The sequence below is a fragment of the Carya illinoinensis genome, chromosome 13 (genome assembly GCF_018687715.1).
Source record: "Carya illinoinensis cultivar Pawnee chromosome 13, C.illinoinensisPawnee_v1, whole genome shotgun sequence".
Lineage (NCBI taxonomy): Eukaryota > Viridiplantae > Streptophyta > Magnoliopsida > Fagales > Juglandaceae > Carya > Carya illinoinensis.
The window spans coordinates 3,189,672-3,330,882 of NC_056764.1; the positions used below are offsets into that span (position 1 = coordinate 3,189,672).

Sequence of the window (141,211 nt, forward strand, 5' to 3'; positions counted from 1 at the left end):
TTGGCCACTGGCCAAGTAGGGTGATTCAATTTCTCATACAACAATTTATGAAAATGCTTTGCGTTGAACAAACGTTTCATATTGCTACTAGAGCACTACTTGTTGTGTTTCTACTAAATGCCTGAGGGGTTGCTTCTCCGCTATGAAATAGATTGAAAGATCTGTTGGGATGAGTTGTGTAATCGGCCATATATTCCATCACGAAGGAACTCTAAAATTTGTTGACATGAGCAGTGTAATATCTATATAGATATTATGAATAGGAATGCACAACATGGAAGTAAAATGAACAACCACATGGTTGGAAAGTGTAACACACCCCAACCGTTTGATGAAATAAGTAGATAATGGCTCACTTCAGTGGGAGCATCAAAGAAGAAGAAAATAGGAGAGGACATTTGAAAAAAAAAGTCCTATAATATTCCAGAATGCCATTACAATTCTATGCCTATACTATTAGGCGACCATAACATAAAGTAAGCAATAGAGGCCATGGGCCAATTCTAAAACAAACATAAATAACAACATTCCAAAGCAAATAAAACATATGTCCAAGAGCAAAACAAACTAGGCCACAAGGAACAAGCTCTCGGGCCATCTAAAACAACATACTGAATCTTATAAAACAAGGACAACGCATTGTACATGAAGCCCATCACTTCCCACCAATCTTTGGAGTTTGTGATAGAAAGAGAATCAATAGTAGCACGACACAAGTTAGGACACCCGAAACGTAAATAATGGGTACAATCCGGCCATGACGGTAGCGGGTGTTTGGAACATGAGTTATCACTTCCGCTGCAGCTATATAAAGAAATGATATTGGAATGAAAAGCACCATGATTATAACATAGGCCACGGCCAACGGAGAATCGGATGAGTACATCAGCGGTAGAAACTTAATCTGCACGTCAATCAGCTTGTCGATAACTTTTATGAATATGGCAATGTAATCATCATAACCAATCTCATTTTGCTCTCTTGCACTACAAAACAAATGAAAGAGTAAAATGAAAAATTGAATAAATCTTATTTAAAATGAAATGAGTAAAAGAGATGCTGATGATAATAATAATAATAATAATAATATTACAAATACAGGCTCATTAATATCCAGGTTTCAACTTTTAAATCAAGCAGATATTATGTGGTCGTCAAGTTTGGTCAGCCCACGAGTGAAACCAACCCTTGGAGGTCCATAGCCCCCTCTCCATACATGCAGCTTGTGATAGAAAAAGTCAAGAATTTACATGAAAAGATGGGTGGTGTTGTTTTAGTTCTTCCTTTTTCAAGCCTTGTGGAGTACTAACGTACCTCAGATATACATGCACAGCCTGTAATAGAAGAAGTCAAGAATTTACATGAAAAGATGGGTGGTGTTGTTTTAGTTTTTCTTTTTTTTCTTTTTTCAAGCCTTGTGGAGTACTAACGTACCTCAAGAATTTACATGAAAAGATGGCCGGTGGTGTTGTTTTAGGTTTTCTTTTTTCAAAATTTCAAGCCTTCATGTGGAATACTAATGTACCTCAGATATACATGGAGCTTGTAATAGAGAAGGTCAAGAATTTACATGAAAAAATGGCCGGTGGTGTCGTTTTAGGTTTTCTTTTTTCAAAATTTCAAGCCTTCATGTGGAGTACTAACGTAGCTCAGATATACATGGAGCTTGTAATAGAGAAGGTCAAGAATTTACATGAAAAGATGGCCGGTGGTGTCGTTTTAGGTTTTCTTTTTTCAAGCCTTGTGGAGTACTAACGTACCTCAAGAATTTACATGAAAAGATGGCCGGTGGTGTGGTTTTAGGTTTTCTTCTTTCAAAATTTCAAGCCTTCATGTGGAGTACTAACGTACCTCAGATATACATGGAGCTTGTAATATTAGAGAAGGTCAAGAATTTACATGAAAAGATGGCCAGTGGAGTTGTTTTAGTTTTTCTTTTTTCAGTCCTTGTGGAGTACAACGTACCTCAGATATACATGCAGCTTGTAGTAGCAAAAGTCAAGAACTTACATGAAAAGATGGGTGGTGTTGTTTTCATTTTTTTTTTTTTTCAAGCCTTGTGGAGTAATAACGTACCTCGGATTGTCGGGGTTGCTCCTGCTATCCATTTGCTCCTGTGTTGTCTCTCTGTGTTGTGTCTCAATTAAACTGGGATGGAGATTAATCCATTTCTGATTGGCTATTTATAGTGATGAGCTAATGTCGGTTTGGAACGTGGAGCATTAAGTTTGCATTATATTTTCCTTTCCTAAGAAACATATTTGTCCAACAACACCGCGTATCAGGATAACGCTAAATATAATTTTAAGATATGTAAGTCTCGTATATTCATTTTGAGAAAAAAAAAAATGAGGGTGTATAAAAGAAATGATTTTTTCATATAAATTTCAAATTTATCTACATTTTTCTAAAAGAGTCATATGGGATACTTACATACTATAAATTGTAAATATTATTTCTAATTAAGGCAATTCCTCTATCAGCCAAAGCAAACCTTTTCTTATTGGAATGCCTTCCCATACTGACATAACATTGGCCTCATATAGGCAAAAATCGTGGAAACACCTTTTTTTTTTTTTTGGTCAGACCCAGAGATCGCTTCAAAAGAAGCACCACCTTCATCAGTAGTGATATTAACAAAAGGAGATACTTTCTCACGTTCTTACGAAAACAAAACAAAACAAAATATAATTATTCCTTTATTTTTCAAAAAATAAAAAAGGTTCATCGCTATAATCGTGTTAGCAAACATGCGGAAACATGAAAATACAAGTATAAAAAAAGTGTACCCTTATCATGAGAAAATATATTGCAAATGATGATAAGTGGACTTGAGTCACTTAGATTTGAGAACACATAAGACAGGATTAAAAGGTATTGAAAGACATTTGGACGACATGCATATATGTAAGCTAGCATTGGAACAAAATGTTATATTTAGCTTAAATTTTGAGATAAATAATAATTTCGCGCTATATATTATAACAGAATTCCTGAATTTGAAATTTAACTCTATATTCTTTCTCAATTAACTAAATATTTTACATATTAGATCCACTTATTATGCCAGTTGATAAGTATATATTGAAATATAAATATATATTTTTGTATTAACTTAATCCTTTGAGATAAATAGACGAAAGGAACTGAAAAATTAAGTAGTAAAAGTGGAAGCGGTTGAGATTTTGAATCTTTGATGCGGAGGAGGATTAGATGAAGCTGATGTGATGGTGGTCATGGTTAATGTATTCGGACTGGTGAGTTTGTGGAGGAAGGCGGCAACTTTTTGAAAGGGCAAGACATTCCCCTCTTCTAAGAGACGGGGCGAGTTAAATGGCTACTCTTAGGATGTAACCAGTCCAGTTTTGGAGAAAGCTTAAAATCGAATCGATATGTACTAGTCTTGTATTTTTTAAAATCGATTACGCATTGATTACTCTCTTAAACTAGTACTCTGATTTCCAGTTTGGTTCGGTTCGATTTTTCGGTTTTAATATACTATATATTATATATATTATAATTGTATTATAGACTATAATAGTATAGTGATATATTATAATATATAGTGATATTGTATTTGTATAACTATTAATATAATAAACTATAGTAATATAAGATTTTAAAATTTAATATTATATTAATTAGTAATTTATTATATAATACAAAACTATTTTATATATAATTATATATTATATATAAATTATATACAATATAAAAAATTAAAATATATATAAAAAAGAAAAATCAGAACCAAACCAATTTTAACCAAAATAAAATTGATACTAGACTGAAGTAAACTCGGTAACAAAACCAAACCCACCGGTTCAGTCTGATCCTATCCAGTTTACCGATTCACCGAATTTTTTTTACACCTCGAGCTACTCCCTTTTTCTTGAATTTAGATTTTAATACGAGCCTGAAAATTTCAGTGCAGTGGTGGTCATAGCTGCGTCCAAATGAGGGACACGCAAAAGCGTTGCTATCATTTGCGTTAATTTCTTGCCGATATTTAAATAAATATACAAGAAATTAATGCAACTTTATGATCTTTTATTAGGCTAAATTGATGCGTACATATATATACGCAAAAATAATTAATGCGTGAATCTTTATCACGTGTTAATCGTCTTCTATTACTTAATAATCGATGATTCGGTAATTCTGTTATCCAAAACGAGTATGATACTATGATATATAATATATATAAATATATATATATATATATAATTAATAGGGGAATCTTTGTCCCGTGTTAGTCGCCTTCTATTACTTAATAAGCAATGGTTCGGTAATTCTAATTATATATATATATATACATATATAGATATGACTGTATTAAAAGCATTCGATTCGAGACTTCATCCTTATCAAAGGCTAAAACAGCGACGTTCACGAACCTTCCAAGTTGGTGCCTAACCAAACAAAAAAGTCAAGCCTATAGATCATAGCCCTCCGTCAACCGATCTAATAAGCTTGCCATTGAGTATTAAAAGCATTAAAAGTATTGATACGCATATGATATAGAGAATTATATTTATATATATATATATATATATATGTATGTATGTATTAAAAAGTGTCGAGGTCCGTTGGCTCATGGTCGCAGCTGTTGGTCATTAAACTCGAAGACTCGACAAGGCACCACGAACTCAAAGTGTCACCCACGATCGCAGCCGCCCGCCGTTGCCCACGATAACAAAATTATGAAAGAGAATTTGTCTCATCTATACCAATTTAAAGGAGGAGAAAAATAATGGAACAGAAAGAAAAGAGAAAGGAGAGAGGAGTCAAGGATGGTGGGTCAGCGTCACTGGCACAAAGGGTAGGTTTGTGGCATCATATGAGACACAAAATTTTTATATGATTTCATTTTATTTTCTTTTAAATTATTCTCAAATATAATTTAAATATAAAATTTTGTAACTAATTATTACAATATTTTTAAATTTTCAAATAAAAAATAAAAGACAATTCCAGCATTTTCAAATCTTCAAATAAAAATAATATTATAAAACTATTTTTTTTACAATATTTTAACTTTATAATATTTTTTATTCAACCATTTTTCTCTCATTTTCAAAAACTCAAAAAATACTCAATTCAAACAATCTCACTAATATTGACAAACTATCTTATTACTATTCATAAAATTCTCATCTCATCTCACTTAAATTAACCTTAAGTAATAAAAATCTTATGGATAGGGGAGGAAACTCAAAAAATAGAGTGGAGAGATGATGAGGAAAGAGAGGTGGCTTGTGGCTAGTAGGGGTGGACGGCATGCCCCCACATGGAAGGGCTGGCGAGCTATCACAATAAGTCCCATATTATTTAAATATGACTGTTGTATTGTCTTAGCCTCCTAGGGCCTCCTATATAAAGGTTGATCTAGGAAGTCAAGGTAATCTACAAGAAATTCTAATGAGTTTATATTCTTTTTTAATATATAAATTTTAATTTATAATTTAAATTATGTTATAATTTGAGTCTAAAAAAAATTTAAACTTAAAAATAATTTATAAATCTTACGGATCATTAAGTTGAGCAAGTGGCATAGCAGGATGAGGTTTCAACTCACCTCCTGGCCCTAGGATGCAGGAGCGGAGGGTCGCGGTGAGGTTTTAACCCTCGGCCTCATGCGAGGCTGGGTACGGAGAGGGCTATCCCGTACCGTAAAGCACCCCTAGACTACCTAGGAGTGAAATGAGAGAAATCCAACCCCCAGCGCCACGTTCACATTGAGTATTAAAAGCATTAATGGCATTAACGTGCATATAACATAATATATATCTATATTAAAAAGTGTAAAAATCAATGAGCTGGCTTGCCATTCGGTGTTAAAAATATTAATGCGCTCGTGCCATTAATAGGAAAAACATTAAGAGGAATGATAGTTACAGTTATTAGTATGTAAATATTATATATTTATTTTTTTAAAAATGAATAAATATAATATTTACATAAAAAATTATTTTTTTAATAATAAATCTCACTCTTTTTTAAAATAATTATAAAATATTTATATCCTCTACAATTATATATAATATTACTCAAATATTAATACGTATAGCGTCCTTACCAAGGGCTTAATCAGCGATGTTATGAGTCCAGCCAACTGAAGGCCTAACCAAACAAAAATGTTAAGCCTTTATCGTAGCCCCATCAACAGGATGATCAAAGCCCTTCGTGAACTAGTCCCATATTATATATATATAAAAATATACGGCAATGCTACATACAGTCGTGAAATTACAAACGCCACGCAATCATTTTGAAATAAAATAGAGTTCATAATTAAAAAGTTAGTTTTTTTTTCATGTGGGTCCTATATTAATTCATTTTTTTTAAAGCGACTGCACGCTGCTTGCACAATCACGACTGCAAATATCATTTCTCATATATATATATATATATATATATATGATGATAAATCTTATGTTTTCTTTTTTCAACCGTTTTGAGTGTTTGCTGGCCTGCGGCAGCTAAGGTGTATCGACAATCAAGAGATGATTAGTTCTCTATCTTGTTCATGATAATTGATTTATTTTTATGTGAATATTTAATATAGGATAAAAGTTAAACATGATTAGACAAAAAATATCCGTTTAAAAAATTATCCTTTGTCCGGTAAATCTTGTCATGGTCAATTTGTGAGAGGAATTTTTAAGATTAATTCTCGTTGGATTTTTGCAAATAAGATGTGATAAATTGAAATAAAAATTAAATAAAATACAGTTAAAATATATTTTTTTAATATTATTTTTATTTTGAGATTTAAGAAAATTAAATTATTTATTTTATTTTATGTGAAAATTTTTAAAAATATATATAAAAATTAAATAAGATAAAATAATATAAGTATGATTATAAAAATAAACTACGCCTAAATGGCATTTGTTTGGCCGTACGGCCCACGATGTTAAAGTTTGTGAACAAGTGCTACAAGCTAGATACTCAGTTAGCAGTGCAAGAAGTACTCGACGCTCCCAATAAGATCGATAGGCAAGCTGAGGATAAAAGTTGAGTTCTGGTGTCCCAAACGCCAAGGAAAAATCTTCTTGTAAGTAAAGTTTGTGCATCAATTAACGTGCTGATATTGATATGTAAGATATATGTTTAACAAAACGATATGAATTAAAGATAGAAATAATTTTCATCAGATATGAGATTTTCTTCTTCTCTCAATTTTTTTTTTATTTTTGATTTTAAATAAAAAAGATTATCGGTATGCAAATTAGTGCACGAACCTGCTTGTACCTAGCAAAACTCAAAAGCCAAATTTATGTACAAAAAATGATGGTGATTTGATGATAAAAATAATATTAACGTTAACAGCATTTGCATTGGTTTAGTTAAAGTCACCTTCAAAATTTAGTTAAAAGTACATATTTTATATAAAACTAAAACTATTCAAGATATAACTCCACCTTAAATTAGTCAAAATAATAATATAATATTATTTTTTAATAGTAATATTTTTTATTTCTTTTTCATATTTTACAATTATACTAACTATATGTTAATAAAAACATTTAGCTTTTAATTAACTTATTGTTTTCCAACTATTATTTTTCAACCTAATTATATACAACACAAACCACATCTACATATATATAATCAAATTCGGGGAGAGGGAGAGAGAGAGTAGAAAAAATTTTAGAATAAAAAATTCCTTTTGGCTATGAATAGTAACTCACCAAACTGATAAGAGTTTGGAGTTACTGTATCTCAAAAGTGAAGCTGAGGAGTTTTGAGTACTCTAATGCAAACAACTTCAATCATAGGCAAAATTTGAAAATGCATTGGCATTGGCTCTAAGAGTCAAGTGCTGTATAAACAATTCGCTAAGAAAAATTCTAAACATAAACCCATACACCACACACCACACATTTTTTTTAATTTTTTTAATTTTTTTTCTTTTACCAAATATTTGGTATATAGATAATGAGTAGAAAAATTTAATTAGTCTAAAAAGAATAAATCCAAAATTAATTTAAAAATATAGAAGTGAGGTATGTGGTGTGTGGGACTTATGAGTGGCAAAGCTCATTGGCTAAATTGCTCTTCTCATTTGGCATTCATTCTCAGGTCTTGTGTCTCCCATCTTCTGCGTACTTTGTGAATAGTATTTGTTGAATACGGGTCCGGTTATTAACCACCAAGTACCGCTACTTTCAAGGAGCAATCGATGTTAATTGTCGAAATAGAAGCTACAGAATATCTTTAAAATTTTACTAAAGATTCAATTCAAGCAGGTTGTACCTTGATGGTCAACATTTGGCCAGATTATGGGTTCAATGAAAATTATATCTATCGTGCGAATGTCCTGGTTTATTCGCAAACGGGTGCGGCATGCTTGAAGTCATTTGAATATGGGTCAAGGAAAGGTATTCAAGAATTCATATCTTCTACAATTGAGTTACTTGGCCCTAACTACGTTGGTGATCGTGAATGGTTTTAAAAGAAACAATGAAAAGATTGATGACATCCAATTCATCGAAAAAATCCTTTGATCCCTCCCTCCTAAATTTGAACATGTAGTTGTAGCTATGGAAAAGTCTAAGAATTTGGAGAAGCTTACAATTGAGGAATTGATAGGTCTCTCCAAGTACATGAGCAAATGATTCAAAATACTGCTATTTCTAACATGTTAGAATAAGCGATAGAGTAAAAAATTATTCTAAATGATCGAGGGAAATCCAGCCCCAACCGAGGTCGAGGCAGAGTGGAAGTCACCAATGACCAGACTGAAGTCAACAAGAAAATAGAAGTTCAAGAGGCCGGGAAAGAGGAGGTAATTGAGGAAGAGGAAGGTCCACACATGGACATGAAAACACCAAGAACATCCAATGCTATAATTGCAATAAGTTTGGACACTGTGCCTCGCATTGTTGGCAATAAGACAACGAACAAGCCAATGTTGCAGACGCAACAAATGACGCTGGTAGTGACACCACCCTACTTCTTACTCATGATGATTCAAGTTCACAATGTGAGGTTTGGTACCTTAATTCTGGTGCAAGCAATCACATATCTAGGAAGAAAGATCTATTTGTAGAACTCATAGAAGGAGTTCGTGGAAATGTAAACCTGGAGACTCATCCAAACTCTCAGATGAAGGCAAAGGGAAGATAAAAATTTATCAAAAGGATGGTGAAAATAAAAATCTCCAATGTTGATTATGTGCCAAACATAAAAGCAATGTTGTCAGCCTTGGACAATTGTTCGAGAAGGATTACATCATACACGTGGAGGATCATTCTCACTCTGAGGATAAAAACAAATGGAGATGAGTTTTTATTAAAAAGTTAAAAATTTTACTAAAATTTAGAGAATGGGACGTTATAGGCATCCGGATGCTGATCTCCCAAAACACCCAATCATTTGGTTATAAAATTTGGATTCTGGGCTCATTAACTGTAGTGGAGGGGATATTTTGTTTGTTTAATTTAATGGATATCCCACAACGATGGTGTAGAATTTGAATTGTGGGATCCTACCCATGAAGGATGCTAAAGCTAGAATTTCTCTGATCGCCATTAGAGGTCAGCTTCTAATCATATGACACTTTTGTTTCTTTTCACTTTTTTTTTTTTTCACTTTTTTCTTTCTCTTCTTTAAGACCAAGCCTTGTTGATCTCTAACTAAAGTTCTGGGTCTTTAAGGAATGTTCATTGATTTTTTTTTTTTTTTTGTTGATTTGAATGTTTATGAAAGGTGATAAAATAAGAATAATGACACTCCAACTGTTGTATGATTCCGTGTTCACAACTTACCTAATATATAAATTTACTCTCGTAACAAATACAGACATGCCCGCATCGAATGCCCTCTGTTTCACACACTTCCCCATTATTACACTCCACGTCCTCTCTCTAATTTCCAGTTTAGTACTTCCCTGGCCCCAATTGGTTTAGGCTATGGAAACACCCTGCTTTGGTTTGACCCAGTATTTTGCAGATGGAAGTGCAAGCAGCAGAAGGTGGAAGTCTACGTGGGACTATACTCTTCCATAAAGATGCATAATGTTGGAGAAAAAAAAAGCATTTTGGTGCTACTATAACTTCACGCCGTGATACATACTTTCCCAAGGATCTTTGTTGATGAAAATAAATATGGTTTACTTCTTTGATTTTCCCGTTTGTTTTTTTCAATAAAGATTTTACTGTTCTTTTAATGCTTTTAATTGTGCTTCAGAACGGAGCAGTTTAGTACTTTAGTGGGATTTCAGTTTCTCGTCAACCAAACAGAAGCTTAAGAATTATTATTAAAAAAGCTAAAGCTAAGGTAGTGATGTACTGTACCAGTGTGGGGCTCTATCACATGACCTCAACCGAGAACTTGATGGGATGGCCGCTGATGGTCCCCGTCGGAGACAACTCCACTCCGGCGAGTCCTCGATTTAGCTTCCATGGGAAGATTGTACCGGAACAAGATCGTTGATGGATGCTTGGGTTTGTATGTGTCGATGACCACGATCCAGTACTTGTACTCCCTCTTCAGACTCGCTACTCTCAGATCTCTCTCGCCTATACTTTCCCAAGTCTCAGTTTCTTTTTGGTCTATAAAATGAAGACCTTGCTGCGTGGGTTGCTCAGAAAAAGGATAAAAGGCAAAAGAAAACGTTTCCATCTTTAACTATCTTCCGGTTCAGAGATGTGTCTTTCTTGATCAACAAATTTCATCCGTTATCGATCGCTTTCACCTTCCTTCCTGGCAGCAAAAAGCAGAAGTCAGTACCCATGAAAAGAACCACTCGATTTCAAACTCTATTATCTCAAGGGAACTCTATCATCTCAAGGGAATCACCATTGTCTTGGGTTCTCTAAAATCAATTCTAAAAAATGAAGAAAAAAAAAAAACTTGTGAAAAATCAAACGAAGGCTAGCAATTAGGAATGCAAGACTCTATGTCCGATCAGAAAAATCGATTGGATCGAATGGGTTGATACGGACCAGATCAAACAAATAGCATTATTACTCAATTTCGTGGTGTAGTTTTTTTTTTGGATTGGTTGGATCGAAACCGATCGAACATATATGTTATATATATAATATATTATTTTATATAATAGTTATATAAATAAGTTATGTAATTTTTATGAATGAATCACCGTTAACTATATGTAATAAAATTATTTAATATTATTTTTATATAAATTTTTATAATTAAAATATTTATATATATATTTTTAAAGAGAGCTGCTACTCCAGTGCCCTCAGAGTGACCATTAGTGCAATTGTTTTTAAAATATTAAAAAATACACACTTTTACATTAGAGACAAAGGGGCAAGGATGCAAACTAGCATTTTTTTATTAAAAAAAACATACTTTTGCAATAGGGGCAAAGTGAACTGCACTTTGGGGAGGCAAAACTAGCATTTTTCTTTTTTTGACAATGGTAATATTTTTCCAAAAATAAAACATTTTAAACGGCCATATTTGTTCAGTGGACATGATCACATCTGTTATATTATACTTAAAGTTGAATAAAATATTATTAAAATATATTATTTTTATATTAAAATTTTAAAAAATTAAATTATTTATTTTATTTTATTTTATATAAAAATTTAAAAAAATTATAATAATTAGATGATATAAGATGAGATGAAAATTTTTAAAAAAATGAAAGTGTATATTCTTACAACTTTATTTCATCAACCAATATTAAAAAGTGGCAATTTGTCAACTATCTGCAACCTGTAATTAACAACAAATAAGAACAGTATTTGTAGGAACATTAGCTATGTTAATAAGTCAATGGCACTAGCCTTTGCAAATTATCGTGAAAATTTAGTACGTAATGATCAGACTTAAACTGGCCGTAGAGCTTTCGGCCGAAGACAAAAAATTTGGAATGCCGACCTCATAGCCCTGGAACGGCCAAAAACAATAAAAAATGGATCCTTGATCCTTCGAGATTGATGGACGTAAAAATTAAGAGCATTAATTTGGTTCGCCATGAGTCGGAGGCGAGGAATCAAGTACTTACTGTAATTAAAGTGAAGTTTAAAGACTCGTTTGGGGGGCCAGATTATCTACTACAAGAAATATGGTCATTTGCATCACAAATTTTGATTGTAAAAATAAAGAAAAATCGATGTAAATATCTACAGTTAGATGCAATTATTTAGTTATTTTTAAGTTTCAACATCTGTTTGATGAAATAGTTGCTAATATCTTACCTTTTGCATCAATTTTTATCTGTTGAAAAAATCCAAAATTGATTGGAATTAATCATCCCAACCACTTATGTATTTGGATGCAAATGGATATTTGCTTCCATAATAACTCAATGCAAAAATAGGATATTTGGATGCATTTGATGCAAATAATTTATCATGTTTGTCTATTCGAATCCATATATTTCACTTTATACGAAGAAGCTTCTAAAACGTTCCTTGTTATTAGATGCGTAAAATATTCCACACAACTGCATATACTTTCATTATATATATTGTGAACTTTACCGCGCGGCCTTTCTTACAAAAGTTTTGGTTCTTTATCAAAGCTGGCTTGCTTTATTATAGCTACAGAGCCAGCTGATGATTCATTAGGTTGGATTTTGTCACCTTCAATCGATGAATTTGGAGTAATCAAAAAAGGTTGTCAAATGCCACTGGATCATCGTCATTGTCTTCTCGCTGATCTACCGAGTAACTATCAGGTTCTTGAAGGTGTGGCGCTTGATGATCAGGTCCATTGGAATTCCGCAGGGACAAGGCATGTAAGATGTCGAATATCAGAATGGATAAATTGAGGAAGTCACAAACAGTTTGGAATGAGTCACATAAGACTCTGAATGCTGCGATGGATGTACGATGAAGAAACTCAAAGGTCTGCTGATATGAGACGACGTGTAAAAAGGGAATTGGAGTGCCCATGAAGTCAAAATGAACCATCCAAAGGGAGGAACGAGAATCAATAGCAGTAAACCTTGGGCCAGACCACCCCACATGTGACAAATAAATTTGATGAGAGGGAGGTAGTTTGTATTTGGAATTGGTCTGAGTATCATGCAGAATGTTTTGACGTGAACATATGTCGCTACAATGAAAATAGACATGATTGCACCGTGTTTGTCGAATGGACAATTATCCTGTAAGTTTTGACACTTCACTTGGAGAAGGCTAGCCATCACTGGAATCAGAAACAGGGCACTGAGTCGGAATTCCACAAGAAAACCATTCAGTTCCTGCTCATGACTTGCACATCCGGAAAAAGAAATGGTCTGCCTTACTTGCGACTATCGTATAGTGAGGTACACTTCTTCTTGCCTCTTTTTTCTTTTAATATTATTTGCTTGCTCTATCTTCTTTCTTGCAGGTGGGTTTTTTTCGGTTGGTTGTCCTGGTTGTCATTATGTAATTTAGTTTGATGGTTAGGATACTGTCAAAACTCCAAGGCAGGAGGCCACGGGCCATGCCTTGACCAGCACCAGCCCATGCCAGGACAGCACGCCAGCAGCACTGTTGGCGTCGCTTGATTGCCCACAGACCGAGCCCTTAGTGAATGCTAGACCACGGTCACCCTCCATCAGGCAGCGAACAGTCGGCGCGCGCACGCAAGCGAGGTTGTCACACCACACTCAGCGCACGGCTAGACTGCATGCACGCCTAGTGCGCGTGCGCAACGGGCACGCATGGGCTATGCGCACGCACTGCGTGCATGCATGGGCCATGCGTAGGCACAAGGCCCATGCATGGCCTAGGCACCCACGCAGCGCACGCTTGCACACCCATCTTGGAATTGACGGTGCGGCTGCCCAGCAGGCCCACGCATGCTGGCATGCCGCTCAACGCCCTGGCCTTGACCAGGGCCTTGCCAATCAATGCCCTGGCCTTGGCCAGGGCCTTGCCGCTCAACGCCCTGATCTTGACCAGGGCCATGCTGATCAACACCCTGGCTTTGGCCAGGGTCTTGCTGACCAATGCCCAGGCACCACAGCCTGGGCCATGCAGACCAACGCTCAGGCCCCACTAACCTGGGCCATGCAGCAGCCTGCCATGCTTAAGCCAACCACGGTCCAACCCAGCGACTCATCAATGGTGCCCAGCCCACATAACCTGGCCACACATGCAAGGACCATGGACCAGCCAAGGCTAGCCCGGCAGGCCAATCTGAAGACCCACGCGTGCAAGCATGAAGCCTATGCTGTGAGTCATCATGGCCACCCATGGGCCACTGACAGCATGAGGCCTTAACCAGGAGGCGTGGGCCCGAAACCATTTTCCCTTTGTAATCGTTTTAGTTGCTTTATAGTATAAGTGAGGCAATAGGCTATCACTTAGTTTTATCTTTGAACATTTGGACGAATTTGGCTTGTAAGCCCCCATAGACACATTGGTGCTTTGTCACTTAGGCTCCATTGGGTGCAATCCGTGAATCCCAAAGGAGAAGGCTCACCCTGTGCAATTCGTGAATCAGGGTAACCCATCCATTTCATTGTTTTCCTTTGATTAATGCATTGTTGAGGTATTTCAGCATTTTGGATTGTGTCTATTGCATTACATTCGCATTTGCTTGCTGAGTATTTTGAACCGTTTGAGTGGGGCATCGCTTAAGTCAGCCACGAGTTGCCATTGAAAGGCATCTGGTCTGTACCAGGCCACCCTGGTCGAATCTGGAGCAAGGTCAGGGACAAGCTGACAGTTACCACCCACCAGCCAAGCCACTCGCCCAATCCTTGCCACCTGTCTAGCCATAGCCGCTCCTTACAAAGTAGGGGAGTAACCAACCATCCCTTAAACCGCTCAGCCATCACCCACTCGGCCAACCTACTTAAACCACCCTTAGCCACGTGTGCCTCATCATCAGAAGACACATGTGTGAGACTCGGTCAACCTCCCAAGAAAGTGACACCTGTGCTTGACTTGGTCAGCCACCATCAGGAGACACCTGGTGCCTGACTGGGTCAGCCCACCAGCAGGAGCCACGTGTGCCTGACTTGGTCAGCCAGCCACTTAACCACCTGATCCCACTCACAATCGTTTTTGACGATTCAGCTCCTGCACATGCATGCATGCACGCCCAGTCATTAGAATCTCGCCCACCATCAGCCACTGATCAACCATACGAACTCAGCCAACACCACCCATAACCATCACGGTCAAGCAAGTGGCAGCCCACATCGGTCATTGAGGAGCAAGAAGGGGCGCGGCAGCTTGGTGTCTAGGATCTCGACCGAGGACCCTATCAGATACTTTTACTGTCTGGATTTTTGTCTTTTTGAATATTTATAATCCCAGATTTCTAATTTATAATCACGATTTTTCTTTTTTATAAGTTAAGGTTATTAATAAAATTGAAGTAACGTATTTTTAAAAAAATAATAATTAATTTTAAGTTAATATTCATCAACTATTATTTATATATATATTAGTTTATTTAGAAAGCAAGAGAATCATAGCTAGCCTGATAACAAGTACGAATTTAATAAAAATTGATTTGTTCTGAAAGAGAAAAGAGAACTGACAATATTTTCGTTAGTCGATGCAGCGTAGCCGTACTCGATAAGGTATATGATTCATGAGAAAGTAGGATATTCTTGACTGGAGATACCGATGATATGACAAATTCTAAGGACAGGTTTTATTAAAATAAGCCTATTAATCTTATCACAAATAGTCATTTTCTTAATAAATAACTTCTCATAGATCCTTATTTTTCTTAAAGTGAGTTCTGAATTATTTTGATGCATGTCATGCATTAGGCAAACCATGCTTTTCATTGGCTTTTATTTATATATTAGAAAGGGCAATGTGATACCCGTGCCCAATTTAACATAATTTATATGTCACCCTGCTGCTATTTATAAATATGTATAAAAAAATATTAACATTATAATTTTATCATTACTCCAAAAAGATTGTTTAACTCTTAATTTAAAAATCAAAATCAGATTATTTTAATTTACCGTGTGCCGACACTTGTCTAAGCGCCAATACTTGAGACAAAAAATGAAATATTAAAAAATTATTAAATAATAATAACAAAATAAACTAGTCCCGATATTTGCCTAAATAAAACATTAAGAATAAAGAATAAAGTTACCATGCCACTCCAATCTTATCGCTGCATTTGACCACTCATCCATTTTTTTTAATTTTTTATTTAATGATTAAGGATATTTGTATATTGATGTATTTATTTTATTTTTTAAAAATATTTAAATATGTAAAACAAATATGAAAAGAAAAAATAAAAATAAATAAATAAGAACATTTGTACTAGATGGCTGCTGGGCGGCAGCCTAGCATTACTCTTTATATTTTTTTGTTAGATATACATGTTCTTTTATGATTTCTATTGGTCGATATGAAGCATAATTTCTTTCATACGGTCTAACACTATGGAAGACTTGGGTTCAAAGAAGTTTGGTTCTTTTATTCAATCCGTTCACTTTTTTTTTTTCCCTTCATTCTTGATTTTTTTTGTTTAAATAATAAAATAATTAATAGTTTCTTTGTTCTTCAAATCTCAGCATACCAATAATCCTTTATATGCGTTAAGGCAAATATAGAATACAAGATGTAAGAGGCAACAACAGCATATAAGCAAATCATCCAAAAAGAATTCATGGTATTAATTTTTTTTTTTACAATTAACCACTACATGTAAGCATATAACTGAATACATAATCAAAAGTATTTTGTTCAGAAGAACAATCATAAGCAGATTTGTCGATGTTTATAGTTGAAACAACAAAAAGGATAAATATTTAAGAATTTATGAGATAGCGAGTAGTATCAACTGAACAAAATAATAACTTTTTTACAAAGCGGTAGATAAACTTATACGACAGATAAATTTTTATACCAAGCGGTAGATAAAATCGTGAAAAAAAAAATGTCATTTTACAGATATAGGCATTCAGTGGAGGCGGTGAAAGAAAAAGCAATAAAAATAAAGATGATTTAATAAGAAGGATATGGAGAAAGGTGGAACTATATAAATTGAAGAAGACGAAAAATTTTATGACAAGCGGCAGTTACAATTTAGGATAAGGGTATTTTTGATAACAAATAATGATTTTATAGATATAGTCATTCGGTAGAAGTAGTGAAAAAGAAAACGTCAAAATAAATGGACATAATCGTAAATACGCAATCAAAACACAAGCTTAAAAAGGGAACCAAGGCATAAAAAAGTCAAAAAAGAAAAATGTAAGGGCAAAACCGTAACAATGGAACAGAACGTAACAAAGGTGAAGGACGGAAAGGAAAAACAAATGCAAAATTAGGGACAAAATTAACAGAAATAATAAAATTAAGGGCAAAGAGGTAATAAATAAAAATAGATAGCCAAAGAAGCACGAAACTGAAAATTTGAAAGTGGAAAAAAAAGTTGCAAGCAGGGGCAAAATAAGAATAAAAAGGTGTCAAACAAAATACTGTTCCTCTTACATTAGTAGATATATTGCTAGTCTTCTCTCTCAAAATCTATTCAGATATGTCAAGCTCCATCTACTTGATGCATACTTTTGATCAACATGGTCATGCTATTTTGTCATTTTCATTTCTGTCACAAACCACCAGGCAAGATGCGTCACGCTTGTCCTGCTTGATGTTTATCTTCAAAACTGTTGTGATATATATCTCAAATCATATGGATTTGATTGTTAATAGTTTTTTCCCTGTCTCTATCACTTTCTTGCAACTGAAATAGCCACCGGCCACCCACTGATCTATTCCCTAGCTACTTTGAAGTTTGAACATAGCCACCGGCCACCAACGCCTCCATACAAGTACGAATATTCATAATTATACAGTGTAATTTATTTTAATTATATTTATTATATTCTTAACAGCCTTACAAACAAGACAAACCCTTACATAAACCTAAGGAATCAGTATTTTAGTCATAATTACAATAACGATGATCAAATGATTTCTTCCAAACATGACCATTGGCTGCATTAATATAAAAAATAAACTCCGGCCTAAAAATGTTAAAAAATAAAAGATAAAAATTATATTTTTAAAATAATTATATAATGTTTATATATTTACGATTATAATTATCATTTTTTTTTTAAAAATAAAAATCTCTAATTATATAGCTAAAATACTTGTTAACTATAAGCATAACACGACTAGAACTCTAGATCTATACATTGAAGATCAGAGTTCAATGTATAGAGTTCTAGCAACACAAAGCCACATTAAGAATTTTCGATCATTAGCAGATCCTCGAGCAAACGTAAAACACTTATATACAGCTTATTTGATGTCCCTCTGATCGAGAGCAAGATCAGTTGAGCAAACTTGTGGTTAAGCTGATTATGATCTTATGCAATTTTATTCTCTTTAATTTTAAATTTTCTGCCCTTTAAGCTCCTCGATCTAGGTTTTTAATAAATATCATGCCCCCTTCTGCATCAGACGTGCTAATTAATAATGCATTGCGGTATCCTCTTCACAATATTAATTTCCTTTACAACAAAACACACACATATATATATAGGAATAAGTGGGATGTAAATATTCAAAACTCATTTTTCTGTTTTGGCCAGGATTGAAAATGATTTTTTTTTTTTTTTAACAAAGAGACCAAGATCACATCTCCATGAGTAATCCCTCCCAATTTTATTAAAAGTTCTCACTAAAAACCGTGGTAACAATCAAATACTTGGGAATTACGAAAATACCAAACCCAAGTATGCAAAAAAAATGAGAGAGGTACGCATAAAAAAAAATAAGCTCTTTGAGAAGTTTCCATATTTACGTTAACAAGCTTTGCTAGGGTTTTGCCCTTTTGCTTCAGTGGTCTGCATGGTGGCCATCAAGCCTCCGGTAGGCCATCACTGAATGTTCGCTGACTTGGTTGCTGCAGCCCCGCAACTGTTTCCTGAGATGGATGTGGCTTTTCGTCCACCGAAAATAATTGATGGGGAGCTCTGTTTTACATTCTCTGCAAAGGAGATTCAACGTGCTTCTAGTCCTTTTCATTTCTCCATGGTTCTTAAATTCCTTAGGCAGAGGCCTTCATTGGACAACTTTAGAATGTTCATTCGCTCAAGATGGGGAATGTCAAGTGTGCCGGTTGTTTCAGCCATGTAGAGGCTGCAAAATATCTTCATCCAAATGTCCAATGAACCCGATTTCATCAAAGCCCTTTCCAGAGAATCTTTTGATATGAATGGGAACCATTACCGTGCCTTTGATTGGACACCAAAATTTGATGAGGAGCATGAACCATCTCAGGTTCTTGTTTGGATATTTCTCCCAGGACTTCCGTCACATCTCTCACTCTTTGATTCTTAAATCCATGACGGCACTGATTGGAAAGTATATACATCGTGATAATTCAACGGCATGTGCAACCTGGACGGATGGAGCACGGGTTTGCCTTCAAGTGGATGCTACAAAGGATCTGCTTCCCTATTTATGGATCGACGTACCAGGTATGCATGGAAGCCGTAAACAAGAGGTAGTTTTCGAGACTCTACCTACGTATTATTCTTCTTATAAGTGCCAAGGTCATAATGTAAAAACATGTCGTAATGGTGGTGAGCATAAGAAGAAGGTGAAGGGGGGGCAAGTTTGGGTCAATAAAGGAGTGAAAGTTAGGGTAAAAGATGATGGCAATCAAAATAAATCAGAAACTCCTACTGGGGTGTCTAAGTCAATGGATTTAGATACTAATAAAGGTGGTGATATGGGTGAGGTGTTGGTTACTCAAGAGGGGAACCAAATACTTCCCCTTGATGGGGCGCACCATGAATTTGAGAAGTAGTTGGTTATGGCGGGGAGTGCAGTCTTGAATGAAGAAGGAAGTACTTTGCCGACTGGGCCTTTTAGTGTGGTTTCAGATCCAATGGGCAGGCCTAGTCTATTAAGCCCGTCAGTTGTGCTTGTGGAGAGTAATATCCAACAAGAGAATGGGCCTCTTAGTTAGCCTGAGGAAACCAAGCCTATTATTGCTGGAGTTTGCGATAAAAGCCTTGATCGTTTGGTTGTTGAAGGGGTTATGGGCATGGAGGGACAATTTGTTAGCCCAGGTGGTGCAGGTTATGAATACAAAATCTGATCAAGTAAATTTTAATGCTTCTCAATTTGAGCTTGAAATTGAAAGAGGCAAGTTAAAGGAAGATATGCAGAAGGAGTGTATTGCTGATTCCAAAGGTCCTAGCAAGCTAGTTGAGAAAATTTCGAAAATGTGTCTACCAAAACGGTAATTTGTCCTTCTAAATTCAATTTATGATTAATCCAATTTTATTCTAGAACAGAAGGGGGGTGGGTACTTCTCATATGCGATTGAAAAAGATTATTAACAAGTATAAACCTAATATTATAGCCCTAGTTGAGCCTTTTTTGTTGGAGGGTAGAATTCCAAGTTTTTTTAGTAAATTTAAATGTGATATGTTTATAACGAATGAAGCTAATAGAGGCAAGATTTGGTTGTTGTGGAACTCGACAATTTCAGTGTCTTGGTTGGCTAGTTCTAATCAATTTGTGACTATGAAAGTTGAGGAGAATAGTCAGGTTTTTGTTCTCACCATTGTGTATGCCAAGTGTTGTCCACTTGAGAGGGAATTCCTCTTGCATGGTTTGGAGGGTACTAATGCCGGTAGTTTACCCTGGGTTCTTTGTGGTGACTTCAATATTATCAAAGATAATGCGGAACAGAGGTGGGCATCCTCATCAATTTGCTGCAATGTCTGACTTTAATCTGTGTACTCAAGAATGACTTGGTGCAATGGACAAGGCAGATTGGCAAGGAGTTGGGCAAGGTTAGATCGCTACTTTCTTGATTATAATTTTCTTACTTGTTTTCCAAATACTTCTTACCAGGTTCTGGCTCGCACTACTTCGAATCACTCCCCTATAGTTATTCAAATGGGAGAGGACTTGTTCAAGTATGGTCCTAGTTCTTTTCATTTTCAGTTTATGTGGATTGATCATGTTGATTTTCTTAAATTTGTGGAGAGGATGTGGAAAGAATAGGGGTATGGTATTAGTCTTGATAAACTAGCTTTCAAAATGAAAAGGGTGAAGGTGGCTTTAAAAGACTGGAATAAGTGGGTCTTTGGGAGAACTAAAGACATCATCAAAGAATTAGAAAATCGTATTAAAAGAATGGAAACCAGTCTTCAAAACTATTTTAATATTGAGGATGACAATGATATGATGGTCTCTAAATTGGAAGTTTAGACCTGGTTGGGTAGAGAGGACATGCGGTTATCTCACTTGCCTAAGAAGAATTGGTTGAAAGATGAGGACTAAAATTCTAAATTCTTCCATGCTATTCTGAATGCTAAAAAACATAACAGGGTTAGTGAGATGTGTTTAGTCGATAGTACTACTTTAAACACTCCTGTTGATATTCATAAAGAGTTGCATTTGATTTTTTTCAAGACTTTTTGGGGTAGAGTGGTCATCCGGATTTGCCTAATTTAAGTACCTTAATTTCCCCTATTATTTCTGTGGAAGATAATTCTTTGATTTGTAAAACCGCTACTATTGAGGAAAATAAGGATGCTTTATTTATTATTCCCATCGATAGTAGTCCTGGTCCGAATGGTTTTGGTTAGGCTTTTTTTGTGTTTGTTGGGCTTTTGTTAATGAAGATCTTTTGGATGCTATTTCTGAATTTTTTCATAAGAAATCTTTTCCTAGATTTTTTACAGCCTTTTACATTATTTTAATTCCTAAGGTGGATAAACATACGGGATTTGATAAATTCAGGCCTATAAGTCTCTGTTCGGTTATTTACAAGATTTGCACAAAGATTATTGTTTTGTATAACTTATATGTTATCTAAGATGATTTCTTAGGAGTAAGGGGCCTTTCTGCTTGGTCATAGCATCTTTAAAAATATTAGTCTTATCCATGAAATGGCACATTCTATTAATAAAAAGTCTACAGGGGGTAATGTGCTAATTAAACTCAACATGTTGAAGGCCTATGATAGAGTTGATTGGAAATTTCTTCTTTATGTCTTGGGTGCTTTTGATTTTTCTGATCATGTTTGTGCCTTGATAAGGCCGTGTATCATTACGCCCTGGTACTCTCTCATTATGAATGGTACTCCAATGGATTTCTTTAAAGGTGAACGTGGGTTAAGGCAAAGTGATCCACTTTCACCTTATTTGTTCATTATCATGCAAGAGATCCTATCTTGTCTCTTAAAGCATTTCTTTCACATTGGGAAAAACTGGACATTTCTCTCATGCTAAAGGTACTCCCATTGTTTCTCATCTTATGTATGCTGATGACATCATTATTTTTGTTAATGGTGGGAAAATGTCGATGAGAGGTTTGATGTAAGTGTTGAATCATTATAAAGAATGGCCAGGTCAAATTCTTAGTAAAGAAAAAAGTGCAATTTATTTTTCTAAAACTATTTCAATTTCCAGCAAGAGATCAATCATTCGAGATACTAGTTTCACTCAAGGCTCTTTTCCGTTTAAGTATTTGGGTGTGCCCATCGTGACTGTAGATTGAAGGCTTCAGATTTTGGTGATTTACTTGGAAAATTCAAAAAGAAAATTGCCAGATGGAAGATGAAAATGCTCTCTACTGGTGGTAGAACTGTCCTTCTATGCCATGTTCTTTCAAGTATGGCAACTCACCTCCTCACGGTCTTACATGTCCCCAAATTAGTGCTTAAGGAGTTGAATAGAACCCTTAGCTCTTTCTTTTGGGGTGATTTTGAGGGGAAAGGCAAAAGGAAATGGGTCGATTGGAATAAGATTTGTAGACCTATTGAAGATGTTTTAAACAATTCTCATTGGAATGTTCGTGAGGGTAACGTCTCTTTTTGGTATGATAAGTGGGAGGATGGGGGTCTTCTTAATATGCATTTTCATGTGATTGATCAACTTTTGCTTAAAATTAAAGATTTACGCATGGATAGTGGTTGAAATATTTTGTGTTTAGAAAGATTTGCTAGTCTTGATAAAGTTAATGAGTTGTATTAGTTTTTGGCAAGGCATAAAGAGGGGTAGGATGTGTTAGTTTGGAGGAAAGAGAATGATGGAAAATTTAGCACTAAAAGTGCTTGGGAATGTATTAGAGTTCGGACGTCTCCTTTACCTTGGATTAACTGGATTTGACCTAGTCTTATCCCTAAGAAAATTTCGATTATGATGTAGAAGGCTATTAATAATTGCTTGAGTGTGGATGAGAAGATTAAAATAGCTGGTATTCCGATGGCTTCTAAATGTAATTGTTGTTGTTCTGGTCATACTGAGGATCTTAATCACATTATTTGTAATGGTGACTTTGGTAGGCAAATTTGGAGGTTGGCCTCAGTTCAATTAGATGTTTATATGGGTATTTTCCATACCTGGCAAGAGCAAGTTAATTTCTGATTTCGTCGTGCTGGTAAGTCGTCTTAGATTCATACTATTTTTGGACTTATCTTGTCCATCATCTCTTGGGAACTTTGGGAACGAAGATGTAGAGCTAGGTATGATGGCAAGATGGACTCGGTTCAATCGGTTTGGCATGATATCAAGTCATGGATTCGTCGACTCATGCAATTAGAGTTAGAGTCTTTAAAAATCCTCAAACATGATATTGTGATCTTGGACAGGCTGGATATTCCGATTTTAGTTCCTAAAGATAAGAAAGTTTCAGTGGTTAAGTGGATTCCTCCCACTTATAATAGGGTGAAACTTAATACGGATGGTAGCTATTTGGGTAATTCTAGGCTTGCTGGTGCTAGAGGTTTCATTCGTAATGCTGGTGGTCAAATGTGCACAACTTACTATGTTTTTTTTAGGTGGGGGATCTAATAACTTTGCAGAATTGAGGGGTTTGTTGGAAGGAGCTAGAAGGTGTTGTCATCTTGGTTTTTATCATGTGGAAATTGAAATTGATTCTCAAATTCTTGTTAATTGGCTTAGAAAGGGTGAGTGTAATATTTGGTATCTCAATAATTATTAGAATGAGCTTAAACTTTTTCTGGATCAATTGGAATATAGAGTAAAGCATATTTTTTGTGAGGGGCAATGCTGTTGCAGATTTGCTTACAAAACAAGGAGCGGGGGGATTAACTCTAGATTGGATTGGTGACCGGGTTCCGTTGGTCAATAATTTAAGAGGCCTTCTTCACATGAATAAAATTAGTCTTTTTTACTTGAGGTTTTTCTCACGAGGTATGTATTAATTTGCCGTTGTTTATTTCTTATCTTTTTATATGTTCGCGCAGATTTTTTTTCTTGCATGGAGTTGACTTGATCTTATTTTCTTGTATTATTTGTGGTTATTGTATTGTGGTTCTTAAGAAAATTTTTGAAGTTTGAGTTTTGATCTTTTTTAATATTTGTAATTTTTAGGTCTCGAGTTATAACTATAGTTTTTTTTTATTATAAATGAAGATTATCAATAAAATTAAAATAACATCTTTTTTAAAAATATATATAAAAAACACTAAAAATAAACCAAAAAAACACATACAATTCTTAAAAAACCAACAACCGTGTAAAATAAAAACCTGCACTTTCTTTTTCTCAAATATGGCAAACCGCCCTTATCATTGAGGATGGTCTAAAGCTGGATAAGAGAAGAAAGGACGGTTCGAGCAATATTCCGCTGGTCCAAATCATTTGGGCAAGACCGGGTCGTCGTTAGTCAAATGCATGCTTTTGTCAGAGACCGAGTCGAATTCAAAAGATAAAGACAACAAATTGTCTCTAATCCATAGTGGGAACGTTAAAAAAGTTAGAATAATAATCTTTCGTAATATATATATATATATAAAATAAGTACGGGACTTTTTAATCCAATCCAATTGGTCCATCGTGACCTTTCTTCAAATCATGATTTGGACAGCCCAGAATTTTAATCTCTAATCTTACAAAGACCATATATGTCAATTCTTATATTATTTTTTAAAGATGTTTACAGAGCCGACACATTACAAAGACCAAATGTTAACTTTTTGACATCTGAGCCTGCTCTTGGAAATTGTGTGGCACCAGAAGCTGCCAGCGTACTTGCCGATCATGTTGAGCACTAATGAATGCTTTGGAGGAAATTTGTGACTTTAATTCCAGAGAGACCTACCTGGAGAGATTAAACTACTTTTAACCTTTTTTTTTTGAGAAATACTTTTAATCCTTTGGACACGTGACTGTGCTGCACTTTACCAGCAAACTATACTTTTATGCGAAATGATTTGAAGAAGTTACACTTATTTTGTATCTAATATTATTTATTTATTTATTTAATAATTAAAAATTTAAATAATTTTTTTCATAATTTGTTATTTTTTAAAATGTTTAAATGCACTTAAAAAATATTTGAAGAAAATTGAAAAAAAAAATATATATATATACTATTCGATTGAAAAAATGTGTAAAATTTTCGATGCCTATAGTACCACTTCACTTTTATTGGTGCTCAACATGACATGGTTAGAAAACAAGATTCGCGTTGCTAAATTCATATGGTTGAAACTATTGGATGAACGGAACTACCAGCAACAGGCAGGGGCCCAACATGAAGTCAGGAAGTGTTGCAGCATTGTATAACGTTCTCGAGTGTGAAGAACAGTACGTCAACTTTCATATCATAGTATTTGCCACTATTTTAAGATGTTGTCTCTTCAAAAAGTTTCGTGGCGGCTTATGCTTTTGTTTTTTTTGTTTTTTTGAGTTTTGAATATTGTTTCGAGTTTTCCTTTCACAGATTGCACGCTGCATTGTTACAAAGTTCCAACTTCTTGCTTGCAATTTGTCATTGTTTTTTCCTAATTCAGATTTTTCCGTTGGCGACGTGGCGTTTATGAGTGCTATTTTTGTTATGGCTTTTACTGGGTGCCCCAGATGCGGATTGTAATACAGAGTTAATATAAAGTTTCTTGATGAAATACATCTCTTAAGTGATAACCAAACATCCTGTAAAATGATTAAAACAAACATTTTCTGACGAAACAAACAGAGCGTAATGTACTACAATAAAGGGTATACGTTAACTACCAGAAATACAACAGAGGAAGCTGATGATTAATTAGCTTGTCTTCCATCCATTATTCCATTCCTTCATTTCGTATGTGCTCGTTGTTTGGAATTTCAAAGGTTTCAAACTGTCTGTGGATCACCAGCACTTGCCTCTTGCTCTCCCGAGTTCGTGTTAAATTCTTGTTCTGCCGGGTGGAATAAGACGTGTAAGACCTTAACTAGCAGAATGGATAAAGGTTCGAATGCTCCAACGACTACACCAGGGAGCAACTAAAAAATCTGCTAATATGAGTTGTGTAATACCCCTATGAACTGAAGTGCACATGAAGATAAAATGAGCCATCCCAAGGAAGGAACCAGAATCAATAGCAGTAAACCATAGGCAAGGACACCCGACATGTATGTCACAAATAACCATAGCAGTAAACCAAGCCAGACCAAGTAGATCCCGACCAAATAACCATTAACCAGAAACGTACAAACCAACTCAAAAGGATTGAATTTGAGTGTGTGCGCGCGCGAGAGAGAGGTCAGAGAAGACAAATTTGAATCTTTTATCGAATTCCTCTCGATCATGCATTCATGCATGGGATGTTCTTCAAAAGCCAATATACAGCCTTTTTCCCAGATCGAACTCTACCTCATTACCCCTCAATTCGCCTTCAAATGAGTACAAAAAGAGAGAGAAGAAAAAGACATGGTGAAGGACATGACCGACTCATTTTAAAGCTTTGGAAGTCATGGCCAAAAGAGAAACATGTTTCGCAAAGATACTTGTCCCAAGTTACCAACCCTTGAATCCAATAATTTCCCAGATTGGTACCCTCCATTTCGCCTGTGGCCGTGTTTGGACCTGGCTTTGAGGACTTTTTCTTTGGATTGAGTTCTTTCCATTTTTTGGCTTAATTTTAGGGTCAATTTATATGGAGGTGATTGTGTGGAGTTAGGTAGTTTCCGGGAAATTTCCTTGCGTACGTCCTTATCGGACCTCGTCTCCGGGCTTGACTTTCCTTGTCTTCCATCTTCTTAAACAGCAATATGGACATTGGTCAATCTATTGTTAAATTTATAATTTGACTAAAATTAGGATTTTTGGCTAAAGTTAAAATTAATAGAAATATTAATTTATATTGGACTAGATATCTCAAAGGGTGGCACTACAGCTACGGCTCTCAGCTTTCGCTATGAGCTACCATTAGTCATTTTTAGTATATTTTATTTTTTTGCTTTTTTTTTTTTACATGTTTTCTAACACTTTTAAATATTTTTTAAAAAAAATTTACAATATCATTAAAAACCACTTCTTTAATCACGAAGTAAAAAAAAAAAAAAATTGTCAGCGGTAATTTTAATTATTCCATCCCAAAATCAAAATAATAATATAATATTATATATTTTAATAATAATTTTTTTTAATATATTGTAAATACACTCTATATATTAATTAACAATTTAATTTTTACTTAAAATTATTATTTTTTACTCAACCTAATTATCTAACAAATACATTTTAGAATATTTTACTCATAAGAATATGTTTAGAAGATGAATAATAACTGAGCCAATTTGAAAAAATATATAAAAATATTATAGCTCAAAACTCAAATCATTTTTTATTATTTCAATCAAGACTATTTTTGATATAATTAACTATAATATTTACACAAATATTATAATTTTGTGTAAATATTTACACTCTCTCTCACGTGGGTCATTTAGCTTTCTCGACGTCACTTGCCTTCAGTATTTTCTCGCAAAAGCCGTTCAGCTAGGACACTCTTCTTCTACTCTCACCCCTCTTTCGGATAAGAGATAGCCTACGCTTTCGTCTTTTATGTTACTTTTCTGTGTAGTTCTTAACATATAGGGTGCTATTACAACCATGTCCAGATAGAGAAGTCGGCTCTAGTTGCATCATCTATCACTTTTTGTTAAATAAAAAAAAGTAGTGTGCAGTACAGGCGTCGACTTGTAATGAAATATAAATTTTATTTACGTATAAATAAAGTCGCGTATTAATTTATTTATATTTAAAATTTAAAATAACATTATTTTTAATAAAATTTACCTTTTGACTAATCACATTTTATTAATACACTTATTAGTATACAGTTACGTTTGCAACTGATTTTTCTACGAAGTATATGACCGACCAAAGATGACAGATATACCTGGTAAGACGAACAACTGACAAAATGCTGTATACGTGAGAGGAATGAAAAGATTTCACACCGGCATACGACCAGCACCCCAGCCGTTTTGCTCCCCCGTGTCTTCTTGGGGGCTGGTTTTTGCTTGATGAAGTGAATGGGAAACTTGCTGGAGTGATTCGGGTCCATGTCCGCCCGTTTGCTCCATTGAGTTGCAACTGTAGTCAATATTTTGAGAGCTGGATTCTTCTGCTTGAGGAGGTGTATTGATGAAAACCTTTTGGAATAAGCCGTATAATTCCCATACGAATTGGATTGCAATGGAAACCAAAACAAGCCACCCAAAGGGAGGAAAGAGGATCAACAGTAAAAAAGCAGGGGCTAGTTCCTCCGAAGCATGATAAATTAACACAGCTAGATTGAAGTAGTGCGTGTTGGGAATTGATTGCGTCATCTCCCTCAGTGATCTAGCGTAAACACATTCGGTTATAACAAAAAACAAGATGATGGTCCCATGTGTATCGAATGGAGAAGCGCTTGAGTTATGGTACTTCAATGGGAGAAGGGCGAGCAGTACGGATACAATAAATTGGTAACTGGATTGGGCTTTGGTGGAGGAACCATGCCATTCTTTCTCCCTTGCAAAATGGGGGAAAAATATATAAATTAGAACTCTTGTTTTAGAGATGTAAATTCATTTTTATGGTTTTCAAACACTTTTATTTTTCAGATTTGAATTCATTTTTGCTTGTTTTAAACTTTAAAAGAGTATAAGCAACATTTATCGACGCAAATAAAAAATACAATTGGCCGAAAATAATCAAGTAAAAACTAAAGCAAATAATTATGTACTAACCCCTTGAAACGAAATTTTGCCTTGTTGTTCAGGTCCATTTTCTCCTCTATTATATATATACGCACACACTCCCTCCCTCTGTAATTGACAGCGAGAACTTGAAACTGAGCTCTTTCCCAAACTTTAGGTATTGCTTAACTGCCTTTGCTCTTCTGTTTTTATGCTTTTTGGGTTTAAATAGATGCTCGGTGGTCAAGGGGGTTCCTTCCAAGTCTTCAGGAATTGGTCGGTACCGTGATCACATCGCACGCAAATTTTGCTCCCGACACCTCGTTTTGCTAATAACCCCTCGTGGGTTCTTTTCTTTTTCCAAATTACCCCTGGTTTTCCAATGTCGGTTCTTTGGGATGACGATTATGACCCTCATTTTGCTAATAACCCCTCGTGTGGGTTCTTCTCTCTTTCCAAATTACCAATCGGTTTTGAACGTCGGTTCTGGGATGACGATTATGATCCTCATTTTGCTAATAACCGCTCGTGTGGGTTCTTCTCTCTTTCCAAAATACCCTTCGTTTTCCAACGTCAGTTCTTTTGCATGACGATTATGATCCTCATTTTGCTAATAACCCCTCGTGTGGGTTCTCTGGCTTTCCAAAGTATCCCTCGTTTTACAATGTCGGTTGCTAACAACCCCTTCATGGGCCATACCTCCCCGGCAGGGTCGCTTCTTTCTCAGCTTTGCAAATAGGAAAAATTTGGAGTTGTAAGCGATTCTATATATTAATTTACATATTCACCTAATGTGATTACTTAGAAAATTAAATTTTAATAAAAATAGTATTAATTTAAATTTTAAATATAAATGTAATAATATTAGTATGTAAATCGATACATAAATTCGTTTGTACATAACAAAACTGTTGTAAATAACACCTCGTTTCTCGAGTTCACTATGCTTATATTCTTTAGCTTTGATAATAACCAATTTTGACTTTATAGTGGTGGGATTTTGTTAACAAAAATTTTATGTACAGTAATTTGTACATATTCTTTTATGCATTCTATTAATATGATTGATTGCCTATTAAAATAAATTGATATAGCGAATTACATCTATATAGTACATAGAGAGTACGTAAATGTGATTGTATATAATATTACTCTTTTATTAATAAATTTTTCCTATTCAATAATCTTATATTATATATTTATTAAGTAAAAGAAAGTGTGTGGTATAGGTTGTTAAGTAAAATTTATTTTTGCTAAGGATATTTATATTCAACAGCTCTTCGTTACACATTTGTCGAATAGAATAACTCTTTTATTTTTATTTTTTTCTCAATAAGTTTGTGGTGTAGATTGTTCAATAAAATTTTTCTTTGTTAAGAGTTATTCTATTCACTAACCCAACACCACACACTTATTAAATAGAAGAACACTTTTATTTTATTTTCTTTAGCGGTAGGTAGTGTAGGCCAGTGAGTAAAATTTTTATTTGCTAATTCAATAGAAATTTTTTTACCTCCCGGCAATTTTGTAGCGGTTCCATTTGTTTGACTTATATAACCTTTGTAATTAATAAATTATCAGAATTTTCTTGTACTTGTCAAAATTTCGAAATCTCAGTTTTTGTTGAAGTTTTATTTTTTTCCAAAATGCTACTTTGACTAACAAAGTGTACCGAATAGCCATTAGCCAATAGGTGACCGACTGGGTTATTTTATTTTATTCTTTTGTTTTCTATGAATAAAAATTATTTTTAAATTGATTTTTCTTTATAAATTATTCAAAAAGTGAATTGAAGCTTTCCTCTTAATTTGGATTTAAAGATGAGATACAATAGTTTTAGATGAAAAATAAAAATTAAATAAAATATTATTAAAATATTAATTTTTAATATTATTATTTTAAAATTTAAAAAAATTGAATTAAGATTTAAAAAAATTAAATTATTTATTATATTTTGTTTAGATTTTTCTTGTTGCCTTATGCCTGTGAGCTTTGTTTGGGCTTCTCTTGTTGCCCTTATAGGCTTTTCAATGGCTAATGATTCTTTGGGCCGTGCTTTAGGTAATGTGGTTAGGCTCCAGGCCTATCCGGGCTCTGCCCAATATATTTAATGTTGGGCCGGAACTCTTCATATAGTGAGTGATTAGGCTAAACGGGTATTCACGAAACTTTCAACAATGAATATTCAAATAATCCAAGTAAAATGACTTGCAAAATCCTCATTTTGTAGGTTATAAGTTATCATTTTTTATTTTTTTTTATAAAATTATACCCCAAACAATCAAAATCAATAATTTACAACTCAAACTGCCATAATATTTGGAATGTCACTCATCACAGAATTAAATCTTGACTTAATTTTAGACTACATTTAAATGTTTAATTAATCTCAAATGATCGATAAATAATAATGTGACCTCAGTAACCAAACAATGCCTTAACCTCTTGATTTTGAGCAAGAGGCCTGTACTTAAAAGTGAGAAGTACAAGATTAAAAAATAAATAAAAAAAAGGGACCCATGCTACAATCTAGAACATTTCCTAGGAGTTCAAAAAACATATATTTCCTTATTGAATAAACCTACGGTGCCGTTTCAATGTGATCGATTTCATAAAAAAATATATTTTTTTTTAGTTAATGATTAAGGTAGTAATTGTCAATATATTAATTATTTTATTTTATTTTTAAAAATATTTAAATATATTAAAATATAAATTAAAAAATAAAAACTCTAAAATGCGCTGGCGGTATGGAAGAGCCGTGCTACTCATTCCCTTATTTGGTTTGGTACTCAACTTTGTCAAAGTCACATTAATATCACTACTTGTCCATTTCCATTGGGGATTCTTTGTAGATTCCTTCGAATCATCCTCTTCCCAGTTCCCAAATCTCTCTCTGCTTCACTACAGTTATCCAATCACAGCCATTCTCTCACCCACCCATCAAAGTGATAATTCACACCAATACGGCCCCACCCCACTGTACGGCCCCACCCCAATCGACTCTCGAGCTCACCGCTTTATCAGATTAGACAAACCTCCACCCAATCCCAATTTTCCGGTAACACTTGCTATTTGGTCATACGCAATATCACCTACTAATTCCGCACAAGAAAAGTCCTCTCTCTCTCTCTCTCTCTCTCTCTCTCTCTAAGCTGTGGTCTTAAGTATGACCAAATAGCAACCGAATATGCCCCGGAATTTTCTTACCTCAACGACTCGTTTATACCTTTTCTAACCGCCACTTCATCACGACAAGCATATGCTCCCATAATATTCTACAAATCATCTGGCTTATAAAAACCCGCCCTTTTCTTTTTCTTCTTCTCCTCACCTCATCGTGCTCTCTCTAGAACCCCATTGTGGATCTCGGACCTTGTTTATTTATTATTATTTACAAAGATTTTGAGTTAACCATGAAGTTTGGGAAACGGCTGAAACAACAAATGCAAGAAACGTTGCCGGGGTGGCGGGACAAATTCCTGTCGTACAAGGAGTTGAAGCAGCTTGTTCGGCAGATATCTTCGTCTCCGACGCAGTCGAATGGGTCGCTAGGGTACGGAAAGGCCGAAAAGGAGTTTGTGTACTTGCTGAACAATGAGATCGAGAAGTTCAACGCGTTCTTCATGGAGCAGGAAGAGGATTTCGTTATCCGGCATAAGGTAACGTGTTTTCTTCCTCAGGAGGCAGTTTGGGTTCAGAACTGTAAAACCACCAAACTAGTTTTGTTTGAATAGGTTAATGAATGGAAGTAAACCTAAACCGAGATTCAGTCTTCAGGGGCGTCATTACTTTCGATTTCACTATCTGTCTGGTTTTTTTTTCTTTTTTTCTTTTAATTTTTTTAATGTTGTTTTCCTTTGTTATATTTGTTGAAAAGAGTTGGCCGTGTCAACTCATATCAACTCGTGATTGACTCGGTTGGACACTGTTGGGTGGTAGGAATGTAAGAGTCACGGGTCAATTATTGGGAAGTTTAGTGCACGATTAACGTGGATCCCCGGCCGAGACGAGACCCACTTTCTTATCCCGTGATTGGATGATGGGAAAATGACACTCGTCGTTCTGATGGCCAGCAAAGTTAATTACTTGGAAAACTTTTCCAAGTATATATTTTTTCCAGCTTCTAATAGCATCGCACTTTTATGTCCTAGAACTTATGCATTGAGCTGGAACAAATTCAAGATTAGGGAATAATTGGAATGAAGATAATGGGGAATTAAAAAGTTATTCGGAAATAAAACGTGGAAATTTAGGTAATAAGTTATTAATAGTAGATAGAGTGATTCGTATACCTCCAAATGTGCTTGGCTTAAATCAATCACAACTCTTTATGCTAAAGGATAATGAATTTGTGTGTGACATACATATCATGTGGAAACAAAAGCGTTTCGCAGATAATTTGGATCCTTTCTTGAAAAAATAATATACGGCGGACAAAGGAATAAGCTTTCCTCTTTTATTTTCTTATTTTCTTTATTTATTTATCTTGATGTAAAGGTAGAATTTACATGCTATGATTCGATATGGTATAGAGGGTAATGAGGAATTTGGAATCATGCACAACTATGTGGAAACTCGACGGGGCTAATGATAATGTCGATTTATTACTCATGCTGAAGATTTTCTTTGATTGCTTGTCGTTTTCGCATAAGCTTATTGATTCAATAACCCATTTGCAAATTTTTTTAAATAAAAATGTTTGCATGTATGATAGCGTTGAGAAATTTTGACAGAGCTAATGAAAATGCATGACAAGTTTGTGACAAAGTAGAGAAATACCGTTTGATTTGAGTTTAAAAAAATATGATGGTGTGTACATTAATCATTTATTTACCCAAAAAAAAAAAACCGAGAACCTAAAATGAATTGGAATGTGAGAGAACATATTAGTTAATCCAGATTGAAATATGAAGTACTCGGGCGTAAATAAATTTCATAAAAGTAAACTCATAAATTAATCTGATTTTATATAATTCGTTAGATATACTTTAAAATAAAAATAATTTTACAATATGACCACATCAAACCACATACTTATTTTTATGAAATTCCTTTTTGTCCAAAACATTTCTCTTTGCATAAAAATATTACCGACATCTATTAAGCGGCTTTAGGTAAATTAATTGTAGGGATTTTAGAATGAGCTGCATGTATCAGGGGCCAGAACTTCTTTATCTTGCTTGTGTTTGTATTCACACTCAAATGGAAAAATATAGTTTAATCCTCTAACGCTAGAAAAGTTAAAAAGGAGCCGAATGAATTTGATCAATGTGTTTACGAATTCAGGAGTTGCAACAGAGGATCCAGAGGGTGGTTGATAAATGGGGACAGAATGGGAGTCAGGCTTCAGAGGCAAATTATAAAGATGAAATGGCAAAAATCAGGAAAGATATCGTTGATTTTCACGGTGAAATGGTGCTTTTAGTAAACTACAGCAACGTCAATTACACTGGTACTGATCATATCAGGCTAATTAAGCTCTCTTCCATTATTTTTTGGAACGAATTTTAAGCAAAGAAAGCCATCCCTTTTTGATCGGTTCTTTCTTTTATGTTATCGACATTTTCAGAAGCTTGAACAACTACTCAAAGTTCAAAGGTCTGGCACCCACTGAAAAATGTTGTTAATGAGAGAGATTAAAATCAGAATCAGAATTGTAATTAATAATAAAAGTTTGCGTTTTGTAGGGCTGGCCAAGATATTAAAGAAGTATGACAAGCGAACAGGAGGCCTTCTGCGTTTGCCATTCATTCAGAAGGTATTGCAGCAGCCATTTTTCACAACAGATCTTATTTCGAAACTGGTGAAGGAATGCGAAAGCACCATAGAAGCAGTATTCCCAGCTGAGGATGGAAAGAAAACTAAAGAACCAAAACAAACCATAACAGTTGCTGAAGAAGGAATTTTCAGGAACACTGTTGCAGCCTTGCAGACAATGCAAGACATCAGAAGGGGAAGCTCTACTTATGGTCACTTCTCTCTGCCTCCTCTGAACTTGCCGGACTCCGACCTCACTCAATCAATCCAACTCAACTCTCCTATACCCATTATCTAATAAGAGATGAAATCTATCAAACTACAACAGTTATATATATATATATATATATGTATATGTATATGTGTGTGTGTACATATAACACGTTGGCTAATAACTTCATACTTCCTAGTGTGTTTTTGGGGCTTAGGAGAGAGAAAAAACTTTATTTTTGGGAATACATGCTGTAGTAGGGATTAGTAAATGTCCTTTTGAACGGTAAACGGATTAGTAAATTTGATGCCAAGTGTTCGGTACATCAAGTTCAGAAATTGTTCTGATGGCGTTGATATGTAATTTAGAATATATATATCTCGGAAGCGTACTGTGTTAGATTTTCTCCCCATGGCTGTGGAATAATATACACTTTCATTATTATCCAGTCATCCAGAGCAAATACTTATTCAGAAAGATTATTAGCTATGCCATTAAGAAAATCCGTTGACATCACTTACGGCCAATCTTGTACGACAAAGGCTTGTTAATTGGTCCATGTTCAATGCAGCCATTTGATTTCAATGTATGCTTGGAGAGTTACCAATGATTATGGTTATGTATTTTGCCAAAAAGAATACTGGTTATTCATTCTGCATCTTCAGATTGTCATACATTAGGGCATAAGCCCATGCTTGTTTATTTTTTGCATGTCATTTTTTGGCCATAGGAGACTTGCCTTTTGTACGTTCTTTCTCTCTCTCTCAAGGTGACTCTAACCCGTGTGTTTGCAACGTGTTTCGTACCCCAGCTGGTTTCTCCTACCAATGCAACGGACCTGCAAGACACTTGAAGGTAAGGGCTTGGGGTGTGTGACAACTCCGATGTCTAAGTTAGCGTATAATGTGAAGGTGTCGTGCGGAAAGGAGAGAACTCACAGAGCTTTACTAAAGATCAAAACCCAAGAAGAAGATCCCTTACCTAAGCCTGGAGTTGGGTTTATATGCCCGAACACTTCTTAATTGGTCCATGTTCAATGCAGCTATTTGATCGCAATGTCTGCATGGAGAGTTACATATGATGCTGGTTATGTGTTTTGCAAAAAAGTGTTGCGCCTCCGACCTGTCCAAAAATCACACAAGACGATATTTAAGTGGTTCAGCAAATTACCTACGTCCACTCGAGCCTCTTTTATAGAATTTGTACGAAATTTACAAAAACTCTACAAATTTCTATCTCTCTCACGTACCCTCTTTCTCTGTAATTTCCCCCACTCCACTGCCACTGCCGCACCTTTCACAATTGAGCTCTCTTCTATTTATAGGAGAGAGTAACCTACAACTTACGATTTCGATGTAGCCACTTCTGACTTTGCTGGAGGGTAGGTGGCCTAATAGAGTTAAGAAAGAAATGGTGCCTAATATGCCAAATTTGATAACGGTGCATGTGCAGCAGCTATACATCACTTGCATTCACACTTGGGTTGACTCAACAATCACCCACTCCACCCAAGTGTGCCACACCAGGCTGCTTGCAAACTGATTCATTTCTCAAATGAATGCACCTCTTTCTTTGACATGAGAGATTTCTGCTACCAAATACATCTGCAGGTACGTCTTCAAATGGATATCCAGATGCCTCTCCAAATGCATCTTCAAATGCATTAGCATTGTCTACATCCATAGAGCTTGCAAGGGATTTTCTTCAGAGGAGATTTACAAGTGCTCAACTGCACAATCTCAACTCTCTAGGATTCTTCTCTTGCTCGAGTCCATGAGTCTGCACTCATGTACACCTTGAGCAAACTGAGTTTTGCTTGAACCATAGTCGAGCAAACAATCCACCTGGTGCCTTTGCAACTTTCAAACCAGACTCAATAATCCTACAATCACACCAATCTCCAACCTGGAGACTGGTTCTTCAACATGCTAACCTCTATCTCCAACATGATCCCTTATCATCTTTATAATTTTACAGCTCATGTCTTCAAGTCAGAAGACTAACTAAAGTGATGCATAACTTTAGTTCATCACGTATAGTGCCCTTAATCAACACATCTATATAGGGCAACACATCTCCCACTGCACTTGGAATCAATGGTCTCGCACAGACCTTGACACATATCAGAGAACATGTTGCTGAGGTCTCCATCTCTGATCTGGGTGACTGACTCCTCATCCTGCTGCTAACATATCTTGTCTTCAGTCGATGTGCCCATCTTGTGTGCAGTTTCTGTTAACTTCAACTTGCATAATCTCCATTCTTGCAAGATTTTTCTTCATATCGTAGTTCACTACCTTCATTCAGCAAGATATAGTTTAAGGTAATAACCACCATGGAGGTCTGATCGTCTTGACAGTCATGCAATCATCAACTTTATGTATAGATGTCCTTGGAACATCTGACGTTTTGTTTCAATCTCTCACAACTTTGCTTCATGTCGTGGTTTAGGGAGATTTCTTCAGGTTTAGATGAGGAAAAGTAAAACTGAGTTCCTTTTACTTCCTCATCTAATTCACACGACCATTACCACGAGCCAAGACCAATGAATCATTTGTGACCTTCCATGTCTTTTTAAGAAAACACTACTGAATGACTGTTGTCTTCAAGCTGTCTTTAACAGCATTGTGCACTGCAAACCTCCTTATCTAGGATAAGATCTCTTACATTAAGAAATTTCAACATCATCTTCTTTGCAAAATCACTCATAGCCATTCTCATGACTTCCCAACTTTTTGACCACAACGCCAAATACTATTGGGCAACAATAGTACCTTCTGCCTTTCTGAAGTTGAACTATTTCTTCATCTGCACTTTGTTATTTGTAACTGACTTTTCAAAGAAAACCACAATGAGATCCGTTGCGATTCTCCTCTTAATAACATTATGCTCCATAAGTTGTATAACTGCCAAAACCTGCTGATATAACAAGTTAATCAGCATCGTCCAATGATCTGAAGTTTACTCCTCAAACTTCATGATCCCAACTGGCTTAAATCAAGTCCAAACGAACTGAGTTCATCATGACTCCAACTAGTTGCGATCAAACTCAAAACAAATGAGTCCGTCATGACTCCAACTGGCTGTGATCAAGTCAAAAATAAATGAGTCCGTCACGACTCCAACTGACTGCGATCAAGCCCAAAACTGATTTGTAACTATGGACGGTTCAGATCGAAAGTACCAATGGTGAATCTCAACATTCCCACCGTACCAATGAGTTCATAATGATTCAAATAGTTTGTCACCACTATTTGATTATCGCAATGAAACTCCAACTGGCGTAGATCTAGCCTAAAATGATCTGCAACTCGTGGACTGTTCAGATCGAATGTATCGATGGCGAATCTCAACATTCCCACCGTATGGATGAGTCCGGAATGATCCAAATAGTTTGTCACCACTATTTGATCATCGCATTGAACTCCAACTGGCGTAGATCTAATCCAAAATGATCTGCAACTTGTGGATAGTTCAAATCGAGAGTACTGATAGCGAATTTCAACATTCCCACCGTACGGATGAGTCCAGAATTATCAAAATAGTTGGAAAGCACTATTTGATCGTTGAAATCGGATTTTGAATGGCTTAGATCTAGCCCAACAAAGATCTGAAAAAACGGACGGTCCAGATCATCTAGCACGTGAGATGCACGCGCGGCAGCAGTGTGAGTGGGCGCGTGTGGTACACGAGCGGGTTCCTCCTAGGGCACGTGGGGGCACGTGCCGCGTGGGTTTCACGCGTCTTCCTCCTTTGGGGCGCGTGGGAGAGTGAGATCCAGTCGTCTTCAACCTCGGGTACGCGTGGGGGTGCGTGAGTTGCAGTAGATGCACGCGCCCATCTTCTCAAGGCGCGTGTGGGCTCCTCCAACCTCTGTTTTCGATTCCGTTTGCTGCAACGGATTCGTCTCGACCCGAGGAACACTCTGGAGTTGTCAAAAATTGATTTCGACCAACTTGAATTTTCGGATAGCTCGAACTATAGCTCTGATACCAATTGTTGCGCACTCCGGCCTGTCCGAAAATCACATAAGATGATATTTAAGTAATTCAGCAAATTACCTGCGTCCACTCGAACTCTTTTATAGAATTTGTATGAGATTTACAAAAACTTTACAAATTTCTATCTCTCTCACGTACCCTTTTTCTCTGTAATTTCCCCCACTCCACTGCCACTGCCGCATCTTTCACAATTGAGCTCTTTCCTATTTATAGGAGAGAGCAGCATACAACTTACGATTTCGGTGCAACTGCTTCTAACTTTGCTGGAGGTTGGGTGGCCTAATAGAGTTAAGAAAGAAACGGTACCTAATATGCCAAATTTGAGAACGGTGCATGTGCAGCAGCTATATATCACTTGCATTCACATTTGGATTGACTCAACAAAAAGGATATTGGTTATTCATTCTGCATCTTGAGCCTGTCATACAGGAGAAATTAAGCCTATGCTTGTTTATTTTTTGCAAGACATTTTTGGCAGTTATTTAAGGCCATAGATTATTTGCCTTTTGTACGTTCTCTCTCTTTCTAAAGGTGACTCTAACCCGTGTTCAATGGGTATTGATCCGGTAAAAGCCCCCCCATTTTTTTTTTATTTCTTATCCAAGAACCCAACGTGCATGAAGAATTCCCATATCTGCAGCAACGATAAAGCTGGGAATTAGTCAACTACAAAATTGTGGGAGTTAGTCAACTAGAGATTTTTAATGTAGGATTGGCGCAGTCAAGGGTGGCTACAATGCTCAGAATCATTGAATATTGCAAGCGACAACTGACATCTCGTGGGAAAGAAGGTGAAAATGACTTGGGGAGTAATATATTACTGTGTCATTGACGTTTGAGGATGGAACGTGGATAATATTTAATATTCCAAGTAATATTTATTTGAATTCAAGGCCGAAACATGGGTGGTCGTTCCTTAAGTTGCATTTAACTTCTCCATTTTTGGGTTTCTGCTCTGCTTCACATGATCTCTCACATCCCAAGCCGTGATTGCAGAGGTTCTTTATGTGGAATTTGACTTTGCATGATGTCGACCCAAAATACCGTTTCGTATTATGCTAAAATCTTTGAAAATCTCTACTCTCCTTAATACGACTTTAGGCACAGCTTCGGAGATAGAAATGCTTCTACTATATCCTACGATTATCAAATACTTGATCTGCTATATGTAAATCTTTTTTCTCTCCTCGTATATTTGTTTAGTTCTGAGTTGTTGTTCGAAGATCTTTCATGTGGAGAGCTTTGTGGCAATAAGATGGATTCGACAAAGCTACAAGTGTTTACATCGGAGGACTTGAAAGCTTTCACCAATAATTTCAACGAGAAAAACCTGGTTGGTGTTATCCAGTTTGGAAAATTATATTCAGGAAAGATTAAAGGAGGCATGAATAGAGAAGAAGCCCGAGATGTGACGGTAAAGACATGGGATAAGAAATCCGAATCCACGCCCCTCGCATATGATGAGTGCCTGATGGTCAAAGTAAGTTCTTGGCTTGCTTGGTTCTCTCTCTGACTTCCTCTTCTTGACTTTGCAGGTTGTTCTTATTTTGTGTTCGGTTTGTGTCGCAGGAAGAAGTAGAGTTTTTAACAAATCCAACAATGAATTGCCATCCCAGCTTGGCAAAACTGATTGGCTATTGCTGTGATGAAATAAAGGGTGTTGTTTATGATTTCATTCCACGAGATACTCTGCATAACCTAATGGTCAAAGGTACACTCAATTGAACCTGCGTATTTTTGCTCCTCCAAGTGAGAATTCTTAAAATGAAGTTAATTTTAATCCTTTTTATTTGAACAAAAAGGAGAAATTTGGTAACTTTTTTTGGGGGGGACACTTCATCAACACATATCTAAGAAATTCAGAGTATTGTCTGCAAAACCAGTTTGTGCAATGTGAATCCATCATGAGAAGATGGACTTGCACTTGGTGATGTACATCTACATCAAGTTTAACATAAGATGAGGTTACGATAACTTCGCTTGTATCAATGTATGCCAAGTTTTACCCTCGGTATTGCATAGATTGATATCGTTTGAAATCCTGTTCAAGTTTCCTCTGCACCATATAATATATGTTTGGGGATTTAGAATCTCATATTCTGCTGTAGCTATTATGTTGAGACACTAGTTTCTAATTGCTTGATACACAACTCATATACAGCTGATCTCAACTGGCATCAGAGGATGAATGTTATTCTTGAACTTGCACGCCTCCTTAAATTTCTTCATGGGCAGGACAAACCGTATCGGGTCTTTAGTATCAATGCATTTCATATAATGCTCGATTGGGTTCGACTTCTTCCTTAAAACATGTACTTTTAGAACCCCCTTTTTTCTGGGTTTCTGAGGCATTGCAGTTTGCATTGATGGTAGAAGTTTCATATTTTGTGGATTTTCAGGATCTCAATCCAAAATTAATTGATTTTGGATTAGTTGGAAAATGGGTCATTGGTGAAGTGAGTGCCAAAAGGAAGCAAACAACAATACCAACTCGCTGTATTGATCCATATTTTGCTCTACGAGGTACGTCTTTTTCCTATTTTCTTTTTAATTTTCTTATTCACTACCAGCATCTGTCATATTTCTCGTACTTCAACGTAACTGCCGAGTTTCATTCGTGGACTAAACTCTCTTTATACAATATCTTAATAACCTCTGCATTAGGAATTTCTGCAGATCAAAGTTGTGGTCAAGTGGCAAATACTTACCCAAAAACAGAAGTGTCAAATTACCTCTCTCTCTTGCATAGATCTCAAACATAATTTGACTCAATTTCGTTTGATATCTTGTTAATCTAGATCAGCTTTATGATGGTGTCGATTAATTTCTTGACACTTTCATTCAATTAGTAGTTATCATGGTACCCCAAAACTCAAAAGTTAAAGGCAAATGTGCATGGCAGGAGGTGAATGGGGAACAAGCTGTGAAGTGTATTCATTTGGTGTTATTCTCCTGGGACTAATAGCCAAAAGAATTTCTGAATGGGATAAACAGGAACAACCCGACCAGGTACTCGAAAACCTGCTTCATGTTTGGGCTAAGATGGAATATAAACCCCACAGTTCTCTTGTCCACAAATCCCTGCAAGAAGACTGGGGCTATCATGCTGCAGATGGTATTGCAATTACAGAGTTGGGGATGCATTGCATTGAGTTCTTTCCAATGAACCGTCCTACTATGAAAGATGTTGTCGAGCGACTTGAAAATTTACTTATGTTTCAACGTCTTGGTGATTCAAGACCTCACAAAAGGGACAAGAAATTTTAAGATGATGCAATGTGCATGTGGAATTGATCAGGTTTTAGGGACTTACACTCAGCTTTATATTATTATATTTCTTCGAAATTTGGTATTTTTTGTCTATAAAAGGCGTACACTCAGGTTTTCTTCACGATTATCTTCAAGCTAATGCATTATAAATCGTTTGTTCACCTGTTTTGGCGCTGTACAAGGAATCTGATAAGGGCAGTGCCGCAGTAATGGTTCTGTAAAGCAAATGGAAGGGATTATATAGACAATAGAACTGATGACAAATTTCACTCAAAATACTTAAAAGAATAGAGAAAAGGAAAAGAGCAATACTGCTTAGAACTCGAAGGAGTCAAACACTCAGAACCAAACATTTCAAAGCCAAAGGTGAGAGAAAATTAGAAAGAGAAGAAATTAAAAAAACAAACAGACCATAAACAATTGAAAATAGAACAAAAACAAATAAAAATGAAACAAGAAGCAATTAAAAAAAAATGATACACGTATAACCTTTTTCACAATCATTTTTAGGTACATTATTTTAAATTAAGAGTATTTTTATAAAATAACATTATTTATAAAAAATATCCTCAATTTAAAACATGATTGTAACAAAGATTGTACCTATGTAATTGCTAAAACGTTATAGATTAACAATTAATTAAAAATATTCTTAAAAAAATAAATTTAAAAACTCGAAAATAAAAACAAAGGGAGCACTTCACATTGAAAAAATGTTAAAAAAAGATCCAACTTCAAACTAAATGCTTACGTAAAATTTATCCACCTCATCGTGTAGTCCAACCCATAACGTACAGGCCCAATGTAAAACTGAGCCCAAGACCGTCTCAAAGATTCGGCTCTGTAACGTTGCGGACAGACGAGAACGTCCATCACGAGCTGATTGATTTCCTCGATTAATTGGCGGAGAGGCTTTTCTGGAAGAGGTAAAATCCCATTCCCTAATTTCATCTTCCCCATCGGTTGTGTTCCTATTTATCTTCTTTCATAATTCATTTCTGTTTCATTATCCCCTGTTTGGTTGGTCAGAAAATAGTCAGAAAAGAGAAGGAAAACTAGGAAAAGAGTCGTATTTTCTTAACTGTCTCTGCTTCGTGGTTATTGTTTGGTACTGGGTCTTAAAGAGTAACTGAAGTATGGATTTAAAGTTGGTCCTTTCATGTATTTAGCTTGATTATAGTTTTGTTTCTTTAGTTAATTAGAAAAAAAGGAAACATCCAACGGTTTGAGGATCTGGTTAACTACTCTTATCAAGAGAAAGGCGTGATAATAAGGTGTGATTTGGATATTAAGAAGAGATGAGATGGTTTTAGATGAAAGTTGAATAAAATATTATTAGAATATTATTTTTTATTATTATTATTGTTTTGAGATTTGAGAAAATTGAATTGTTTATTATATTTTGTATAGAAATTTGAAAAAGTTGTAATGATGAAATGGGATGAGATTAAACACTTTCATTGTCCAAATGGAGCCTAAATCACTGGTATGATATTTAATTCATAATTCATGTGTGTAGCCTCTTTGGAGAAGTTATATAAATTTGGGACGGCATAAAGGAGATCATTTTTACACATACTGATAAAGTATGAAAGCACTCGTGCAGGAACATTAGCACGCTGTCTTGGTTAAGTGCTTGTACTGATAAAATGACAGATTTAGGCAAGACTATTGAATTTGAGTTATCCTCTATAATTTTTTCTTTTACGTCAAGAGGCACATCTTATATATTTTAAGCACACATACTTATTGTTTTAAATTGCTTTATGGCAAGTTGTCCTCAAGCTTTAATTCTTCACGAGTAAGTATCTTTCATGTTTTAACTTAACAATTATACGGGCTATGCCTTTTTCATTCAGATCAATAATATTTATCTCTTACTTATTAAAAAAAAAAAAAGTTAACAAGATCCAGATTTCTATTGTTGGTTTTTACTTCATAGAGGCATGGTCTTGAGATGCGTAATGCGTTGATAGAACATATAGAGTTAACTTCTTTCCAACAGACCTTTTCCAAATTGATCTCTTGTGGAAGAAGTTTTGATTTTGCCGATAACTATAGAATTATTCTGACAACTGTCATATGAGTTTTCAATAATTTATAGATTTTTATTTTTTGTAGGCTTTTTAGTATCCTGTTCTTATTATTAAAAAGAGTTTCTCAACATATGCAGTTTTATTACTAATAGCAGTGGGAAGACAAATATATATTCTCTAATAGGAACTCATATTTTGTGTTTTTAATGCTGGAGTTTTTGTGTGTGGAGCTCTAGCTCCAATTGTTCTTCTTCCACCCACAAGACTATAGGGTGCGCTCGTGAGTTGACTATCCACTTTATGCATGCATAGCTTATCAATTATAGAAATCTGCAAGGATCTGTAAAGGAGATCTCCTTGTAAAGTAGATAATTCTATGTACTGCTTTTGCCCGCCTTGAATGAATTGATTTCTTGTCAATATTTTTTTATTTTACATTCGTCTGTTTACCTCTCCTATTTCTTCTAATGAATTCTGCTATTTCTCATTTTTCCATTGTTTTTCAACTCAATATGTTTCAGGGAATGGAAAGCATAGTTGTGGCTAAATCTGCAAAAGTTGGACCATAAACTGAGGAATTGAAGCATTAGCCAGACCAAAATCCACAATGTCAACTCTTACTTTTCCCCACATCCTTCCTGGAAGCTTTAAATTTTTTAAATCCTCAAATGTGCTCCATCTCAACTTCCCTCAAATTCAAATTAGACACCCCTCTGTTTGCTGCACAAAATCGACTCCATGGGAACCTTCTTTACCAGTCACATATGCTCCCACTGAGACTGCTGCTGACAACTTGTTGACGAAAACCACCAACATATTTGATACCCTTAGTTCTGAGAACACAGCTGAAGTTGCAGTAACCAGCGCCAAAGAGCTCACCAACACAAGTAATCAGCCATCGGTGCAGCTTCAGTTCCTCAAATGGCCGATGTGGCTTCTGGGCCCTTCTCTCCTACTTGCAACAGGCATGATTCCGACCTTGTGGCTCCCAATATCTTCCATCTTCCTTGGGCCTAACATAGCCAGCTTGCTTTCATTGATCGGACTTGATTGCATTTTCAATCTTGGCGCAACCCTTTTTCTCCTCATGGCTGATTCCTGTGCCCGTCCAAAGCAGCCAACACAGGCGAGCAAGAGTAAAGCTCCTTTTACATACCAATTTTGGAACATGGTTGCTACTGTAACAGGATTTATTATTCCTTTGATGATGCTATATGGATCCCAAAAGGGTTTCATTCAACCGCAACTATCTTTCATCACATCTGCTGTTCTATTGGGTCCCTACTTTCTGCTTCTGTTCGTACAAATTTTGACTGAGATGCTCACATGGCATTGGCAGTCACCCGTTTGGCTGGTGACCCCTGTTGTGTATGAGGCTTACCGTGTGTTGCAGCTGATGAGGGGGTTGAAGCTTGGGGCTGAACTCAGTGCGCCAGCATGGATTATGCATGTGATCCGGGGGTTGGTATGCTGGTGGGTGCTGATTCTAGGTGTGCAGCTCATGAGGGTGGCTTGGTTTGCTGGTTTTACTTCTCGAGCTCGTCAACAACTGACTTCTTCTGCCGCTGATAGTTAGGAAGGCCTAAAGATCAGTAGAATTGGGTTCCTATACAGATATTTGGGTATACAAGTGAATACATTGTAAATTCAAGTTTGGGTGGCTCAGTTACCATGTACTTCACTTCATTAATATTCATGTTTGCAGACATCTAGCCATATACACACAATAATTATATAATTATTAGAATTAAATTGTATTTTGTCTGATAATCAGTCCAATGTGTGGGCCGATCCCAGGATGAGTTGAGGGTAAAGTTTCCTTACAAATGGAATTCCTCAGAATAAAGTGTACTTGCAAATGCAAGGTATGTCAAAAGCAGGATGCTGTTCATCTAAACAAAAGAAGGGGATAGAGTACAACGGCCCATTTAAATCAAATTGGATGTGATGGTTTTAGATTAAATATGAATAAAATATTGTTAAAATATTATTTTTTAACAATATTATTGTTTTGGAATTTAAAAAAGTTAAATTGAAATTTTAAAAAATTAAATTATTTATTATACTTTGTATAAGAATTTAAAAAAATTGTAATGATAAGATAAAATTAAATGATTTTTTAATCTAAACATGACCTAAATGAGAAGCTAGGTTGTCAAACTTTCAACTCTCTAGCTAAATTTAAGAAAAATCTAGTTATAAGTATAATTACACATTAATATATGTATTAATTTAATGTGATTAGTTAAAAAGTAGATTTTATTTAAAATAGTGTTAATTTAAATTTTAAATATAAAAAAATCAATATTAATACGTAGATTAATACGAGACTTTATTTGTAACTACTAAAACTCTTAAATTTATTAAGAACTTGGACCATATACCACCTTTTTTGTCCTTTTTATTTTATTTTTTATTTTTGTTTCCCCCATTTCTCTCAGGTTTAAACGAAGTCACTTTCGTCCAAAGACCCAACAGTTCTTTATTCGTAGTTCGACATCTTTAAGGTTCCCAATATTTACGGTCCAGTGAAATCCATGTAAAACTAGTTGGCATCTTCCACTGTTTGCCACATCAACTCCTCGAGTTTGAACACAATCTCTCACAATTGCGGTGTCTTTGGAAGCATCGATCGAGTCTCTTTCAGCTGTCATTGTTATGACTTAAATGGGAAAAGCAACACATCAATGGGCACCAGTGGGATTTAATTGATGGAATGTGAGGTGAAATTTATTATATTATTTTGTGTGATAGAGAATGACGGAAATTAAAACAAAAAGAAGGTAATATTATTATTTTTGCTTAATTAATCGATCAAGAAAATTGTTAAAAATTAAAAAATATTATATACATTTTCTCAACAAAAACGTTGCATATTATAAGACAGTTATAAATTATAATCTAAAAAATTAAAATAATAATTTTTCTCATAAAAAATGAAAGTTACAGTAATGAGTATGTACAATAATTTTAAAAAAATTAAATAAATACGAGACTTATATTAAAAAAATTAATTTTTTAATAATAAATTATAATATTTTTCAATCAAAATGACTGTATAATAGTTTTGCATTTTACGATTATACGTATCATTGCTATTTGCTTATAATTTCCCTATTTAGGAGTTTTGATAACAACTTAATTTGTTACTTACTTTGACATCATTTATTAGTCAATAATTTATACCCAACTTTTGTCGTGAATCATTAACTTTACACTTTGAACAATATTTATTCTTAGATTGAAATTTTATTTTTAATTTTTATAAATTTGCAATTAAGCTATACACGAGTCAGTGAGTGATTCGATTCATTTTAAATCATTACCTGTTGATGCAAATGCATGCTGATTTTTTGTTTAATAAAAATGGAGGAAAAAAAATAAAAATAAGACAAAAAGACGGAAGTATCCATCATTTGAACTGGATGAACCGCACAAACGGGCTACCGGAGGCAACAACAACTTGATAGCGAAGACAGACAGAAACAACTCTGTCACACGTTGTTTGCCGAGCTCTCTCTTTTTCGAATTCGAAAACTCCTCTCTCTCTCTCTCTCTCTCTCTCTCTCTGTGTTAACGGAGAACCGCTTTACTCTCTCGGGCGGACTCTTTTCGATCGCATCAGGATGAGTACCGGCGAGCTTCTCAGCATCGAGCCTCAAGAGCTCCAATTCCCTTGTAAGCTTTCCCAAAAACAAATGTTTTAAAATTGATTTTTTTTTTCCTTCACAAATTTTCAAAAAAAAAATCTGCTTTCGGATCCGAGTTTTTGTTCAGTTTTTCTCTTTCATAATCTTTTTTCTTTGTTTATGCAATTAAAAAAAGTTGAGTTGAGGAAGCAGATCTCGAGCTCTCTGCAGTTGTCCAATAAGACCGATAGTTATGTGGCATTCAAGGTAGAATTGGATCATTCACCTTCAATTTTCAATTTTTATTTGAATTTTTTGGGGATTTTTGTGCTCTGGGAGTTTGTAATTTTGATTTGTGTGAAATGGACTCGTGCTGGCTGTAGGTGAAGACGACAAATCCAAAGAAGTACTGTGTGAGACCCAATACTGGAATTGTGATGCCGAGGTCTACCTGCGATGTTATAGGTGTCTCTCTCTCCTCAATCTTGTGCTTAATTAGTGAGATCAGTTGCTTTATATATGTACTCTCTATGTAAATGACCAATGGTGTATGGGTGCTCTTTTCTCTTCGAATCATATTCGTTTTAGTTACAATGCAAGCACAGAAGGAGGCCCCGCCGGACATGCAATGCAAGGACAAGTTCCTGCTACAAAGCGTGGTCACAGGTGCCGGAGCTACCGTGAAGGATATAAGCCCAGAAATGGTACTAATAAGAACAGATATACAGTCGCTTATGTGGTTTTATGTGGGTTACCTTTTATCTTATTGATTTGGAAAAAATATATATAGATTAAGGAAATGGGTGTATGTTTCTTATCCTTTTAGTTCAATAAGGAGTCAGGGCATAAAGTCGAGGAGTCCAAATTGAGGGTTGTTTATGTTGCACCACCTCGACCCCCATCGCCTGTTCGAGAAGGATCAGAGGAAGGTTCTTCACCAAGGGCTTCGGTATCCGATAATGGGAATCTGAATGCTTCTGAATTTACACCTGTGAGTGTTTGATTTTTTTTTTTTTCCCCTTTTGTTTGTTTATTTTACACGTCCGAATATTTGAAAACTAGTCCTAGTTTGATAGGGCCGTGTTTTACATATGCGATTGTTCTTTTAGGCTTCAAGAGCTCATGTGGAGCGACATGAGCCCCAAGATAACTCGTCTGAGGTAATTTGTATTGTCTATTTAATGTTGAAAGATATAATATTTTTACGTATTTTTGTTCGGTTTTTATTAGTTGGGATATTTATCATTTCTTTTCATAGATTGTAAAAGACGGATGGAGTAACTTCTAATTAGTTGAAGTCTGTGTTACTCATGCTTCCAGGCAAGGACTCTTATTTCGAAGCTGACTGAGGAGAAAAATTCTGCTGTTCAGCAAAATAACAAGCTCCTGCAAGAACTGGTAAGGGATCATGTATCTCAAATTATTTGAACTTTTTATTGCTGAATAGCTTCTGAAGCGCTCTTATATTCTAGAGATTTTGTGAGGGCAAGATTAATGTTAAAAATCTCACTTGGAAGAATCTTAGAAATAAGAATGCCCATACAATATACTTGTAAGCATTTGTTTTATAGTTTTCTCGGTCCACTGTTTACTGAAAATTAACATATTAGAATAATGTACAAATTGACTTGAAGATACTCTGTTCTGATGTAATGGGAGAGATTATTGGGTGCTTCTGAAACTATCTGAGTTTGAATTGTTTTAGTTGTAGCTAACCGAGTTATTATTCTTTTCTGCTCATTTATTGATGTCAATCTAGAAAAGGTAGTTATAATTTAAAGCTACCGCCATTCTAAAACTTTCTGATGTACTGGATGCAAATCACATGTAAGAAAGAAGTTTATGAGTGCAAACATTCACGAAGTTCTGAAATATCTTTCAATTTGAGTTGGAGAATACTGCTGAATGCTGATTCAAGTCTTGCCGGGTGTATGGCAGTGTTTGATTTTTCTTGCAACTATTTATGCCATTCCCTTATTGCCACTGGTCAGGTCTCTGAGACTTTGATTTTTTTCTTGGGTGCTGCATTAAATTCATGATCTTTATCCATGTCTTCCAATCCACTCAAAACAAACAAAGAGAAAAGAAAACCTGAAAGAAAAATAATTTTTGCAATTCTCTTTGTATCCAACTTTAAGAGAAGGAAAAAGAATATGAAAATAAATCTTCTTTTCCAACAGCTTGTTGGAAGTTTAAAATTCATCTCCTCCGAGTTCACTGGCTCTCCATCTCTCTGTGGTATGTCTGAAGTACAAATTGTGATTACTTCTGATTACTTCCAATTTGAAGTGAGGTTAAAATGTATTAAATAGTTAATCTTGTCATGTGTTATTGATGGAAAGATTGTTTCTGACATTTGCTGCATCAAAGAATAAGCTTCTTTATATATGTACAGGAGCTCTTGAGGCGTGAAGCCAATAAAAGCCGCGGTGGTATCTCGCTTATATACGTGCTTCTTATTGCCTTGGTTGGCATCATCTTGGGGTATCTTCTTAAGAAAACATAAGCAGTTGAGTTTATCCTCAATTCCACCAAGTCACCCACTTTGGTGGAAACGAAATGCAGAGAAACAGCAGAAAACAGGTGTGACTGACAAGTCTTGTATGTTGTATTACCAACCTATTTTTAGGTTAGGGACGGTTTGAGATGTGCGAAGGAGGGAACTCTTTTTCTTCGTATTAGCAGGTATTGAGGGTAGAGACATGGTTTTATGGTTACAGGTTTTGTAATTGCCTCAGCAGAACTCCAAATTATTCTTTGTGTGACCCACTTCTCTCATGATCACAGCTTTTCGTGATGACATCGTCAAACATTTTGAATTTGTTTTGAATCGCAGATGGTAATTATTGGAGCATGGAAATGGTGATTGTATTTTCCTTTTGGGTGAAAACAAATAATAACGTGACAAAGGTCTCGAAACAGAACCTTTTCTGCTGTTATTTAATACACACGGGAAGGTGCCTTTTCCTCTATTTGGCTATCATTAATCCATTTAGCCGGACTTCCGTAGCATTTCTGAATCATATTTTCTTTGTGTGATACTTTTTTCAAACACATGCCAGATTCCGTCGGGGGCCCCCCGAATCCTTGATTCTGATAAAGCGTGGGGTTCCCATTAATTGATTTCAATTCCGTTTGAACCGTGTTCAAACACGACTGATCTACTTCAGGTTGAGCAACTCATGATGGCAACCGACCAGGATTCTCAGACAAATCCAATATCCATTATCATATGACTACTGACTTTCGTATATGTATGATCATAATCACAGATCCAAGAAAGGGTGAGACAAACAGAACAATCATTTGTCACTTGTCAGAATGAAACAACACTAGCTAAAGAAATCAAATCTGGGAAACACACAAACTTATTGATGATTGTTCAACGGAGTAGGTTTTTCTTCATATTCGAAAAGTCCACGAATCCTTAAGAGCAATGCAACAGACACGTAGCCTTTTCCAAATCACAAGAAGATATGTCTCAGGCACACTTGCAAAGCTCAGCTACGAAGTTACTTTAAATTGTCAAAAACTTGCTTCTCCAGAGTATGGTGTTTGCTGAGCTTGAAAAACCTACTTGCCTGCAGGAGAAGAGAAGAAAACATACAGTCTATCTTAACTTTTTGTAGGACAAAAAGAAGACGAGACAGATAAATAGATTGTGTATCTTGAGTAGAATTATCCTATCACACGTGATAGCGGCCTCCTGTACCTGCAAAATTGATCGGTTCAACTAAAAGTTAAGACTGCAATCGCGTCAAGAACTTTCAGGCCCTTTTATCATGTTGCATCGACCAACAATCTTTCGAAAATCATCAAGACTTAGCTGCAATGAAACCAGTTAGCAAAATATAAATTGTATTCACTGAAGATTGAAACATAAACCGGAATGTATTCATCGCAATATTGGCAAACTAGGTAGAGTCTAGACACATGACCATGATCCACGTTTCCCATTTACACAAATATCTCAACACATTCTTCTATATTTTTCAATATATGAAAGCAACAGAAAATGGAAGGATAACTAGTATCCTGGGTTCCTCAGTTTACAGGAATATTTACATGTAGGTGAGTTAAGAGATTTTGTTTCTATTTCTCTTTTTTCTTTTCTTTTGGTGTCTTAGGGAGCACCAGATCAGGATCTTACCAGAAACTCTAAAAAAAGTGTAAAATAAGAAGTGCTTCATTTGCATCTAACCCTTCAATTACTTCTCTACCCTTCTTTAATTTTTTGTTTTGTTTATTTACCAACAATTTAGGAGATCAAAATTACTGGTCAGTATTTTTTTCTCTGTCAAACAAAGAAATAAAGCTCATAAAGCTGAAGGAACTGACCTTCCCATCTCCATCACTATCAAAGCAATGAATCATATCAGCCAACTCCTTCTCAGTCCACATAAAATCATGAGCAATTGCTACTCTTTCTATATCCCTCTTGGTTATGCCCTCTTTCCATGCATCTGCAAGCCAATACTCCTTTCATCAATGACCAAAAATACCTTCGAGGAAAACAGAGCAATACCATGAGTAGGGGCATTCCCTTTTTTGGATAGATACGAAGATCTAAAACTAAGGTCCACCTAGACCAATCAAATCATATAGGTCTCAACTAAACTGAAGTCTCAGCACAAAAATACTCTAGTTTTTTCCAAGTGAAAAGCAACATATATGCTAATATGAACGTTAAAAATTCATGCCGGCATTTCTCAAATGTTAGAAATTCTTTTTTCCCCTCCCCCCATAGGTTTTAATATGGCTTCCATTGTGTATTTTGAACGCACATGAAAAACTCTCTCTCTCTCTCTCTCTCTCTCTCTCTCTCTCTCTCTCTCTCTCTCATGCACACATACACAGAAAAATCTGGCAGCAGAAATTACCATCAAACAGAAAGAAATGCACGACCAGTTCATCTTCTGTCATTTGCAGCCGACTAGAAAACAACTGACCACGAATGAAATGTAAACCATATGCAGTAAGAGAAGGAAGAAGAAGATAAAGGAAAAAGATTCATGCACATAATACTAATTTTGGGCCCAAAAAACGAACAGATTTCTTCTTCTTCTTTCCTGCATCTTCCTGAACATGGCTAGCTCCCTTCGTTTCAATAAGAGTAGAATTTACTGCATCAAATTCAGAGCATTTTGAAGGCCCACTATGTACCACACCCGGAATTCCTGCAGAACCTTGCAGTGAAAGAGCAATGGCCTGTATATGAATGCTAAAGAATCAGTATACTGTTTTCATACAATCATGTAAGGCAATTACTGCACCAGTTGCTTAATGGTCTATACTCACACAGCCACTCAACCTAGACCTGGCAACGGGGAGAAAAGATTTTATTATAGAGATTCGGGAACCCATTGAAACTTACCTGCAACAATGCATCGTCATCATCATTGTAATCCGGCTCACTCAACAACTTTTTAGCGGGAACTTTCTTCTTAGGTTTAGAACCTTTAGTCTTCACCTGGTGTAAAAGGCCAAAAGGAAAATATTGAGAAACTAGGTCGAGGCAGAGCGCCAAAGTACATGGCTATGTGATAGAGAATTACTGAGTGGAAATAAAGCCAAATAAACGGGAACTGGTAGAAACTCACTCTAATCCTAAATAAAATGAAAGGGCGTGGAACGCTTTGTACTAATTATCTACCCCGTTAAAGTTACTTATGTGAGAGTTCCTTCTCTTACTCTAAAGTCGTAATGCAGCATGTTTCAATCTAAAGCTCGATTGGTTTTCTAAAAATGAGATGACGAAATTTCAGAAAGGAACAATTTTTACTCCCTTCTACAAGTCTTATCATCTATCGCTAATCTTCTGCTGAGAATATAAACGCATATGGGTTCTTCGAGTGAGGGTTTGGCATACCATATTGAGATATCACTTAGCCCAAACGTTTAAGCTTATAGATTTAGGTAAAACAATATTTCATTAAAGACTCACTCGACGTAAGTCTTAGCCACTCAAATTCACGCCTGTATATTCCGAACTTATCCAAAGCTCCCTCTATAGAAAGCAGGAACTCTTTATTTCCTCCTGACCCTGGATGAAAGATACCAGTACAATGCATCACAGTATCATTATTCACGATATCACTAACCACGGCAATTTTTTGTGACTGGTTTTCATTAAATTTTATGACAAACTAGTTGGAGAATAAATGGATAGCAAATTGAAACGCACAAAGTTTTTCTCATAGTAAATCACACACACAAACGCACCGAGATGAAAGAATCAACCTTTTTTCTGCGTGACCCGGAAGATGTTTCACCTAAATAATCATCACCATCCTCATTCGCTTCCTCCCCGTTCGACGAACTCAGACTCTCCTCTACCTCATCAGGTCTATAATCATTATCTTCATCGTCGTCATCCCCATCGTCCTCAACCTTCCATTTCCTGAGTTTCCTCTTCTTCTTCGTCTTCGTCTTCTCGTCGCTCACTTTTTGAGCTGAACCCCACAACGATGAAGCAATCTTGGGCAGGCCCAGAGCCTCCAATCTCGCCCTGTTTTCTGCAATTCTTGATAGCCTCTGATTCTCGTACTCAGCCCCGCCATTGCTGATTGGGGTTCGTGATTCACTGTCTTCGGGGTTCTGTGTAGGCATTTCGGGTTGTTTCTTTTTTTTTTTTTACACCATTTTGGGTTGTTTCGAGAGTTCTGAAACTTTTCTAAAATATTTATTTGGACCTCCTCTACTTTAATTGCATTGCCAAGGGGAAAAAAAGCCTTATCCAAAATATCTGCTGGGCTAAAGCCATGCATAGAGATAGAAGCCCAAAGTACTCTTAGTACATCCAAATAGACCATACACCTTGTACAAATAGCTAACATAACAGAACCCAACAACAAGCCCGTGTCTTGACAGAAAACAACCCAATAAGAAGATAAAATTTGTTCATCCGGCCCTTTTTTTTTTATTTATTTTTATTTAAAGTAAATGTTTTATCACTAAGAAATTTTATAAAAATAAACACATAATTGATATAATATATTAAATTATAAAACTATTTTATTATAAAATAAATATAATATATTATAACAAACCATATCAATTTATAAATTTATTTTTATAAAATCTTTGTATGCTAAAGCACTTATCTATTTTTAATCGTTTGAAGATTATCGTTATAACTTAAGTGGCCCGGCTGGCATGATCTCAATTATTATGATGTTCTTAATCAATGGTTTTCAATTAAGTCAAAAAACACGATCATTCTTAATCTTAACAAAAGCATTAGTTACATCTTATCATTATAATTTCGGTTGGGGTATGATAATAAGACCATGTTACACGGCCATTTTGGTCCGAAATCCTCCATACTTTTTTGACTCATGATTTTACCTTTTTTTTTATTATTATTATCTTACTGATCATCTTTCACCTTTTCTTCGATTTTCTCACTTCCAATAATTTCAACGCATTATTATTCGGCTTCAGTACTAGTGGTTGACCTAGTTTATACAAACTCTATATAGATCATTAAATTCCAAAGTGATATTGCTAATTCAAATAGGAATATATTTAAATGTCAACCTTAATCAGGAGAGACAGAGACAGGTGATCCACTGGCACAAGGCCCTCATATCCCACCAACCATCACGTTTAGGGTTTCGTTTTCATGGCCAAAGGTTTTAAGGTCACTGGTCAACTTGTTTGAGCTGTGTGAACTACAATAAAAGAAGAAAGTCAATCTCTTATCTTCTAGCCGAAAGCACTAAAATAATTGAAGAAAGCTGTCCCCGATTATTTCTCCGGGCATGCAACAACCACTCATAGACAAAAGGCCCAAAAGTGGAATTCTCATAACCTTTTTCTTGATCGCTTGAGGATTTGTAATTTGTTTAAACTTCCTCTTCGATCTTGCGCATATATACGTGTCTACTTGTATCGCGTAACATTACGTGCGTATTGCGTATTGCAAGAAACATGATATCGGGAAGAAAATTACATATATATGATATATACTACATGCGTATTGCGTAACATTTCGTGCTGATCCATTAATCGTTCATGGAATGGAAATTAATTACATGTTGGATATGGTGTCAATAATCATCAGGTCATGATCATTGACCAAAGAAGAAAAGTTTTGTACCAATTACTAAATCAATCCAAGCTAAGTATTTGAACATAAATAAAAAGTATAATGTAGAAAGGAATCGAAAAAGAAGAAGAAAAAAGTATGAACGAGACGTGAGAAGTGAGTGTTGGGGTTGACCTTGATCATAGATATTTCCAGGTAACAAAGATAATATAACATATATGGAGATAATAGAAGGCCAGGGAAATAAAAAGCAACAGAACTACAATTGATATCGATGGTACGTATGTAGCCAACCCAGCCATGCCAAGTGATCTTGTGGAGCCAAAACTCCACCTAATATATCAGAGAGAGAGAGAGTCGTGAGCATGAAGAAGAAAAGGAAAACCAATGGGAGTGACTGTGTGTGTGTGTAATTATCATAGGGCCTACCATAAGTAGCTTTTGAAAACCATATGAGTGGTTACTTTTTGGTTTTTGATACGAAAGAAATGTGTGGGATGCAAGGAATGCGTTGTTTCCAAGCTGACTACGAAAAATGAGAAAGAGAAAGAAAGACATAGAAATAAATAATATATATAAAAAGAAAAAACATATGGAAGGAAACTTAAAGAAAGAGTTGGGAAGATATGGTGGGCAAGCATCTAAAAAAGTTAAGGGGAGAGAGAGAGAGAGATGTTAAATTAAAAGAATGTCTGATCAGAAAACCTTAGCTTTTCTTGCACACGCACAACCATGCACGCAGCACATCTATCTCATCCCCCACACCATTTTCCACCTCACAACACCTTTTGGCTTTTCTTTTTATTGCTTTCCTTTGCCATTTGCTTTGGATGCTGATCACATGGTTTTTGGCTTTATCCCGGTAGTACTGTGGTTAATTTGTTTTTAAAATTCTACTTATTATCTTTTGCATTTCTTGATCTTTTGTAGTTAACCTATTTTTCTTTATCTTCTTGATCAAGAGTTAAAACGTACAATATGATCGATGGTATGTGCATGCCATGTGAACAAGGAAACCCTTATTCCCTATACTACGTACTTAAAAATATAATTATCGCTCATGATCGATCGTTTAATTGGATCGATATTAATAGTACTGTGCAACCACGGTCTCGAATTAAAGATGCAGCTTGAAAATGAAGGTTCGAAGTTTTAAAATACATATATATACTAATTAAACTCCAAGACTAATAATGCATGCATGGTTTCATTAGTGACGCGTTGGTAGTACGTCGTAGTATATATGGAATACCCACTAATTAGAACTATGCATGGAATTAAAGATCGAAGAGAAAAGGATTTAAATATATATATATATATATATATATATATATATATATATATATAATGACTTATGTTTTAAGAAAACAAAGATGTTCTAAATTTCTAAAGACTGTACAACGATAAATATTACGTTGATGAGGATCGAGGAAGTGAGATCATGTGGGGTAACAAATTTAAATTTCTAAGCACTTCGGCCAGCAATATTCTTAATTAACCATGGCAATGGGGTCCCATATGCTTTAATTCTGTACCATATAGAAGATTTCAGAAATTGGTATGAGATTGTGGCTTTTAATGGACTGAAAGTGGTCGTTTATCAACTAGGCTGGCTTTATTTCAGTGACCCACCCAACATTTTCGAACTTTGAAGAGGACAAAAGCTGCCAAATTGGCTTTGAGTCTTTAGCATATCTTTGTTCTTCATAATAACTGAATCCCTCACTCCTAGGAGGCTTCTGCAAGACAAAAGTGCTTACCTCAATTCCTTAATGGAAAGTTGTTTATCATTATGTATGCTTTCCAAGGAAGGGTGATTTTATGGAGGTCTTAAAAAAAGTTACACTTTTATGGGCTTCCATATCTATAAGATGCTTCGATGGTGCTCGATTTCTCTCTCTCTCTCTCTCTCTTCTCTTCTCTTCCCTCTGTCGGAATCTGCTTTCAACTACTGAGGTGACTAAAGGCAACATTAATGGCAGGTCCATACTGGCGGGATTGAATTTGAGTTTCTGGAGAATGATAAAAGGAAAGTCTCTTTTCTTTTTATTTGCTATGTTCTTTCCCTTTCTTCTCACAAATGGGCCACGTTGAGACTAAGAAAAAAAACACATAAAGACCATATATACCATTTGAGGATCATTTCGGTATTTTGATCATCAAGTCCATGATCTTTTATATATTCCTTTTTGAGTACCGAATTAGGATCCAAAATCCCTCCAACCCTTATTGCCAGCTTGGATAAAGACAGAACAAATATCTGTTTAGTATTCTTGCCCATTAATGCTTTGAAGTTTTTTCTGTGCTCATTGAAAGCAACTCAGGCTCAACACTGAAGTGGGGATGAACCAAGTTTGTGGAAGGCAAGGGTTCCACCTCGATCTACAAATTACTATAACACATGCTTAAGCTGACAATGACTCTACGACGTTGCCTTTTACAAGCCTATTTGTGGAATACAAAAAGTTGGCTTTGTTACTAGCTACATGACCATATATTCCTTGCGTCTTCAACCATGCATCTATATTTTCTGCAGCTAGCGTTTCCACAACTAATGTCTCATTATTGCATCAAAAGGGAAGCATGCGTTGGCTTTGTTCCACCATTTGGCTTTGCCTCTCAAATTAAGTAGATAGCTAGGGAATCTAACAGTTGAATGAGGTAGCATTTGGGTAACTTTCTCAATGTATGGAAACTACGTGATCTTTAGGGATAGCCCCAATGCCATTGGCCGGCGAGAAAGACAAGAAAAATCTTGTCGTGGGTTCAACAAAATAGTAAAAGGTGGTTGGGGAAAATGCAGGCTCACTACTTGAAAAGCTAGCATACACAAATGTGCCAAGAACTTAATTTGAAACCAAGTTCTTGCAAATAATTATTCAGTCCTTGAAGATGAATGGTCCGGTGCATATTCTTTTTGCTTTGGTTGAAGCACAAAAGTGGTACTAAAACTGATCGATTGATGCAAAAATCCCAAAAGAAAATCATTTGCTTAAATACTCAAAATATCTCCTTTCATTTAATAATTTAGACCTTTTCCAAGTTTAGAAATTGGAATCTTGAAAGGAGTGGTCGCTAGAAAAATAAACAAACTTGATGAACATGATCATGCTAGTACTCTTTGATCAAGAGAAAAGAAAAATGAACCCCACCAATTTGGATTGATCACGAGGTAGTATTTGTTGAAGGAAAGAAACAAAGTGCATGGAGAAGAACGAGAAAGGAAATCCAATGCTCAGATTCGCAATCTATTGTATGAATTGAGTGTAAGTCTTCCCAATTAATTTAGATAAAAGATCTCTAGTATGTTGAACTGAATTCAGACCCAGAACATGAAGAACAATGTGGCAATATTTTGAGGCATTTATGAACTATATATTCAACATTATAATATTTTAATGTTGTATAAATCTCACACACTCATTTAAAAAAAAAAAAAAAAAAAGGACTGAAACTCACTAATATTCAAATATAAGTTTTTTTCAAATAGGTTCAAATTTATCCATCTTTTAAAAAAATGCTTGGAATTCCCAAAGTGTAGCCACGAAAATATAATTTATTTAAGAATTGAAAAATAAAAGGAAACCTTCTCAATCATTCAACAGTAACTCTTTTCGCTATAGCCTACTTTTACATGATCAAACGTTGAAAGTTCAAATACGGTAATGATCTAACGGTCAGGATCACTTGGTAAAAGGAATTAATTGGGTAGCCCATTGTGGAGGGGCACGTTCTTTCCCACCGAACTGATCCTGGCAGTGGTGGGGCCCTCATCCGAACTGTTCCGTTTTCGGACCGTAGATCTTTGGATTATATCATATGTACACGCATCAACGAGTTTTGTTGTACACCATCCGTACACGTGGCATGATGTAAGATTGTGACCATTCGTTCTTCTTTTGGGTCCCACTGACAAGTTGCTGTGAGGTCGATAAATCATATGTCACTTTCTATCTTACTGTCCCCCAGCAAATGCTACACTTGAGACAACCAGTCGCAGTCGTCCGATTGTTTTTTTTTATTTATTTTTTGGGTGTCTAATTAAATACCATAGCTATTTTAATTTTTAGTGCTTCGTTACTCTTCTTTCGTGCCAAGTAATTATCCCAAATAAAATGGGAAAATGAGTTTATAAAATACTTTAAAAGCAGATAAGCATGAAGAATTCTGGACAGAATATGTGCATCATCAAAATAATTGTATAAATTTATAAATTAATGTAATTTAATATAATATATCAAATTATAAAATTAATTTTAATATAAAATAAATCTAACATATTATATAAAATTAATTTATAAGGTTATTTTTATAAAATTTATTTGTGACTGTAATGCTTTTTTTATATAAAGTAGGCACTTTTCAATATCCAAGAGATATCACACTAAATTCTTCTAATTAAACATTGCTATGTGTGTGTATATATATTATTGATTAATTTCCATTCCTTTAAAATACACATTTTAAAAAATTATTAAAAAAATTTCATCTACCTTATTATTTTAATGGTTGGTTACCCTCTAAGGACTATTATTTAGAGACATTAATTATATTATCATAAAAATATATCCGCTAACATGATAACTTCTTTTAAGGTTATTGATTTTTTTTTTTTAAATGAAAAACTGATTTCATTCATTCACCATAGAAAGAGAAAAGTTACTACTATAACCGAATACATACAGAAAAATTCTTGAGTCACAAGCCAACTGTTGCATTCGAAACTCTATAAATACACAAAAATCCTTTGTAAATAGTATGGTCTCGACCATATATATTTAAAAAATGATAAATATTAAACTCTTTATTCAACTATATTTCAAAGGAGTAACATTTTCCTTTTTAAATAGCTTATAAAAATAATATTACTTTTCATAAATAGCCTTATTTATGAGACGTGTAGAAAATATTGTACATGTATCGTATTATTTATTTATTTATTTAATGTACCATAATAACATTAAATTATTGTGGTGGTTTTTAACAAATACATATTTAAAATAAAAGCTTCCAAGTTGCTAAAAGAGTTTAATTAAACTAATTAATTGCGCCTCCAATAGTACGTAACCCATGTGATTTCATCACTGGAGTCATTAAAAAAATAAAAAATAAAAACCCACCAAACAAACCGCAGCTTCAATGTATAATAAAGTAAGTATTAGCATGCATAGCAAAAATATAGCATTCATAATGTCTACAAATATACAGCAATATAATAAAAGCACACAGATAATTTAATCATATATGGTACACACCATTATTTTTAACATTAAGCAGAAGATATCACAACCATTGATGAAGTTCTGCTGATGCATGATGCATTTGAGGGAACCTTGAGACCTTCAACTCCAAAAATCTATGAACATGGGATCTGCCTCAGTTCCTATTTGGATGCTTAGAATAAATTGCATCAAATGGGTAGGATAAGTTGTGGATTTCAATGTTAATAAGTATTGGAATTAACTTTTTCTTATTGAAAAAGGGATAATGATCCATCTTCACTGCTGTAAAGCCATAAAGGATTTGAAAACGGCCGCAATTTGTTGAGACAAAACAGACATGGAAAGAGGGAAATAAGTTGGCCATAAAGGGACTCAAATCTGGCTAAAGATATGTATCTGCTTTAGGCAAATTTCCAATGGAAATGATGAAGCAGACAAGGGGGATTGAAACAAGTATACACGGTAATTTGAATCAAATCATCATAATAAGAGAGTTCAGATCTCTCTATGCTGAAATTTTTGGTGGCTTAGCTAGAACTAAACTAAAGTTCTCACCAAAATAAGGGAAATGAAAGTGACATTAGCTCATGTGGAAAAGAAACTCCACATCGATAATCATGTTTCAACTAATTCTTAAGGAGTAGTTATCCCATTCAACCATGAGCATATGATACTGGCAAAAGCTCTTCCCCTTTTCTCAGGGTAGGTATGGAAGAAATATAACAATAATGAACAATGAGTGCAAGAGGAAATATGCAGAGAATAAATGCTTTTGTTGGATCTCTTTTCCTAAAATTCACCATGACCGAAAGTTTTGGCTCTCTGCCTATTAGACAATGAATAATTGAGTGTAAAGTGGCTCCAGAAATGATAAGAACACCAGCTGAACAACCAAATTCGGCAACAATTTTGGAATATCACTACACGTACGCCTAAAATTCTCTCACAATTGTTCCCTAGAATTGTTCAAGCTGGAGCATTGAAGGTCACAAATCAAATTGAACACAGTAAATGGGCCACAATGGAAAAACTTAAAGACGCTTATGCACCAAAAAAGGACATATATCAGCATGGTTAAATTCTTTTTTCTTCATGACTTGCGTTTCATTGCTGTCGAGTGTACAACAAACACTTACCACCACCTTAGACATGAAAAACGCCATTACAATAACACCCATAATCGAAGTAAGCGACTAAACATAAGCAACTGTACAGAGCCATCCAGTTACTAGAAATATTTGGTTTCTTGACTGAGAACAATAGGCCGGAAGGGCATAGACAATTAGCATAGGAGAACCACAGACGAGATAATTAAAAGGGAAAAAAAGGATCAACTAAAACAGTAAGTTATGAAGCACCTTAGCAATGAAAATTAATTTGTAGAACCAATTTCCAAAATGCTACCCCTCTCAGCACTTCCAAGCTGATACCGAGATAAGCTCTTTTCGCTGCCAGCAAAGAACAATCGAAGACTGTTTCTTCTCAACATAGAATCCCCGAACCGGAGTCCTCTGCACCACACACTCCGCTTGGGACTCGGTGAAGTTGCTGAATGTCAATGGGGAGAAACCAGATGACAAAAATATATTTTTCCAAGGAGATGTTCTATCAGGAGAACGGTGGCGACTAGTAACAATTTTCTCGATGCCCGGCTGAAGCACATACCTCTCAATCTTCTGCAAGGCGTCGAGGTTCATATTAACAGCGTCGAGCGATTCCAGCAGACCCATATAAGTTTGAACGGCGTGAATAATGTGGTGGGGGAATGGAACATCTGTTCGGTCGCAGCCTCTATCCATCGAGACCACAATTTTGGGCGAGAGCTGCTTTATGAAGCGGAGAACCAAAGGAAGGGATAATGGGTAATTCGGAAAGGAACCGATTGGCAGATTAACCGCAATTGCCTCAGTCTCTGAGACACGAAGGGGGAGTGGCCAAGAGCCGGAGTTCAACGATTCAAGGCTTACAATTTCGATCTCGAATGGAATGTTGATATCACTAGCAAAGTGTTTCAGATTTTCTTGAGTGAAACCGAGCTCGAGTTCATCGTGTGGTGATGGGGAAGTAAATGCAGTGATTTTAAGAGCCGGAGAACCGCCACTTCTCAAGGCGAGCTCTTGCATAAAAGAAGCCCATTGCCCACCAAACCCAATATCGAAGTCTATAACGTGAATTCTATCACAGCCTTCCAAGGCCTCTAGAAGAGCTTGATTACAGGTAAAATTGGCAAACTGAAGCACAGGGGAGGCCTCGGAGAACGATTTGTAAGCACCAATCTTGTAAATGAGACTAATGGGTGGTGGTTGCGACAAAGGCAAAGAATTACCACCGGTGTTCATTTGGAGGAGCAATTGCAAGGCCTCCATGAAATAGAAAGCAGCCCTTTGGAAAGGCTTACCAATCGGAGAGAGCTGGTGATTGAGCCGCGCCAATATCCCTTGCGCGAGTGCCGGGTTGCCGGTTTCGATCAGCTCTGCTGCCTTGAATAGCTGTTCAACTATCGCCTGCTGAAGAAGCTGCTGCTGCTGCTGCTGGCTCGCCAATTCATCGTGCATCATCTTCTGTCTCGCCACCATCTTCTGCCTCGCTGCTTCCCCCGCTTCCACAGTTAATGGCTGTCTCAGGCTATAGTGCTGCTGCTGTTGTCGCCGAACAGATAGCTCTTGACCAGAATCCGAGATAGGCACCTTCGGGATCTGACAATTTGCCCCAGTAGACCCAGAATTGAGCCTTTTCGACGGTGGCGGCGAGAGAAGGTGATGCTCTTGCAGTTGGGCATACGTCAGAGGCATAAACAAAGCCGGGTTTTGACCGTAATGAGCTTGATTCTGGTTTATCATGAACTGGGGATTGAATATCTGTGGCTTCTCATCCACGGCTTCAATTGCTTGCAGCTGTTGATGGAACACGCCCGAAGACAGCGAAACCGGTAAAAGATTACTTGCTGGGGCAGAGAAAAAAGGGTTCGGATTTGGATTGGGAGTTGAAACCGAACCAAGCCTTGCATTGCAGAAAGGAAACTCGGAAGAAGGAATAGGTAAAGACGGGTCAATGTTGGCCACAGAACCGGCAGTGGAAATGGGTTCAAAACCAAAGCCAGTAGCTTGATCTACGATGCCGAAGCCAGCGTTGAATTCTATATCCTGATGGGAGCCAATACTCCCACCCTGCAAGAGTTTGTTGAGTCCCACAGATGGGTCTTCAATATCCCCCATAATTAATCTGAGAATTGACTGCTCTTGGCCGGGCGAAGACTCAGACAACACACCCTCCCAATCCTCCATCCCCAGCCCACATTTTTCGCCTATGTCTAAGCCGGTATGGGAGGGGTTCTGGGAGGCTGCTGCTGCCGACGCTGCCGTTGCCGCCACGCCGGTGGTGTTGGTGGTGGTGTCAGTGGAGCCGCCGCTGCTGCCGCCGCCGCCGCCCCCGTTTCCGAGAGAGGAAGACAGGGTGGAGGTTGAAGTAGGAGGGCTGGGGCTTCTTCTAGTGTCAAGAACTGAGGTGGGCTCAGTGCCCACATAGCAATTTTCTTTGCCGGTGTGCCACTTTTGTGGTGGTTGTTGTTGTTGATGATGACGACGATGAAGCTGAGGCAATAAATCTGAAGACGCAGTAGTAGAGAAATCTAACACCCCCTTCCCTTGAAACTCCTCAAAGGTTAGGGGCATGGCCTTCATCTAAGAAACTGAATAAGTATGAGAACCACAATATCCACACCCTCGAGACCCCAAAAACCTCCAGTTTTTTTATTCTATTACAAGAACGTACACCCCCTTCCAAAGACTTTTCAAACCTCAAAATATGAGTAATGAGGCTCTGTCCGAAATTTATGAACAAGAACTCAATGATAGAGAGGCAAGACAGTAAAGGTAGAAACAAAATCAGATTTTGGAGAGTTGAAACTCTGACACAAATTAAAGACACTTGTTAGCATGCAGAGCTCAAGAAACCAATTCACCATATACACCTCTACTGCTGCTACTTCTTCTATGCTATGTGTTTGGGCTCTAAATTCTTATAATATAACACAAATCCATTTTTGGCATCACGTTCTTCTCCTTCTTGTGCCGCGGGGGATTTTTTTTTTAGAAAGCAAAAATGAAACAAAGACTTTGGTGGGGGTTTTCTTTCTCTTCTTCTTTGGAGCACTCTGTCTTCCTTGTGTTTTCTGCTATGGATGCGTGCAACATATAAAAGTGGTAAAGTACTTCTGTCTCTCTCTCTCTCTCTCTCTCTCTCTCTCTCTCTCGTTTATTTTATTATTATTATTTTTTTTTTCTCATTTACAAATTTTTTATGTGGCTTTTGTCTGTAGACGTAGTTATCTACACCTAGTCGGGTCTCTTTCAATCTCTCCATTCCCACGCTCACCCGTAGTGCTTTAAATGTAACATTAGCATCTTTATCTATTTAAAATGGTTTGTGAATCAAGTACTAGTAAAACTCTCAATAAATACCTTAGAATGTGTCACATTTTCTTCCTATAAATTCATTAATTTTATCAAAGTTTATGCTATAATCTTAAGAAAACATACATTTTACATTTTTAATCAAACTACTTTAACAAGTAACCCCATCCATCCACAAGGATGATTAAAAATATTTGCAATGATAAAGAAATTATTTGAAGAGAAATGTTTTGCCTCATTTAGTTATACAAATCATTTCAACTCGTCTCGTCTAGTTTATTATTACAAATTTTTGTAACTCACACACAAAATATAATAAATAATTTAATTTTTTAAAATTGTAAAATAAAAAATTATATTAAAAAATTATATTATATTTAATTTTTAACTCTTATATTATCTTATCTCATCTTCTCTATATAACCAAACGAGACATAGTCAAAAATAAATTTTATAAAAATATAAATTAATATAATTTAACGTGATAAATTAAATTATAAAATTTTTTTATTATAAAATATATCTAATAATATATAATATAAAATAAGAATACTTTCATATTTTCTAATAATAAATGAAATGTTTGATTAAAAAAAAAAACTTATTTCGATAAGATCTCTTCTTATCACTTCTCTTGTTTGAATATTGAATTAAGGACACCTTAATTTATTTGGCTGAAATAGAAGATGCACGTTTTGAAGAGGCGCGTGGCTCTCAGGTTTGGAAGTGTTATTTTTTCTTTTTCATAAATTTTCTTTCACAGGGACCAATGAGACAGATAAAAGGTGAAGTGGGGTCAGTGGGTTTTCATAGTTTCTGATATTCCCATATGGTCCTTCTTCTCTCTATCTTTTGAGGTTCAAGTCTTTTGATAATTTAAGTAAGTAGAGAGTATTTTGGTAATTTAATGTGAACAACTTCTGCAGGCCTGGTTTTCGAAGCTGAATCTGACGACGCGAGATAATGAAAGGCTTTTTTGGGGGTTTTTGAAAATATCGAGGCAAATCTGACGGATGAGATAGTTTTTTTGCGATTAAAATATGTGGACGAGATTGAGAGTTGGCGAGTCCAGCTCATGAGTTCTTAACTCGTGGATCAATGGATCATGGGCCTGTTTAGTCATATGAAATCTCTGTAAGGATAATAGAGTCCTAAAGTGAAAATTGAAAGGGTAAATTGGTCCAGATGTTGACACTTACATTGGTCCAGATGGTTGTAATCAGGTGCTGCGCACATATTGGATTATTGTAGAGAGTATTAAATGAGGAGTTGATATTGGGTTTTGTGAAAAAGTCAAATCTTCGAAGTAGACTCTCCTTATCTAATGATAGTCTCATCAACAATTTACAGTTTGATTAGAATATCAGAGCCATCATTCAGCCTACTAATCAAATCAACCGATTCATAGTCAACCATTTTCAAGCTTCAAATAGATATTTTCATACAATTTCCCTCAGGGATTTTAGCCCAACTTATTTTTACTATTAAATTAATTGAAATAAAAATAAAAATTAAATAAAATATATATTTTTAAGATTATTTTTATTTAAAAATTTGAAATTATTAAATTATTTTTTCATTTTATGTAAAAATTTTAAAAAAAATTATAATAATTAAATAAGTTGAAGAGAGTGATGGTAAAAATAAACAACAACTTAATTATTTATTTTAGAGTTGTATATGGATAAATTTCAATAGATTGAGATAAAATCGATCCAAAATGGTTGACGGTAAAGGTACACAAGAATATTATTTTATGCATGTGCACAACATTCGACCTAGATGTTTATAGGATTAATAAGCCAAGGTGGTTCATGAAACTTAAATGTAGGTAGTGCCCACCCATTAAAAAAGACACGATCCTAACAAATCTTGATGTTGTACCATAAAAAACAAAGTCTTCTCTTGTTAGTTGCCACCATAAATAATTCCCATTTCCTAACTAGTTGCCTTAAAAAAAGAAAATCCATCTCATGATTGGTGAATTCAACATTGGTAAGAGGGACAACAAATGTCATCAATTTATTATTATTATTATTTTAATATCAATTTGAATTTTCCAATATATATTAATGATTTTTCAAGAATGTAATATAGTCTTTCTTCCCTTTGAGGATTCCCTGTGGTGTGCTGCAATGAATTGCTGTTTTGTGTACGTATTGCCCTGATCAAATGTACATGTACATTCGCTCCGATCCCATTCTTATATAATTTCTGTTGTGACGTTTAAATACAACAGATCAAATATATTATCGAGAAGAGAAAAGAGAGGAACAGCACGACAATTTAGGCTGAAAACTTGGAGGTGATATCATTTACATAATCTTCGTAAGACAATCGATCATGATTCGAGAAAATACAATTCCATCATGAGCATGTGATGCTTGTCGTGAAGGAATGATGGTTTTCAGGAACTCTAGGGTTGTAAGCTGGTTTTTGTTCCTGTACAGGAATTAGCGAAGCCCGAAAGCTTCTTATTATTATTATTTTTTTTTTTTAAAAAAAAATCTTTTTCCTTGATGTGATAAAATAGAGGTAGATTCACGGAAACTTTAGCCGGCATAACCTTACGCAATAATTAAGGAGATGTTTCAGGATTTAACGTTATCATCTTTTTCATCGAAATGATCGATGGTCATGTCTCATATATGAATAATTATTATTGCTTTCATCCGGGGATTTATTTAAGTTGTTTTCTACGTTATAGTACATATACCTAAAACCCATTTTATATATCAGTCCGTCTATTGTTTTAAAACATGGCAACAAGTTCCAATTCAAATTAAATACATTAAAAAAAAGGGAGTAATACATCATATAAATACACTATCCGTCAGATCATATAATGAAAAAAGCAAAGCCTTAAAAGGTGGGACATGATGGAACCAGGTAAGTTGGAAATGTTTCATTGTTCCTGTAGGGCAGGTTCCTTTTAAAACCATGTTTCCACAGCTTTCATTACAGACATTGTTTTTATTTCAAATTTGGTCTCGATCGGGTTCCGGAGTTTTCGCTCTCTGCTAGCTCTCGAGATCAGTCGTTGAATGTAGTACTAGTACTGGCTCTGGTAAATCATGATCTGCAAGAATGGCCAGTCTTTATTATATAAGTCAATAAGACTAGAGAGTAGAGACAGTAATTGAAGCTGTAAAAACAGTGCTGATAGTTTAAAGAAGAGGGTGGTTTGATTGCGTTAGGGACAAACATTTGAAACTACTTTGGGTGTGTTCGCGGGAGGGAAGGAAAGGGAAGGGAGGGGGGGACATGCTTAGGTCTGCAGTGAATTCTTTAGGGAAACCCTTGATTTGGACGTGTCAGAAGATAAGGGTTTTGTTTATCTTCTCTCCCATGTGAATGCTAACAACAACTTCCTCTGCTCCTCCCTCTCATGTGAAGTGTAAAGTGACCCGAGTTAAAAATCCACATTTGTTTCCCTCTCACACCATTCCTTTGAGTTTTCTATTCAAAGTTAGCCATTTTTAATCTCTCTCTCTCTCTTGGTTTTCTTCTTTCTTTTCTTTCCTTTTCTATTGGCTAAAAGGAGTGCTGGTGTTATGTTCTTTTCTCTCTTCTCAAGACACCCCACTTCTCAAGCAATACGAACCCACAAAAATTGCCTGTGCTGGACCACCCTGTAACAAAAGCTAAATAAGAAGCATTTTCGAGCCAAAACCAGTCTTCATATGTGGACAAACATTCAAGTAAATTACACACTTAAAGATAGATCATCAGTATGTGTTGTTTTATTGAAGGCTGGGTGGCTATATATCGATGATAAGAAGACGTAGGGGTGAAAATGGTCCGGTCCGGTCGGGTTCGGTCCAATCCGATTCAGTCCATTATTTTTTCGGTCTATCATTTTTTCCGGGCCGGACCGGACCAAACATATAGTCGGTCCGTTTGGTCTGGTCCGCATTCGGTCTGATCCCATTCAGTCCAATCCAATTATTTTTTTTTATTCTTTTTTTCTAAATAAATCAATTAAACATTTTATTTAAATTACTAAGTTAAAATTAAATAAATTATTAATGTAGATTATGTAACTAACTCATTAAAAAGAAATTTTATATGGTCAATGATACATATTATAAATTATATATACATACATAATACATATTCTAAATTATAAATTATATTTATATATAAATTATAATATATATATATACATATATACCTAACGGGAAATTGGTATTAGGTTAGTTAATTTATAATTTACCAATTGTTTTATATTTACTTACAATTTAGGTATTTTACAAAACGTTTATCTAATAACTTTAATTAGATATAGATGTAGATGTTAGTAATTAGTTAATGGTGAATTGGTTATAATTAATTGATAATATACACTACTTAATTAATAGAATATTATTTTGTAATTATACTTAAAATTTTATATTATAAATAGGAATAGGTTAGATGAAAATTACATAATTAATTATATAAAATAATATATATAAAATAAAAATATATATTTTTAATTCGGTCTGTCTGGTCCACTTCGATCCGTGGAATCATGGACCGTGGACCGGATCGAATTAGTTCGATCTAAGGAATCATAGACCGAACCCTAATCTTATATTTTTCGGTTCGGTAAATCAATCGGTTCGATCAGTTTTTCCAGTCCGAACCGACGGTTTTACATCCCTAAGAAGACGCATGCAAAATCTAACCCCACTCACAACCCACACCCCTTTTAAAAGGCTTAGGTTGTCGAATTTATAATAATGATCAACTTTCCAACACATAAATCTATGCGCATAGCTCGATCTTACTACAGAAAATAATTTATTTTCCATCGATCGGGTCGAGCACATGGGGACATGGGAAGAAAAATGTATAGATAAGGCCATGCAGTTGGCGGTTCCGTGACATGGTGGCCGCAGCTTTAAGACTCACAAGATCATTTTTGTTGCGAGTTAAAAAAAAAAAAAAAAAAAAAAAAACACATGCATGCATTTTATATATGATGATTTACAATGTTTTTGACTTTTATTGCCAAGTTCGTGTGTCTCTTTGATTGGTTTTTTTTTTTTTCAAACGACAATTGGCATTATAAAATCTTCATTTGGTTTTTCTTGTAATTGGTTGTCACTTTCTAAGCAGAATTCGAAGACGTGAAAGACGTATTTGATTTAAGTCTCAAGCAAAATTCTATATGACAGATCAGAAGGTATTAAAAAAATAATTATGTAAAATATTAGAAAATATATATACATAGCGCATGCATGCATGCATCATATATAACAATGTAGCAAAGCCATGAAAGAGACACCAAGGCCGGCCATCTACTACATTATATAATATTGATGGCATATAAATATATATAAATTGCTGTTAATCATTAGAAGATCATGTAGTATTTACAAAGAATTTGCAACCGATCAATCAGTTCGTGATCGATGGAAAGATATATATATATATATATATATATTTATATAATTAATTAAGAGTTGTTTCTGATGAAAATCACAATCTTAATAATTTTAGAAGAGTTGATTTAAAAGTGAATGCAGCATGGGATTTAAGTCCCAAGTTGGTGGGGGCTAATAAATCTGTTACGTGTTGTTAAAGTTGATCTACTTGAAGATTTATATGTTGAGCTATTAAATCTCTGATGGGGACGTCTCAGAAATGACACACCCCCAATTAATCCTTATTATAATCCATTAATTATTTATATATATATATATATATATATATATATATATATATATTACTTCCGTTACGTACCACTTTCATACTCTCTCAGAAATTTAATCAAATAATTGAGGCCTACATGCGCAACCCCGCCCTGTTAAAAGACTAATTTACTACATCATAGCCACTGCATTTAATTTAATTATGGTCACTTCTTTTAACACGTACCTATATTTTAGCTGGCTTGCGTTTAAATCAATTATGAATTAATTTTGAGCTATTTAATATTAAAAAAACATTTAATTCATTCGATATTTTATCTTGAATAGTTTTAAACTGAATTTAACATTTAAATATATAGGTATCAAATCATTAAACTAATTTCAATTCAAAACATTTTTATATATGAGACTCATAATTTTTTCAACTTAATATCTCTTTACACACAGAATCTATAATCTTTTTTAATTTCTTATAAATATATATAAATTTATCTTAGGTGAGTCTCATAAAACTTACTATATCATTTCAAGTACTTATTATTTATAAATAATTTAACTCGTCTTAACTCAATTCAACATCTAAACGTAAGTGTGTTGTTGTTGGTGTTGTAAGGACTTAATTGGACTTTCAAAGGAAAAGTTAAAACTTGATTTAAAAGAAGAGAATTGATTTCTTGCTTGGTACAGTTAATAAACGAATGAACAAAAAAGAGATGGCCATATGTAGAGAGGAATATTTCTTTGTTTTATTTTTATTATTTATTATTGGACCCAAATGTTTAGGGGTGCTGTTAGCTGCTAATATAATTAATTTTCGCTTAAAAAAATTAACAGAGCACAATGATATAGAAAAATATAGTTACAAGTATAATTACGCATTAATATGTATACTAATTTAATGTAATTAGTTAAAAAATAAATTTTATTAAAAATAATACTAATTTAAATTTTAAATATAAAAAAATTAATATTAATTTATAAATTAATACGTAACTTTACTTATACATAATAAAACTTTAATAATATTAATGAGAGGAAGCAATTGATCGAAGTTTTTCTTTTTGAAAAAAAAAAAGAAACTTTAGCCCAACTCGAACCCAACCTTAAGGCCTCACATGATATTCCGTGCAATCTCGGCCTGAAACAATTAGGCCCAGTAAACTAATTGAGCTGTGGCTCATAGCCATCGGCCGTGACCCAACTTAGAAAGTTAGAATGGAGTAATTGCAGGTGAAGCTACGGGAAACTCATCTTATTATGTCATAACATTAAAAAAATTAGTATTTATATAAATACCTTTAATAATATAATATTTTATAATAAGACGAAAATATAATGTAATTCATTCTCTAAGACGATTTAGAAGAATATATTAAAAAAATCATTTATATAAATCTAAAAAGTTTAAGCCTTTTTTAAAAATTTAAAATTATTAAAAAGACTTGTTTTCTATAATAAGTCGTTTTTTAAAATATGTTAACATAAAAATGTAATTTTTTTAATATCCTATTCTCTTTTTAAAGAAAATGCGCAAATTTACATATTCTAAAAATATATCTAACATGAGTAATGAAACATATATAATTATTTTTTATAATATTTTTACAACTATGTGTTAATATAAAGATATTTGATATTATTTTTATAATTTATTTTATTAAAATACTCATTTAAGACGTAATAATAATAAATAAATAAAAATTGTTAAAAATGATTGTATCTATTTAATACTCATTTATTTCGTCACTTCGAAAATACATCGGGTACCCCCACCTGCTCAATTTGGAAGGTCCGACCTCTGTCTGCAACCTTTCCGTGTTCATGACAAATGGGACAAAATGAACGTTCATATCGTATACCCCACTATAATGCTCAGCTAAGATTTTATCTATGAGTGATGAGTATGAACCATGGTCAGTGAGTGAATAGCCATGTTGGAGGGTATCTTCTTCGAGACCTTTAAAGAGTTGGTGAATATTAACAATGGTTAAGATCGCAGAGCTAGTCTTCTTCAACTGAAAATGAAACTTTCCTAATTCATTAAACCCCAGAAGTCATTCTCTTGAAAGTGTGGAGTTCTTTCATCCAATTATCGGGGGTCATGTTCTTTCCATAGTTAGTTTCCTTCCAAGTAAGTTCATAAAATCAATTCAATTTGAATATCTGAGACGCTTCTCATTCAAGTCTCAGTTTAAACAGTTTCATGAGAGGATTCTAACATGGAGACTGGAGAGTATACCCACTTAATAATCAAAGAACTGTTTGGAAAAATAAAAAAAATGAAACCACTCGTTTTTGCTTTTACGGAAGTACCCCTAAATTCGTCAAAATCAAAGTACATCAAATTACAAAGAAACGTAATTAGCAACGGGACGAAACGTTGGAGGCGGATTCTAGAAGGAGCTGTCCTCAATAATGGTTTCATCATTATCATCATCAACTCTTATCTTGCATAGGTAAGAGCTCTAGAAGACTGTTTCTTTCTCTATTCGGTTTGTCCTCGCTTTGTTCAGTATTGGCGTAAGTTTTTCTTCGGCGTTGCACTGTTGCACATTACTGTTTCTGTCTTTCAGATCATATTTGTTTCCCTTGATTTCTGCAGAAATGTACCAAAAAAGAAAAGACAGTATTATGTTCGGGCTGTAGTTCTTAAGTCAAGCAATTGTATTATTTCCAAACCTAAGCAGTTGTAATAGGTTTAATTGTTTTGGGGTTTTTAATATTGATAGAAAAGCTTCTGCTTTTTCTTTAATGTCTTTTTTCTTATTAGTCAGTAAATCAAACAAGAATGGCGAAGAGCGTATTCAGGCGAGAGCATGACTTGGGTATGGATTATAATCCTGGTGTTTTGCAAAATACTTATTCCATCTTATATTGTTTGTAAAACAAATTTAATTAAGCACGGTTAATTTCTATACTTGTTAGCTCAATTCCATTCATCTATGGTGGCTTTATTCGCAGAACAGAGGCGTGCTGAAGCTGCGAGAATTAGGAAGAAATACGCTGATAGAATTCCGGTGAGAATCTGATGCTCTTTTATGATTTTTGAGTTTAGCTTATTTACCATGAGTTGAATTCTGGTATTTAACTTTCCATTTGATAATATCTGGAATTCTCTTTATAGGTCAAGTTGGGTTTCGTCTTTTGTATCTTGAGTTTTTTTTTTTTTCCCCATTTCCGAACATGATTGCATTTGAATTGTGCATCGTTTTTCTCTCCACATTGGAATTGTAGTAACTAAATCTTAGCGAGCACATGGTTTCTCATATTTACTTCTAATTAGGCATAGCACTATAGGTTTAATTATTAAAGTATGACATTATTGTTGATTAGGACTTTAGGACTTGTTTCCATGCTTATTTTTACTTTCTTTTTTTTTTTTTGGTTGGGGGGGAGGGTTTTGATTGAATGCCCTTCAAACTGCTAAAGTATTTCTTTTTGATTCTGTGCTCAAAAAATGCTACTTGGTGCAGTTTAGCTGGGTTTCATGACGTCATGAGTTTACTGGATAGCCTTAAATTAGGTATTTTCTCCTCAACCGCGGTTTTAGGCTTAGTCTTGAAGAGACAATCCTTTAATGATTGGAAGGGAAGACAAAGATTCATGTAGCTGACCGAATACGTACATGAATCCGCCTTAAATCATACCTAATGAACCTTCTCCAACCTAAAGGTTCTTATTTGAGGTCTGATAAGTAAATGATTGTAGGAACATGGTTGCTTATGATAATTTTGATTCCATAAAAATAAAAAAAAATTCATGGTTTACCGATGATTGACACGTAGCTCTATTGCAAGCTGTGGGTCCAACTACTTGAATGTTTTATGCTTGGGACTGGAGGGATGGAGTTAGCAGAATTTCTTCCAGAAACTTTAGTAACATACACTTACTTTTAGTGGTCTCCTATTAGTGAGCATATCAATAGTAGTAGCTGTAATTGAAAATTTTAAGATATAAAAGGGAGAAGAGAACGGGTATCCATCTTCTTATTTGCTTGCATGATCAAAAGAGGGTGAAAGAATAATGTATTGTCTAAATTGTTAATTGGTGAGAGTTGGAAGGAAAGAGCAGAACAACTAATTAAACCTGGTATCCTCCCTCTTCAAGTTCCTCCAACATGAAGGAATTGAAAAAGGGGCTTTGAGGGGGTATGATATGCCTCCAAATCCCCTCAAATCTTCTCTGCCTCCCAATCCTCTTCCATCCAAACATACCCTCAGTGTTAAATAGTACTCGATTTGGTCATGCAGTGAGGGCCTCCATGTTAAACATTTTTAGCATCGAATATTTGCACCTGAAACAAACTTGTTCCAGGTGTTAGAAACCACCCCTCACACATGCAGCGTTTGCCTCTTTTGTGTACTTCATTGTATGTTAAATTATTGTATCTTTGTTAAGAAGTTCAACAACATTAAGTGGCTAGGGTTAAGCTTTTCTTCCTGTTGTATCTTTTATGAATTCCTATACCTATGACATATGATATGGTTTCATAATCAAAAGCTTCATGATCTGCAATGTTATGTATGAGTTTATCTGAAGATACACTTAATGTGTTGTTAAAACTCTTTATTTCTGCAGACCGTTCACAACATGATAGAGGAAGTTCAACTCTTTATCAGATTGATCCTTTTTTTTCCCTTTGTATCTGCAAACATTATAGCAGCAGATGCTGATGGCAAGACACGATTCTGCCCCGTCAAGTGACTAATGGAATTGAAGTCACTCATTTAATCATGCCTTTTATACTTGGAAACCCAATCGGTTAATAAGCATCAGACTCTTCTAGTCCTTTTTTTAATCAAGCTTCATTTACTAATCTGATTGTTCACTAATTTGTTAATTGAAAATAAAGGCAACTGTTTATAACATCCTTTGAAGTATGAATTTTTTGCAAAATAGTTTTAGACAGTTCTAATCTTTTACTGGGTTGCTGCTGCTGTGTTTGATTTATGCTCAATGCAGTGATAAATCTATCACATGGGTATTATTTGATACTATCATTGTAACCAAATCGTCCTTCTGTTTTTTTATTTTCTGTTATCCTTGAAGGTGATTGTAGAGAAGGCTGAGAGAAGTGATATCCCCTACATCGACAAGAAAAAGTGAGCCCAGTTCCATGTCCTAATACTTTATCTCTCTTGTTCCTTTGTCTTTTCAAGATGATTAACCGTCAATGATAAATGAGTTACCCCTAGTTTAAATGCTTCTTTATGTGTATGTGAGTTGGTCCCTGTTTTCTCTTCTAGAAAACTGCAAGAAACTAAAGAACCCATGACTTGTCTTGGCTTCTAAAATGAACTGGTCTTAGCTACGTGTTGCTGGCCTTCCCTATTCCAGTTCTATGTTTGAGCTTCAAATAGAGATAAAATCAAGTATTGGAATAGAAAATGAGGACACAGTACCTAGGAGACCAAATTTGTGGTTGCAAGTGGTGACAATTTTTATGTTTCAATGACGATTACAAAATTGCAGATACCTTGTCCCAGCTGACCTGACAGTGGGCCAATTTGTCTATGTAATTCGGAAAAGAATTAAACTGAGTGCAGAAAAGACAATCTTTATATTCGTGAACAATGTCCTTCCACCAACAGGTAACTGCAGTTCAATTTCATGAGTTCCGTGCACCCCCGTGATGCTAGGTTTTAATTTCCTTTCTATCGCTGATTGATTCAATGTTACTCCTAATCAGTTCATAACTGAAGTGGAAAGATCACGAAGATAGTGGTTTGAAATGGTATAAACCGTTTAATTATTCAAGATCAATAAGTACTGATTGTGATTAAACATTTGCAGGAACTATAATGTCCACCATTTATGATCAAAAGAAGGATGAAGATGGATTTCTTTATGTTACTTACAGTGGGGAAAACACATTTGGGTAGAGATAAGATTGTAAAGCCTGATTTTCTCTTTCGCCGGTTTCCTATCCAGAATTTTCTGGCATCACAAAACTGGCATCGTGCCAACTGGATGTACTTGTTCTGTGTCTATCTGTACGGTTCTACTTTGTACATAACATAACAACAAATTGTTTATTGATGTTCCTGGGACGTAAGATATCACAAGGGTTCTTCAGCGCCCTTGGGCAAAAGTGATTCTGAACTACATAGAAACTGAACTGACTGCACTCATCTTTGTTCCTTTTCTTTCTCTTTTTTTGATAAGTAAGAAATTTATTAAAACCATGTAATTAGGCATAATCCAAGTATACAAGAATAAAGAAAAAACACCTAATTACAAGCTAAAGCTGAAAAACAGCTCGAAAGTTATTGGAACTAAACCCATCCATTAAAATAACCGAAGCCCAAAGCAACAAAGTATGAAAAAAGAAAGCCTTATTCCCATCCGACCATTCCTCTCATTCTAAATACACCACATAAGATAGAGGAATCATCTTCCAAACATCTGCTATTTGATGATTTTCTTGAATCCCTCTCCAATTGGCCAAAAGGTTCCCCACACTCTTATCACCCAAGCAATGCCAAGCTTGACAAAAATCTCATCCCACAAAACTCTCGACACATCACAATCAAGAAGAGGTGATTTGCCGATTCTCAACACCTTTTGCACATAAAGCACTAATTCATAGCAATGATGCCACACTTTCTCAGCTTATTAATAGTAAGGATTTTCCATGAGAAGCCAGCCACCCGAAGAAACGGATCTTGAGGGGCACTTTGCATCTCCAGATGTTTTTCCAAGGGAAAAAATTGCAAGAAGGATGTGGCACCAAGACTTTGTACAAAGATCTAACAAAAAATTTCTTATTACCAAGCTAATTCTATATTAAAATATCTCGCCCCCCCCCCCCCCCCCCCCTCCAGAATTTAAATTTAAAGCATAGAGCAAGTTGTAAAAATGGGTGATGGCCCCCACTTTCCAATCGTGGGCATCTGCAATAACACTTACTGACCATTGAATAAACCTAGTAGTGCTGTTGCTCATACAATCAACTATAGAAGCGCCTTTATCCAAAGCAATTTTAAAGAGGGAAGGGAAAGCAATCTTCAAGGCCACAATATCTCCACACCATAGATCATGCTAAAAACTGATCTGGTTACCCCTACCCACTTCAAATTTGAAATTTCTGAAGAACTCCCCCCATCCTTTGCAAATGAATTTCCACACTCCCACTCCACATTCCCCTCTAACTTCATTTGAGCACCAACCTCCTCAAATACTCTCATATTTGGAATCAATAACAATCCTCCAAAGAGCATCCCCTTCTTGATGATACCGCCATAATCATTTCTCTAAGAGTGCCTTATTGAAAGTTTTCAGCTTTCTAATCCCCAAACCTCCCGAGTATAAAGGAGAACAAACCTTATTCCACTTAAGCAAGTGGAATTTCTGTTCTTTATAAACAGTCTATGATTTGGGACTTAATTTGCATAATGAATGAATTGATTTGGTGAAAATGTAGGTCGTAACGACGTACTGTGTCAGTTACCCTTTGGTTCCAAATCAATATGTAAAGCTGCCTTTAATTTCTTAAGTCAAGATTAGATTATCATTTGATTTAGAGTTCTAGTGATCTTGTTGTTTGAATGTTTTCATTATGTTGGAGACGGTAGTATCTTCTTGTTCAGATGAAGGTCGCATTGTGTTAATAAAGTTGCAATTGTCTAATTCCTTCTGTATATTTCTCTCAAGCACACTGAGGCACTACCTCTTCAACATGTATATATATACACACGCAAGATGCGAATATTCGTTACATTTCAGATACTACAAAACTTATAGGAGCTGATTGGTAGAGGACTCTGCAGTGCAGCAGGGGTGCAGTAGCTGGGTCGGCATGGCATCGTGGTTGTATGCTTGGTGCTTCATGGCTTGCATGCGGTACGTGCAGAGGAGGTACAGCTTGCATGGTTTGCATGCGGTACGTGCAAAGGAGGTGCAGCAGTATCCGTTGTGAGTGGTGGTCCTGATTCGTCGTCTTCTGTATGAAGTGCTTTAACAGTCCCCCTCAAGTCAAGCTGCAGGAAACGGAGGCACAGACTTGAACAAAGGGCTTGGAATCGTGCAGCTGACAGTGGCTTTGTCAATGCATCTGCGAGTTGGTCTTTGCCTGAGATGAAGGCCACTGTCAGGGATTTGTTTAGAACACGGTTTCTCACAAAGTGGAAGTCTATTTCCACATGTTTGGTTCTTGCATGAAAGACAGGGTTAGAGGACAAATATGTTGCTCCTAAGTTGCCGCAAAACAGGGTTGGTGCAGCTGTTAGATGGATGCCGAGATCTTTGCAAAGGTTCTGTACCCATATCACTTCAGCTGTAGCATTTGCTATTGATTTGAACTCTGCTTCAGTAGATGATCTCGCTATTGTAGGCTGCTTTTTAGAGGACCAAGAAATTAAATTAGATCCTGAAAATAGACAATATGCACTTGTTGATTTTCTATCGTCTGGACAGCCGGCCCAGTCGGCGTCCGAAAAGGCTGTGATGTTCATAGTAGAGGACTTAGAGAACTGTAAACCAAGGTGGGACGTGTGTTTTAGATACCTCAATATCCGTTTAACTGCTTGCCAGTGGGGAACTCTCGGAGCATGCATATATTGGCAGACTTTACTTACCGCAAAGGCCAAATCGGGCCTTGTAAAAGATAGATACTGAAGGGAACCTACGGTGCTGCGATAGAGAGATGGGTCTTCAAACATATTTCCAGAGTGCAAGCTGAGCTTATCGGAGACTGACATTGGAGTTTTCACGGGCTTGGCTAAGATCATGTTTGTTCTTTCAAGCAAATCAGTGATGTACTTCTTCTGAGTTAAGAGAAGTCCAGCAGCATTGTATGTTGCTTCAATGCCTAAGAAGAAGTGGAGTTTGCCGAGATCAGTGATTGGAAAGTCTGTTCTGAGAGCATTAAGTAGTGCAGTGATGCAGTTGATGTTAGATCCAGTAATAAGCAAGTCATCGACGTACACCAAGACATATAGGACCGAGGAACCATTAATCTTGACAAACAAGGAGGAGTCTGCAGTTGAAATGTTGAACCCGAGTTCTACCAGCTTTTGGCTTAGACGAGAATACCACGCCCTGGGTGATTGTTTTAAGCCATAAAGCGCCTTTTTGAGCTTGCATACGTGAGTGGGAAACTGCGGGTGAGCGAAACCAGGAGGTTGTGCCATGAATACGGTTTCATTGAGAGGACCGTGAAGAAAAGCATTTTGGACGTCGTATTGTTGAACCGGCCAACCATTGGTTACGGCAAGAGCTAAGACGAGTCTTATAGTTGTAGCTTTCACAACTGGACTGAACGTTTGGTCGTAGTCGATGCCGGATTGCTGTAGAAAACCTTTTGCTACTAAACGGACTTTTCTTCTCTCAATGGTTCCGTTAGAGAGTTTCTTTGTTCTGAACACCCATTTGCATGATACAATATTCTGGGCTTGCGAAGTTGGAACCAGTGTCCATGTTTCATTTGCTAGAAGAGCATTGAATTCATTTGACATGGCTTCACGCCATTCCGAAAACTTTTGTGCTACTGAAAAACAAGTTGGAGTTTCGGGTATGGTGCTGGAGGTGGTGATTGAGATATTTGCTCTTGGTGGTGGCCATCGGATGGTACCATCGGTGTACTGACGTGGGCGGGAGGAGGCTGTTTGTGATCGGGTTACCATGGATCTCAATGGTGCTTGTGTATTTTGGATCTGTGTTGATGGAGAGGGAAGTCTCAATGGGGATGTAGAAGGTTGTGTAGGGGCTGGACCGAGTATGGATTGGGTTGGTTGTGTTTGAGTTGGGAAAGAGTTAAAAATTGGAAGAGGAGTTCTGTTTTGGTCAGATAGTGGTTTGGAGTTGTGTTTTGCTTGTTCTGAAAAAGGGAAGAAGTCTTCATTGTGTTTTATATCTTTAGAGATATAAACTCGTTTTGAAGGGATGTGATAGCATATTGAACCATGGTGGGTTGGACTGATACCGAGATAGACACACTGAAGGGACCTAAAATCAAATTTGTGTTTATTGTATGCCCGTGTGAGTGGCCAGCAGGCTGATCCAAATACACTGATGAGCTTAAAATCTGGATTCTTTTTGTGAAGTATGAAGAATGGAGATGAAAAATTAAGTGAAGAGGATGGGAGCAGATTAATTAAGCGCACTGCATGTTGGAAGGCGTATGGCCAAAAGGCTAAAGGGACAGAGGCATGTGCAAGTAAGGCTAGGCCGGAGTCAACAATGTGTCTATGCTTTCTTTCAATGATGCCATTTTGAGTGTGTGTGTGAGGGCATGTGATTCGGTGCAGGATTCCAGAGGTGGAGAGAAGCTCAGTGAAGGACCTGAACTCCCCTCCCCAATCGGTTTGAATTTGTTTGATTTTGGTTTTGAATTGCAACTCAACATAAGCTTTAAATTTAATGAAAGTAGGCAAAGCTTGAGATTTAGTTTGTAGAGGGAATAGCCAAGTGTATCTTGAATAATCATCTACAAATGAAATGTAAAACCGAAAGCCATCCTCAGAAACATGAGGAGATGGTCCCCATAAGTCACTAAATAAAAGCTGAAAAGGTGCAACAGATTTGGATTTTCTGGTTGGTGCAGGGTTGCGATGGTGCTTGGCCATCGCACAGGCATTACAGAAATGCAAAGATGACGTTTCATCAAAAGGTAGGCCATGTTGTAGAAGGACTTGACGCACGACTTTGAGTGAGGGGTGTCCAAGGCGTGAATGCCATGTAGAAATGGAGTTGCAGGTACTGGAGTATGCTTGAGGGGATGGAGTGGAGAAAGTGTAAAGGCCGTTATTTGTCTTCCCTTGAAGTAGAAGATTCCCCGTGGTGCAGTCCTTTACAAAAAAATGGTCAGAGAAAAATTCAAAGTAAACATGATTATCGGTGCAAAATTGCTGAACTGAAATGAGGTTTTTGTTAAAGGTAGGAACACATAACATTTTTGTTAGAATAAAAGGAGATGAAGTTGAGGGAAAAAGGGCTGAACCAGTTTGTGTGATTGGAACAAGAGATCCATCACCAACTCGTAGTTGATCTGTTCCTTGGTAATCAGTGGAGTGGAGATTCAGGTTAGCTAGTTCACTGGTTACGTGATTTGTTGCTGCTGTGTCAGGGTACCAGGTACCATCCGTGGCATAGGCCGAGGCAGAGGATGTGTACTGAGCTGAGGTAGGGGCATTTGTGGTGTAGGACTGATTGAAGCGGTGGAAGCATGTAAGGGCCGTGTGCCCAGCTCTGTTGCATACTTGACACACAGAACGGTTGTCAGTAGAAGATGTAAAGGAACCAGTTTGAGGAGTACCTGAGTAGGCAGGAGAACCATGCCCACGGTTGCTTGTACGTCCCCCTCGGTTGTTGCGTCCACGACCACGTGAGCCTCGTTTATGAGTAAAGTTTTGAGGACTGCGAGCAGAGAAATGTGCTGAAGGGTCGGAGAAAATAGTGGTATTTGTGGCATGGTGTTGCAGTCGAGCTTCGTGAGCTAAGAGATGTCCGAGAAGGGAATCTATGGATATGGGATCTATTCTTGTGGTAACAGAGGACACGAGGGGGTCATAGTCAGGACCAAGTCCCGCTAAGAGGTAAGGTACAAAGTCATTTGATGGCAATGGACGGCCAGCAGCAGCCATAGTGTCTGCTAAAGTTTTTGCACGACGAAAATATACCATGATGGAATCACTGCCTTTCTTCAGTGAGGCGAGTTGGAGCTGTGTTTGAAGTAAGCGTGCTTGGGATGAAGATGCATAGGAGGATTCTAGTGATAGCCAAACATCTCGAGCAGTGGCACAACCAACTACTTGTGCAATGAGAGATTCGGAGAGAGAGGAGATTAAAGCCGACATGACCAGCTGATCTTGCTGGAACCAGTGTTCATATTGAGGGTTGGGCAAAGAATCAGAAAGAAGAATGGGAGGGGCTGGGCAAGTGCCATCAACATATTGGAATAATCTTTGGCCACGAAGATACGGAACAAGTTGCACCTTCCATAAGAGATAGTTTTCTGCATTCAGTTTGACAGAGAGTATGTGGGAGAGATTGGGTGAAGAAATGGATGGAAGAGAGGTGGGTGAAGGAGAAGACATAGTGTCGGAGGGGGTAGACATTGTGGACGATTAGTCCTTAGGTATGCTCTGATACCATGTTAATAAAGTTGCAATTGTCTAATTCCTTCTGTATATTTCTCTCAAGCACACTGAGGCACTACCTCTTCAACATGTATATATATACACACGCAAGATGCGAATATTCGTTACATTTCAGATACTACAAAACTTATAGGAGCTGATTGGTAGAGGACTCTGCAGTGCAGCAGGGGTGCAGTAGCTGGGTCGGCATGGCATCGTGGTTGTATGCTTGGTGCTTCATGGCTTGCATGCGGTACGTGCAGAGGAGGTACAGCTTGCATGGTTTGCATGCGGTACGTGCAAAGGAGGTGCAGCAGTATCCGTTGTGAGTGGTGGTCCTGATTCGTCGTCTTCTGTATGAAGTGCTTTAACACATTGTGATCATGTTTTATGAGAAAGGATAGATAATATTGAAACTTTTGCATATTAACATGTGATTAGTGCAGTCTGAATTAGTTTTGCTTCTTGGTCTGTGTCCCTATCAACCTAAGTGCGTTATGATTCTCCCTCTTGGACCTTTTTTTTTATTTTTAAAACAGCCAAATGCTTTTTTATTGAACCAAATACAAGAAACTACAAAGAAAACCACCCAGACTCATAATCTGATATATGGCAAAACCAGCCTGTCAACGCCAATAATACCTCTCAGCAGCGTTGGAAGGCTATCGCCTGAGTAGTACCTGATGTTAGAGCCCTTCTCACCCATACAAGCTTGGTTACCTTCTCCCTCTTGGACTTGTTTCAAAGTTCTGTTATCAATGTGAATACCTTAGCTCAATTATTATTGGGTATTATCACCATTCGGCTTATAAAAGCCTTCTTTTAATTGCATAACCTATTAGATTCGACTGAAATTTGTCTATGTCGTTGGGTCGTCTGTTCTATGATCAGCTATTATCCATTTCTATATTCATCTCACTCTTGCCGGTCAATTCAGTTTATGCATGCATGGTTACTTTGTAAGTGTAAACATGCAATTCAATTTTGCATCTTGTCATTCACGAATGATCAGTTCTGCGACTTTGAATTATATATTGAATCTACCTTTGGATAGACAAACATTACGATAGAATTTGTAAATAACCTCAAACAGGAGAGAAATCATTGGTTGTCAATATAATTAGGATTAAAATTATTTACAAATTTTTAATCTAAATATTTTCTACAATTTAAACATATATCAGCATATATATGATATGTATTGATCCCATTATATACAATTTATATTTTATAAATATTATTTAATATGGTGGTTTCAATATTATTATGATCAATGCAATTTGTCCAACTATATAGCCATCCAAATGAAATCCCCTAACGGACCGACACACAGTGGCCTAAGTACCACAACTAATTAACTCAGACAGATGCAGAAAAGTGAGTATCATGGAACCGGCAGTTGTCTAGCATAAGCCGAGGATGCGAAGATTAAGCGAGGTGCCGTGGGGACACCGGTGCCGAGCCGATCGAGGCTGCTCGACTTTTGAAAGACACACACAGAGGAAGTGGCACGAGCCGATCGTCAACGCTCAGCCCGAATCCCCAGTCACCTCGGCAGCTGAGCCTGTCCCGCCGTCTCTCTAATCCAACCGAAACATCCCCCCATGCACGAGGCAAATGAATACAAACAAACGTCTTCTATTTTTTTTCTCTGTGTTTTAAATAAAAATTCTGAGGCACGGTAGGCAATCTACTCTCAAGGACATTGATTAAAAAAGTTGTTGGCGGACTCAAACTATCTGAGACGTCCATGATCATCATGTATTCTAGTTCTAGCATGCAGTAGTTTTGGTTCAATCGGCCAAGTATGGTCTTTCTTTCATGGTCTCCGTTTAGACTTGCCGGCATTCAATGGTTTGGCTTATTGGAAATTGAAGTTAGCTTATGTTGACGCTCGAGAGTCGAGAGGTAGAGAGGAGTTCGAGCTACTAACATGGCTAAGGAAGCTTAGACTCTAGGGTAGTAATTAACGTACGAGAGACGACAAGAGATCAAGAGGCCAGAGGTGAGACCAGCATGTGAGAGAGAATGAGGATCTGAAAGTCTATACGGTACGTTTGGCCGAGAATAAAAATTCAATAAGGTATATATATTCATGTAACCTTAGTGATCCGGTTAGTTTTTTTGGGTCGGCATCGTGCATCCACACCCAAATTAAACTAATTAATAATGGTTCATCGACATCCCAAATAGGAGTCAGTGTTAAAGATGCGGAATATCATTAATCCCGAATAATATTGCATGGTCTTGGGTTCGTAAAGTTAGGCATGCTACAAGAAAATTATTTATTTGTACTCTGTTATTTACTGTAAAAAAAAAAACTATTTTCTGTTAAAATAAATATATTTTTATTATAAATAGTTATTATCATCGTAAATAATCCGTCATAAATGTTTATTTTTCTTGATGTACACATGCAACTAATAGGTTGGTCGATCAGCAGTACTCAATAGCAAATGATCACTCCTTCCTATGATCTGTACATATTCAATAGCAAAGGAGGTGTCATTTTTGCTTAATTTGATCAACTTCTTAGTTAAGGCAATTGTATGTGCATGCATGACTTGAGTTTGTGATCAAGAAACAGCTTGATTTGGTGATCTCGCGTTTTCTTTATTTAATAGGTAGTATAAATGTGTATCACTTTTTAATTACTCTACAAAAGGGACTACTCCTACACTAGTCAATGACGTGTTTCATGTGCTAGTTTGAATATTAGATGTTGCACGTTGGAATGACTTTTGTTATAAACGGTAACTCCCCCGCGCGCGCGCATTATGATCGAAAGAAACAAAGCTTAAGTCACACCACAATTCTGTAAATGGTTAAGCAAAGATCGATCTACAAAACGTTTTGAATTATACAACATTCCAAGTTCGGAAATGTGGGTAGCGTGGAGAATTACTCTTCGGTGAACGTACGTACACCGAACTACTAGACTCCTTTTGTCAAATTTCCCCAATGCTAGACATCAATTTTGCTATCAAATTTCCTGATAATATACGTAAGAGGATGAACCATGAATACAAAATGAAATAACCTCATAATTCATACTGCGATGAAATCATGCATTTATGCCTCGGAAAATAAAAGAAAGTCAAAATAGGGTTTGGCGGCTACAATTGGGTCATGACCGCGTGGCATTGATTGTATAACATGGGTTCTTGCCACGTGTCGTGCAAGGCCGGTAATGACGGTTAGCGCACTCTCTAGTGTTCCTCGGCTCAGGAACAAAGGAAGGATGGTCCATGCATCCTTGTCTCCTGTCCCTACATTTCTACCGTTCCCATGGGCCATATGCGTGTTTTGCTGATCATGTGGGCCCTCACTTCAACTGGTCCAACAGGGTCTATCTCTCGTTTTGTCCCGTCTCCAATCGCCATGATGTACATTTCACATGAATTACATCTTCATTTTACGTTAAAATGTTTTTTCTTTTTATTATTTGAATAAGAGACTGATATCATGGTCCATGGATGCAACTTTTACACATGTACATAAATTTTATCTTTGCACGAGGTATTAATATTCAAGGGTACTAATGATCTTGCATGATACATTGATATGTACCAATTTGCTACATATTATGAGTCACGAATGGGCAAGCAAAGACAATTGTTTCTAACTTACAGCAGATTTAGGGGATCGAGTATATGGAGATAATGAATATGTTCATGATTATCTCTATATGCAGCATGCATGCCTTGATTGTTTTTAAAAGAAAAGAAAAGAAGAAAAGGAAGTCCTAATTATCGGCTCTTTTGGAATATTATTAATGCTGGCTAACTCATGAAAGTCATTTTGGCTAGCTGTTTGGAATAAGCGCAAACCAACGATCAAACATGTACGTTACAAAATAGATCATCAGGGCTGATTAATATATAAAAGGCACTTTGGGAGGAATATTTCTGTGCCCCACTTCCTGCCCGCTAGCTAGATCACCATGCGCGCATGACGTGCTCACCGATCGAGCTAGCTACTTCCTGAAATGCGTCGGTCAAGCACTAATTAGATAGCAATTAGCTGCGAGCCCTAGCTGGACCTGAACCGTACAAACTTTAACGCCATGAATTTCATGAACCTGGCCTCTGTCTCTGCACTGCACATATTCAATTTTCTATCGCTGAGACATTGCCCATTGATCTCATGATCTTGGCTTTCAAGGCAATCAAGGGACGCGCACGCACTAGTCATTTTCACAATATCAAGGGTCTCTAAAAAGGCTTCCTACTTTTTGATGATAGAATAATAATATTGTGGGTAAGTTTTTCAAGGTAAAAAGGCAGGTAAGAGCAAGAAACGAGGAGGCAAAACTATGCAAAATAGTGGATCTCTAGCACCAAGACAATTCCTCGGTAGAAACTCTTTCTTTTTCTTGTTTCGTCCTCGGTACAAACAATTAGCTAGGCACGCACTCGCTTTCCTTATAATAATTTTTTATTTCGTTCTAACCTTTTGTTTTGTTAATAAAAGAAAATCTCTCTTTTGGACTCTCTCTCTCTCTCTCTCTCTCTCTCTCTCTCTCTCTCTCTCTCTCCATATATTTACGAGAAGGCTCCGAGTTGGTTCTCTTTAATTCCTTGGTGGGGATCTGTTTTCCGGGACCAAAATAGATTGAAATGTGAGAGTCTGAGCAGAAGGAAGGGACAAAACGGAGGAGGCTGCCCATATCTTCATTGCATTTCTTACTTCTCTTTACCCATACACGCACCTTCATGTTGTGCAATATTAGAACCTCTTAAGTCTCCTGAAGTACCCGCATTTAATGCTTTTTTTAGCTTTCTCACTACATATAGACCGCTACCATTTCTACTAGCAACCAGCCAACATACAGTTTTCTTTAGATTCTATCTATCAACCTTCCGAGCTTTTGAGACTACATTTCCCTAAAATGTCACTCCATTCTTGCCTTCTTCTTTTCCTTCTATGCCTTTCTTTGCACGCATGTAATGCCCGGCATCTTCGTGCAGTTGACAACAATCTGGAAAAGAAGATCCACTTTTCCAACGAGGTAATTAGTGCTGGTTTTTTCTTCTTCTTTTTTTCATCTGTTTTCATCATTCATATTCATTTCTTATTCTTCTTCTTCTTCAACTCCTAATTTACGTCCTCTGGGTTTTTGCAGAATGATGAGAAGATGGGTTTTGAATATGAGATTTCAGCTCTATCAAAGGTGAAGTCTTCCCCGGCAAAACAACATGGTGAGGCAAAAAGAGGTAGCATAGCTGGAAACCCTTCAAATGACAGTACTACTGATCAAAAGCGAAAAGAGACAACTACAAACCAGAAAATTCCTAGAGTGGAAGGAAAAACTCCAGTTTCTGTTCAAACTGAGTCTCTTGCATCGGTTTCTTGGCGTGTGCCTTACAAGAAACCCAGTGAAAAAAATCCTGGGTTCAACTTGGACTATTCACCACCAAAGACACACCCTCCTTCTCACAACTGAGCAACACTTAGAGAAAAAAGGAAAAATTCAGAAGCTCCCTAATTAACTTCTTCTTGTTTTTCTCTTCTTGAAGCGTATCTTTCTTTTTCTATCATCCGACCAGAGTCGGAGAACCAAGGTATCACTGAAGAACTCGTTACGGTCTCGCTTATCCTAGGCTCGAGTATGTAGTCTTGCCATGCAAGCACATATAAATATAGCACCTTATATATGGCTGTAAAACATAGGCTAGCTCTTAGATTTCATGTGTTAAACGCCTTTTTTATCCCTTACTAATGTACCTCAGATAATAACAATATCGGTGAGAAATATCTCTACTTGTTATCATTTTCTGATCTGATTATTCAGTCCAGGATATTGCTTCACTATTATGACTTTTTTGCCACAATCACGCCATAATCTTTTCGAAACTAATTATCACTGCGCGCTTTGTTGATCGTCTTAAACTTTACCTCTTCACCATGATGATCGTCATTCTCATACTGTTACGTACTACAGCATAATATATATATTTTCTTTTCCGGCCGCATGCATGCCATCATCTCCAATATAAGTACAGTACGAATGAGTTGCGATATATTCTAAGATATATAAATATATAATGTACTCCAGTTCTTGAAATGCAGTGATGATCAGTATCATGATTACTCGCAGTGTTGCAAAATCACTCGCAAGATCAGTGTTATTACTCAGTAATCGCACCGCAGGAATTAATGGGACTGCAGGAAATGAGATAAAGAACCTGATCCTTTTACGTGAGCTATAGTTTTGAGACCACCGTAATAAAGTCAGGAACTGCATCTTATATAGTATATATGGTTATGGTTAATTATTATAAGTTGGTTAGGTGTACAACGTAGTTTAGTAGTTAATGCATGTGTAGGAATAGCTAGCAGTGTTCAAGTTTGACGCTATCAAATCATATTCTTCATTAAGGAGGGTGGAATTAAATGTTGGTCAAGAAAATGGTAAATGCATGCATATACATATTTAGACGGTAAAAATACATGGAATGGATACATGCATGTGCATATCAATGTAGTGAAATATTGGGCGTGGATGTATATATACAGACACGCACACTTCAGCATATCAGTATATACCATGCATGCGCGCTGTGACGAGATCTCTCTGATCTTCTTAAGAGTACTTCCTGATCATTAATTGTTTCCTCTTCTTATTGAATTCCCTCGTTCCGGCCTCCTCCTACCTGAAGCCGCTTCTTCTTCTTTCTCCCGATCGATCTTCTTCATATAGATGCTATGGTACTTCCAGGCATGTGCACGTCAATGCGTGCGTACGTAGTGCAGTATCATGAAATGAAATTGCATCTATAAACATTAAAGGCAGGCATAAATCAGTAGACATGACTGCATTGCCGAGTTCTTAGCTGATCCCCTAATTCCTTGCATATTATTTTGCTTTTAAATATAAGAGTTATTCATTAATTGATTCTTCTTCTTCTTCCTCTTCTTCTTCGATCTTCGAAATCACAGGCGCTGAAGTTTTGCATTAAGCTTATAATTGCTCGATTCCCACCATTCATTTTAGTTGAACCAGTATGCATGCATGGTTAAATCCTATCCTATGGTAGTAGCTAGTAATTACTAGTATATATCAATGGTACGTAGTAGTATTTGAATTTAGTTTTTTTTTTTGTTTTTCCTCTGTTGGTAGAAGTATTTGAATTTAATTGACTGAAAGAAACGTAAGACTGCCATAGGTGGGCATATGTCGGGTGTGAGATGTGGTGGTTGGTTACTCTCAAATGAGGGCGGCAGTTAAAGATTCATGTACCTTTTTTTTTTTTTTTTTTTTTTTTAAGGCTGAAATAGCATTTACCTACACCAACCACGTTTGGATGTTAGATGATATATGAATATTAGTGAAATAATAAATAATAGTAAAAGTAAAGCAAAATCAACTCCATGGAGTACTTAAGATATGTGCAGTACAACGTGAGAGGCCTGAATCCCGCATTATATATATAGTATTAGTGAAAAAGTGTGAAATACTGAAGTACTAGCTAGGCGCTAGTAGTACTAGTCATGTATGTATGATCTCTTAAATTGAGCAAGATCAATATTCTATTTTCTTGGCTACAAGAACGAAGCTAGCTTCGTACGTTATAGGAAAAGAAAAAGAAAATCGTACGTTAGAGGAATCGCATATGATCGATGATCAGAACGTATGGTAACCGTTGGATGCATATGATCACCAAGCTAGATCAGCGGAACATCGATCACTTTGGTCAAATTATAAAGTGAAAAATAAAATAAAAGGAATGGTGATTAGGATCATGTGCCCGACATTATAAGAAGGGTCGACATAGGATGCAGCAGTTTCGAGAGTGTTCCCAACTAGACATATAAATTATATTAATTATTCTTATTTAAATCAAGCCAATATTAAAATGCATGCATGCTTATGAATAATACGTAAAGAAAAAAGCAAATATTTTTGCTACAACCAAACAAACAAACATCCCATATCTTAATCCTGAACAAACGCCCACAACTACGTGAATTTGTCACTTCCCAATGTCATGAGAAGGGTACTTTAGAATTTGAACTCCAAACATCTATCAGACACTGTTCTTAAATTTTGTTCCTCTAATTTATTATTAATAATGTCTTGTACATGGATACAGAGTCGTTATATTTTTAAATATTATATATATATATATATATATATATATATAATTTCTCAAATTTTCTTATTTATTTTAAAATGATATATAGTGGCATTAGAAATTTAAAAACTCATATCTCGAGATATCTATGATCTTTATGATTGGATTCTTGTGAAAAGTTTTTGGCCCTTGGTTATTCCTTTGGATAGCTTCATGTATTTTTCCGTGATCCCATTCTTAGTCTTTTTTTATTTATTTTAATTTTATGTCGAGAAACTTATTTAAGGTAGAGTCCTTTAAACCCACCCTTACATAGTAAACTTTGGTCCTGTGCACCATAGCCTCAAAAGTTTCTCTACAAATAACTGATTAAATTGCTGACTTTTCACCTGTAAGTGTGACTCTAAAAGATTGTTTGCACCATGAAATATTGAACATTGGAACTTAAAGGGAGTGATATCCCAAGATTAAAGTCTTCACCACATGGGCCAACCCCTTGGAATTTTTCAAAGAGTATTCAAATAAGAAACTAATAATGTATGGAGTTGGAATAGAAATAGTTGGAAAAGAGATTGATTTTGCTTGTTCCGGATCAAGACAATTCCTCTTTATTTTCCTCCTGGCGTTTGTTAAAGCCACACCAAGGAGGAAACAACATTTTATCAATATTGAAATCTTCATACAGACCACATCAAAACTAAAAGGCACTTAGTGCTTGCACATGGGAAACAAATTGATATAACTTTATATATAAATAGATTACATAAAAGTAAACCCACAAACTGATATAATTTGATACGGTACATCTTATTATAAAGTTATTTTTTTATAAAATAGATCTAATGGATTCTATAAAACTTTTATTTATGGGTTTACTTTGTATAATTTCTTTGTGTCTGTAGCAGTCATCTTTTATCAATATTGGAATCTCAAATATTGACAAAAACTAAGGAAGAGGATTGGTCTTCATGAATTCTAACAAGCTCTTGAAATCATCATCATTTGAGATTTCTTCAATTCTCAAAATATATTTTTGAAAGCAAAAACAGTATGTTTCCATACTGTGGCAGTATTGATGGTAAAAGAGACTGAATATAATTAGCTGCAAACCCAACTATCTAGGGGGTTTTATCAGCAAGTGGTGAAGTCTTTTGAACTAATACGGCAGAGCTTGTGGACTCCTTAGCTTGAACGAGCTTGCATGGTCTCTCTTTTAGGACTCGTATCTTGTCCTCGGTCTTGCGAAGCTTCCTTTATCTGTAGGTAAACCATAGTCCAAAACCACCATACAGAACAATATATGAAGCCCGCACGTAAGGATAAGTTTTTGCATTTTCTTTGATTTTCTGGTATCATTCTTCTACCATTACTCTCCATCCAAGAACTGGGGCAACTTTGGTTCGTTGATCTTCTTCTTCTCCTTTTTGTTCATTTGACATTCTTTTTATTGTGTGACACCATTAGACAAACTGATTAAGTTGAGGACCAGGAGAACAAATTAATCTTTTGCATTTATATACTAAGAAGAAAGTCATGTTCATAACCTGCTATATTTATGCTATTTCAAGTGTATATATACTACAAATATACTTCAAATATTGTGAAACCTCAAATATTAGGACATGCTAAACTCCTATACCTGGTACAAGATATGCATGGATTTTTTTTTAACTCCCTCCCTCCCATATTCTGATAACTTCGGTCTACCACCATAACCAATACGTCACATATTAATGATTATAGTAATAGTAATTTTGGATATCATGTAAACTTGAAAAATCTCTAATTCTTTAAATTCATTGTAAAAAAAAAAATTCAAAAAGTCATTCTAACCTCATTTACAATAAGAAAGTTGTTTGTACTGAACAGGTCACTCATCATTCTAGCTCAACGATGACTAAGCAAGATTCCATCAAATCAGCCAATTGTCTAAAAGACTCTGGGGTCACGTAGAGTAGACTTGGAATATACCTTTTGTTGCTGTGTTGTATTATTTTGATTGGTTGTATTGTAGTGCTTTGGAAATATTCTAACAGACTCTATAATGATCCTTGTAAAGCAACGTACTTCAGCTGTTTGATACTATGCGCATGCCAATTCTGTTAAGGCCACTACGTGTCTATAAATACTCATATGTACATTCCTGTTATTAATGAGAATATAGAACAAATTCAGAACACCTTTCTTCATTCTTCATTAAACTTTATCATGGTACTAAAGCTAGATTACGATTAACGCCTATCCATGATTGGTGAAAACTCCTCTTCTTCCCTCAACAAAGATCATCCCACCACCTTCTAGCTTCCAAGCAATTTTTCCCATGTTGTTTCTATTAAACTTAGTCCAGATAACTACCTTCTTTGGCATGCCTAGATTATTCCCTATCTCCATGGTCAATAACTCTATCACTTTATTGATGGTTCTTATCCCTCACCTCCACCGATTCTTCCAGTGTCCTCCCCTTCACCATCAATCCCTTCCCAACCTCTCAAACCATCCCAACCTACCTTCAATGGCATCGCACCGATCAATTCCTACTTAGTATTCTTCTTTCTTCTCTTACTGAACCTATTCTTGCTCAGGTTATTGCCTCCCGCACGTCCAGAGAACTTTGAGTCACTCTTGACACCATGTTTACTTTTCAATCTCAATCCAAAATTTTCCAAATCCGTCACCAACTCACAAACCTAAAAAATGGTTCTCTTTTGGTGATTGATTATTATTGCAATGTCAGTCTTCTATCGGACACCATGATTACTACATGAGAACCTTTAAGAGATTCTGAGGTTGTCTCCTACCTTCTCAATGGGCTTAACTCTGAGTATGAAACTTTTGTTGTCTCTGTAACCACTCGTGCCACCCTAATCTTCTCTACCAAACTCTACAATCTTCTTCTCACCTTTGAAAGTCACCTCTCTCTCTCTCTCTCTCTCTCTCTCTCTCTCTCTCTCTCTCTCTCTCTCTCTCATGCAACAAGGTCTGCTTTCGAACCCTTCTATAGATCTCACAACAGCCTCTCCTACTCGTGCCTTTCGCGGAAACTACCATGGTGGTCGCAATGGCTATTGCGGTGGTTGTAGCCAAGGCGATTTCTCTTCTTCATCTTTTCAACCTCCATTGTAGCAACAAAGCAAGCCCACTTGTCAAGTGTGTAATAAAGGGGGTCATGTAGCACTACAATGCTACCATCGATTCGACAATGCCTTTCAAAATGAACCTCCACGTTCTCTATCAGCCCATTATACCACCTCTCAATCACCACTTGATAAACAATGGTATCCTGATTCTGTTGCTACAAACCACAACATTTCTGATTTTCAAAATCTGAATATCTCAGCTGACACTTATACTAGCCATGAACAAGTCAAAGTTGGTGATGGAAGTACACTCCCTATTACTGATTTCGATGACTACTTCCTCTCATCCTTTCACTCAAAATTTCTTCTTTGCAATCTTTTATGTGTGCCACAAATTACCAAAAATATTTTCTATGTTAATCATTTTTGTTCTGACAATGCTGTATTTTTTGAATTTCATGATTCTTTTTTCTATATGAAGGAAAAAATGATGAGAGCAACACTAATCCGAGGCCCAATGTGAAATGGACTGTACCTCTTCTCTCTTCCTTCCGGTCCTCAATCAGATCATCTAGCTTTTGTTGGTGAACGGACAACTCTTGATCAGTGGCACCATAGACTTAGTCATCCCTCTTTTCGACTGGTCTCCCATATTTTGCACACCCAATGTTTGCCTTTTGTTCCCTCTTAGTCGAATTTCTTTTGTACTAGTTGTCCTTTTGCCAAGTGTAGGCAGTTATCTTTCCAGCATTTTGTTAATTAGTCCTCAGGATCTTTGCACTTAATTTTTGTAGACATTTGGGGTCCATCCCCTCACTTATCAAGAGATGGTTTTAGATACTATATTTCTTTTGTGGATGACTATAGTTGTTATACATGGTTTTACCCCTTTGCCTCCAAAGGTGATGCTACATCGACATTTTTGCTTTTTCAAAAATATGCTGAAAGATTACTAAATGCCAAAATAAAAATTCTTCAAAGTGATTGGGGTGGTGAATTTCGCCCTCTCACTAGCATTCTAAATTCTCAAGGAATTATGCATTGTCTCTCTTGTCCTCACACTCACAAACAAAATGGTGTGGTGGAGTAAAATCGTCGTCACATTGTTGAAACGGGCTTTGCCCTTTTAGCCACAACATCCTTTCTATTTCATTTTTCGGTGGATGCCTTTCAAACCACTGCATATCTCATAAATCTTTTTCCTTCACCATCTCTAAAAAATAAACCTCTTCACTTTCTACTCTATCAACATGAACCTGATTGCTCATTTCTCAAAATTTTTTGGTCTAAATATTATCTAAATCTCCATCCCTTCAATAAACACAAAATTGATTTCCGTTCTTTTCCTTGTCTCTTTCTTGGCTATAGTCCTAAGCAGAAGGGGGCTACAAATGTCTTAATCTCTCTTCCAACAAAATTTACATCTCTTGTAATGTATTTTTTTAATAAAATAATTTTTTTCCTTTGTGTCTAACTTCACTATGGACTCTCACTCCTCTCAACAAACCCACATTGTCCTACTTCTCTCCTTTCCCTCCAATCACTGCCTGACTCATACCACCTTACACGAAAGCCAACACATTCCTCTAACCCATCATTCAATTGATAGCCCGAATCCAAGTCTCTCTTATTCCTCTAGCTCAACTCCAGATCCTTCGTCTTCGACAAACTCTAATCCTTCATCCGCTTCATCCCAACCTCCCCATCCACCTCCACCTTGATCTCCCATTATAACCCGTTCCAAGACAAATTCCTCCCGTCCAAATTTTTTTTACCGATGGCCATATTGCTTACCCTTCATCCTAACACTGCCTAACCACCACCCTTGAAATTCTAGATGAACCTAACTTCTACACATTCATTTCTTGTTTCTTAGAATGGCATGAGGCCATGTCTACTGAATTCAAGCCTATCATTTAGAGCCAAACTTGGACACTTGTTCCCCCTCCCCCTTCTTCTAACATTGTTGGTTGCAGGTGAATATTTCGCATAAGGTACAAATCTGACGGCACCATTGAATTGTGAAAAGCAAGACTCATTGCCAAAGGCTTCCACCAATAGGAAGATATCGACTATTCTGAAATCTTTAATCCTATTGTAAAACCCACCACAATCCAAGTTGTTCTCTCCTTAGCCGTATCACAAGGTTGGCCCCTTCGCCAACTTGGCATACAAAACGTCTTCTTACATGGTGATCTCATTGAAACAGTTCATATGACTCAACCCTTAGGATTTATTCACCCTGAATATCCAAATTATGTCTGTTGTTTGAAGAAAATCATTTATGGCCTTAAACAAGCTTCAAGAACTTGGTTTGCTCAACTAAGCTCTAGGTTGTTTGAATATGGTTTCACTCCTTCTAAGTCAGATCCCTCATTGTTCATCTATTCTTTTCAATCTGTCATGATATATGTTTTAGTTTATGTTGACGACATTGTCGTCACCAGTTTTGACCCATCACAAATTGACAACCCTGTTAAATTCCTTACTCCAGCTTTTCCTATCAAAGATTTATAAAAATTGTCCTATTTTCTTAGCCTTGAAATCACATATCTTTCCAATGGTATTCATCTCTCACAGAGAAAGTACATCCATGACATACTGTCTCGCACAAATACGCTCACTGCCAAAGGGGTTACATCTCCAATGGTAGCCTCTACTCGACTCTCCATCTCAGATAATCCCTCATTCACTGATCCTATACTCTATAGGAGTGTTGTAGGAAACTTGCAATACTTGTCCTTGACTCGCCCTGATATTGCCTTCACTGTCAATAAAATTTGTCAATTTATGCACTGTCTGAAATATACTCATTGGGAGGCTGTTAAGCACCTCCTTCGGTATCTCAAGCAAACCATAACCTTTGGTCTCTTTATCTAAAAATCCTCTAATTTTCAGCTTAAAGCCTTTTTCGATGCCGATTAGGGGTAGGCTGCCCTAATGATCACCGTTTTACCAATGACTTTTGCATCTTCCTTGGTCGGAATTTAGTCACCTGGAGCTCTCGCAAGTAACGTATTGTTGCTGTTGGATATAAGTCTTTAGCCAACACCACGGCTAAATTACTCTGGCTCCAATCTCTTCTCAAAGAACTACATGTTTTCTTCCCCAAGCTCCCTTACTTTGGTGTGATAATTTAGGAGCCACTTACCTCTCAGTAAATCCTGTTCTTCATTCCTGCACAAAGCAAATGGAAATTAATTTCCATTTTGTTCGTGATTGTGTTGCTGCAAAATTACTTCAGGTTGCTTTTCTACCTTCTAAAGATCAGTTGGCAGACATTCTAACCAAGCCCTTCTTGTCCTCTCGATTTTCATACACTAAGAACGAGCCTCACTGTCATGGATATACCATTTGGCTCGTGGGGGCGCATTAAACAGGTCACTCCTTCTAGCTCAATGATGCCTAAGCAAGATTTCACTAGATCAGCTAACTGTCTAGAAGACTCTGGGGTCACATAGAGTAGGCTTGGAATATACCTTTTGTTGCTGTGCTGAATTATTTTGATTGGCTATATTGTAGTGCTCAGGAAATATTCTAATAGACTTTGTAATGGTCCTTGTATAACAGCGTACATTAGCTGCTTGATACCATATGCATGCTAATTCTGTTAAGGCCACTGCATGTCTATAAATAGTCATCTGTACATTCCTATTATTAATGAGAATATAGAACAAATTCAAAACACATTTCTTCCTTCTTCATTAAACTCTATCAGTCTACGATCCTTCCAGAGAGGCGGGTTCCCACATCCCAACCCCACATCAGCCTAGGAAAAGGTAAAAACTTCACATCTTCCAGAGAGGCAGGTTCCCACATCCCAACCCCACATCAGCCTAGGAAAAGGTAAAAACTTCACATCAAAAGATGGCCCATCAAAGAGATTTTTTTATATATGTAAAACAAGAGAAAAAATGTCTATATATTGTGAGAGTTCCAACATAGAATTAACAGGAATGAATCATGAATGCCTCTAAAATGATGATACAAAAACTCTAGTTAAGGCTAACATCGGCAAGTCAAAACACCACAGGTCATGATGTAAGACTTCTAATTCAACAGGTTGATTAGCATTAAGAAGATAATAAAATAGCAAAATTAAATATGAATGAAAGAAATTAAAGAACTATGAGAGAATGTTATTATCCAATCCACCACAGAGAGAGAGAGAGAGAGAGAGAGAGAGAGAGAGAGAGAGAGAGAGAGAGAGAGAGAGAGAGAGAGAGAGAGAGAGAGTCTTTTTCCTCACGAGTTATTTGAGTACTACGCTTCAATGATTTCATATAACTGATCATACATTTTATCACTTTAATTCATTCCGATACAAAACAAACAAACAAGTCAACTCAAGTTAGCCAAAGAACCAAATGAGACTCATTAAATTGAGTTCATTTCCCTTGTTAATATGTTTCTGATCTCAGGCAATAAATTCAAAAAAATTAAACCTTTAATTTTAATTACCCTTATTCTGAATTTGATTACCGTTTAGAGATTTGAATTATAATATCTCAGGAAGTCAAGCATCGCAAATAGAGCAATTGAAAGAAAAATAAGTTAAAACAGATTAAGATACCTGGCCAAATATCTCCCTAGTAAGTTGCAGTAATTCTGAGAAAGAAAAACTCAGAGAGAGAGAGAGAGAGAGAGAGAGAGGGTTTAGAAATTGTGGGTTAGGGTTTTGATTCTTGAATGTCGAGAGGGAAGATAGATGGGCCTAAAACATTCGGCCCTATTATTTTCTCTCGACGAGAAAACGACATCGTTTCCATGAATTTTCTGATTCTCTTTCCCGCCAGAAGCCATTTCTTGTGATTCAGGAAAAAGACAGTCGAAATTCAATTCTAGAGAGAGAGAGGGACAGGGATGGAGGCGAAGAAAACTGGGTCATTGTTGGACGATCTAATGTCCTCGTTCAACACTCGCATAGCCGAGCTTCAGGAGCTCGTTATTGCACGTAACAGTGAGTCGTTTTTTAAAATCATATTTTCATTTTCTTTTAGCCAATATTTCTGTATGGATTACGTCGAATCGAACGCTTCCATGTTTTGCTTTCAGTGTACCCCGCTACAAGCATCACTGATTTGTCTGCGGTGGATGCTGCGTTGAAGGCCATGGAGCTTCAGCTGCAAGCTATCAAGGACCGCTTGCGCGACGAAACCCTTGCCATTCCCAAAGCTAAAGTACCTCTCTCTCTGTCCGTTTCAATTTTTTTAATACTTTCTAGGCTGGTTCGATAGCGAGAGTGAGTTAGCGTTTCTTTGCTGGCGAAATGAATTCAATTTGAGAGAAGAAGGGGGGGGGGGGGGGGGGGGGGCGCTTGAGTTTTGAATTTTGTTATTCTCATATTTGAGTTTGAGTTTTGAATGATGAATTACCTTATGACGAATGATTTTCGAGTTTTGAATTTTGTTATTCTCATGTTTTATGAAAAGAATCGATGTTATTAATATTTCGGGGTTTAAATTTTATTAATTTGGCTTTGAAATGGCAATGAATGGATGAAAAGAATAGATGCTATAAGAGACGACAACAAACTGTAGGAAACAATAGAAGATAATGGAAGTTTATAGTTTTTATTATTATTCTGAATTTATGTTATCATGGTGATAAATGAGATGATTCACTCAACGGTGCTTCATACCACAATATCGCGTGGTCAAGTTGATTTCTCATAATGCCAATTTATTTCTGAGCTAGTTTTGGGAAAAGAGAGGACTTCAAGATTTTAAAACAAATAAATTATACTTGTGGTTTCTTTGGAACCAATTCCTTCATAAAACCTGACTACTGCTTATATATTTTTCTTTGTAAAAATAAAAGTGTACTTAATTTTCACTTGATATTTCCATATGTTTTCCCTAAGTAACCAACTGAAGTGAGGATTTGAATTAGCTTGGTTGACTGTCGCTTTCTTCCCATGGTTGCAGAGCCTCATCAACGCATCACTTCAACAGCAGAAGAAATTGCAGAATATGTCTGTTTATGTTCCATCATTTTTACCTGAAAGATCGTCAATAACAAACTTGGAAACTAATAGATGGTAATACTATTTTTTCATCTTTACTAGGTTATATTTTGTGATTTGGTGTTATTTTTGTCACTTAGGTAACCAGTTCCTGTCATTATGGGGTTTCAGCTTGCTGCCAGAGTTCTCCAAACAAGATCCAGGTTTTGGGTCTTTAAAACTTGATGAAGAGTCTGCAGCATTACCTAAGGCAAGTGGAACATCTATTAGCAGGATTAAATGAAAAAAGAAATGACTTGGATTGGAACTGCCTCTTTATGCATTTTTTACTAAAGTCTGCAATACTTATAAGAAAGTGTAGGTAAACCATCTTAGAAGTTTACAGTAAAAATTTAGTATCCAGCAGCATGAGTTGGTCCCTTGCAATGACCTTTAGCTCAAACATCTCCTCCCTTATAAGAACAGGAACATGTTTAGCTTGCTGTCCTTGCATTATTGTATGGTGAACCAGCTGGCGTATCACTATGTTTTTTAAACATACCAGTATATGGTGGAATAAGTTGGTTCCTTCAATAGCACTAGTGTAAAAGTGGTCAACTTCCATGGTTTGAGGGGGCAAGCTCAGTAATAATTTGTAGGTTCTCTTTTTTGGTCTCAAATAATGTCCAAGGCAGAATTTCATAGTGGATGTTTCTATTCATTGATAAATAAATATGAAGGCTCCATGTTATCATGATCTATCTGGAAATGAATCTTATAAGTGACTTACATTGTTTGATTTCTGAGTGGGCATAAAAGATACAGAAGGCTGCATAAATATTTATATTGAAATGTCTATCCTTTATCATTGAAATGAAGATCCTCAAACAAAAACAGCCATAACTTGTAGCATGTTGAATGGGAGTCTGTGCAAGAACATGAATTGAAAAATAGCAATGTTACTTCACTTAGAAGAAACTTAATTTAACCCGGTTGTTCACTGGGACTACGCTGTCAATTCAACTTTTTGAAAGTCTTTTTTTTTTGCCATTCACCATTAAATTCTGAGTTGTCTCTGGCTATAATGGTTTAGATTAATACTTGGTGATCCCTTCTGCATGCTAATTTTCAAGAGAACTGTTGGCATAATCATTTCAAGTCATGCAGTTGCACTGTGGAGAACTTACTGCAAGAATATGTTTTTCTATTTTCTATTTTCAAATCAGGAGAAAAAAGGTCGTGGCTCTCCACCATTGTGGTATATAACAGCTGATGAACTGGATTCTCTGTCCTCGTAAGTGCATTTCCTGCAATATTTGTTAAATATTTGATGTTACAGAGAGTTTCAGCTACACCATCTGCTTATGAAAAGCTGGTTGCTTACATCGTAGCATTTGTAATGGATGTCTAATACCACATCTTTAAATTTGTACCCCGGGGTACTGAATATGTAGTTCTGCTTGTGTGTCCAAAAGTAACCTATAACGTGCATATGCACTTATACATTCCAAAATTCCAAATCCCTCTCTACAAATAGGGAAGGGAACTGTAGTTATGATCGTCAGCTGTGTTTCAGTCTCTGATGTTTTCCACATATGCACTTGTTTTAAGAGACAGAGCTGAACCTCTTTGAAAGTAACCAACAAGTATCAGGCATGGTTGTGAAGTTGGGTATCAGGCATGCCAATTATCAATAAGAAAATGAGTCCATATCGTAGTTTTAGTCTACAGATCCTTGGTGGTTCTAGTCTTTATTTTCTCCTGGGGAAGATATGGTACATCAACTTTAATTTTATAAAATGATGTTCCATTAATTTCTCTCTCTAAGAGTTGCCAAATACAGATACATGAGAGGAAGGCTGACACAGGAGAAGGTCAATGCAGCTATCAATGACATGGCCACTTATGCTGAAGCAAATGTGCAGCTTATTACAGCTCCAAAGAAGAAGGTCCATTTTCAAGTGGTTTGATTGTTTCTGATACCGAGAAATAGGTGTTTAATCTTAAAGCCATCCTAACTATGGTTCTTTCTTGATGAAGCTGGCAGAAAATCTTTGGGAAAAAGCCCTGGTAAGTGAAGTACACTTCAATTAGGTGACTGTTATATCTCCAGATGAATGCTTCCCTGAGCCCGTTTTACCTGGCTGGTGATTACTTATCTTCAAAACAGTGCTGGCTCATTAGAAACTATAATCCAAGTTACTGTGACAGCACTATATCTAATTCGATGTCTTGGGGAGTCCAAAAGATCCATAGAAGTGCTGATTTTGTAGTGCACAACATTGCCAAATGTGTCGCCACCAATGGTTTAGTTGGTCGCATTCCCATTCATTCCCTCCCCACCCAACTCCTAGATCCCTACTTTGTATTCAAGCTGCTTTGATCCATGTCCCCAAGTTCTGTTTTGTGATATTTGCCCAGGGAAAAAAATTTTATTAGGTCCCATATGGTTGATTATCTTTCAAATGGCAATGGCTGTCAGCACCATCTAATTCAAGGTTTACTTACTGTGGCATAATCTCAAAACGATAACCAGGGGGAATCTGCACTCTTATTTCAGAAAATTGGCTTGTATATTTCACAGCTGATTACCTCTTGATCTTGTCTTCAAGCATGGTAATTAAGGTTTGGTTTATGTCCTTCTAATTTTCTGAACTGCTGAAACATGCAGGAACTAAGAGATATTGCAATGGCAGAAGCTGTTAAGGGAAAACACTTTTTTATAGAAAATGACATAAAAGGACCAGCACTGAAACTTGACAATACTGGAAAAGCGATACTGACTGTGAGTGTTTCCCTCTTATAGGCAATTTGAATAGCTAGTCCATGCATTATCATTGAAATGAAATGATCTTTGGCATGATCTCAATGGTCACTGTCATCTATACATGCTTCATGCACCCTATTTGATTTCAATGATATAATCTTGTTAATTTTCTGTTCATCATAAAGTGGACATTGTCAATTTTGCGACAGTAGTTTCATGCTGCATGCTGGAATGTCTGATGGTTGACTTGAAATAAGTAAAATAGATGTCTTTCATGACTGTCTACAAGGTTTTGTTTCTTCTGTAAAGAGAACCTTGTCATAGTGGCATCATGGTGTTTTGCAGGTCCTTCGTCATCTTGGTCGGATAAGTGAGACTCGGATTGGGCATCACCGAGTGATTATTCTTTTGAAACCTCAATGAAGCTTCCCAAAGAATCCCATCTTGAATGTTTGTAAGCATCCACTGTTTTTCTTTAAAAAAAAATTGCAAGCTATCACCTTGCATCATTTTTTTGGGGGGCAGGGAGAGAGAGAAGAGGGGGGGGGGGGGGGGGGGGGGGATAAGATGTTACAATTATATGTTCTTTGTATGCAAGGTTTAGGAAATTAGGCAAGAGGTTGGCATTGGTTTTCAAAACTGAACTTAGTAAGCATTGTAAAATCTCATTGAAGTTTTTCCAAGAAAACTGGTCTGGTTTGTGATATAGATTATGGATATAATTGGTATTCACATCTGGTTCATTTATGTGCTACAATTGAGATTGTATCTTGTCATTGTGTTAAAAATGTTTGCTTGGAATATTAGAATTGTGGTATTTATTATCTTCACACTGTATTTGGGACAGTTTTGGATGATACTTCATTGACTCAGAGAGACAGACAGTGACCAAATCTATAACTTTGTAATTCCTTGAATCCTAACAAATTGTCATGATTTTCTGCAAAAATGTTCAAGAGAGAGATCCTGAAATTCAAGGGCATATGAAGAGAGACTTCTACGCAGACAATTTTGCTTTATTAAATGAAAAACACAGAACAAGAGCATCAAAATCAACACTGATCCAGAAAAGAGACATCAGATTCTGAAACACTCGAGCTTCATCTATGCACACACAAAGCCTTCAGGGACCTTCTTGCCGCACCCATTAACAAGCAAACTGAGGGCAACAGGTACCTCCAGCTTCACAACTCCCAATACATTTGCCTTAATAGCGGTGCACAAACACAATGCAGCTTCAAGATCTGCAAGGCCTTTCACCACCGTACAGCATTCCTCGCTGGGTGGAGTCCCCACAATCTCAGTTACCAACCCTAGCCAGTTGCCACAAACCCCAAACTTGAGATTATCTTTTGGGCATTTGGTAGGCTTCTCTGGAGTAAAGGGAAGACTTTTTGGAGTGCATGGAATGTTACAAGATGAAACAATGGTGAAAAATATGACGTTGAGTAGAATGAAACAAGCTGCTGCGGCCTTGCAACCCCTGAAGAAACCCCCCATTTTATCATACAACAAACTAGAGGAAGGCAGCAATTCTCATCTGTTATGAATTGGGGGAAGTGTTCAGACTATATTATACTCGAAGCAACACTCGAGGCCAACAAGCATGAGTAAATAATGGCCACAATTAGGCGGCCATGCATAGATTTTATCCTCGGGCGATTGGAACTACTCAGCAAAAGATCTTTATCCATGGCCGAGAACATGATGGATCGGGAGCACCTAATAGGTCTAAATCTTGTCTAAAATCCCACATGCATGCACATCTGTTTGTCAGCTTGGGTACTTGTCTCTGTTCTACCATGGCAGAAACATCCAAGCGAGTTCAAAGGCCCATATGCTTGGATGCTGCTTTATAAATTTGTCTGCTTTCTCCAAGGACTTTTGTCCTCTGGGACCAATTTTTATAAGAAAAAATAATGACGACAGAAGAGAGTAGGAATCATTTTTCACTAGATCTTCTTTCAAAGATTAATGCCAATAGCTAAATCGATCATTATTCTATATTACATATATATTTGAAAAAAGAGAGATTGGATTTTTAAGAAGTCTGCATAAGTTGACATCATCGCCCCAGCCTGAGTCCAGCTAATAGAGAACGGCTTAGAGCATTGGCATTGGCTTCATCAAAGCCAATGCCAAATTTTGATGAAAAGTACATATTTTGTTGAATCATAAAATCTTCCTATCCATAATCCCACATTGGATTAGTCATTAGATTCATCAAAATAATAATATAATATTATTTTTTTAATAATAATTTTTTTTTCATATTTTACAATTAAACCTACTATATGTACATTAATAATTTAATTTGATATTTAAATTATTGATTTACAAGCACTAATTTTTTTTCTCAACCTAATTACCAACAAACACATTTTGTCAATCCTTCTTCTACCTAACAATCAAATATATAATAATTTAAGGAACAACAAACACATATACAATTTGTTCATCCAAAATAAAATATTATGTTTGAAACTAACTACAAACCACCCTTCTTCTCTACCTAAACTTTTACATCTACAATTCTATCCTTGGTCAAACACAGAAATTCCATCATACACAATACCCAACATTCATATCCATAATTCTTCAAACCAACTTGTAGATGTAGCTAACCGTCCTTCCTTTGCCAAGTTTTTTAGATGTAGCTAATAGTCTTGGATTAAACCCTATAAATATATCCATTCTTGAACTACTTCCCACTCATCAAAAACCAATATTTCTTCTTCTAATTCTTCGCATTTTTTTCTCTTATTTCCCTATGGATCCCTATAGCAATACTCTTTATATGTTAGATGAAGATTATTTCGATCATGAGGATCTTATGATAGAAGCAATGGCCGTACATAGACAACAACGTGCAACTCTTGGAGCATCTTCTTCACGTCGTCCTAATTCTCAACCTCGTATGTTCATCCGACGCAATCCATTGGAAGGTCATGAACGCCTTTGGAAGGATTACTTTGCTCAACCGCCAATATATCCGCCAAACGTTTTTAGGAGGCGATTTCGAATGAATCGTGATCTTTTTTTGCGTATACATTCTGCAGTTATCACTCATGATGATTATTTTATCCAAAAGAGAGACGCCAGTGGGAGGCTTGGATTGTCCTCCCTTCAAAAGATGACCGCGGCCATTAGGATGCTCGCATATGGGGTAACAGCAGATCTTATGGATGAGTATGTAAGAATTGGAGAAAGTACTGCACGGTTGAGTATGAAGAAATTTGTAAAGCCGATCGTGTCAATCTTTGGGGGTGAGTACTTGAGGTCTCCAACCAGCAATGATATAGCAAGGTTACTAGAAGTTGGACAAAGGCGTGGATTTCCAGGAATGTTGGGTAGCATTGATTGCATGCACTGGAAATGGAAGAATTGTCCTAGTGCTTGGAAAGGTATGTACTCTGGTCACGTAAATGAACCAACTATTATTTTGGAAGCTGTTGCCTCTTATGATCTTTGGATATGGCATGCTTTTTTTGGTTTACCTGGGTCTCATAACGACATCAACGTACTTGATCGATCTTCTGTTTTTGCTGCGTTGGCCGAAGGCCGTGGTCCTCCATGCAACTATACTATCAATGGTCACGAGTACACAATGGGATATTATCTTGCTGATGGTATATATCCTTCGTGGGCAACATTAGTAAAAACAATTCCTGCTCCACATGGGAAAAAGAAAAAACATTTTGCTGCTTGCCAGGAGTCTGCAAGGAAAGATGTCGAACGTGCGTTCGGAGTACTCCAATCTAGATTTGCAATTGTGCGTGGACCTGCAAGGTATTTCCAACCTGAAGTTTTAAAAGATATTATGTGCGCATGCATTATCTTGCACAATATGATTGTTGAAGATGAACGTCATCTATATCTCGGGGCTGACCAATTCAATTATGAAGCCAATGATGATACTCCATCCGAGCCAATTTCACGCGATAATATACCTGAATTCATGGAGTTCATTGCCCAACATCATCGTATTAGAGATAGAGTCACTCATTCACAACTCCAAGCCGACCTTATCGAGCACTTATGGAATATGCATGGCCGAGCATAATATAAGTTTCTTGAAAAGCCAACGTCATCTTCGTTGGTGTATTGTAGTGCTCATTAAAATTCAACTTCTTTTTATGACTTCCTTTTTATTATTTTAATGTTGAGAACCTATCACTAGTTTGTTTAATTGAAGGCAGTATCACTTGTTCATCGTATTAACTTATATGGATATAAAGGAAAATGACGTACAGCTGCAACATCTTCTTAAATAAAAATACAAATTCAGTGGATTAAAAACTACACATCTCGTATAAAACCAGTGATGACTTGTAAAATTTCATATTGTAGATTTTACAAGTTCGCTCGAGCGGAGGCTTTTGGCCGCTCGAGCGAATTCAGGCAGATTCAAACGCTCGACTGCCGCTCGACAGGGAGCTCGAGCGGGTTGCTGAAAAACGAAGATCGCTCGAGCAGAGACATTGGCCGCTCGAGCGAAATCAGGCAGAGTCGAACGCTCGATGTGCGCTCGATAGGACGCTCGAGCGAAATCAGGCAGAGTCGAACGCTCGACGCGCGCTCGACACCCCGCTCGAGCGAACATCGTATTTTGACAGGTTTTCAGCCGTGGGACCATATAAAAGTCATTTTTCACTCTAGAGCCGCGAGTTTGGACTGGAGAACACTCTTTGGGAGAGAAAAACATAGCTAGAGGGATTCAAATCATTTTGTTTTGGAGACGGAATTCCAATTTATTGCACGTACGTTGCACGTATTTTGATGGTACAAATTCAGTGGATTAAAAACTACACATCTCGTATAAAACCAGCTTCTTAAAACAAGGATTTATCTCTACACAACTCTACAAATTATTAGTGTCTAAAACTGGTACACAATATGGAATATACATCTCCTATGGATCTAATAAAACCTACAAACTATACTATTGACTGCAACTATACAGCTGCAACATTTGGAGCCAATAAACCTTCACAAAGTCAGCTGCATGACATAAAAAATACAGCTTCAAAACAGGAATATACAGCAATCGGAAAAGCATACTAAATCAGCCTAACTAAATGACACCATTATCATATATATTGTCCACAAACAGATCCAACAGACAAGTTTAAGAATACAACCTCCATTCACCAAAATACTTCCAGCAATTACAAGTTGCATCACATACAAACAGATCCACAAACACTTCCAAAAAATGGGTACTTCACAGATTTTCTATCCACAAAACCAAGTCCAAAAACTAAACTAACATTCAGAAATTCCAATGTATTTCCATTCAAAAAAATAGAAAGTCATCCATTATCATAGTGGCTGCCCAGCCACATGCTTCATGTTGAAGTCTTGTGGCTAAGCAGCCACTACAAGCTGGAAATCAGAAAGTCATTCGGATATACCATCTTCATCACTCATTGACTCTTCCCAAATTTTTTTCTGAACTTTACGGAAGTAGGCTTGCTGCATGGCATTCATACCAGAAAGATCCTTGCCCATCATCTCAGCATCAAACTTTCTTTTATCAAGATCCAGTTGTGCACCTCTATCGCGATCAGCCTTCGTCTGCCATTCTCTTCTCTCCGCCATGAACAAGCGTCTATCCTCGGTCATTGCTCCTAATGCCGTGTTGAACTCAGCATCAGATTGTTCTTGTGCCTTCCGCTTCTTCAAGCTTTCCTTTTCAGCCTTTTTTCCAGCAGGCCTTTCAACGATTTCCTCCACAACATCGCCCAGAACTTCACTTGACTGCTCATTGGAAGGCTGTCTATCGACAGGCTTTCTCCTCGTAATCAGCGTACTCATGTGTTGATGCCATTTGGGTTGGTGCCTCAAAAGATTCCAAGAATGCTCTAATGTGAAGTTCCCTCGTTCCATCTCTTTGTACAATATCTTTGCTCTTTCAATCTAAAATTTTTTTTAAGAAATAGTGTCAGCTTCTTAAATATAAGGTAAATAGACCACATTATTAAAGGAAAATGAAACATACCTTATCTTGCTCGGTCGCACCACTCGGGTGCAATGACTCAACTTGTGCTAGATATGCACAAAACTTATTTGTGCATTTTTGAATCATGGACCAACGATTGATCAATGACCCAACCGAACGATTCACATTATGTGGTTTCTTATATTCATGGTAAAAATCAGAAATCCGCTCCCACATTTGAGTGGATTTCTGATCAGTTCCCCGGATGGCATCAATACTAATGTTCAGCCAACCAGAGACAAGTACGTTATCCTCCTCAACAGTGAAAGAAGCTCCTCTTTGAACTTTTTTTGTTGGAGGCCTCTTTTCACCGTGAAGGGGAGTTGGGCTGACCAAAGTATTAGAATGGGGTGTGAATGTTGGAGTGGTAATAGGACATTCTCCTCCACTTTGTAAGAGAGTGGTGAAGAATGGGTCCTCCTCCAAAAGATTGTCCATCCTTTAAAAATTACAATTTTTAAGTTGTTAGACATAACCAAATTCAGAAACAATAAACAAGGCATGGAATTCAAAAATTACTGCAATTGAACAATATAATACCTAAACAAGACAGAACAGCTTACAGAAAAACTGTATAACAAAATCAGAAAATTCGTATAAATAAATGACTGCAAAACAGATAAAAAAAAGAACAAAAACAGAAAAACAGCAGCACATACAACGTATTTTGCATTAAACAAGGTCCAGCAAGACAGTTTACAGAAAAACAATATAAAAAAATAGAAAAACAGTAGACTAACAAGCACTTATTTAAGGCCTATCAAATTCAGGTCATATATGGAAACCAAGTTTTCCATAGACAAAAAGACAGTATAAAAATTCAGCTTACAATTTCATTGAATATGAGACTGTAATTTATTAGTGACTATAAAACTCCAATATTGCTGTGTGAATGACCTACTGTTCTCCTTGCAAACAAGCAACATTCTTAGGTTTGCTTTGTTTCAGTAAGAGTTATGTAAACCTTCTCTGTGTTTATTAAGGAATGGAATAACCTGCTCTATCATATGGGGGATTAACAAAAACCTCACACAAGAACTTCCAAGATCGAATAGTCCACCTAAAACCAAAACAATTGGAAGACTCCATCAATTTTTTAATGGAAGAATCAGTTGAGGAAGCACAACTTCTAAAAGCTTATTAGGCGAAGTGCTTTCACACAATATTGACACGATCTTATTAGGAACCTCTAAGTTCTAAAACAGTAGATCCACAAGCAATAAAACCAAATGGGTCCTTACAAAAACAGTAGATCCACAAGCACTTTTCCAAATGGGTCCCCACAATTTAATCGACCTCTTTGAACTAACATATTTACTAATCATGCATCATGGCATCCTTTACATTACCAACCTCACCAAGTTTTAAAAATAGATGCTTGCTGTTGGATTGTTCATGAGGAAAAACTCCAAACACAAACAAGAACAAACCAAATTCTTCCAAACAAAAACAAACAAGAACACAAGCATGTCATCCTTATTTTTATCAAATCTGGGATGATCCAATTCAAATCAGTTACATCCAATTCATCTGCATGTTGGATGTAGTTTCCAATAGTAACAAACTAAAGATGATAGTCAAATCTACCCACTCACACACAAGAACAACAGACTCCAAAATATTCATCAATGGGAAAAATAAAAATTTATGAACAACAGGCTCAACAGTATCACTTGCTCATCATCCCGAAGCAAATATACCACCATACACATAACGATATTCATCAATTGCTAGGGAAGAACTCCATATAACCGAGTGCATACAAAACCAATTCACACACAGCCACACAAATCTTCCTATAGGCAACAATACATTACAGTTTTAGTAACTACAATACCAGAATGAGTGTGGTTGCTTGAGCCGAAGGGACTGACTGGTGAAGAAAATCTACAAGAAATTCACAAAATCAATGACCCAACTTCAGTCGAATGCTCAGTAACCATTTATTTTTTCCACCCAAACAACCGAAAGCAAAAGCCCCAATCGGGGCTGAATGGAAATAAAAAACAGATCCAAGATTAGGGTTCAAAAAGAAAAGCAATCGGCTGAACCTGAAATCGGATGCCTTCCGCACGAATCTGATCTACTTGAAACCGGTAGAAGAAACCCCCCAATGATTCTGCACCAAGAATCCAAGGAAGAATCAAAAAAACCTTAAAAACGAGAGAAAGAGAGAAAGTGGGAGAGAAAACAAACCGGCTTCCTTTGGAGAAGAAGATCGTGTAGAGCCACTTTGTTCTTGCCGTTGAAGAATCGAATGGCTGCGAAGATTCGAAGTGTAGAGCCGAAGTGATTGGGAGAAATGAAAATGAGAGAAATGGGGAGAGAAAACGCGGGGAGGAAACGGGGAGAGAGGGAAACGAAAAGTGACCGGTAGATAAATAAAATACACTAAAATAATGTGAAGATGAGTGCACAGTATCACTTCATATATGAAAGACCCGATACATTTACTGTAGGTCAAAGTTACCCATTTCTGGGTTTGACTAATCCAATGCAGCATATTTTTCGTAAAATCATCTAATTTTGCATTTGGCATTGGCTTTGATGAACGAAATTTGTAAGCACAGTTCACAAAATTGTAAAAATTTCTTACTGTGGCCCATGCAGGTCTCGAACCTGCGACCTTCGCGTTATTAGCACGACGCTCTAACCAACTGAGCTAATAGGCCTCGTGGTATCGATTGCTCTGCCCTATTACTTGAATTGGACTGACATATGTCACATATCCGACCAAATTCGATTACATATATAGGGAGATGGAAGAGTACAATTTAAAACTTGAAATCATATCTTGTTCAGAAATTCAGTTATGAATTCAAAATTGAGAAAATTAAACTTAAACTTGCATGCAATCGGAAAGATATTCTGAAGTCAAAAGAGAGAGAAAACGAGTTCAAAGTTGCAAATCCAAGGCAATGATACTGCAAGGACAGCTGAACACCTAGTTTCAAAATCAAGAGGATTCATTTTTATTTTATTTTATTGAGTAATGTTATATATAATATTAGAATGTACAAGTTTATATCATTTTTATTTAAAAATGAGAACTGCCATTAAAAAATAAATTTTTTTAGACGAATCCTAGTTTACGGACTGTAAAACTGTATAAATCTTTCTTTTATTCCTTTTATATTCTGATCCATGATTAATTAGCAGTTTTGAGTTATTAAAGAATTTTAATCTTGTCTATACTATAAAATATGAGTGAAAAATTAGAAATACTTCTAAAAGATAGATAAGATGTGAGCGATCCATTGTTTATGGGCCCGGTTTTGACTTTTGAGGTTGTTCACAGTAATACGAGCAGCTGACTTCATCTTTAAGCTCCCACAAACACAACCACGCCTTTCGTTTTCCCATTGCAGATTCTCTAAAGCCATGCATCATCAATTTTAACAATGGTAGGCGGGTTGACCTGGCTGACCCTTGGAGAGGGGGTTAGCCTCTCGTTTAATCTTATCCAAAAAATGGCTTGGGCTTCACGCCATTCAAAATCGTTTATATATACAGCAATAACTTCCATATAGAGTGAACATACACCAGCTGAAAAGCCAAAATCATGAGTACGATGATCAGACCCGGTATTACGTTCGTGTTGGGAGCCATGTGTGGGATCGTTGTTGCTCGTGGGGCACAACGTTGGCGTCATCCCGAAGCTCGCCGCAAAGGGTTTTGCCCTCGCCAAGCCCCGGTTGACAAAACTAGTACTGCAATCCCAGGAGCGGATGAGAAGACTGTCGAAACTACCCCAAATAATTAGCCACCTCTCACGCACACCTTTTCCGCTTTTTGTCGTATCTTGTTGTATTTGTACTAATTATTAATATGAAGTGTGGTTGTATTAAGAAGGAAATGATGATGAGCATTTAATTAGGAGAGTTTTATTTGTGGGAGAAGTTCAATGGTTTGAGACTTTGAGTGTTCCATAGAGTTTTTTTTTTTTTTTGTTTTTAACATATCAAATCCATTCATTAAAAAAGACATACAATTTTAACTTAAAGAAGAAATTAATTACAAATGTTAATAACTTCTTAACACACTAATGTGATTGATATAGTCTAATCCAAACGGTCAATTTCTAAAAACTCAAGTATGAGTCAGCACAACTCTATTCATGATAAAGTTATTAAATTTTCATACCCGACTAAGTGAGATATAGAATCCAACTAAACAGGATATGGGACACCAACCTCACCAAGCACCGCGAAGCATTTGTATATATATACCCGGCTTTGTATATATACGGTCAATAAGGCTGCATCTTGCTCTTGTACATTTTGCATGCATGGCTCAATTGATTCTTTTTTTTTAAACGTTTTTATGTATTTAATTTCCACAACGAGAACTTCTCGGATTGGTTATTTAAAATTAAAAAATTTCATTTTATCTCATCTCATTTAATTATTATAATTATTTTAAATTTTTATATAAAATATAATAAATAATTTAATTTTTTTAAATATTAATATAAAATTAATATTAAAAAATTATATTATAATAATATTTTATTTATTATTATTTAAAATATCTTATCTCATCTTATTTTAATTATGTAAGCCAGCGTCTTAGTTTGGTAGCCTGAATTGGGCATGAAAATGCGAGTTTCCAGACCAAACGGATCGGACCCATGCAGTTCTGTTCATCTTTATAACTCAGATACAAACAATGGTTCTGACATTGAAACACGATCAGTTTTCCCTTATTCTAGCTCTATGTACAGTGTTTAGATTTGGAAAGCTTTATTATCATTTTATTTTATTATTATAAATTTTTTAAATTTTTATATAAAATATAATAAATAATTTAATTTTTTTAAATCTCAATTTATATTTTTTAAATTTTAAAATAATAATAATATTAAAAAATAATATTATAATAATATTTCATTTAATTTGATATTTTATCTATAACTATGTCATTTCCTTCGAATCAATCCAGCATACTTCACGCCGAATGCCAGAGAGAGAGAGGAAATACATAGCCATGCAGGCAACTTGAATATTCCAGTACTTGACAAAATTATAAAAAAATGATCGTGCGGTTATTTCTTATTCAGAAATTTCAACAAATCTTATATTTGCAATAATATATAGGTGGAACTTCGTATATATTTTATCTTTTTCGATAAATTAAGAGAAATAACATTAGAAAATAAGCCAATCAAGATATATAAAAATAAAGCTCAGGATATTTTGGTAATTAATAATTATTAGTATTAACAATGCGTTTCATACACCTTTGAGTTGAGTTTTCAGCAGTCCAAAACTTACGGCGCTTGCAATAATGAAGAAATGATCAAGAAGTGTGTGGCCTGGGTAGCCTTCAATACCTAAATCAGTAACGGCTTACTAAGAAATAAAAGAAGAGAGTGAATACAAAATTTTAGCGGAAATATTTGATCAGAAAGAAAATAGATTCTTTTACTTGAAGATCAATGAACCTTATATACCCAGTCCAAAGGGTTAAATGGCCATACCCTGTGACTTGGGTGAAGGGAAGTCCTTTTGGAGCTCCCTCCACCATACCATCTTTAATGCAACATGATCCTCTGAGATCAATCATTAATGTAATGTGATTGTTTGGTGAACTCATTTAATGTAGTATGCTTTCTTAGTGCTGCTTTGAGTCCAAGCCCTTCATCTTGGTGTGTTTCCCTCTCCTTCCTCTAGTCTGATTTCCCGCACCTCCCATGTAACGTTACATCTTGATCCGGATAATTACACCCAATTTACATGGGTCATAGGTTCTTCCTGAATCGTTATGAGGTGCCTACGGGTTTGGACCAGGGCCCTCGTGGGCCTTGGTCCCCAAACGAAAATACCCCCAACAATTAGGATAATATCATTAATTAAAGTAGTATTCAAAAAATTATATTTTACAATATAAAGGATACCAAATAGACCTAATTAAATACTTGTTACCACATGTACATCTAAGAACTTTTCTACTTTGGGCCATAATTTATGTTTTTTATTTTGACAATTTAGATATGTTATTATTCTGTGCTGATTCACTTGAAAATTGACCACGATCTTAAATTACTTGAACAGGAAGGGCTGACCCTTGGAGGACGAGTTACCGATACAAGGGAACCTTATCTGCAAAGGCTTGGGCAATACGATACCTCTCAATAAGTCCCCCAAACTTATAAAGACACACGAGTATTCATTCCTACGCTCAAAATAAGTCAAACCCATGCATCAAACCCATTTACCTCTCTCACCAAGTTTTATCTTTCTTCCTCATATACATACAACTACACATATTTGCTTGGCTTTTTGTTGATTGATCGGCCAAATGGGTTTGATGGGATCTACGTTCTCAATAATGGTGGGGATTCTATGTGGGGTTTATATAGCTCAGAACTACAACATCCCCAACATCAGGAAGCTAGCCAATTCTGGCTTTACGATGGCCAAGCACGTCGAGGAAACCTATCGCAAGCCCAAGACCAAGACCAAGACAGAGGATGAAGAAGGTCTGAATTAGAATCGTTTTGCAAGGCCAAGATCACCATGCACCATGCAAATTTATTCATAAATCTACCCATCTTCTCGTGATGCAAATATATATGATCAAGGTCTCCTTGAATTATATTTATAGGTTAGGTATAGGCCGTCTGCATATGTCAGTATGTGTGTGGTTGTAGTATATAAATATGTGTGTGCGCGTGTGTGTGTGTGAATTGGTTTAAATGTTCTGGTCTTTGATTACTTAGTTCAAGTTTAGTGTTTTTGGGTATATATTTTGTGTTATTTTTCTTGACATCTTGTGTTGTGTTGGGAATATGAAGGTTATGATCTCCATGATTCGCAACTTGGATTATTAATTTTCGTTTAAGAACCTATGTGATCTGAGAGTTTAGGCCCTTTTGGTCTTTGGTCTTTTGGATGCATTTGCCCCTTTGCCATAATTGTTTGCGTTTGAGACAATTGTTTCTCCTTCCATTTACAAACAAGAGTAGCTCATTATTTTTTTTCTCAGAAAATGGCATGACCAACAAGTCTATTTTTACAGAAAATAAGTAGCAATAATTATCCAATTTTCTTGTATCTATTTTAATATGAAATAATCATTTTCATAGAAAATAAGTGACAATAACTGTACAATTTTCTTATAGTGCAAACTTGCTACAAAAGTCCTAAACTCTACATATTTCACGGTTTCTTTCATTTTTTATTTATCTTCTGATGAATAATTACGATTAGTAAACTATAATTTGATCTTTCATCACTAAATTTGCATTAAGCAACCGATGACTCACTATACCTTGTGCCTTGCAATAAGATTACTTCAATCGTCTAATGATTTATACAAGTCTCAAATAATATTTCGCGTTTTCATAAAACAGTAGATCCATTATGAAAAAGTATAAAATAGATTACTTTTTTAATGAGATTCACTTTTTAACAAATGGTTACATAAAATTTGTACAATTTAATTACTCAAATACTTTAATTAATAGCTTTAGATAATTATTTTTTTTAGACATAAGAGTTATCCCACTAAATTGATGGATATAAATTTTAAAGAAAAATAGAGACATACAATATCGATGCTATTTAAAAATTATACATAAACATCCAATATCATGTCAATTTCTATTGGTATTAAACTGTACAGTCGATTAGCATCGACTGTCCGGACCACTACTATGTATTTTCAAGTTAACGATAAGAAAATATTTTATCTTATTTTATTATTATAATTTTTTAAAATTTTTTTATTAAATATAATAAATAATTTAATTTTTTTAATTTTAAAATAATATTGTAATAAATTTTACTCAACTTTCGTCTCAAACTATGTCATTTAACGTGACTCTACAACCGCAGCTAATAACAGTGGAAAAAAAAAAGTAATGTTCTATCTTTTTGTATATTGCAAAATCCCAATGAAAGAACAATCCTTAAAAGTAGCAGTGATCGGAGCTGGCATGGCCGGCCTACTCGCCGCTCGTGAGCTTAAAAGAGAAGGCCACCGGGTCATCGTCTTCGAGAAAACAAGTAGGCTCGGTGGCACCTGGGTCTATGACCCACGTGTAGAAACCGATCCATTGGGTCTTGACCCGTCCCGCAAGATTGTCCATAGCAGCATGTACAGCTCGCTACGGGTCAACCTTCCGAGGCGGCTCATGGGCTTCTTGGATTACCCGTTTCTGAAAAAACAGGATGGGGACACAAGGGAGTTTCCGGGTCATCGGGAGGTGCTCCGGTACCTGGAAGATTTCGCCCGAGATTTCTGGTTGGTTGAGTTGATACGCTTCGAGCACGAAGTGGTCCGAGTTGAACGAGTTAATGGAGTGAGTCACGAGTGGATCGTTGAGTGGAGGACTCGGGAAGGTGAGTCAGAAGAAGAGGAGGTGTTTGAAGCCGTGATTGTATGTAATGGTCATCACACAGAACCAAGAATCGCTGAATTTCCAGGTTTGTCCCAACTTGTCTCCTGGAAATGGAACTGTTTGTTGTTATTTATCTCTTTTCCTTTCTCAAGTGGGGAGCATTTTAATGTTATTCGTACGGGAAAGAAGGCATTTTGATGCTGTATATCAAGGAGCTTGATTTCACGTTACACTTAGTACAGCTCAATGATGTTGGATAGCTTTTCATTCCTAATCCCGAAATTATCATCAACCATTCTCCAATGTGCCGGCAATTTTTCATTTTCTTTTTCCTACTTAAATAGCATTGATTACTTTGGGATTGCCCAAAGTTGACAAAGGGGTTTTGCAGAAGTGAAGCACAAGTTGGATGTCTCCAGAAATATATAGAAGTTATGTGGTTAAAAAATGCACCGATTTTGCTGATTAATAGTTGCTTAATCTTTTCTTCTCTTGGGGGCACTAGTTGCTTAATCTCAAATACAAGAATGCAGGTCAAGAAAAAGAAAAATACAAGAATGCCGGAATTCTCTCTCTCTCTCTCTCTCTCAAAGAATTTATACCGTGTTAATTATTTGCAATTCTCAATTTTTCTCAAGCTAAGTATAAAAACAATGTGGCACACTGGCATATATAATCACCATGTGGTAGTATCTATTTCTCTGTTAATAACAAAAAGGATTTTTTTTTTTAATAAGTAATAAAAAAAAAGGATTTTATAGAGTTTCTTGCTCTTGCATGTTTTGTTGCAGATTGTAATTCTTTACTTTTCCTTTTTATCCATTTTCATTACCCTAGCCAGTTTTGTACTATGCGACAGGCATGGATACTTGGCCAGGAGTGCAAATACACAGCCACAACTACCGGACTCCTGAACCATTTAAAAATAAAGTATGTAAATGTCAGCTTTTGCTTATTTCCCATCATCACCAATTTCCTACATTTAAAACATCTAGTTTACTGCTATATATCGCTGATAATGCAATGAACTTTGTTAAACCAAAAAAAAAGGCCAATGGAAGAATGATTTATAAGCTGTTTTTACTCATAAAAAATGATTTATAAACTATTTTACAGAACAGGGTTCAGGTATGGTTTTGGTCCTCACCCTTAAAGATGTTTATTGGGCATCACCAGCGTGCAAACTGATGCATGCTAGGGGGCCTGATTAAATCATGCTGCAAACTTGCTGGTAACTATATTTTGTGAAGAGTCGAAATTGACAGTCTTCTCTTAGTCTCTTCACAACTTCTTGCACATTGCTTTCCATGACTTGCTTAAACTGAAACTGTCTTCTCTTAATATTTCATGAATTCCCGTTGTGGCAACTTGCTTCCGGTGCTTTTCTTAAGATTCTACGATCACGGTTGACAGATTGTTGTGCTAATTGGAAATGGACCTAGTGCACATGACATCTTGAGAGAGATTTCCTCTGTTGCAAAAGAAGTTCATCAAGCCCTACGAGCCTCAGATGTGCATTTCAAAAAGTTGGAAAATCGCAATAATATCTGGCAACATCCAGTGGTATTGTATTCTCTATACTAGAAAATGATTGTTTCTAACAGCTTTGACATCGAAAAGTTTGAAATTGATTAGTTGCTCCCCTAATGGGATCTTCTGCAGATAGAACGCACTGATGAAGATGGTAAAGTAATATTCCAAGATGGATCATTTGTCTGTGCAGATATCATCATCCACTGTACTGGGTAATGCAATAAAAGTTAGTTTGCTTTGTTTTTAGTATCTTATTGGGTATATTAACTACTTTTGTTTGTATATAGCTGAATGACTATTTCAAAAAATTCAATCTCTCCTGTTTGATGTAGTTGAATAATATTCTCCTTCTGCAGGTACAAGTACCATTTCCCATTCTTAAGAACAAATGGAATAGTGAACGTGGATGACAACTGTGTTGGTCCCCTGTACAAACATGTTTTTCCGCCATACTTGGCTCCTTGGCTTTCTTTTGTTGGACTACCTTACAGGGTAATGCTCTTATTCATCATGAATTTGAAAATGAGCGTTCTAAAAAAGACAAATAAGTTATTGAAGCATCGTTGGTTTGGCATGGTGAGATGAACTAGTCACGTAGATTTCTCTCTTTTAAGTAACTTTTACCAATTTCTGATCAAACATTCATGCAAAGTAATTGGTTCTGGTAGTCTCCAAGTCCACTTGGTCAAAATGATGAAAATTGGCATTCAAACTTTTCTTTTGGTATTCCATCGTATCTACACTAGCAATTTCTCGGCTGTCAAAGCATCAAATTCTATTTTCTTGTTTAGATGATGTGATCTACTTTTTCAATAGCACTCTTTTAGTGCACATAACATCTCTCTTTGGGTATACTCAATAATAGTTCTTATTGTTTCATCTGTTAGGCTAAGTATTATAATTTGATGTGCCACCAGGCTGTTCCCACGTTAATAATTGAGTTACAGTCCCGTTGGTTGGCAAAAGTTTTATCTGGCAAGTTGGCACTTCCATGTGAAGAAGAGATGGCATCATCTGTGGAAGAACTCTACCAGCACATGAACGAGAGTGGAAGGCCTAAGCATCACACTCATCAGTTGCAGCAGAACAAGGTTTGACAGTGCTATAGTCAGTAACTCTCTCTCTCTCTCTATCTCTCACTCACATGCACGCTCATCGTATTGACTTTTGTTTCTTTGGTGTCAGTTTGATTATGAAAATTGGTTGGTCAATCAATTGGGATTACCACCCCTGGAGGACTGGAGAGAGCAGTTGTATTTCTATGCGTTGAAGAAGATTCCCTCAGATGCTGGTGATGATTATAGGGACTGGGACACATGGGATATCAACCAGTGGATACAAGAATAATGCAATGTGCTAAATGCCGAATACTTTGTAAAATATAATGAGACGGTGGTTTATATTATTATATTAAGAGGTGTAATATCTGTAACTTCACAATTTAAAAAGATGGGTCGAGTTACCAGTCTCTGGCTGTTGTACTGTAATAATTACATTCTATGGCAACTACAACAATTTTTTTACTCGAGAGGACTATCTAAAGTTATATTCTTGTTTGTTCTACCACCCGGAAAGCCAAAAATAATATATTTTAAAAAAATATTTGGATGTAAATTACAATAACTATGGTGAAAAAAGGTATAATGAAAGAGAAATAGCAGAAGCTGAAATAAATTAAGAGGTTCGAGAACGAAGTTAGGTCAGAGAATGATGGGAAAAAAAATCGAGGATGCCATTTTATAATGGAAGGTCCAAGTTGTCAAAGAGTGTCTAAATCTCACAATTTGGTCGATCAAGTTGCTAGAAATATGGTGTTTATGCCTATGCCCTCTCAACCCATCATATTTTGTAGCCATTGAAATAACATCTCGACGTGACAGGAATAACTGAGTTGGAAGGCTATGTTAAAAGATGCTGGTACAATGATGGCGAGAAGAATAATCACATCAACATGTATTAAGGATAAGGATTTTTTTATTTTTTTTCCATCTGTGTTGCTGAAGGATGTGAGACCATTATCTTGTGGCTACCACGGGATGACCTGATATGTGGATGCTTGAAGGTTTTGTTTCTAACTTTTGCTTCAGCATGTCTGTATATGTGTCTCACATGTAAGTTTCCTACTTCATAACCTGAGCCTTAGTACACAGATTTTTGAAGCCTGGCACTTGGATTGATCACATGCAGTTGGACATCGGGGTAAATTCTGTATAGCTGACATAAGATTGTGGGGTTCTCTCCTTACGCATAAACTGAGTTTTTAAAAAGATCACAAGCAATTATGAAGCTTGGAACTTTAAATCAGTAAGGTTATAGCCTTACAAGCTAGAGAGATCCAAAGCCTCTGCAAAAACCATATTCGACCAAGGAAACAGGAAACAGATCTGGCAGATCGGATGATTTATTGCAGTCCCAACTTTTTGAACGTACCCCTATTGGTTAAGAATGAATTTCCTATCACTTCCAAAAGGTAACCATTAAACTAAAACGTTTCATTTAATAGATAAGCATGTTTGTCTAGATAGAGAGACTCAGGAGGTAAGAACCATATTACAAGAATTTTAAAAAGCTTTCCAGCTGAAAAACAGACCATGAATGAGATGCAACGGATTCATTCACCTTTTTTGTATCATGGTAAATAACAATGAGCAAATACATTTATAGTTATACCCAACCAAACATTTAGTTCTGCAACAAACCGGGCCATGGCCCATCTAATAACCACCTATGAAACAGAAAGTTGTCTTGAGACTTCGATAAATCAATCATACATAATATCATAATGTCAAAATAAAATAGGAAGAGGCTACAAGTTCCAGTACACACTAAACAGGTCTTGGGAAGATTAGAAGCATCAATGATTTGATTCCATACCCAGTGCAGGTCCGATGTTTACCTGACCAAGTAGCCAAACAGGATGCTAAGGAAACCAACCAGCACCACATGTAAGAATGAGAAACCACCAGCACCACTTTTGTTAATTTCTTTCTTCAGTAGATCCTGTCAAATGTGGTTATGACATTATGACAATGCATAGCAAGTATGAACCACAATTTTATTGAGAAGACAGAAAAGCTGGATGTAGGAAAGTGATGTAATGCATAACCAATTCATCACAGAGAATTTCCTTTTCATTTTCCTGATACATTAACTTTTCAACCAAGGATGCAAGTTGCACTTGCAAGTCCCAGGCCAGAAAAGGTGTGTTGAAGAGTTCAGACAGAAAATACCCAAAACAGGGTAACCCACATGAGTATAATCATTGACATAAATATTTACATTTCTTAAGGAACTAGAGTTTCCTTATACACATAACAATCAAATCCAAGATGTGAGAGTACAGTTCATCCCAAGCCCATCCCTCGACTACTACACTGTACCCTGACTGGTAATTAAACGTGTTTTAGCAATCTCACTAAAAATGTGTTTACATTAACATTACATGGCCATATCAAGTCAGGGAACAACCTAGAGGTCAAGGGATAGGCTCAGGATGGACTGTACACTAGCCATCCTGGATTTGATTTCGTCCTAAAAGTTCTACTGAATTACCTGATAAACAGTTTTGATTAGTGGGTCATGTATCTGGTGTTTACTCCCCAAGGCCGGGTCCAATAGGCCCTGCCTAGGTGAGGTTCCATGTCATCAAAAAACTTATTTTTAGCTAAGTGAAATAGGACCTTCAAATGAAACAATTCATGCAGGAACACATAACAAAACAAATAACATAGACCAAATCATATTCAACACAAGCAATACAAATCTAAACTACTAGGAGAACTGCAGGAGTGAAGAGATAATTGATAATGTACAACACCCAAACAAAATCAATACCAGTTCCCCATGTAGATTCTGATTTTGTTGCAATGCAGAAGTTTTCTCCTCAGTCAACCTGGAAATTATTGACCAAGCCTGAAGAAAAAAGATGCATGTCATTTTCATGAAATGACAATCAAGAACCGGAAAATAACAAACAGGTGTTTATAAAAACTGTTAACAAAAAAAAAAAAGAGGTCATAGAGGTACATCAATAAATGGGCCAAGATAAGAGCAAGGTTTCTAAATCACCAAGGTACACCTCTGACCTCATACTTAAATTACTTTATTAAAGTCATAAAGTCCCTCCAATGCTTGAGGCCTGGTTGAAAATATCCCATGAAGTGGATGACACCCAGAGAGACAGACCAGGCTACCACCTTCAATATTTCACAGGAGATGCCTTTCCCAGCGCAACTAAGATAAAAAGAGCCTGGTTGAAGAAGTATAGTTTCCTAGAATAGCTCCAAACCACAATAACAAATCTTTTACAAAAAAGTCACCAAATCAATTGCAATAGATGGGTGAAGGTTCCAATACCCACCCGCTAGGTCCTAAGTTCCAAAGCAAAATTTCTGTTTATGCTGGACCAGGCACAAATGCAATGTTAAATGGTAGTCACAATCAGCAATCATCACAATTTTGCATTCGAATGAAGTGCCCCACTCAAATCAGTCCTGCCACAGTACTACCTAGAGGCTTACACATTTTCACGACGTTGTCCCCTATGACTCAGATGAAATTAGGAGACATAAACATCTTATTAATATAAGGACACCTAGTACCACCATTTACTACCCTTATAATGCTAGCTTCTTGCCACTTTGTCTCGACATCTAAGGACATTCTACAATGAACCTCAAGAAAGTATCAAGCAGACAACATGTCTGCCCTGGAGGATGATAGCTATCAACAAATGGTTATGTATTTGCAATACCAATTAAGTAACAACCAACCATGGTGAAAGGAAAATATAACTGAAGCGTTAACAGAATTAAACAAAAACACTTATAAACTATTACAATGAAATGTACAGTAGTCATTCAGTATGACAATAATTTGTCACAAGAGGGTAGAGGGACATTTCACCTCTGAAGTCTTCTCTTTAGGATCCTCTAAAGATCCTGATACCTGAGTTTACAACATTTAAAAACATACCAAACCAAAAGAAAACCAAATTGGCTGTCAGTATCTCCATCAAAACTCTTGGAATATTTTTGAGAAGAATGTAAAGGGAAACAAAAGGAATAAATTTCAATAAGGCAGAACGAAAACACTTACAGCATCAAACAATAACCGATTTTGATGCCCATTCTCAAGCACTGATGATCTGGGAGGAGAACCTTCTTCAGATTCTTCAGGGACAGGTGAAGGGGGATTTGCTGGAATGTAAATGACCCTCAACTTAAGCTCTTCCACAACCTTACCATCCTCTTTGTTAAACTAAAAAACCAGCACACTTCATCTGAGTCCATGAAAGAAAAAACTCAAAACACAGAACAGCCATAAAGAAGGGAGCGGGGAAGCGATTGCACCATTTCCTGGGTAATGTCTTTTGTGGTTGCACCATCCAGTGCAACAACACTTTGAAGTAGAAATTTGTCCTTGCACTGCAAATCAGGGGGTGCCTCTTTTGGAGCTTGCATTGTAACTTCCAGAATACATGCCAAGAAAATTAGATGGATAGAGACAAGTTACAATTCTTAGAATCTAGCGATAAGATTTTCAAAATTCAAATTTGAGCAATATATTTTGTAAACAGACATAAGCATTTACGTACCCACACATATTCTCAATTCTAAGAGGAAAAACTATGACACATAATAAACAAATTTTTTTAAAAATGGCATAAAGGCCACTAACTAAAGTTACAAGTAAGTATTTACCGGTAACATTGCATGTGGTTCGAGGCAAAAGGACACCAACATTGGGACGGACACAATATTTTTTGGCGTTGGTTGTTTTAACCTAATCAATAGCAGGAAGTAAATTAAACATAATAACTTGACGGTATATCATAGATAAACCAGATAAATAAACACTGATGAAAATTCAGAATGAAACTACCTTGAATGCCACGTATTTATCTGTTTTATTGGTCAATTGTAAAGAACAAGAACTCTGTTTCTTCAATTCAACTTCACCATCACGTGTCAACCAAAAAAGAAGAAGACCCAAAATCAGAAACAATTTAAACAAACACATTACATAGTCTCAAAGAGTAAAACTGACATCACAAACAACTGGACCAAGCAGTAAACATAAATAGCATAATGCCTACGGATACCGAAAGAAAACTAAAACCACTATTTTAGCTCAATTCAGGTTACTAGAAATATTTTAAAAACAAGTGTTTTATTCTATTTTCCTCAATTTTCTCTCCAAACAAAGCCAGGACGACGAAACCGACCAGAAGCACGTCGCTCATCAATTAAGTATATAAGCTCGCATGAGGATGAAAAACACCGCAAATTATACAATTCTTGATTTTATCTTCACCCTCCATATTTCTTGGCAACAAACCAAGCAGAGAAATAGGGTAAATAGGAGTACTGAGAAACAGTGGCAAAATACGCCCCGTCGAACAATTTGCCAAATGAGCAAAAAACATGACATTTAAGTTTTCTGTCATATTTTCTAGATTTTCTATGGGACAAAAAAAGTAGACTGATATAAAAGAAATTGAGCAAAAGAAAAAACAAACACTTACATTGGAATTTGAGTTCTGAAGGGTGAATGTTTATAAGATCCCCAGAACCCATGGCTATGAATCCGAAAAGGAACTATATTTACTTATCCCAGACAGAATCTTGAAACTAAAAAGATTTTGTAAGAACGAGATATGGAGGTTTCGGAGAACGAGAATGAGATGTATGATCGGTCGAGCACAAACGAATAGTAGAAAACAGTTCTCGTGATTTCAAAATTAAAGAGAGAACATCACAAGACCCTGATTTTTGGAGTGTTCCAATTGTGCGAAATAATGGACCCATGTGCGTTAATCGGACGGTGGTGCATTGGCTGTCACCAAGACTTCGAACAGAGATTTTTTATTGACGAAAAGGGACCTAAGATTTTCAAATTTATTATAAGATGTGAGATGAGGAGAGGTGTTGAAGAAGGGCAGAATGGTAAAAAACTGAAATCAGCAGAAAGTTCTTAATTGTGGCATGTTGTGGACGCGAGGCCCGACCGGACAATGACAACTGGGAGCATCTTTGAAAAGTCACCTGCATCATCATGTGGACATGAGAAGCATAATATAACGTTGTTTTCATGAAAAATACAAGTTATAGTATTTACTCGACGCAAAAATTCTCAAAATATATTAGGGTATGCACGCAGGACATGTCTTTGAAAAATACAAGTGCATGTTCTGTCTATGTGTTTCTTGAGTATTGACCACTTCACATTGACAAAAACAACACATTATGTAACTATGTTCCAATGTTCTCTATCATCCTGACGTGTTTATGAAAACCAAAATGATGAATACACGGAGACTGGATCATGTATATGAGATGGGCGAGCAATTGCGAAACTAGCAATTTTTTTTTTTTTTTATTATAAGGTAATTTTACATAAATAAACTTACAAATTAACGTGATATATTAAATTTTAAAATTTATTTATTATAAAATAAATATAACAGATCACATAAAATTATTTTAATTTATAATTTTATTTTTATAAAATATTTACGGTGATAGAACTAGTTGCTTTATAGAGAGAAGGGAAAAAGAAGGGAAACAAAATATAAGAGAAGAAGTAATAAAAGTAATAATAATTAATTATCATCATTAGTTTATTATATATTGCTTTTAAATTTATTAATAAGAGGTAAACTCTTTGATCGTATTGATTAATCTATTTCATATAAAAGAAAAATTCTATAAACTATACTACCAAGCATGCATAGATCCAATATTACTGATGTTAAATCATTCACTTGGATCACTTCTCAACCAACTAATTTTAAATGTCTTAGTTAGACATTAATTATTATATGGACTTAGAGAGATCATGATCATCTCACGTAAGATTTTAATGGGAGAAAACAAAGAAAAAAACATTACCTCTTCTCTCTCTACAATGATCCCAATTAAGTAGACTCTAGTGGCCTCCTAAATCTAATTACCCTACTGATAACAACATTTTACTGACCCAAAAAATTATACCACAGGATCATATCTCATGCTTGATCTTCTGCCTCGTTCTTTCTTTTCTTGTACTTAGTGGTTTTGTCTTTTCGTAGTTGGTGACACGACATATGGTCGTTAAATGTGCATGCATTTAAATGATCCCAATTATTATTACATGGTCCCCCATCTTGTGTGTGACCTGAATATACCTCTAATAATAACCATATACGTACTACCCAGCTAGTTGTGATGAGTGATCGATGACATTCTAAGAACTGCAATATTTTTGCAGACACCATGTTGCATGAAAGGATCGAAATCAGGCTGGCTATATATGCATATAAAACTACACTAAATACAACATGCATCTACTGTCTGGCAAAAGACACCAACAAAAGCCATTATGGTACCTGATACGAAGCAGATAGCGAGGCCATATAATGCCAAAATTCTTGTCCTTTTTTTTTTTTAATTTAGTTTTGTTGCAGTTCATGAAGAAATGAGCAATTACAACGAGAGAGAGAGAGAGAGAGAGAGAGACGAAGGGAGCAACAGGAGGCCATTCTTGTGGCTTTTGATCATACTGCATGTAGTAGTACTTCACAACAATACGAAACCTTTCTTCAAAATTCTGTACAAGACAAAAAGGACATGAGCCAGGTAATGGATCATCAACGCAATGGAAAAAATAAAAACAAAATACTAGTTTGCTGGCTAAAGACGAGGGCCACTTGTTTTTCTTTTTTCTAGCTTTTTCCTTAATAAACGGTCGAGAATTTCAGATATGGGGATCAGAGAATCTTTCCTCTGTCATTGGATATCATTTATGTGTTGTGTTTTGGATAAAAATCCATTGGATTAGATTGTGAACTGCTAATCCAATGGATTTTTGAGATGAGGACCCATTATTACAACATCTACATAAAATCCCTTGAGATGATCAGTATATCTTAAATGTTCCAATTTATGTGTTTGGAACAATAATTACACGAATAAACAAAACAAAAAACAAAAGGTAAAAATTATATACAAAGATAAATTTCGAAGTACTAAAGATGTCTAATCCCAACACATTAGAAAACAAAGTTCATACAGGGAGAGAGATCTCTAAGGACAAAAAGTGGCCAACTTTGAAATAAAAAGACGAATTATGTTATTATTGATACTAGTCAAAGTCTTCACTCTTCACTTCTCAAATGTAGAGACATTGGGAGGAAAAACAGTAAGTAAATAATTGGCAAAACCATTGCTTTCAAAATTGTTGTCACCATCCTGTCCTAGGGAAGAAGGAAATTTAAATAAAACAAAAGAGGATACGCTGTCGGTTTTGCCATTCTAGGACCCTCCATTGAAAATTGGATGGTTGCCATATTCCACTCTTTCAAATTGCATTGGTTCCTCCTTGAACCCACCACCACCAACCCTTAATTTGTATTGAAAATGTGGTTCCCCTCCTATTAATTGCTCCATCTTTCTAAAACTTAAATCGGAGAACGAACCGAAGTAGACCTAGACCGGCTGGTGTATATATACATCAATGTCGTCAAGTGTGTATATATATATAAGTTGCACCCTCAAGAAAGACCCAAAATCAGAGTTAGGCAATACTAGAATTCTTTAAACAAATTATATAAACCCCAAGAAAATAGAAAATATATAACAGGAAACTTTTGTCTGTATTGTGAATCTATAAAAGGCCCAAAAAAAGAACCAATCCATCCACCACCTAGAGAAGAGAAAGTTCTTCAACAAAACTGGGAGAGTTTTCCTTATATCCTGAAATTAGTCTAAAGGAAACAAATAAAAGCTACCAAATTATTCATCCCAAACCCTCCCTAAATCTTAAATCTTTCCCATTCCATATCGGCGGCTAAATTCAATAAAGCGGAGATCTTTGTGGAGTCCCTTTTCTCCGGTTCATCAAACTGGCCGAAATTTCGGATACGGGTGAAGATACAGGTCGACATGCCGCCCGATATACAGACAGGTTACTCCTCTTCTTCCTCACTATCTCGGTTGTGGCAGTGCTACCGAGCGTCTTGCAGTCCACCCCACCATATCCGCCCGATCCAGACGAGGTACGGCTCGAACCGGCCGGTTCAAGAACCGATTCAGGCGTCATCGTCATCGAACCGTCGTCTAAACCAGCTGCGGGTAAGGACAAGGACTTGAAGTCAGAGAGGTACTCCGAAACACCACCTTTCGTTCTAATGAGATAATCAATCTGTAACAAAGAAAAGGAAACAGTACGTAAGAAATGAGGGAGAACCAGGCGAGAATTAAAAATAGAAATGGGTGTAAGGGAATTGAGGAAGAGCGAGACTTGTGCAGGAGCCAGAAGAGAACAAATGGAAAACCGCATACGTTTCGTCGTTGTACACGAGAGACAGACACAGAACAAAGTTGGAAAATTGATGTGGAAAAAAGTGAAAGAACTCAGAAAGAGTACGAGTTGAGAAGGTGGAGGGAAGGTGGAGTAGAAAAATAAGTGTAAGAGAATTTGGGTATAGGGTAAAAAGGACCTTGCAGGAGAGGGAGCAGAAGAGGTATGGGTCCTGCAGGCTTCTGTCACAGGAACTGCAAAAGTTGCCGGAGCCCCTGAAGTTCCTTGTCTGTGGCCTTTGGTGCAAAAACACTACCTTTGCACTGTTGGTTGTGTATGACTGTAGAAAGAGAAGGTGAGACTAATCAAATTAATAATAAAAAAATATAAACAACAAAAAATGACTATGCAGTAATCATTCAACTTCAGTATTCTTCATTTCTCATGGTAATTAACTGCAGTAATCATTCAACTTCAGTATTCTTCATTTCTCATGGTAATTAACTCTTCTGTTCCTTTAAAACCTTTTCCACAAGGGCGTTATCCATAAATTTCCCGGTATGCAAAGGAAAAAAAGGAAGGAAAGGTCAAAATTGGAACAAGCATGAGGAACTCATCAAGGGGTTCCGCTAATCTTCAATCTTCTAACTTCAAGTTCAACAAAGTCCTACTCTGAGAAACCCAACAAGGAAAAGAAGAAAAAGAAGAAAAAGAAGACACCTGAATTAACTCCGTGTTTATTATTTCTTTAATACATAAAAAAACGTGGTTCTTTTGCGTTCCGTCTTCATTTTTAGGTTCTACAACGCAATGTTCGCCTGTAGAGGATGAGATGACAGTTTCAATAATTTACTTACTTGAACAAAGGCACAGTCCATCAACTTCGCAGCATCATCCAACCTTATAACATCGTGATATACATACCTTCTAATCTGAAACCGCCAGCATTTCAATTCAACATTAAACGAAGGTAACGAACTAAAAAGAAGTTTTCAAAAGGAAAACTTTGAAAGGAGATTGTAAGGGTTGAATTTTGAAAGCAGAAACCTGCAAGAGTCGGTGAGAACAGTGAGGGGACAGGCAGTGAGGGCAGAGACTGGTGCAACAGTCAAGGCAATAGACGTTTTTCTCATTCTTTTTGGACTCTTCGTGAATTATGCATGCGTTGTAGAACTTCTCTGTTAGAAGGACTTCAAGCCACCGAGGTAGAAGATGGGAAGCAATAAGCTGAGAAAACCAGAAGCATAACAAATTAAACTAAGCTACCAATATTCTGAAGAATAAGGGAGAAATATAACAGCAAACGAGATAGAAATCCTTACCACCATGTTTTCTTTAATTTTGCTATTGGTTTTGATTTTAATGAGTGAAGAGTGAGAGTTTCACGGTCAGGGTTTCATTTCATGAAGATATTGATCTACACCCATTGAGAAAGAGAGAGAGAGAGAGAGAGAGAGAGATGAGCAGGAAAAGGGCAACGGCGCCTGGCGATTGACACAAGTATTACTGTTACCAATGAAAGCGCAGTAGAGAGAGAGAGAGAGAGAGAGAGAGAAGGGTTGGCCTCATTTAAAAGAAGAGAAGGAGTGGGACACTATCATACAATTTACACTAACTTATAGTGCAAGGATTAGAAGATAAACAATAAAAAAAAGTAGAGATAACAAATTTAATTGAAACTCAAATTGATATGTAAATACTTTTCCCTTCCCAATTGCTGTTTACAAAAAGCCCACGTCCCAAGAACCCTAAAACTCTAACCAAATGGTTCTTTATGAATGGCTGGGTAGATGGGTCTTTCTCTCTCTTTCTCGCACAGCCTGCGCTAAGTGCTAAGTGACAAGACAAGAAACAGTGACTTTTTCTCAGTTCTCGGTGGAAAACGGTAAAAAGTAGCAAGAGGGAATAGAGCTTTGAAAATGACCACTTTTGAGTACCAGTTTTACCCATGAGCTTTTACACACTGTGCCCATACCATCCTCAAATAAAGGTCGAATGTTACGTGAAAAACGAATTTGTGGGTGGAAATTAAAAAAAAAAAAAATTTAAATTATCAAATCCGTCGTAATTCATCTTAATTTATTTTATTTAATTATTATAATTTATTTTATTTTTAATATAAAATAATAAATAATTATATTAAAAATAATATTTTATTCAAATTTTAAATTTCTTCTAACTCATTTCAACTTAGCTAACTATCCAAACCGTTCTATAGCAAAAGTTTGATAAATCGTATTAATTGCAATGTCTTTCAATTACAGTCTTATCCACTTGTACACATTATTTGTTGAGGAATGACAATTTGTATCTGCATTCTCTGCTTGAAGCAATTGAAGTCACGTTGGTCTTGAATTTCATTCCCAGAATGGCTCATGTACCGGTTTGTAGTTCGTACCCAACCATTCCAATAGTGAACACTAATAAGATAGTCTCAAATCACCTCTTTTGCTAAATATACCCTCAGTCACTCCTTTTTTAACGCTCTTGATTGCTTGTACTCTTTGGTAATGTCTTAATTTTTTTAAGAAAATATAAAGCCTTGACCCTTTGATAATAGGCATTCATGATTTCGTTCGCCTTTTATTTGATTTACCCTGCTTATAATAGTGTACTGGATTCAGGACCCTGGGATTGAAACTCCAAGAATACCCCTTTATATTCTTGTTTTACCCGCTAATATATCTATCTTGCTAAAAAAAAAGGCTCTTACTGATCAGGATTGCTTCAGGCTTGCCTTACAATTCAGAGAAAAAAGGAAGGGCACGTTCAAGCCAGGAATGAAGGCTCACTCAGCAAAGAGGGCTTCGCCTATATCATGTCTTCTGCCAGTACTTAAGCAAAGCAAGATAATAAAGACACTGCTAAATCATTGAGATGGCTGCTAATGGCCCCCTAAAAAAGAACACAAAGTCACACGCTCACACACACGAGTCAGATTAAGCTTAATCTGAATGCTGTGAATCCCTCAGCACAAGTTTACCCAAATCAAACTTGATCTGAAGGGGGGTTTGGTTTCATTTGCATAAAAAAACTACGTGAACAATCACGGTTGGAGTGCTCCGGTCCCCGGAGCTCATCCTCACTCCATCTAATTCTCAAACTTCCATATAAAAAGATAAATTTAAAAAAAAAAATGCAGAAAATCGTGCTGTCTGAAACTTTAATGCTAGAACACAGCTACACCTACACTGCAACACCTTAAGATTATGCACACGTTTGTCTACATATCTGGTCGTGCTTATCAACTAGGTATGCAAGTTGTCCCATTCTGACCTTAGTAATTAACGTGATCAATCAATAGTGGCAATGCGTACATTATAATAATAATAATAATAATAATAATATAAGTTATGTCAGTCAATAACATATTTTTTCATTTTCCATTTTTTTTTTTTGTCCTTGCTATGGAATATGTACAGTAGACCTTGGTAGTCCAGACTGAGAGTTACAAAAGGATTAGAGATGGTCGGGGGGTAACAGTGGTAATTTAGACAAGACAACGAGATTAGCAAAGAGAGGGTGGGGTGCTTGGTGCCAAGATTCTTGAAGAGCAGACAAAAGAGAGGTTAGGCATTGGCGTGTGACCGTACGCAGCGATCAGCAGCAGCAACAGCACTAGGCAGCCTAAAGCCAGAGCCACGCAGCTCTCTCTGTCTGAGCACAGCAGCCGCGACCTCATCAGCTTCAGATAACAATAGCATACATATCACATCCCACAGGTTCTTGCCTCCAACCCCGGGATCTCCTCTTTTATTGCGTGAATTGACTAAAAGATAGCCTCTTTTTTTGCCATGTTTAGCTTATAGCTCTTTAGACTCTTGTAGAGGTTGATTTGTGACCACACAGCAGGAGTGAGGCTCCTGTTTTAGTTAGAGCAAAATAAGTTATCTTTCGGTTGTTCAAAACAATTGCCTAAAACAAAAGTCAAAGATAGATACTCTCTTTATGCAGTAGCAAACTAGCATGGAGTTATCTTTTGTTGTTATTTCAGTACAAGCCAAAATATGAAATAGCATGGAGTTGTGTGACACTATTCTTGCTAAATACCCCTCCATTTGGGCGCAAAAGTTTCGAAGATCTGCCCCGATAGATCTCACGATTTTTGCCAGGGTTGGGCCGGAGGAATAGTTTGAAAGTCCATCTGTTTCACGATAGCGTTTAGGTTTCTAGGCCCTGATCTATTCTTTCCCAGTTGGGTTTAGCCCACACCTAAAGTACCGAAACATGACGTTTAGCCCTTTACATCGAAGGTCAACGTAGTTCGACCTCCGAGGATGCTGCATGAATGCATATCAATTCGACTAGCAGTTATCATGCGAATGAAACTTTTAAATTAATTTCGATCAATAATTTTACTAAAAGGAAAACTATCAAGATAAGGTAAATCAAGCTTAGTCCAATAAAATAAAAAATCAATTCAGGTTGAGTTGAGATCAGCAAAAAACATCTGCCAAAACATGTATTTCCATCAAATTAGGAAAACAAATCCAATTTCTCATGAAGATGGGAGTGTATGCATGAAAGCTTTATTAATCATGTTTATAGGCTGTTTTTTCGCAAAATAGACAGTGATGCACTTTCTAATAGCTTGGTAGTTTCAAACTGAAGCAAGCTTGGGTTAATGCAAGGATCGAAAGGCAGGCAGACAGATATTCCAAAAAGTGCAGAGATTTTCTCACCTTATTAATGGAAAAAGGGTTGCAAAAAGTGTTTGTGGAATAGGTCAGTATCAAAAAGAAGAGAAATCATCAGTACCTTTCTTCATTATTTCCAGGCTGGGGCCATTTAGGGCTGGGTCCTTTAAAAAAAAAACAAACTTGAACAATATTATAGTAGGCCCTTGAGCGGCACGCCGACCTCCTCTGTGGGCAACATGATCATTGCTGAGACAAGTTTAACAAAACCTGTGTCTTATGCAACAAATCTAGTCGATAATTATGGAGTAATCAACCATTGTTCTAAGCTCTAACATTAATAATATAGGATTAAGACATATAACAAATTTCCTTCCTAATCTCACTTTTAAATGACACCATGATTGTTCATAATTAGTTTTTTTTTTTTTAAATTATGCAGAAAAAGTCATTGAAAATTGGGGTTGTTGGGAGCTTTGACTAGCAGTGGGAACTTCACTAAAACTTAAAAGCCTTTTGAGTTCACACACCCTCCCACCTTTCACAGTGTGAAAAAACAGAGTACCAAAAAAGAAACTGTAACGTGAAAAGTAAACAAGGTGTTGAAAAAAAGATAGAAACTAAAAAGTAGACAAGAAAATAAAAAAAGAGTTGGAAACTTATGCAGAAGTTTATAAATTATATTACTTTTGTCCTGTATCATTAATTTCTTGGCCCGAATATCTAAGTGTCTCCCCTTGATTCCATATGGAAACCCTGCCCAACCCTATCCCACGCCAATCATAGCCAGCCAGAGTTGGCACCAAATGAATGTCATCATCCTAATTGGCATTTTCCCGTTGGGCCAAGCATATATAAAGAAACTGAAGGGCCAACCTACCATTAAAGGTATGTCTTGGCATATAGTAATTTCGAGGTATCCAAATAATTGATCGAACTGATCTGCACCAACTTCCCCTGATCTAGACACGTACATTATAGCATTTTCACATTTTATTTCTCTTATATATATATTTCTATTTTTTTCACTTGATTAATTTTTCTTATTTTCCTACATTCTAGCCTAACCTTGGTTCTTTGGTTGGTAGTTGGAAAGGTGGGATCATGATTCACACCTTTACTCCTGAAGAGTTCCACTACCAAGTGTCCACCTAAAGCACTGCACATACATGATTTAAAGGTGGATAAAGCAAGCACAATCTCATTCTAAATTACACTTCCTTCAGGGTACGAAATTTGGCATGGAAAGCCACTTTAAGGCAAAGAAGTTATTTTTATCAATCTGAGGACAGAAAAACACACTGGAGTGACAAAAAAGCACAGGTCACAACTCACTCACTCACATATATGTGCCAAGAAAAATGCCCCCCCCCCCCCCCCCCCCCTCCTCCCTCTCTCTCTCTTTCTCATTTTATGCAATCATGGTTATCTTGTTAACAGTATGGCAGTGTTGAAAGTTAAAACCTTGTTGGAAAGGAGCTGAAATCTCAACCCATGAATGCCTAGAGTCTAGGAGTACTTTAATTAATTACTTCAATTAATGAAAATGAAATGGAACTTAAAGTGCCACACTATGCCTTAAAATTAGCTCCACCCACCCACCCTATTCAAGTTAAGTCCTCTAATTTTGATTTGCAAGGAAAAATACTTTTATTTCAAAAATGATCTCTTGTTTATAGCACTTGAGGTTAACACAATTAAAAGAAAAAGATATATTTTCTGAACTTTTGGATTTGATTTCCCTAATTAAATTACTACTCGTATGGCATCCAATTTTACATTGAGAATAGATGATCATATCTGTATAAACGGGTTTTAAAGGTACACTGGGACAATGGGTGCTTCATACTGTCCACCATCACGGTCAAGTGGTCAACTAGCTAAAGCTGAAGCCAGGAAAAAAAAAATGAAAAAAAAAAAAAAGAGTCAACAACACCAACGTTTTGTCACATGACCAGGCGTTCCATTGGCCGGTAGTAGATATTAATCACGCAGCTGTCACTTTAGTCTTTACTCTTATTACCGTTAATCAAAAGACCTCAAAAAGTCAAGGGCCCTCCTAAAAAAAGAAAATAAGGGAGCACCCCGAAATAAATAAACAAAATAAAATAGTGCTCCAGAGTCCAGAGTCTAGCAAGCGAAGCCGAACCCATGTTGCCTTCCTTCCAAGACATTCAAAGCACCCCGCAACAAGCACGAGTAGTAGTGTAACCCAAGAATTCTTGTTCTCTCTGTTTCTTCCTCTCCTTCTCTGAGAGGGATAAAGAGAGAAGTCTCCAATTCCGATCCGAACAAGACCCCGAGAAAAAACGAAAAAATGCCTGACACGGATGGCTCCTCAAAACCCCCACAAATCTCTGAGATGTTCCAGAAATTTGCCCAGGCTTTTAAGTCCAAGACCATTGAATTCTTCGCCGAAATCGAACCCGTCGAAGATTCCGATGGCTTTTCGCTTCTTGACTCCGCCGAAGAAGTGATCACTGACCAGAAAGTCGTGGTCATCAAACCCGACCCAATTCGCGGTTCCTCTCTGCCAGCACAGCCATCACCATCACCACCACAGTCGGTGATAACAAGGCCGTTGAGCCGGACCCAGAATATAATTATCAATACCCGGATGACCCAGACCCTGATTTCTTACATTTTCGCCACCGTTTCCTCGTTTGAAGCTTCGTACTTTCAGTTACAGGCTGCTCACGTTCCGTTTGTTGGGGAAAGCGTGAAGGACGCAGATAGAGCTTTGGTCTCACACCTCCAAAGGCTGTCTGAGTTCAAGAAATTCTATAAAGATTCTTGTAGAAACCCGGATTTTGGTGCTGATTTGCCAATTGGGTCTTGCTTGGAAGCTCAGGTGGAAGAGAATCAGAGCAAGCTGCGGATACTCGGGAGCGTCTCGAACCGGTTGCAGACAGAGATTGATCAGAAAGACAACCAGGTCTTGGCTTTGAAGAAGAAGTTGGGTGAGATTCAGAAGTCCAATTTGGAATTGTCAAAGAGGTTGTCTGGTAATTTGAATTCATCTTATGAGGTTTTGTTGTCTGTTAGAGTATTTGATTCTATGTTACATGATGCTTGTAGAGAAACACATAGGTTTACAAAAATTTTGATCGAATTGATGAGAAAAGCTATGTGGGATTTGGATTTGGCCGCCAATTCTGTCTATTCGGATATTGAATATGCTAAGAAAGGGCATAATCGGTATGCTTTTCTGTCGTATGTTTGTTTATTGATGTTCAAAGGGTTTGATTTAGAAGAGTTCGGATTGGGTGAGAATGAAATTGCGTGCAATGGGCAGATTTTGAGTTCAGAAAAGAATAGAACCTCTTTGAAGCAATTGCTCGAGCACGTATCTAGCAACCCTCTGGAGTTGCTAAGTATGAGTTGGAATTGTGATTTTTCTAGATTTTGTGAGACTAAGTATCAGGAGCTTATCCACCCTACCATGGAATCGTCCATTTTCAGTAATCTGGATCAAAATGAAACTATATTGAATTCGTGGAGATCACTGAGTGTCTTCTATGAGTCATTTGTCAGAATGGCAAGCTCGATATGGACTCTACATAAGTTGGCCTTTTCATTTAATCCTGTGGTTGAGGTTTTTAAATTGGAGAGAGGCGTGGATTTCTCCATGGTGTACATGGAAGATGTCACAAGGAGATGTATGTTTCCCGGTAAAACCAGATCAAAGGTGGGGTTCACAGTGGTTCCAGGATTTAAAATCGGAGGGGTAGTAATTCAGTCTCAGGTTTATTTAAGTGGCTTGCAATGTACAGAGTAGTAATCCATGGTTCTGGTTATGGAAGTTGTGACAATGGTAATGAACAGAACAGTTAGATTCCATGATCCCAAACCAGTTGTTTTGGTTTTACTCTCACAGGCTTTGTTTGCCGGTCAAGGTTTAGGGATTGAGTTCCATGAAGTATCAAAGAATGCACTGCTCCCCTTTTCGCTCTGATTGGGAGGAAACTGCTTGAAATACACAGTTATCAGCCTCTTGCTATGCTGCTGAACGGGGAGCTGCAGGTGGCAGAGCAGGCTCTTTTCTGGCTATCTCTTGACATGTAGCTGCGATTCGATCTGCTTTGTGAATTTGGTTTTCCTTATTTATGTTTGTTAACTCACATGTAGAGTAAACTGTATAGTACCTTCTTCTTCCCCCACCCCCCACAACCACCCCCCCCCCCCCCCCCCCGGGGGCACGGGTTCATCTAACAAATAATCTTAGTATTTTGACTTTCAATTGTAAATGGTTACTGCAGGAGCAAATAGACATAATTGTTACAACTTACATACCCTTTAGAAAAAAATTTCTTATTCTGAATGAGAGAAGTAATGTTGGATGTCCACCACCATCTTATCCCAACTTTATTTCTCTTTGGCACTGCTGAGATGTTGGATTCCTTATGTTGTCTTTTCACGTTGGCTTGGATTGAGGTTGATGAAACACTGGTGCATAGATTCTAGACAGCATAGTACTTGTTTCATTTCGACCACCAGCATTGTGACTTTGCAGATGACTTGTTAGTGTAAACTTGTATATAATTGCAGTATGCGGCCGAGAGGCTCAATTTCCTGCTTGATTGTCACCTTGTTATTATACCCGCACAAAGAGCGCATTGCCTGGATCGGTAGTCAAGAATACTGAGCCGAACTCTTTGATAGCCGAAACATCAATCTTTTTTGTATCTTATTATTTCATGGAACTTTTGCCTGCAAGAAATTTGATGGTTGGTCCTAGTTTTCGTTTGTTTTTTATTTTTTTTTTTTCTTTTTTGTTTTTTTTTTTAAAAAAGGGGTCATTTTAAGGTCCATTTAAATCGAAAAACTATCTCATCTAATCTCATCATTATAATTTTTTCAAATTCTTACACAAAATATAATAAACAATTTAATTTTTTTAAATCTTAATGAATTTTTAAAAATTTTAAAATAATAATAATATTAAAAAATAATATTTTAATAATATTTTATTCAATTTTTAATTTTTATATAAATTTATTTTATCTCGTCTCACTAATTAAACAACTCTTTAATTAAGCATAATGTTTGTGTTTAGCTTAACTTAGATTTTGACTCTTAGATCATTTCCCAATTAAAGTTGGGCTTGAAGATGTACATTTATGTACGTGAAGGTCCGACCCAGCTGGCAAAATCGGAGTTGCTCTATATGTGGGCCTGTATACTCATTCAAACAGCATGTATAAACCACTAAAAACTCAACTATCCTCGAGCCCAATGAAATCGGCCTACTTATTAATTTGGGGAGCTGATTTCCAATTTGGTGATCTACCGGCCGTAACCATCTTTTTTGTTTTTAATGAAAGTATAAATGTGTTTAATTGATAAGATATTAAAAATCCAGTTTAGTTATAATTATGATTGATATAGCCTTCGAGGTCCAGCATATACATATCTGGAAAATAAAAAAATCTACTTCCGACGTGGGGAATCCCTGTGTACCCGTCCCTCCAAGTGGAAAAATTATAATGATGCATTTTGTGTTTAACCCAAATGACGGAACACCAACATTCATGAACAGAGCAAGGTTCTTCTTCTTCGTCTACCCACGAACAGAGCAAGGGCTGGGTCTTCTTCTCATCTTCTTCGTCTACCCACAAAGACGAACACAAGTTAGGTTCTTTTCATTTTCTTCTTCTCATGTCCTAAAGAATAGTATGGGTCGCATGCCCTAAAGAGTAGATTCAATGATTTTGGATCTTATTCTCATCTTCTTCATCTACCCACAAAGACAAACATTGGTTCCCAAAATAATCGAATCAAAATCCCCCATTGGTAGTGTTTCTACAATCCATTATTTCATCAATCCCCCATTACACCTGATTTCAAAATCACCAAACGCTAACAAGGACACTAAAGATGAAGTGGCTCTTAAGACCAGTGAATTCTGGTAGTCCCCCTCTCTTTGTGAACTCTCGACAAGGTATCCCCGCGTACCCTCAACTAAGCTCAACCAAAATAAACAATGCTCATACCCACGTGATGGAGATGTAAGAAGGACCAACCACTTGCCACCTATATGTTGACCGAATTTGTTGGCAATTTCCTTAATTTTAAGGGTTAATGTGATTTGGAAAAAAAGTTGGGCATTTGAATGCTCTTTAAATTAAAAAGTTTGAATATCAATTTGTTTATTTGTTGAATTTGTTTCCCTTAATTTTAGGAGTTGTTGGGTTTGTTTTGGAATGTTATCTTAAAAATGTTGTTAGAGAGAATAATTGGGGGAGGACTACTGAACCCTTGGGTATTTAAATATTTTGCAGCTTTGTATTGAATTCTTATGCTATTTTTTGAATGAAAGTTTAATCTTTTATTTTCTAGAATTGAGTGCTAGTTCGAATTAGTCTTAATTTTCATACTCCAACCAATTCGGATCTTGGTGTTGCTCCGAGGTAACATTTGATTCATCCATCCAACACAACTGTAAACACCTAAGCGCGAGCAAGACTTCCATCATTAATGCTTTCATTGAGAGTAGTCCAACTCGTAGAGAGAAAGCCAAGGAGGAAGATCATGGCCGATTAACAATGGATGCATAGGGAGTGGATTGAGAACCTTGAAACCACTTTGGAGGCACAACAAGCTGCCACCAATGAACGGCTTTGAAGGATAGAGGATGTACTCTAGCAATTGGTGAACCAAAAGAGGGTACTCGAGAATGGAAGCGGAAGGCACCATAGAAGAAGGGCCGAGAAACACCATAGTCCCGAGGGTTCCATTAGGTCTAAAAGAAGTCAACACTGTGAGAGGATGAAAGATTCAGATTCATCTAATAAAAATTCCTCAAACTCCGATGAGGAATCAACCGAGAAAAGTGAAAGGAAAGAAGAAAATTGATGTGAGAGAATAGGTGTTCGTAATGGAAGGTCAAGGGGGAAGCCATCAAACCTAAGATGGAACTTTTTCAAGTTTAATGGTGATGACCTAAGCACTTGGGTAAGTAGGATTGAGTAATACTTTGAACATAATCACATGGAGCGTCATGCTAAGGTGTCCTATGCCACCTATTTTCTTAGGAGGGAGGCTAACCAATAGTGGCAATGGATAGGGCTGAGCAGAAATCCGAAAATCTGACTCCGGCTCCGACTCCGCTCCGGCTCCGCTCCGACTCCGACAAGTCGGAGTCGGAGTTTTTTCCCCCCTGGAAGTCGGAGTCGGAGTCGGAGTCGGAGGTGGAGCTGTCCCGACTCCGCTCCGATCCGACTCCGACTCCGACACACCGACTCCGACTCCGACTCCGACTCCGACTTCCATCCCGACTCCGACTCCGACTCCGATTTTCACTCCGAATCCGACTCCGACTTCCACTCCGACTCTGATGCCGACTTCCACTCCGACTCCGACTCCGATATTG

General features: G+C 36.4%; 16 protein-coding genes, 1 long non-coding RNA gene and 1 other non-coding gene across 34 annotated transcripts; 10 read left to right on the forward strand and 8 right to left on the reverse strand.

The window, feature by feature from the left end:
* Positions 1-7,654: 7,654 nt before the first annotated feature.
* On the reverse strand, positions 7,655-11,020 carry LOC122291496. 2 transcript variants are annotated; one of them, XR_006236652.1, is made up of 2 exons: positions 10,956-11,020; positions 7,655-10,713 (listed from the first exon to the last, which is right to left on the reverse strand). It is a non-coding gene; the product is annotated as an uncharacterized LOC122291496 (long non-coding RNA). The 2 variants fall into 2 exon arrangements; XR_006236651.1 differs by having other exon boundaries at positions 9,765-10,713; positions 10,810-11,002.
* A 20,920-nt stretch (positions 11,021-31,940) lies between these two features.
* LOC122291442 (SPX domain-containing protein 3-like) lies at positions 31,941-35,287 on the forward strand. The gene is made up of 3 exons (XM_043099160.1): positions 31,941-32,532; positions 34,160-34,325; positions 34,561-35,287. The coding sequence occupies exons 1-3, from the start codon at positions 32,287-32,289 to the stop codon at positions 34,926-34,928; spliced, it is 780 nt and encodes a 259-aa protein (XP_042955094.1). The 5' UTR covers positions 31,941-32,286; the 3' UTR covers positions 34,929-35,287.
* A 3,856-nt stretch (positions 35,288-39,143) lies between these two features.
* On the forward strand, positions 39,144-42,194 carry LOC122292792 (probable serine/threonine-protein kinase PBL16). Its single transcript, XM_043101301.1, has 5 exons — positions 39,144-40,322; positions 40,412-40,553; positions 41,004-41,131; positions 41,242-41,365; positions 41,745-42,194. Exons 1-5 carry the CDS (start codon positions 40,098-40,100, stop codon positions 42,107-42,109), a joined length of 984 nt encoding a protein of 327 aa, XP_042957235.1. The 5' UTR covers positions 39,144-40,097; the 3' UTR covers positions 42,110-42,194.
* A 690-nt stretch (positions 42,195-42,884) lies between these two features.
* On the forward strand, positions 42,885-45,918 carry LOC122292804. 2 transcript variants are annotated; one of them, XM_043101322.1, is made up of 2 exons: positions 42,885-43,038; positions 44,670-45,918. In XM_043101322.1, exon 2 carries the CDS (start codon positions 44,756-44,758, stop codon positions 45,722-45,724), a length of 969 nt encoding a protein of 322 aa, XP_042957256.1. In that variant the 5' UTR covers positions 42,885-43,038; positions 44,670-44,755; the 3' UTR covers positions 45,725-45,918. The 2 variants fall into 2 exon arrangements, with proteins under 2 accessions (XP_042957256.1, XP_042957257.1); XM_043101323.1 differs by lacking the exon at positions 42,885-43,038 and adding an exon at positions 43,263-43,386.
* Positions 45,919-47,631: 1,713 nt separating this feature from the next.
* LOC122292042 (vesicle-associated protein 1-2) lies at positions 47,632-50,637 on the forward strand. 2 transcript variants are annotated; one of them, XM_043100218.1, is made up of 8 exons: positions 47,632-47,826; positions 47,974-48,044; positions 48,161-48,242; positions 48,366-48,481; positions 48,613-48,768; positions 48,887-48,937; positions 49,098-49,175; positions 50,173-50,637. In XM_043100218.1, exons 1-8 carry the CDS (start codon positions 47,775-47,777, stop codon positions 50,281-50,283), a joined length of 717 nt encoding a protein of 238 aa, XP_042956152.1. In that variant the 5' UTR covers positions 47,632-47,774; the 3' UTR covers positions 50,284-50,637. The 2 variants fall into 2 exon arrangements, with proteins under 2 accessions (XP_042956152.1, XP_042956151.1); XM_043100217.1 differs by having other exon boundaries at positions 47,634-47,826; positions 48,604-48,768.
* Positions 50,638-50,979: 342 nt separating this feature from the next.
* Positions 50,980-54,452, reverse strand: LOC122292041. Of its 3 annotated transcripts, none has more exons than XM_043100214.1 (7): positions 54,000-54,450; positions 53,152-53,247; positions 52,827-52,985; positions 52,658-52,721; positions 52,116-52,240; positions 51,490-51,603; positions 50,980-51,358 (listed from the first exon to the last, which is right to left on the reverse strand). In XM_043100214.1, exons 1-6 carry the CDS (start codon positions 54,384-54,386, stop codon positions 51,535-51,537), a joined length of 900 nt encoding a protein of 299 aa, XP_042956148.1. In that variant the 5' UTR covers positions 54,387-54,450; the 3' UTR covers positions 50,980-51,358; positions 51,490-51,534. The 3 variants fall into 3 exon arrangements, with proteins under 3 accessions (XP_042956148.1, XP_042956149.1, XP_042956150.1); XM_043100215.1 differs by having other exon boundaries at positions 54,018-54,448; XM_043100216.1 differs by lacking the exons at positions 50,980-51,358; positions 51,490-51,603 and having other exon boundaries at positions 52,155-52,279; positions 54,000-54,452.
* Positions 54,453-62,114: 7,662 nt separating this feature from the next.
* On the reverse strand, positions 62,115-65,234 carry LOC122291830 (scarecrow-like protein 22). Its single transcript, XM_043099835.1, has one exon. The coding sequence runs from the start codon at positions 64,727-64,729 to the stop codon at positions 62,459-62,461; it is 2,271 nt and encodes a 756-aa protein (XP_042955769.1). The 5' UTR covers positions 64,730-65,234; the 3' UTR covers positions 62,115-62,458.
* Positions 65,235-73,006: 7,772 nt separating this feature from the next.
* LOC122292693 (autophagy-related protein 8f) lies at positions 73,007-77,227 on the forward strand. Of its 9 annotated transcripts, none has more exons than XM_043101161.1 (7): positions 73,007-73,556; positions 73,674-73,764; positions 73,871-73,925; positions 74,026-74,117; positions 76,150-76,202; positions 76,573-76,691; positions 76,894-77,227. In XM_043101161.1, exons 3-7 carry the CDS (start codon positions 73,889-73,891, stop codon positions 76,980-76,982), a joined length of 390 nt encoding a protein of 129 aa, XP_042957095.1. In that variant the 5' UTR covers positions 73,007-73,556; positions 73,674-73,764; positions 73,871-73,888; the 3' UTR covers positions 76,983-77,227. The 9 variants fall into 9 exon arrangements, with proteins under 9 accessions (XP_042957095.1, XP_042957098.1, XP_042957097.1 ...); XM_043101168.1 differs by having other exon boundaries at positions 73,016-73,556; positions 74,067-74,117; XM_043101165.1 differs by having other exon boundaries at positions 73,019-73,556; positions 74,062-74,117.
* A 9,914-nt stretch (positions 77,228-87,141) lies between these two features.
* Positions 87,142-88,961, forward strand: LOC122292761 (root meristem growth factor 10). The gene is made up of 2 exons (XM_043101251.1): positions 87,142-88,188; positions 88,303-88,961. Exons 1-2 carry the CDS (start codon positions 88,069-88,071, stop codon positions 88,621-88,623), a joined length of 441 nt encoding a protein of 146 aa, XP_042957185.1. The 5' UTR covers positions 87,142-88,068; the 3' UTR covers positions 88,624-88,961.
* Positions 88,962-98,975: 10,014 nt separating this feature from the next.
* On the forward strand, positions 98,976-103,519 carry LOC122291460 (spindle and kinetochore-associated protein 1 homolog). The gene is made up of 9 exons (XM_043099183.1): positions 98,976-99,292; positions 99,388-99,512; positions 100,260-100,372; positions 100,469-100,547; positions 101,503-101,570; positions 102,120-102,225; positions 102,317-102,346; positions 102,948-103,061; positions 103,389-103,519. The coding sequence occupies exons 1-9, from the start codon at positions 99,196-99,198 to the stop codon at positions 103,464-103,466; spliced, it is 810 nt and encodes a 269-aa protein (XP_042955117.1). The 5' UTR covers positions 98,976-99,195; the 3' UTR covers positions 103,467-103,519.
* A 519-nt stretch (positions 103,520-104,038) lies between these two features.
* Positions 104,039-104,730, reverse strand: LOC122291339 (putative lipid-binding protein At4g00165). Its single transcript, XM_043099019.1, has one exon. It carries the CDS (start codon positions 104,541-104,543, stop codon positions 104,148-104,150), a length of 396 nt encoding a protein of 131 aa, XP_042954953.1. The 5' UTR covers positions 104,544-104,730; the 3' UTR covers positions 104,039-104,147.
* Positions 104,731-105,701: 971 nt separating this feature from the next.
* Positions 105,702-107,264, forward strand: LOC122292569. The gene is made up of 2 exons (XM_043100981.1): positions 105,702-106,447; positions 106,604-107,264. Exons 1-2 carry the CDS (start codon positions 105,814-105,816, stop codon positions 107,104-107,106), a joined length of 1,137 nt encoding a protein of 378 aa, XP_042956915.1. The 5' UTR covers positions 105,702-105,813; the 3' UTR covers positions 107,107-107,264.
* An 844-nt stretch (positions 107,265-108,108) lies between these two features.
* Positions 108,109-111,607, reverse strand: LOC122291455 (glutathione S-transferase T3-like). The gene is made up of 5 exons (XM_043099175.1): positions 111,241-111,607; positions 111,096-111,163; positions 110,882-110,931; positions 109,045-109,483; positions 108,109-108,962 (listed from the first exon to the last, which is right to left on the reverse strand). Exons 1-5 carry the CDS (start codon positions 111,581-111,583, stop codon positions 108,444-108,446), a joined length of 1,419 nt encoding a protein of 472 aa, XP_042955109.1. The 5' UTR covers positions 111,584-111,607; the 3' UTR covers positions 108,109-108,443.
* Positions 111,608-111,642: 35 nt separating this feature from the next.
* On the reverse strand, positions 111,643-111,716 carry TRNAI-AAU. Its single transcript has one exon. It is a non-coding gene; the product is annotated as a tRNA-Ile (tRNA).
* A 5,142-nt stretch (positions 111,717-116,858) lies between these two features.
* LOC122292303 (flavin-containing monooxygenase FMO GS-OX5-like) lies at positions 116,859-120,449 on the forward strand. Of its 4 annotated transcripts, none has more exons than XM_043100570.1 (7): positions 116,859-117,473; positions 118,230-118,318; positions 118,802-118,951; positions 119,051-119,133; positions 119,278-119,413; positions 119,809-120,028; positions 120,107-120,250. In XM_043100570.1, the coding sequence occupies exons 1-6, from the start codon at positions 116,909-116,911 to the stop codon at positions 120,016-120,018; spliced, it is 1,233 nt and encodes a 410-aa protein (XP_042956504.1). In that variant the 5' UTR covers positions 116,859-116,908; the 3' UTR covers positions 120,019-120,028; positions 120,107-120,250. The 4 variants fall into 4 exon arrangements, with proteins under 4 accessions (XP_042956504.1, XP_042956501.1, XP_042956502.1 ...); XM_043100567.1 differs by having other exon boundaries at positions 116,862-117,473; positions 119,809-120,012; positions 120,107-120,449; XM_043100568.1 differs by having other exon boundaries at positions 116,863-117,473; positions 118,248-118,318; positions 119,809-120,012; positions 120,107-120,449.
* Positions 120,450-121,517: 1,068 nt separating this feature from the next.
* LOC122292304 (vesicle-associated protein 1-3-like) lies at positions 121,518-125,702 on the reverse strand. The gene is made up of 8 exons (XM_043100572.1): positions 125,448-125,702; positions 124,805-124,875; positions 124,624-124,705; positions 124,273-124,388; positions 124,019-124,180; positions 123,827-123,868; positions 122,756-122,833; positions 121,518-121,921 (listed from the first exon to the last, which is right to left on the reverse strand). Exons 1-8 carry the CDS (start codon positions 125,497-125,499, stop codon positions 121,814-121,816), a joined length of 711 nt encoding a protein of 236 aa, XP_042956506.1. The 5' UTR covers positions 125,500-125,702; the 3' UTR covers positions 121,518-121,813.
* Positions 125,703-128,510: 2,808 nt separating this feature from the next.
* On the reverse strand, positions 128,511-130,797 carry LOC122291393 (protein RGF1 INDUCIBLE TRANSCRIPTION FACTOR 1-like). The gene is made up of 5 exons (XM_043099086.1): positions 130,525-130,797; positions 130,250-130,429; positions 130,060-130,134; positions 129,402-129,542; positions 128,511-129,103 (listed from the first exon to the last, which is right to left on the reverse strand). The coding sequence occupies exons 1-5, from the start codon at positions 130,528-130,530 to the stop codon at positions 128,756-128,758; spliced, it is 750 nt and encodes a 249-aa protein (XP_042955020.1). The 5' UTR covers positions 130,531-130,797; the 3' UTR covers positions 128,511-128,755.
* Positions 130,798-135,902: 5,105 nt separating this feature from the next.
* LOC122292882 (protein GRAVITROPIC IN THE LIGHT 1-like) lies at positions 135,903-138,419 on the forward strand. Its single transcript, XM_043101426.1, has one exon. The coding sequence runs from the start codon at positions 136,157-136,159 to the stop codon at positions 137,615-137,617; it is 1,461 nt and encodes a 486-aa protein (XP_042957360.1). The 5' UTR covers positions 135,903-136,156; the 3' UTR covers positions 137,618-138,419.
* The last annotated feature ends 2,792 nt before the right edge of the window (positions 138,420-141,211 follow it).

Bases quoted from the DNA above. Each gene is read 5' to 3' on its own strand.
- LOC122292303 (XM_043100567.1), top strand. From the start codon at position 116,909: ATGTTCTATCTTTTTGTATATTGCAAAATCCCAATGAAAGAACAATCC. The intron at 117,474-118,229 runs GTTTGTCCCAAC...TACCCTAGCCAG, and splicing joins AAGAATCGCTGAATTTCCAG to TTTTGTACTATGCGACAGGC. The intron at 120,013-120,106 runs GTTTGACAGTGC...CTTTGGTGTCAG, and splicing joins ATCAGTTGCAGCAGAACAAG to TTTGATTATGAAAATTGGTT.
- LOC122291393 (XM_043099086.1), bottom strand. The intron at 130,135-130,249 runs GTTTCTGCTTTC...TGGCGGTTTCAG, and splicing joins GTTCTCACCGACTCTTGCAG to ATTAGAAGGTATGTATATCA. The intron at 129,104-129,401 runs GTCCTTTTTACC...TCTTTGTTACAG, and splicing joins TCTGCTCCCTCTCCTGCAAG to ATTGATTATCTCATTAGAAC.
- LOC122291442 (XM_043099160.1), top strand. From the start codon at position 32,287: ATGAAGTTTGGGAAACGGCTGAAACAACAAATGCAAGAAACGTTGCCG. The intron at 32,533-34,159 runs GTAACGTGTTTT...TTACGAATTCAG, and splicing joins ATTTCGTTATCCGGCATAAG to GAGTTGCAACAGAGGATCCA. The intron at 34,326-34,560 runs GTACTGATCATA...TGCGTTTTGTAG, and splicing joins CAGCAACGTCAATTACACTG to GGCTGGCCAAGATATTAAAG.
- LOC122292693 (XM_043101164.1), top strand. From the start codon at position 73,889: ATGGCGAAGAGCGTATTCAGGCGAGAGCATGACTTGG. The intron at 76,203-76,572 runs GTGAGCCCAGTT...ACAAAATTGCAG, and splicing joins CCCTACATCGACAAGAAAAA to ATACCTTGTCCCAGCTGACC. The intron at 76,692-76,893 runs GTAACTGCAGTT...AAACATTTGCAG, and splicing joins CAATGTCCTTCCACCAACAG to GAACTATAATGTCCACCATT.
- LOC122292804 (XM_043101322.1), top strand. From the start codon at position 44,756: ATGTCAACTCTTACTTTTCCCCACATCCTTCCTGGAAGCTTTAAATTT.
- LOC122291455 (XM_043099175.1), bottom strand. From the start codon at position 111,583: ATGCCAAATGCAAAATTAGATGATTTTACGAAAAATATGCTGCATTGG. The intron at 110,932-111,095 runs GTTCAGCCGATT...AATTTCTTGTAG, and splicing joins CGGAAGGCATCCGATTTCAG to ATTTTCTTCACCAGTCAGTC. The intron at 108,963-109,044 runs GTATGTTTCATT...AAAAAATTTTAG, and splicing joins GTGCGACCGAGCAAGATAAG to ATTGAAAGAGCAAAGATATT.
- LOC122292041 (XM_043100214.1), bottom strand. From the start codon at position 54,386: ATGCCTACACAGAACCCCGAAGACAGTGAATCACGAACCCCAATCAGC. The intron at 53,248-53,999 runs GTGCGTTTGTGT...CTTTTACACCAG, and splicing joins AGGTTGATTCTTTCATCTCG to GTGAAGACTAAAGGTTCTAA. The intron at 52,722-52,826 runs GTTCGTTTTTTG...ATTCGTGGTCAG, and splicing joins GAAAGAAGAAGAAGAAATCT to TTGTTTTCTAGTCGGCTGCA.
- LOC122291830 (XM_043099835.1), bottom strand. From the start codon at position 64,729: ATGAAGGCCATGCCCCTAACCTTTGAGGAGTTTCAAGGGAAGGGGGTG.
- LOC122292792 (XM_043101301.1), top strand. From the start codon at position 40,098: ATGGATTCGACAAAGCTACAAGTGTTTACATCGGAGGACTTGAAAGCT. The intron at 40,323-40,411 runs GTAAGTTCTTGG...TTTGTGTCGCAG, and splicing joins ATGAGTGCCTGATGGTCAAA to GAAGAAGTAGAGTTTTTAAC. The intron at 41,132-41,241 runs GTTCGACTTCTT...GTGGATTTTCAG, and splicing joins TTCATATAATGCTCGATTGG to GATCTCAATCCAAAATTAAT.
- LOC122291339 (XM_043099019.1), bottom strand. From the start codon at position 104,543: ATGGGGGGTTTCTTCAGGGGTTGCAAGGCCGCAGCAGCTTGTTTCATT.
- LOC122292569 (XM_043100981.1), top strand. From the start codon at position 105,814: ATGGATCCCTATAGCAATACTCTTTATATGTTAGATGAAGATTATTTC. The intron at 106,448-106,603 runs GTATGTACTCTG...CGTTGGCCGAAG, and splicing joins TTGTCCTAGTGCTTGGAAAG to GCCGTGGTCCTCCATGCAAC.
- LOC122292304 (XM_043100572.1), bottom strand. From the start codon at position 125,499: ATGGGTTCTGGGGATCTTATAAACATTCACCCTTCAGAACTCAAATTC. The intron at 124,876-125,447 runs GTAAGTGTTTGT...GTGATGGTGAAG, and splicing joins TTCAGAACTCAAATTCCAAT to TTGAATTGAAGAAACAGAGT. The intron at 124,706-124,804 runs GTAGTTTCATTC...GCTATTGATTAG, and splicing joins ATAAATACGTGGCATTCAAG to GTTAAAACAACCAACGCCAA.
- LOC122292882 (XM_043101426.1), top strand. From the start codon at position 136,157: ATGCCTGACACGGATGGCTCCTCAAAACCCCCACAAATCTCTGAGATG.
- LOC122292761 (XM_043101251.1), top strand. From the start codon at position 88,069: ATGTCACTCCATTCTTGCCTTCTTCTTTTCCTTCTATGCCTTTCTTTG. The intron at 88,189-88,302 runs GTAATTAGTGCT...GGGTTTTTGCAG, and splicing joins AGATCCACTTTTCCAACGAG to AATGATGAGAAGATGGGTTT.
- LOC122292042 (XM_043100217.1), top strand. From the start codon at position 47,775: ATGAGTACCGGCGAGCTTCTCAGCATCGAGCCTCAAGAGCTCCAATTC. The intron at 48,769-48,886 runs GTGAGTGTTTGA...TTGTTCTTTTAG, and splicing joins ATGCTTCTGAATTTACACCT to GCTTCAAGAGCTCATGTGGA. The intron at 48,938-49,097 runs GTAATTTGTATT...TCATGCTTCCAG, and splicing joins CCCAAGATAACTCGTCTGAG to GCAAGGACTCTTATTTCGAA.
- LOC122291460 (XM_043099183.1), top strand. From the start codon at position 99,196: ATGGAGGCGAAGAAAACTGGGTCATTGTTGGACGATCTAATGTCCTCG. The intron at 100,548-101,502 runs GCAAGTGGAACA...TTTTCAAATCAG, and splicing joins AGTCTGCAGCATTACCTAAG to GAGAAAAAAGGTCGTGGCTC. The intron at 102,347-102,947 runs GTAAGTGAAGTA...TGAAACATGCAG, and splicing joins ATCTTTGGGAAAAAGCCCTG to GAACTAAGAGATATTGCAAT.